The sequence below is a fragment of the Pungitius pungitius genome, chromosome 19 (assembly GCF_949316345.1).
Source record: "Pungitius pungitius chromosome 19, fPunPun2.1, whole genome shotgun sequence".
Taxonomy (NCBI): Eukaryota; Metazoa; Chordata; class Actinopteri; order Perciformes; family Gasterosteidae; genus Pungitius; species Pungitius pungitius.
In genome coordinates this window covers 13,742,307-13,885,842 of record NC_084918.1, presented here as the reverse complement: position 1 = coordinate 13,885,842, position 143,536 = coordinate 13,742,307, and the positions used below count along the sequence as shown (strand labels likewise).

The 143,536-nt window shown below is 42.8% G+C and overlaps 8 protein-coding genes across 11 annotated transcripts in view; 4 read left to right on the top strand and 4 right to left on the bottom strand.

Moving 5' to 3' along the window:
* The window catches only part of LOC119198918 (transmembrane protein 241), a 3,721-nt gene extending 1,099 nt beyond the window's left edge, over positions 1–2,622 (top strand). Inside the window, exons 5-15 of the mRNA XM_037456526.2 lie at positions 13–90; positions 250–275; positions 493–544; positions 671–719; positions 871–916; positions 1,131–1,166; positions 1,427–1,461; positions 1,566–1,635; positions 1,907–2,000; positions 2,178–2,242; positions 2,323–2,622. Of these exons, the coding sequence (XP_037312423.2) occupies positions 13–90; positions 250–275; positions 493–544; positions 671–719; positions 871–916; positions 1,131–1,166; positions 1,427–1,461; positions 1,566–1,635; positions 1,907–2,000; positions 2,178–2,242; positions 2,323–2,392 (621 nt within the window). The 3' untranslated portion in view covers positions 2,393–2,622. The remainder of the gene's footprint in view (positions 1–12; positions 91–249; positions 276–492; positions 545–670; positions 720–870; positions 917–1,130; positions 1,167–1,426; positions 1,462–1,565; positions 1,636–1,906; positions 2,001–2,177; positions 2,243–2,322) is intronic.
* A 68-nt stretch (positions 2,623–2,690) lies between these two features.
* Positions 2,691–8,501, bottom strand: rbbp8 (retinoblastoma binding protein 8). The gene is made up of 18 exons (XM_037456524.2): positions 8,016–8,501; positions 7,865–7,907; positions 7,635–7,730; positions 7,470–7,561; positions 6,867–6,939; positions 6,399–6,574; positions 6,194–6,289; positions 5,685–5,788; positions 5,339–5,400; positions 4,938–5,232; positions 4,596–4,704; positions 4,427–4,503; positions 3,989–4,157; positions 3,723–3,878; positions 3,580–3,631; positions 3,337–3,424; positions 3,114–3,255; positions 2,691–2,954 (listed from the first exon to the last, which is right to left on the bottom strand). The coding sequence occupies exons 1-18, from the start codon at positions 8,098–8,100 to the stop codon at positions 2,857–2,859; spliced, it is 2,013 nt and encodes a 670-aa protein (XP_037312421.2). The 5' UTR covers positions 8,101–8,501; the 3' UTR covers positions 2,691–2,856.
* A 2,177-nt stretch (positions 8,502–10,678) lies between these two features.
* On the bottom strand, positions 10,679–14,821 carry fam168b (family with sequence similarity 168 member B). Its single transcript, XM_037455909.2, has 7 exons — positions 14,377–14,821; positions 12,486–12,577; positions 12,306–12,389; positions 11,920–12,062; positions 11,586–11,784; positions 11,368–11,492; positions 10,679–11,230 (listed from the first exon to the last, which is right to left on the bottom strand). Exons 2-6 carry the CDS (start codon positions 12,553–12,555, stop codon positions 11,380–11,382), a joined length of 609 nt encoding a protein of 202 aa, XP_037311806.1. The 5' UTR covers positions 12,556–12,577; positions 14,377–14,821; the 3' UTR covers positions 10,679–11,230; positions 11,368–11,379.
* Positions 14,822–14,923: 102 nt separating this feature from the next.
* fbxo45 (F-box protein 45) lies at positions 14,924–17,862 on the top strand. The gene is made up of 3 exons (XM_037455908.2): positions 14,924–15,557; positions 16,314–16,670; positions 16,826–17,862. The coding sequence occupies exons 1-3, from the start codon at positions 15,231–15,233 to the stop codon at positions 17,009–17,011; spliced, it is 870 nt and encodes a 289-aa protein (XP_037311805.1). The 5' UTR covers positions 14,924–15,230; the 3' UTR covers positions 17,012–17,862.
* Positions 17,863–23,175: 5,313 nt separating this feature from the next.
* nrros (negative regulator of reactive oxygen species) lies at positions 23,176–28,461 on the top strand. 3 transcript variants are annotated; one of them, XM_037456668.2, is made up of 3 exons: positions 23,176–23,383; positions 24,755–24,872; positions 26,043–28,461. In XM_037456668.2, the coding sequence occupies exons 2-3, from the start codon at positions 24,771–24,773 to the stop codon at positions 27,999–28,001; spliced, it is 2,061 nt and encodes a 686-aa protein (XP_037312565.2). In that variant the 5' UTR covers positions 23,176–23,383; positions 24,755–24,770; the 3' UTR covers positions 28,002–28,461. The 3 variants fall into 3 exon arrangements, with proteins under 3 accessions (XP_037312565.2, XP_037312563.2, XP_037312562.2); XM_037456666.2 differs by having other exon boundaries at positions 23,176–23,434; XM_037456665.2 differs by having other exon boundaries at positions 23,177–23,434; positions 24,758–24,872.
* A 2,726-nt stretch (positions 28,462–31,187) lies between these two features.
* On the bottom strand, positions 31,188–40,138 carry sh3glb1a (SH3-domain GRB2-like endophilin B1a). The gene is made up of 9 exons (XM_037455914.2): positions 39,828–40,138; positions 39,232–39,373; positions 38,588–38,716; positions 37,765–37,898; positions 36,685–36,777; positions 33,947–34,036; positions 33,531–33,631; positions 32,998–33,232; positions 31,188–32,474 (listed from the first exon to the last, which is right to left on the bottom strand). Exons 1-9 carry the CDS (start codon positions 39,888–39,890, stop codon positions 32,367–32,369), a joined length of 1,095 nt encoding a protein of 364 aa, XP_037311811.2. The 5' UTR covers positions 39,891–40,138; the 3' UTR covers positions 31,188–32,366.
* Positions 40,139–41,794: 1,656 nt separating this feature from the next.
* On the bottom strand, positions 41,795–46,628 carry LOC119198577 (crystallin J1A-like). Its single transcript, XM_037455917.2, has 10 exons — positions 46,474–46,628; positions 45,981–46,047; positions 45,089–45,268; positions 44,892–44,990; positions 44,301–44,393; positions 44,058–44,214; positions 43,820–43,935; positions 43,112–43,189; positions 42,591–42,730; positions 41,795–42,195 (listed from the first exon to the last, which is right to left on the bottom strand). The coding sequence occupies exons 2-10, from the start codon at positions 46,045–46,047 to the stop codon at positions 42,091–42,093; spliced, it is 1,035 nt and encodes a 344-aa protein (XP_037311814.1). The 5' UTR covers positions 46,474–46,628; the 3' UTR covers positions 41,795–42,090.
* Positions 46,629–51,878: 5,250 nt separating this feature from the next.
* LOC119198310 (guanine nucleotide exchange factor VAV3) lies at positions 51,879–125,991 on the top strand. 2 transcript variants are annotated; one of them, XM_037455290.2, is made up of 28 exons: positions 51,879–52,346; positions 63,665–63,781; positions 81,600–81,658; positions 81,766–81,831; positions 83,491–83,599; positions 84,121–84,222; positions 85,213–85,281; positions 85,699–85,802; positions 85,916–86,015; positions 86,323–86,418; positions 88,794–88,862; positions 89,265–89,351; positions 89,453–89,538; positions 90,640–90,772; positions 93,442–93,551; positions 96,017–96,118; positions 97,356–97,447; positions 99,502–99,524; positions 100,581–100,599; positions 102,974–103,104; positions 104,862–104,927; positions 105,506–105,540; positions 105,841–105,957; positions 107,509–107,596; positions 108,121–108,250; positions 119,681–119,761; positions 120,735–120,886; positions 122,301–125,991. In XM_037455290.2, the coding sequence occupies exons 1-28, from the start codon at positions 52,140–52,142 to the stop codon at positions 122,343–122,345; spliced, it is 2,595 nt and encodes an 864-aa protein (XP_037311187.2). In that variant the 5' UTR covers positions 51,879–52,139; the 3' UTR covers positions 122,346–125,991. The 2 variants fall into 2 exon arrangements, with proteins under 2 accessions (XP_037311187.2, XP_037311189.2); XM_037455292.2 differs by lacking the exon at positions 119,681–119,761.
* Positions 125,992–143,536: the final 17,545 nt, after the last annotated feature.

The following is a 143,536-nucleotide window of genomic DNA, read 5'->3' as shown; positions in this document are numbered from 1 at the left end:
CTTTTTCTGCAGGACATTCCCTTTTTCTTCACTCTTCAGAATTCCTCACATGTTGTTAGTTGTGTTCTCTTGACGGTTGTTAAAAGAGAGGTGAGCACCTGCACGGACTACTGAATGTGAATATATATATACATACACATACAAAGGAGGGCAATTAACTGCTATGTGGACACTGGACGAACCCTTTGTTGTACGAATATGATTTATTTTCTTCTGTAAAATAAGCGTTGATCTTTTTTTCATTGACAGAAGGCACAATGGCTGAAATTAATCAGGTTTGTGCATTTCCGGTCTTTCATTCACCCAAGTAGGAGAAGTGTAAGTTTCATTGAGAGGGAATACAACTGGAAGCATTTGCAGTCATGTTTCATAATGGAAGCGATTTAGTTTCCCCGGGAAAGGAGAATAATTGTTTCATGGTAGAAGCAGAGATCTATTAGGAAATGTTCCCTTTCGCGTGACTTTATTTAAAAATGTGTTTTTTTCTCGTAGTATCTGCTTCATGCTGCTCTCAGCCATCAATCTCCCCTTTCATGATCCTCAGGTAATCATTTCCCATCAAATGGGGGTATTTCTTATTACACCACCATCATTTTGAACTCACACGTTCTACTTACTGCAAGTACATAAAAACATCTACTAATTTGTCCATGTCCTGCTTACTCTGCAGTTTGAGCACAGTGGTTACCTTTGGGGTGTCGGTCACCTGCTCTGTGTTGGTAAGCCTAAGAATAGACAGAGATGCCACACTGAACTGCAATAGATCAGGAGCTGCATGATGACAACAGTAGCAACTCGAGGATTGAGCCTTGAGGGACGCCTTAGATCATTACCAGTGGTAATTACTAGTTGCATCATGTAATCTTTCAGGTGCGTACAGGGTGTTTGAAGGTCACTACACGTCCAGTAATTTGAGGTTAGTGGTTTGCTGTTAAAATAGTGATAAACATTGGTCCATTTCCTTGAAAACATGTTTCTTATTTAACACAAAGGGCTGTTTTTTTAGCTTAAAGTTTTTAATCCACTCCGCTGATGGAACCAAATGAAGAAAAACTGCACTTATTTGCCCAAATTCCCACACTCGACTTTGTCTGTTCACTGAAGCCCGTTCTTTTGTGCTTTCACTGTAGTGACCTGGAACAGCATTGCATCAACTACTTGTTCAGGTAAGAATAACGATCACCTCATGGTACCTGGATTGGGTGAACAATAAAAACAAGATACAGATAGGCAGCTTTGTTGTAAATTATCCAACAATAACTATTTGTTTCTCAACCAATATCCATGTCCTACTTATTTCATTTGAACAACAAAATGCCTAATTTGACGAAACATGTAAATGTCCGTCTTATTTCCTCGTTGATGATATTCTAAGAAAACCTTTGTTATTTTACTAATTGTAGCTTATTTTTCCTATTTCTAACAGTGTGGTGCTGCTGACCATCGCAGCTCATCCAACAGGTATAAATGACCCTGAGCATATTGGGTTTTGTTTTTTTTACAGGGACAAAAGTCTCTACAGATCTACATTTGAACCTCATTAACGGATCTTTGTCGCTGTGCAGGTGACCTCGTGGCTGCCTTGGAGTTCCCCTCCCTTCAATCCTACACATTTCACTGTGGTTGCTGTGCCAGGTGAGACCTTTCAGTCGCTGCTCACTAGCACAGAACCCATTATTAGTCTTTATCAGAACGCGCTTTGGGTGGCAGCCGAGTGGGATATCAGAGAAATTCGTATCAACAGTATGTGGAGTAAAAGTAGATTCGTATTACAAAGTCCTGGAAAGATTTTCAGTATTAACTATTATCGTTTTAAGCTTGAAGCTTGAATTTAGGAACTCTTCTGGCAGGGAACTCCTTTTTAAATTAGAAATGAATATCACACGTTTCCTGTCTCATTTTACAGTGCACTGCTGGGTTTTATGTTGCTGCTGGCAACGGTCAGGTTAAAAAGTAGATGTTCCCTGGAGCACTTTGGGGTCTGGATTTTCTTGTCCAAGGTGAGTGTATATCATTAATATATTTTTTCAATTTTACTCATTCAAGTGAAACTAAATGTTATGGTTAAATTACTTACACGATGCACTCGACAGAAAACGAAAACAGCATCACAATTCAAATCAAGAGTCACTCTAATGAGTGGGCTGATTTATTAATTAAATACTACTTCCTTTTAGATCATTGCCATGTCCCTCTCCCCGCTCCTCTTCCACATGGACATGAGTGCGTCATCTCTTATTTGGTAAGCTCGTCGCCTGCCTGCACTAGTAAAGGTGTGGGTCAGTTATTATTGGGAATGATCATGTGTCTCTGTGGTTGCAGCGTGGTCATCAGTCACGTCGGAGAGGTCCTGCTGGTGCTCTCTCAGAGACTCTACGTTGTGAACACGTAATTGCAGCTTTCCGGATTAACCCAAAACTTGCACTATAGAGATTGTTTTACCAAAAGATGTATTTTACTTTTGCACAATTATTTTTTTCGTCCAATGCGTTGACAATCTGTTCAAATAAACTTGGATTTCCGAACCATTTGTCCTTTGTGTGCTGTAATTTAGCAAATCAGTGTGGTTTAACCTTCCTGTAAAACCACACTAAATGAGCTGAAGAAGTAGCTGAAATAAAGCAAAGTGAAAACCCGTTTGATGGAATGACTTGTCATTGACATGACTCCATTAGACAGTTATTTTATTTACACAAACATCTTACCTAACACACACACCTGTCAAACAGAGAACATCAGCATTGTATACTTCAAACTGAAGCTAGGGGTCAACAGAGATTCATTGTACACCTGCTGCAGTTCTAACACAGTAACAAGCTGCGCCTCAGAGCGGAAATGTCCCCATTTAACCCGTTTTTAGCTTTGCTGCTGTTTTTGCTTTTGAGAGAATAAAGCATTGAATGGTTGTCTTCTCCTAGAACGTGCCTGAGGTTTCTTCTCTTCTTTGATATAACCTACAAGCAAAAGATCTCTCAGTATCTCCATGTATTTTTCCATCATTAGGGGAGCGCGTTGAAACTGACGACAGGGCAAGAATGACAGTTAAACGTGTTCACATGTGCTGTGGGGTGGTTGGTTTATCTAAACTGTACAGCACAACATTGGTCATTTACCTCTTTCAATGCAGGTCTGAGTTGAGGGGAATCCAACTTCCCAGAAGTTTTCTGGAGTACTCGGAGGAACGTATAGAAACCGGTGCCTCGAGCATGCAGAAAGCTTCACCTGCCTTTCCTCCTCCGTCAGATGGGCGTAGTACTGTTTGACAGCAACAGAATTCAAATGTCATCAGAGATGAAACCCGTAAGTGTTTGACAGCTTTATGATCAAAATACTTACAAGTTCACATTCCTTGCAGGTGGCGCCCTTCAGTTTTCTTCTCTCGTCTTTCTTGCGAACCACGGCCATGTGTGCAAACGCTGGCCGTCTGATCAGAGCAAATGTAGATGGGAGGAAATGGACTCACTGTAACGTTGATAAGTATTATTTGTATTTTTTTTTAAGTGCAGACAGTTTTCTGCACAAAATGTACTGAAATACAAAAATATCGATACCCCAAAAAAAGCTACCGGTGTTTCATACCCTGCTTTGTGCCCGAAATCTTTGTTCATAGTTTTTTCTTGAGCATGTTGATCTTAAAACAAGGACATGAGCACAAGTTAGATTCAATAACTGACATCCAATGCCAAACACTTTGATGCTGGTCGGATTCAACCGCAGCCTACCATTGTCCTCTTCTCCATCATCATCATCATCATCGTCGTCGTCACCGTCTCCAGGCTGGCTGTGGTCCAAGTGGGAATTGTTGCAGGACTGGTACTCCCCGTGAGCCGTTGTGTCAAACATCATATCCAAACTGTCGTTGGCCTTCTCTCCGAGTCCTACAATAGCGTCCGGATGTGAGACTCGCTGCAGATGTTGTGTAAATCCACTCTGTGCATGGATACTATTTCATTAAGTTGGTATTCTAACAGTTGTAGTTTATATTCACCAGACACGCCGTCCCTTTGGTCCCGGGCTGCTTCTCCCCGACACGGGAGAAGGCTGTGACTGACCCAAGTGCGATCGGAATCTAATAATTCTCCATGACACTCTTCTTCATCATCATCATCATCACCACCACCACAACCTTCTTCTTCTTCTTCTTCTTTTTCCTTTTGCTAAAACATGAACAGTGATATAAATAAACGTCCTGATATAAGAGAAGTCATCCATCCAATATGTACATGTGAATACAACCATAGATTTACTGGTTTTAATTCAAACACACACAAAAATCTAGACATATTTTGATCACATAAAATACCAGTGAAGAGAAACAGTGGTCACAGGTAGACACTCTTACTGGCTTTATATTTGCCAGATGAAACAATTAAAAAATAAATAACTCAAGATGACATGGTGTTTAGATCAGGACATGTGACGTTACCTCGTCGCCTCTCCACTCGCTGTCGTACATGGACAGGGCGAGCGCCGGGTCAATACTCCACGTGGGCCTCCTTCCAGCTGGGAGAGCAGGGGCAGCATGTTCACTCTCAATTCAACGCATTATAAAGTAATACTTGAAAAATCAGCTCAAATCAGATTTCCTTTCTTACTAAAAAAGTCTAGGATAGATTTTGCTTTCACATCTGGCTTTTTGAAAACAGGACTGATGCAGGACACATTTGGCTTTTGGCTCAGAGTCCGGTTTTGTGCAGACGGATCCTGTTGAAAATAATCGATTGACACTTTAAAACCACATGGAGGAATTCAATCCTAAATGTAACCTGAATACTCATGTTGATCTAAGAAGTGTCTTTAAATGATAGATGAAAGGGAGGTCTTAAGGAAGCCGGGACACTACATTTGCTTTGAAATGAAATACATTTGCTCCAAATTGCAAATTCTGACACAGCTTGCTTTCTCTTTGACAGCAGCTGTGTGGACACGTCCCTTACCTTGCCGTTCACCAGACACTCCTCCCTAAGGGGACTGGCTAAACGTGTGGAGCTTTGTTTGATCAGTTGTGGTTGTATTTTTCTGCCTTCGTTCGGTTTGTCCACCCCTTCCTGGATGCCCCGTTTGTCCTCCTCTTGCACCTCTGGCTCACTTTCCTCCTTCTTCCGTTTTGCTTTGTTACTCGAACCATCCTCCGAGAACCTTTTGACGCTCTGGAGAAGCGACGGGGACTTTTCTGTGGCTGTGGCTGCGCTGCGAGACAGCGCTGAAGGGGAAGGGGATAAGTGGTATGGTCTTAAGGAGGGGACACAAGTAGTTTGTTGTTAGAGAAAGTCATGGCTGAAATTAGAACTTTACTAATCTTTACTGTCCAGCGTAACAAACTTTTCTTCATCCTTACTTTAAACGAAAGCCGTGCTTCCAGGAAGATTGCAAAACTCTTTGCTGGCCTGCAGTAGTTTTCTGAGAAAAGAAAAAATCAGAGACACAATCTAAAGAGTTTGTCATGTACGTATGGATATTAGGTCATAGGACTGAACCATTTGCCAGTTACATGTAGAAAGCTCAGCTGGTGTGGATGAGGTGATTTTTGTTTTGCAGTCAGTTGGTCTTTTATGACCAACTGACTGCAAAACAAAAATCAGCACCAGAACAATTTCAAATTCTGACATGATGGTACAATTTCAAAAAAAAAAAAAGATAACCAGGAAATAAACATTACAATGTCTATGCTTCAGGTTTTTTACCGACTTCACAGCAGTACGAACCCGTCCTACCGCGTGAGGCTGGTCACCGAGTTCGAGGGCGCAGGTTTCTGCGATCGCGTCTTCCTGGTTCGGATTTACGTCGTCTGAAGAGTGACAGAGACACAAAAACACTGTCACACATCTCACAGAAAACATTTCTATCTTCTTCAGACTTAAAATTCCCAGATACTATGCTAGAATTTAGACACTAGATTTTTTGGTGTGCGTTTTAGTTTTGTACTCAAGTTTTTATTTATCACTCTTCCAAGTAGGGAGGGCTCAACACTTTAAGGATCTGTAGCAGCGCCTCTTTCTATGCAGCCCCCACTGGGAGAATTAGGCTGATAGCCAGTAACAGATAAGCTAACAGATAAGCTATCAAAAGGAAGGAAATAAATAAGACTTCCCATTCCTTTTTGCTTAGAAATTATAAGTAGTCTTTCTGTTTTCACATTTATTATTGATGAAATAATGAAGACATCTTAAGAATACAGGGGATGAATTAATACTTAAGACTTGGGATGAGTCCAATACACAGGTGTCAGGTACAAGCACTTGTGGTCTTCCAGGATTCTTTGTAGCGTCAACAGGCTGCGTATCGAGTGCTGTAAATACACAGCCAAACAACAACGTTAGGAGACCAGGGTGCAATCACGCACTCGATTGAGAAAACTGGAATGGGTCTTAAAAACTCTGTTTTTAATGCCAACTGACCACTGAAGAGCGACTTGCACGGTAGAGGCATCTCTGCATATCGAACGTGCTTCCTTTTGTCCACATCTTTTTGTTTCCGCAGTTTGTTTGGAGCAGGCAGCGAGCTCATCAGGATCGGGGAGTCTGGGATGATGCCGTCTTCTTGTTCCGAGGTCGAGGCCTGTTGGAGCTCTAAGCTGATGGAAAAAAACAACACCTGCAATATTTAACTAGGGAATGAAGACAACAGATTAAAAAAAATCCCTGAACTAGAGCTTCAAGTCTGTCAATGTCCTCCCACAGAGATAAATGGAGAACTCCTGAAATCTAAGTTTCAATCAGAGCAGAAGTGAAACCACAATCATTTAAAGTTGGGAAACCTGTGCAAAGGCTGATCAATATATACAAAAATGGCATGCATTTCCTTTATTTGAAATCATTTATTCAAAAATAAAATCTTGACAAAACATGGCTCTTACACGCGCTTACCGAGATATCTTTATTTTTTGCAGTTCAGCGTGTAGCTGTCTGTTTTCGTCCTCAAGGCTCTCCCTTTCGTTCTCTGGGAGTAAAACACCATACACGCAGCACCATTAAAGACATCACACTCTACAGCCTGCCACTAGTCCTATCTAGTCACCGTAAACACAATATACAGTAGTAAGTCACTCTCATGAAAACAAGCTTGCAGTGCCAAATAACGTGGAGTGAAGATCTTCACCAAGAACTAGCTTGCCATGACTTTTGTCCTTGAAGGTGAGGTTTGAAAGTAATTAACATTTCTAGTGCCTGGTGGAGTTCTTGCCTGACAAAAAAGGAGCTTCAGAAATTCTGTCCTACTGAGTAGCCATTGGGATATCAAAAAGTGTTCAACTTCAGCAGGAGGTAATTGTCCTTAGCAAAGAGGTGAAATGAATGAGTCTGTGTTTAGTCTAGAAATTGCAGTCGATCTACTGTTCTCAAAGTGATTCCAGCATTGGGACAACGTGGTAAAGCAGAACCTGCGTCTGTTCTCAACAAAGGTGACGGTGTTGAGCTGCACTTCAGCAATTCTCAAACTGACGATGGAATAATAACAATGAGTAAACTCACTCAGTTTGGCGATGAGACGCAAATTCTGATCCTGGTTGTTTTTCAGGTTCTCCTCTAAAACGGCACATCGATCACACTCTCTGGTACAGAGCCTGGAGACAGGGAAGCTGGTTGTTGGTCTTTGTCACGTCTTGTTTTTTGGGAAAGTTAATCAAATGAAGTTACCTTTCTTCCAGGCCAGTGATGGTATCCTGCAGGGTTTTATTTTCCTCTTTGAGCTTCTGGGTCCGAGAGTGAAACGCCTGAAGACTCTCGGCATCTCTGAGCGAAAAGAATGCAGAGAAAGTTTGATTATATTCAGATTTCACAAGAGAGAACCTAACGGCAGAGTGAAACATACTGGTTGTGATTATCTTTATTTTAATATTATAAAATGACCCACTCAACATACTCACAGATAGCGGGCCGTCTTCAACTTGCTCACTTTGTCCTCGGCTTCTAAAAATAAAAAAACAGCAACAAACGCAATGCCGAAGACTGTGATCACAACGCAAGACCTGCAGAAGCTGCATAAAGGAAACCAACTCGTGTCCACAGGTGAGTTACCTTGAAGCGCATTCCGATGGCTCTCTCGGAGCTGCCCCCATAACTTGTCAAAGAGGTCCGATGGGTGGGGGTCCCCGCTGCTCATCCTCCAGCCACCGCCCAGCTGCTCAGGCCCTGAGCCGCGACCCGTCACCTTTACACGGGGAAACACTCGTCTGTGCTTCTTAGTGACGTAGTGAGCCTCGACTCCGGTTTTCTTGACGTAAAATACTAGACTGGGATAGAATAGAGATCCGTTCAGCCCTGCCAATACGGATACGCTGTTACGAAGTGTTTCGCGTGTTACATTGACATCATTTCAGCCAATCGCAACGTCAAACGCCTGCTGTTTCTACCTCTTGTGTGTTACAAACGTAAGTTACGATAGCGTTGAGTTGTGGCTATTAGCTTCGGCTAGCTTTAGCTAAACGGACCCTCGCACGCGCTCCCTTGGCTCGTGACGGTAGTCGTGTGTTCTGGTGTCTGCGGACTTGACCCTAGACCAAAAGGCCACACGATGCAACAACAGTGACTCCCCCCCCCCCCCCCCCCCCCCCGAGATACTAACCTTAAAACTGTGACCTATGGAAACACGCAGGGCTCCAGCGTCACGCGCTCCGCGACTGTAAACACACTCATCGGAAAACGTCCAATGACGACAGCCGCCTTTAAAAGTGAGCGGCACTTATAGCAATGGCAATAAAACTGTCACAGGTTGAGAAGACTGGTGGTGTCAGGCTGACGTGTTCTAGTGGGTTAGAACAGTTCGAGTATTACTCCGGGATAGTGCTCGTGTGTGTGTAAAAATAAAGTCCAATTTGGCGCGTCGAAATGCATGCTGGGAGCTCACTTCCTTCTTTTTTCCCCCTTTGCCTTCAGCGCCCTCTCCTGTTTGAACGTACCAATCACCATAAACACCTATCCTCGACTATTCCGTCCATTCGTATTTTTTCTTTGACACTAGTGCACCAAGTATTAGACAGGCCGCTTGTCTAGGTGAAGGGATATAAGTGGAATGTGTGTCCGTCTCACATGATGCACCAGGAAAGGAGAAAAAATGCTTTTAATCAATAAAAAAATCAAAACTACAACCTGCACATGGACTTGTGACCAGAGTTACAAAACAAATCAAATGGTGCACCAGCTTCAACTTTGTGATACTTAGAAGGCTGGAGGTGGAGTCCTCACCAAGACCAAGAAGGTGGACCCCATCCAGTCCAGTTCTGATGCCTTTACACTTGCTTCTTGTCCAACAAAGAATTGACTTTAAAAACCTGCTTTTGGTTCTTTAAGCACTGAATGGTTTAGGGCCACAATACATGTTGACCTGCTGCCACGTTTCGAACCATCTCGACTCCTGACGTCGTCTGGGTCAGGTCTCCACTCTGTGCCCGGAGTCAGAACCAAGCGCCAGTTCAAGGGTAATGCTTTCAATGTGTCAATCAATATTCTTGTTATTAAATGTTCTTCTTGTTGAAATGTTGTTTTAAGATCTGCCAGGTGGGCATTCAGTGCAAGGTTTTAAATAAAAAAAGGGAAACAAAGATTATTCTTATATTTATTTTTGGTCTTTCTTTAGAATACAAAACAAGAACCAAAATCACAAAAATAACATTTACAAAACAGATTATTTAACTGAGGTGACTGAGGCAACATAGAAAAGCATGTCTGAAACAGTGATATTGGTGAGTTAGCCTGGAACCTTGAGGTAAAACCGCGAGCAATGTAAAAGGTCAGAGATCTCTACTGTTTGGAATTAGTGCCTTCTTTCAGTAGTGCTATTCACAAATAGAGTTTAACAATGCCATTTTTTCCTAACATGTCCACAATTAGCATGATTAAATGATGTAGTGCTTCAGACCTACCTAAGAGCAAATTTATTATTGTAAGATGTAGGTTGAATATTCTAGAGGCATCACACTATATGGCACCATTTTGAATGGTTTCACTCCTCAATTACGCGCGCACACACACACACACACACACACACACACACACACACACACACACACACACACACACACACACACACACACACACACACACACACACACACACACACACACACACACACACACACACACACACACACACACACACACACACACACACACACACACACACACACACACACGTTGTTCTTACTCGTCCACTTTGCACCCTTCAATGGGTGCAAACAGTTTCCTAAACGTCCTCTAATAGTTCCCCACCAACGATGCTTCCGGCTAAAATAAGTAAATAGTTAAAACATTGATATCACTCAGGAGAGAAAAAAGCAGAAACCCAAAGTTGCTTTACGCCTTCGGAAAAGTTGGTACTCTTTTCCTAAACGTTCTGACAGCCCGGGGGAAATAGCACGCACAGAATGATAAAGTGTTGTGATGGCCATCAGTCAGAGGCACAAACTCAAAGTCCATCTTTCCTGAAATACAAAAATGGTAAGACGAAATGCATCCACTGAATGACCGAGAGAAGAAATAAAACCTAGCTCCAATTACCAAAACACAAAGCGGTGAAAAGAGTACGGTTTGCTCTGCATGCGTTTGTGCAGGTAAATTGTTGCATGAATAAACATTTCTTGCCTTTTCTTCTTTCACATGAAAAACATGGTCACTGGTGATTCAGCATTGCAGATTATTACTTTTTTCTTTTTTTCTTCTTTAGTTCCTTTGGACGTGTGCCTTGTTGATTTTGCATCTGTCGCAGCGGGTAGATTGCGCTAGCATTACTTCATATACCTATATACCGATACATACATAAATATATATATTTTATATATATATATATATATATATATATATATATATATATATATACGCACACATGCATTCAACATCATATGTATCCCCCAAATAAAATCAAATTAAAAAAAATAAAACTATTCCAAACTCCCTTTTCAACACTTATTAGTTTAAGCTATAAAAAACCTGCATGACAATCCACAAAAAAAAGTTTGCATGGAGGCGTTGCTGTTTGACGTGAGATATGCAGCAGGTTGTAGGAGGTGCTGGCGCTGAGGGTGTGACATGGAATGCAGCCATATTCCATTGAGAGGGGTCATGGGGATGGGCCTATTCTTCACCCCCTCCAATCCAAATGGGCCTCTTTCTATGTAGTTGGGTTTTAGATTCACATTATGCTGGAAGAAGAGTAACTGGTTGCAGACACTGGCAGGGCAGGTCCTCCCCAATAGCAAAAAACACTGGAGTGTGAATGCATATCTACCATCTTCTGACCTGCACAGAAAACCATGTGGAAATATACATTTTTAAACAATAGAGGAAACAACACAACTGTTAAATGCATGCAAAAACCATGAAACCATCAGACTTATATACAGCTGGAAAAAGAAAAGAAAAAACAGCCTACTCACGCGTTCCTCTTTTCACCACTGTGACGGCACATAGCTGTAGCTGGGTGTGCCAGGATGCCGATATGTGGGCATCGTGACTTGGTGGGGGGCAACAGACGCTGGTGATTGAGTTGTCAGCAGAGTTCCTGAGAAGCAAAGTGAGACAAAATACACTTTCACATGCGCCGCTACAAAATAAAGAGACTGGTTGAATGACAACAACACAGACAGATGCTCACCAGCTGACATGGCCATGGTGGTGCCGGCTACCATCCCCATGGCGACACTGTTGTGGCGTTGGGGTGGCATGGCCGGGGCATACATGGCCGCCGGCATCCCATTTGGCTGGACCACTGTGGTGTGATGGATAACGTGTGGCGGTGCGGCATACAGAGGCTGTGTGTAATAAGTGCCTTGCTGTTGTGAAGGTATTAATGCCTGGACCGAAGAAGGACAAAACACCAGGTGACACTCAAATAAACATTCTAATTTAAAAAAAATAACTAATTTAAAACCCCACAACCATGACTCAGGATCTGTAATCCATCCAACAACACACAAACACACACTGACCTGTGCATAGGGGTTCTGTTGGGGGTAGGTGCTCCTGACCGGGTAAACGGCAGTAGGGTAGGGGTTGGGTGAGGAGGAGTATGGGGGGACACTCCCATTGTTGGGAGAGCAGGACATTTTGAAAGGAGTGCCTGGAGCGTAGCCTGGGTGGGAGGAAGACAATTAACATTTAGTCCGGGCAACTAATCCCTGAAAGTCCCCCACGGTCAGTGAATGAAGGAAAACTGGGAATACAAACTGCATCTCAAGAAAGGTCCGCAGACTGAAACTCTGACCTACTTTACAACCTGAAGAGGCGTCGATATCCTCCCTTCAGCACTAACTTGTAAACTCTCCATTAGCTAATGTCGTGCGCAGTGCAAACACATAGTTGAAAGTGTTCTTACCACCGGGGAAGGCGGCGTTGGCTCCTGCATAGATATTGTGAGTGTATGCTGGAGGAGCTGCTGCGTAGCCAACAGGAAATCCCGCTGCAGTGAACAAAAACAAAATGTAACTGGCTTGATTTCAGGATGTTCCATTGCAGAGATTTGCCAAAATCATTACGCATCAGCACGGGGATTTACCTGGGTAGCCCATGCCCTTAGTATTGGTAAAGGGGACCCCTGTTCCTGCAGGGCTGTAGACCGGATTCATAATGGACGCCTCGTCACAGATGCTGCAATGAAAAAGCACAAAAGTGCATTTCATCAGCAAAAAGCAGCGCAAAGATCATCGGGGTAAATGTAGCACAGCTTCACGAGTCAAAAGCAACCTCATAGACAAACGGAGAACAAAGCATGCAGCAACGTAGACATTGGCATCAGGCTGCTGATAGATAATAGTGCCAAATGTCTTGACATTTCAGTGCTTAGAACTAAAAGGTTGTGCTGGAGGAATATGATATCCTCTGATGAGGGGGAACAGGGAGGAGTGACAGTGACTTACATGTTATGACCTTGCCGGGTCGTAGTCACAACATCGTTCATCTTTCAAGAGCGGTTCATACATACTGATGACTGGGATGTCATTTTTATTTCACACAATACTCAGAAGTCCAGCGCACAATTAAACCACAATCGTGGTTTAAAATGTCTTGCCGTCACTTCTTGAATAAGTATTAACACTTGCTGGATCTCATTGTTTCTATGTACATCATTTACATGGTAATTTATCTGTAATTGTGTATTATCCTCTGGCTGTGGCAACAAGAACATTTTTTTCCTGTCAGCAGTTGGTCTCATGAACCAAGCCAGAGTCTCCCATTGACCCAGTAATCCATCCTGGAAACATTTTGAACAGTGGCTTCTCTTTTTATCTTATATTGCACCAATTCACCATGTCAAATTCCTTTATGTGTAATATTTGTGGCAATAAATGGATTCTGATTCGGATACGGTGTACACAAAAGGAGAACACACTCACATTTGTAAACATGTTTTTTTTAAGTGTACATTTCCTTGCTGCGGTTTTATTAAAACTTTCCGAAAATTCTAATACACAAGAGAAAGCATCGACTACTGCTACACGTGACGCTCATTAAATAAAGAAAGAAAAAACAAGTGCCCCCTAGCGGTGGTCCGCAAACCATTACATCACTGTACAAGCCTGCTGATTCAAGGACAATTTAAAACAGGGACGGGAACGCATCACTTCTATACTTTGATTTGACATTGAGGTAAATCGTAGACAAGTACAACACGATTTCTAGTATGTCAATTATTAGCACATGACGTAATACGGAGAGCGTCCTACAAACCCAAATATATTGTACAGGCTGACTTTGAAACCAGAAAATAACCTGTCGGTCCGTCTGGCCGTCCTGTACAAATCGTCACGTTTTCAAATGGACAAAACGTCACAAACTGTATTAAATATTTAACCAGTCATTGATTTCTTCCACCAAAACACAAAGTCGACATGAGCAGAGAGTGTGACGCAATGCAATAAGTTTATCTTTTATTTTTTCTTCATCTTAACAAACTGATCATCGGGGTTTGCATGTAAGCTTTTTTTTTCATCATGCCTCGTTGATTAAGATTGTGGAACGAAAGGCATTATTAAAAAAAAATGACGTTGGAAATGTTGCCTGAAGAAAAAAAATGAAAATAAAAGATGGCAACCTCCAAGTAGAAGAATTCCGAAAAGGTGAACGTCGCGGGGCTTTGTTATCGTTAGCTAGCTTAGCGCGCGAGCCTGATTCACCTGCACGAACCCCGCCGTCAGATGAGCACGGCCGCAGGTGGCGAGTGGGTTCCTGCGAGCACCGACCGACCCGCTAAGAAGCCGCAACCCACCGGGCGAAAGCCACCGGACTTTCCCCGGGCAGCAGCCAGATGGGGGCAGCTTGTCAACAGGCCGCACAGGAGACAGACAGCGGGACGGCTCGCGTCGCTCCCTCACGGACGACCCGGACAACAAACAAAAAACACGGACGTTTTTTTTTTTTATCTGGGGAATAATGCGACGGAGACTTACTGTTAAAGGTTCGGATCGTGCGGTAGTCTCGTCCTTTTGGTCTCCTGAGGATAAATGTAATATCGGCTAGCTGCTGTTTTGCTCCCAGATGCTTTGCTGAACTCTTTTTAGCATCCGCGTCACTTCCGTGTGGTGTCACGTGGCAAAAATAAAAATATTACACTGCTTTATATTTGATTATTATTATATGTATCCTATTACCGTGCTTTATATCTTGTCGAATTTACACAATAACGCGTTTCTCTATCGGATGTGTCTCCAATACAAGGACGTTCTCCATAACGATTAATAATCTGGATAAATGACGTAACAGATCAATACATCCTTTTTTAGTCTTTTTTAAAGCAATTTTTGTTGACTATATTGTTCGTTTGTTTTTTTCTTACCACATGGTTGTTAAATAGTGACATTAACAATCTAACGTCCTGCATCTGAAACACTGCAACACTGTGGTAATCCGCCGAGAGCTCATTATTATGGCGACCCAGCGGTCCTTGCAGGGGAAAGAAATATTTGATTTGGCAAGGGCTTTCTGTGATCTGAAAATGTATCAGTACGGAAATTTACCAATTTGTCCCTCTAAATCATTGAATGAATACTGTTTTTGAATTTAAATTACGTCTTTCTTTGACAGCGCAACAACATATGTATTTGTTCTTCAAGGACCTTGACGCATCGCTTCCATTCAGCCATTGAACTGGGAAGAGGAGGGTCCATACTGTTGCGGTTTTACTGCGACCTGTGTGTGATTTTATAGGTAAAATGTGGCTGTTTACCCCACACTAGGGCTCTTTTCACGTTGTTAGGCGATACAATTCGGTCGGCTTGAGCCGTCGGTAAAGATCAGCGCCGTAATGTCTGGAGCGGGCGGTGGGGGAGGAGGCTCCTCCTGTCAGGGCGCAGCAGCGGCGGCCAGTTGCAGCTCCGCCGGCTCTCCCTACGCCGCTGCAGCCGGAGGAGGCGCAGGGGTGGCCGGGAGGTTGCCAGCTCGGGTCCTGGAGCATGTATTCTCGTATTTGGAGCTTAGCGACCTGATTAGTTGCGCGTTGGTCTGCTGGCATTGGAACAACATGCTGTCGGATGAGAACAGCGAGGTGTGGCGCAGCCTCTGCAGCCGGTCCTTGAGCGACGAAGCTCTGCGCTCTGACATCCTGTGCAACCTGCCCACCTACAAGGGGAAAGTAGGTTTACCCGCACGCCGCTGTTGTTGTTTTGTAGGTTTGGGAAAACTGTGATTGAAGAGGAACCCCCATTCAAAGAATGTGCCTGTGTGTTGCTACGCGCTCTCTAAAACCCCTCCACGCTGACCGCGTTAGGATGTGACTGGCTGAAAGGTTTTTGTTGTCGTTAGCTCCATCATGGTGCTTTAATTCATTACGTGACCTAACAAGGAGGTTGCTGTTACCGTTTATTATTGGATACTTGCACCATTTGCATGGACATGACTGTAATTGAAACCTATAGCTGACTAAAATGTCATAAATTCATTCTCATCGTCATTTTCTATGGGTAAAAAATCTTGAGACCCAGACCTTCTTCAATGAACTTTGGAGGTCCCTCAAACGTTTGTTGAGGACTACTGATCCAATTAAATCACGTTACTTTGGAAAATGGACCTTCCTTTGAACGATGTAGATTCATTCATTTCAAGCAGCCATTATCATTTTACGTATATAAATCTAAGGGATGAAGACCTTACAGAAGCGTTGAGCTCTTAAATCCTGATTGGTGCAATACTTTTTGTCCTGGATTGTATCAAAGCTCAAGTACATGACTATGTCTCCTTTTTAAAAAATCTTTTTTTTGTGTCTCACACACGCCAATTGGCTTTCCTTTTTAACTGTACAACCCAACAATTCCCAAATATAATTGACTTATTTCTATTTATGACACACGATTGCACAATAGAATCACTAAAGCTGTGCAAATTTCTCCAGCTCAAGGCCTTTCAATATGCTCTGAGCTCCCACGACTGCTCCCGCAACGTTTACGTAAAGAAGAACGGCTTCACCCTGCACCGCAACCCCATCGCCCAGAGCACGGACGGCGCCCGCGGCAAGATCGGCTTCGCGGAAGGGAGGCACGCCTGGGAGATCTGGTGGGAGGGCCCCCTCGGCACCGTGGCGGTGATCGGCCTCGCCACCAAGCGGGCGTCCATGCAGTGCCAGGGCTACGTGGCGCTGCTGGGCAGTGACGACCAGAGCTGGGGCTGGAACCTGGTCGACAACAACCTGCTGCACAATGGCGAGGTCAATGGCAATTTCCCCCAGTGTAACAATGCGCCAAAATATCAGGTAGGAGCGGCTGTCACTTCTGTTGTTTGTATCCTCAGTCCATTTAAATCAATCAATAAATCGCCCCTATTGGGGATGTTTGTTGTTGTCTTTTTTAATTGTATTATTTGTCGTGGTCAATGTCTTTTTTGTTTTGTGTGTGTCTTTGTCCACAGATCGGGGAGAGAATACGAGTGATTCTAGACATGGATGACAAGACATTAGCCTTCGAGAGGGGTTTTGAGTTTCTTGGCATAGCGTTTCGTGGACTGCCCAAAGCTTGCCTGTTCCCAGCGGTCTCTGCAGTATACGGCAACACCGAAGTCACCATGGTGTACCTGGGGAACCCCCTAGACGGCTAGATGCAAAGTGCCCTGTGCCACCACCAAAACTAACAAGCCCCTGGCGAGAGCCGGACTATTTTTTTGTCAACACACTTCAGACTGTGTTTTGGAGACCAACGGGTCGTGTTCCTTTCAAGCTGAATTACTATTTCTCACACACACACACACACACACACACACACACACACACACACACACACACACACACACAAAGAGAACTGTAGGCATTTCAGCTACAGCTCGACATAAGGACTCAAACTACAGCGGAGAAGGAATGCGTGGGAATGGTCACATGTTTCTGTATCAGTGAGGAAGTGTGTGGACTGCTTCATTGGACAGGACATTATTGGAGTTCATGCTATTCCTGCTATCGGTGCAGAACATTTAGGTGAGAATTCGTGTCGGCTTGAATGAGGCCCAAACTATTCTAAACCCGTGGCAAATACTTTAAGACGTTGTTTTTAACAAGTGAAACAGTAGTTGTTATCGATAGCGATCTGTTGTATGAGTCAAAGAAAACGGCTCGTTTAACTATAATCGATGACCAGAGTATATTAGTTATATGCCAAATCAATGTGACCTGATCGCTATAGACAAACAAAGAAGACGAGCGGACACACTGTCATGCATGTGCATGGATACTGGGGTAAAGACGATAACAACTGACCTTTGATGTACCAATCCAGTAATGTTGGAAGACTACAGCTGTATCAGGTTTGTTTGCGTCCTTTTTAATGTGCTACTGTAGTATTACACACTATTTATTTCATGTTTTTTATCTATGGTACTATATATACTGTATGGTAATAAGGCCTGAAAATAAAGTCTACAAGATGCCACTCTTCTAATAAAGATGGTTTGATGTTTGACGGCTGCTTTTCCAGATGTGCGCTGTTACATGTTTCCATGTTGTGTGAACCAGAACATTCATTTTACATTTTTACATTTATCAACATACATTTGGGATTGTATGATGTATGAACCAAAAAACATGGCTGTGGTGGAGTTCCAGTACATTGTTTCCACAGGACGGATGTAGGCATCGTACGATAACGGCATTAGTTTTTGGTCTGTATATGAAGTACAAGATGAACCACGCATCATATAGACGGGTTGCAAATGTGATATAAATGAATTGTACCATGATATAGGCATTTCATAGTACACACCACAGAGCGACTATGCATGAGAAGCATATCACGTCGAAGCTGTCCATTCAGCTCTTACTGTGAAAGTATTAACTCTGTGGTACGGCGACAACGTGAGGAATAATCTGTGCTAAACACTCATCGTTTTCCATGGATCAATACAAGTGTGGATTGGTGTTACGGCCTAGAATAGCAGCTATTAATGAGCGCAATAAAACCATTTGATGCTGATAGCCTCATATCTACCAGAGAGGACAGGAAGTAATACGACTAAGCATTATGTTTACCTTTGGAGTCACACAGCACTACTATGAGTCATTATTTATTTTAAAATGGTGTCTTCAAGCACACCTTTGATTCTAATCTACTGCAGATGCACATTGTTAGCCACATCAGCCATGTGGCTCAACTTTCTGTCACCTCTATGACGTCATCGAAAGGTTGATTCACAGGAAACCTTTTAAGGAGTTGTATCTAACATTCAGAGCATTAATAAAGCAGCAAACTATTTTCTATCTTGTTGATGTCTTTAAGGGAACATTAGCAACTTGATTATTCCAACAAAACTGTGTGACATTATAGGAAAAGGCTCCCAAAATCACAACCGCACATGCACAATGGTCCTCCCTTGGAAACAATACCTGGAAGATGACGTCAGGATGCAAGGCGTACGTTTGGTCTCAGCATTGGGAGGGACACTACCATTCAATGGAATGGAGGGCGACCCCTAGTGGACTTCTTAGGAATACCAGATATTTATTTATAGAAATGCCATTTGATTCTTGTAGTTCTCACAATAGCAAAGTCATCTGGCGGCCGAGCTGGACCCCCCCGCCGGCCGTGGGTTTGACAATTGTGACATATATTGTGTAACTTGGCACTGATTTAGACATAATAACAGTGATAAAACCTTAGTTTAAATAGAAAACAGTATTCTGCACCAAATAAATAATGATGACTAATAAAATAAATTGATAAACAACGTTCTGCTAAAATGCCGATAAACACTAACTGTATATTATACATCCAAAATATTATATTTGTTGAGCCAAAAAAGACCAAAAAATTTCAAACAATCTATTGTGCAGCGCTTAATAGGTTATAAATGAAGTGATTTCCTTCTGTTGCACATGGCATAAAGAGACATTGTTCTAAAACTTCCCCAAAAGTCCTACAATTTTCATTGCTAAAGTACTGTGATTCTTAACAAAATACAACAAGTAACACCTCACCTGAAGCAGTGATGGTCCAGCTGCTCCTTCCTCAACCTGCACTACATCTGCACTGCATTTCTAAGATTCCTGAATACATTTCAAGATAATGTCTTAATTAACCAAATAACCTAACGAGAAGTACATGCAATGCATTTGTTTATTCTGAAATTAATGTTTAATATGTTGGTATTTGATTCAGGTTTTGTGGAGCTGTACTAGGCCTAAATCATCTGTACTGGATTTCTGAAATGGAATAATGTATTAATTCATTCATTGTATAATGCACACACTTGGGCATCCGAAATTATAGCATCTTTTTACTACCTAGAAGTATAACATTTATTTTGAAGATAGCCAGTGTGAATGATTAGCCAGTCAATACGACTTTTGATGTGCTATCCCGCGGGTACCAGGCTAAACTAGCACGGTCCCACTATGCGGGCACGTTAGCTTTATCCTTCTGGCTTCAACAAGGTCACCTGCTGCCAACGCACTGGTCCAAAAGGTCGCAGACGCTAGAGGTTTATTACAAGCAGAAGTGACATGCTCCACACTAGATTCAGCGGTTCCAGAAGGTTCGTAAACAGTAACAAACCTCCGTTGCAGCGGGCGGCGTCGTGCGGCTGGTTTGAGTTAGCATTAGCTAACAACCACCTGTTCGGTGGTAGCTAACGTTACTTAGCTAATGTTACGTTGCTTACTGGGTGGTCAATACAGCTTGTTTTATTTTTTGGTGTCATTTTCTACAAAGCACAAAAGGGTCAACAATATTAATGCTGAGACCAAACGAAACGCTAATATGAGGCTTTATTATTTGAGAAGCGTGACAGACGGCTGGCAGCTCGCTTGATTCTGACTCCGCCGCTTCAGCCAATCAAAAGACAGCATCTTGTCCAGGACGCGTTGGAAAACTTCGAAATCTATTTTTTATATATAAAATAATGATAATAATAATAATAAGAATGAGCTGGCAAATATATTGTGCACATTTCTAACAGGCAATTAAAATAAAGAAATATTGTTGGGGACAATTGGGTCTTTCCCAAACTGTGGTCGTGACTACTCCTGAGTGCCTATGCAAACCTACGCCCTTGTTAGGATGTTTCCGTGGCGCAATATGGCCCAAAAAATAAAACTGGAATCCACACCTGGTGGTCTTTCCATAAACGGAACTCTTTGAGCTTCACATTGCATTCATTGCTGGTTTTAAACACCCAAGACCCACCACTGGGAGAACTTTCTTTCCCACTTGTTCCTCTCAACACCCGGTGTATCAGATAACGATGATAACAGTGAAAACTAAAAAGAAAGGGCTGGCAGACTAGAAGGTGTTTTCCGGATCAGATGTTTACATCACATGAGAGCCAGCTAGTGGGGCATGGTATACTCTATACTATGAATTAAACGTTAATGTCTGGTATGTCTGCCACGAGGAATCCTACACAGGAAGATTCTTCTGTCCTGTTCTGACCCTGAACGTCTGTTTGCCAGGCTGTCAGTGTCTCGTTAGCCTCTCCACCCTACATCGTTTTAACTGCCGAGGGTGGAGAGACTAACTGTAGGTCTGCTTTCCTGACTATGTGTCAGTATTAAACTGTACTGTCTGTATCTGTCTACCAGCTGTTCAGCACAAAAGCTAAAAACAAACGCCGTAGGTAGCTTACCTCTAAAAATCCTGTTCTGTTCTGTTTGTTGTCATATGGGTTTATACCTGCAATACTAGTTTTGAATATGCAATGTGCCGTGTCTCCACAAGGGGGCGGTGATCATGTTGGGCATGTTGTGCAAATAGCTTAGAGCAAGGGAGTCAAACTCATCTCAGCTTCGGGCCAGATACTGCCCACTTTGATCTAAGGCGGGCCAGACCCTCAATATCATAGGGGCGGGTGGCACGGACGATCCAATACGATGGCTGACGTGGGGGGGGACGAGGGTAGGGGGACGGGGACGGGGGGGGGGACGAGGATGGGGGGGACGTGCAAAACAAATCGATATCAAAAAAGCAGAAGCGACTGTGCATGCGTAGGGACCTTTCTGTAATTCTCACAATAGCAAAGTCATCCGGCGGGCTGCACTAGATGCCGCGGCAGGCCGGATTTGACATATGTGCCCTAGAGAGTCCTGGTCCTGTTTACAAGGATATTCCAAACGGGAGCATTTATGCATATACTGTATTTATTATTTAGTATCCCTCATTGCAGTGGTGTTACTTCACTACGGGACTTTAGTTTCTCACATCCTAACTCACCCATGAGACTTTACACCCACATGACCTCATCGGCTCTTTGCAACATGTCTCAATGTGACGGTATATTGGATTTCTACTTCTGCTACACACGTCTTCACAACAAGTCCCGGCTGATCGGTCTGCTTATAGGATACATATGAGAATAAAAGAGGTGATGCATGCTGAGCTACAGCTAGAAATTGCGATGGCAGCCACGTTTCTGTAGCTCAGAGCAGACACACTGACTGGAGAAGCCACTCACAGTTTCACATTTTTTGACAAGAAGGTAGAACGCGCCAGTATCAGCTCGTAGACCGTCAGAATAACAGAAAATGACTCTGAAGAGTCATTCCCAAGCTCATGATTGTCAAATCTTTAATCAGAAATGACAGATGTCCTCCACTTCCACCGGACTAACGCATCAGATATTCATTAAGGTTTTACTCAACTGGAAAACTCGTCGTAGTTGTGACCACGCGTGGTTGAAGAAATTACACAGTGTGATATTAAAAGGAACAAATAAAGGGCTGCTGTGTTCACTCATCACGGTCTCAAGTTTATTAAGACTAATGTCGTAACCGTCTGTGCAGGAATTGTAGGGTGTAAATAACACCAAGACTGTAGGAGTGTGTTCTTGTGTGTGTAATAATAATGATTTCAGTCAGCACTGTTGCCATCGTTAGCTGCCAGCTGCCATTTAGAAGGAGATCCTGTAGATATGCTCTAGACTTCCAATATAGCCTTTTTAATACATTTTCTTGTTTAATGTTTTTCAGTAGAAAAACAGCAGGAAGCACAGGACAAGGATACTGTAGTGATCCCACATTGAATCTTATATTTACACTCTTCCACTTCGAAGTTTCAGAATGGGTTTGGCTGTGTGTGTGTGTGTGTGTGTGTGTGTGTGAGGCCAAACTCACAACAGAGCCAGAAGTGAGAGCTGGAGATGTTTTGTTAAAAACAGGAACTTTACCAACAAATCAACTCTACTAAGGATGGCACCATGGCTTCCTGATTCCTATTCCCTATTCTCTCCTCCACTGGGAGGAGAAACAGGTCCACAGGCAGATTTAATTTAATCGTAACAAAAGAACTGGTACTTTTTGTAGCTTGTCATGCAGAAACGAGTTAGAAACACATGCACCTAAGCAGACCAGGGGGACTGACTGACGGAAGGTCTATATTTAGGGAAGTTGGTTACTGAAAGTAGGCACGATGGAAACATATTGGTATTGAAAGTCGAACCTCAGAGAACATTATTCACTTGAAGCATGCCGCTGTGATTTGATCTGGGCGAAATATGGGTTGAATCGGCAGGCCTTCAATGGTTCCCACTGAAGCGCGCTCTACATCTGTGTGTTTTGGAGCGGCTGTTGCAGTGACAGGCCGAATACCGTGCAGGAAGGGCGTGTGTGTCGAGCGGTTTCCTTTCTCATCGGTTGGCTGATCCGAACAAGCCGAGGGTGTGAGGAGTGTGTTCTTGTTAGGTTTCTGCGGTGGCAGTTGTGCTACCAATCGTAGCTTTTTTTCTCTCCTGGTGGGAGGTGCGGGGGGCGGGGGGAAGGGGAAGGGGAAGGGTGGGGGGGGCAGTATGGCTGTGCTGGTTGAGAGCTGTAGAGCCTTTGCACTTGCTTGAGAACCTTTTTTTTTTATTATTGCAGCTTGTCCATGTGACTCTGGTTTCCGTTGCTGGCCTGCTTCCGTGAATAGTAAAAAAGAGGCTTCAGTCACATCAGGGGAAGGCAGCCCGAACCTCACACCAGAGAACGCTCCCTGCAACAGCGAGTCAACCAGCGATATGGTCAGTGGATCAACCGTCAGTGGCTTAGGAAATCCACAGCTAACCACCAGCGTGAGTAGACGCACCTTGCACTCGTTTGGTACTGGGGTTTGCAGTTTGCTAGAAGAAGAAGAAGAAGAAGACAAGTAGGAACGTGGAACCCAAACCGTTCTGTCTTTTAAACAAGTTATCTCATTGATCTCTTTGTGCCTACTCGAAACCTGCTCGTTCCGAATAGGATGTCATAAAGTATTACTTTGTCACGTGTCATCATAGAAATGACATTGCATGTCATTTAGCTGACGCTTTTATCCAAAGCGACGTACAATAAGTGCATTTCCACATAGGGATACAAGCTCAGAAGAACAAGTAACAAGAAAGTACGTTTTTCATCCAATAAGCAGTTTCAAAACATGTTATAGAAAAGTGCCATTATAAGTACAATTTAAGTGCTACCTAGATGTCGTTGTCAACATGTTTATTAATGTTGCATACTGGGTAATTAAAGATGTGACTTGGAATTGACTTGGAGTTATGGATTTTGGAGAAGAAACTAATCATGCAACGTCAACCCAATTTAATAAGGCAGTTTTCCCTGTGCAGATTGTATGAGTTATTTCAAACATCACACATTTTGCCATTGCTCTATTCTGTAATTTTGTGTAACCCATATGTCGGTATCAAATTAAAATCTAAAAAAGAAATACTTTCACTAAAATCCCAAAATGAAAATGCGTCCAAGTCAAAAAGGGAACACAAGGCCTCCACGTCCAGTTAACGTCACACAGTGGTTTGAGTTGAAATTAGGGGAATTTTATCAGAATGCCCAAAAGCCTTATTCAGCAAAATAAAATGTATTGCACATAAGACACGTGGTCTTCATATTAATCAACCCCACATTTTGTTATTGTGTAGGGTCATCCGGACCCAACAGCAAGGAAACACACAGATGACATGTTGCAGACAAAAATCATTTGAGAATCTCATTCATCCGCCGTGAGAGGCGTAAGAACTGAAAGCAGCATGTCTGTTCACACATGTCCGTCAAGTCGACACAATATAACGCACACAGCTACAGAAATGTTTATGTTAAAATATTGAAGTGAAAATCCCACCCAATGTGCTCGGTGCGAGTGGATAAATGTATGTCTGCCAGGACAATACTTTAATGTCAAGCTTCTGTCTCGTATTATAATCGGTCCGTCGTGGGGGGGGAGGTTGATATAACCAATTTGTACATGATCCAAAATGTCCCCTCACCATGCTCATCATCACGTGCCAAACTGTCTGACACGGCTACCCGTGGACTAATTAAATTGAACATTCTGCATTGGGCACATGTCTGTGATGATCAATCAGTATCCTCTCTGTCTCCTCCCCGTCACGTGCCAGCAGTGAGGATGTTAAAATGCCAGACCACATGCTCACTGCCATCCTGCTCTGCTTGTCACCCATGTGGAGAATCCTGACGCCGGTCTCAAGTCATCCCCAACACAGCCAGTGTCAACTGGTAAGACGCATTAAAAGACCCTGTGGTATAAAGGAGATTACCTGTATTAATAAAGGTTCAAATAACTGTTTCCTTTGTGGTTAATACAGATCTATTACCCTAAAATAAAAAAAAGCACAAGTTCAAAATAAACTGGAAACAGGAAGATAGGTGGAGTAGGAACAACGGCCAAATGGTGAACAAACTCCTTGGTACTTTGTGGATAAAAGAGAAGCATTTTTCCGATGGTGTCATCATTGCAAAACTCTAATCTGATCCTGTATTCAGTGTGCGGCCGAAATTCTGCCAAAAAGATAACTGAGACTAAAAATTGTCATGAGAACATCCTGCAGGAAATTACATTTTGTGAAGATAGTTTGAGTGCTGTAACATTTCCTACTTTGTCTGGTTAGAAAGGCAAAATAGAGTCATTTTATTCATGAGTAATCCATTAAAAAGGTTTGTATAGTATAGACTTTCTCATTTTTACATTGAAATACTCAACTTTCTAAGAATCCATTGTATTATCTATAATTTAACAATGTCACATTTACAACATGCAACTTTGTGCAACTTCACATTGTTGGTGACTTTTTCACTTGAAGTCTGTATTTGAAAAATGTAATACATTTTAAATTGTCTTTTTAATGAATTAAGTAACTAACCAATCACCTATTACTAAAATAATTATAAAGACTTGTTTCTGATGTAATCTTTAGTGCACAGAGAGGAGAAAATATGGTATCAAAACTGAAAGGTTTTTGATCAACGATGTCCAACGACTGTTGTATAAAGGGTGTTAGAAATGTTTTTGATATTCCAAAAATTCGGAGGTTTTTATGTAACAACGCTGTGAGCTAAGAGGCAAAACTATTTTAACCCGTCAAGCGATGTATTTTGAGCTTATTACTAATATCGGCATTTTCTTTTCATTTTCAAAGTAACAATGTTAACTACTGTTAATGTAGATTGTTGCAAGTCTAGGAAAGGATGATTCATTTCTGATTCATTTCAAAAGTTGCTAAAAACAGAATAAAAAATAAACCCTATGTTACAATTCTGACATTAGATAAAGCAATTGAAGAGGTTGACCAATCCTCGAAAACCTTGCAGTATTGAAAAAAATCTTGTACAAAGACACACTGAATAAACTCGCCCATTTAAAATGTTGTGCTCTCCTTTTCTCTCCAGATCCAAAGAGCGGCTCTTTGCAACAAAGGCGATCTGCCCTCTGTGCCTGGTGGACTGCCCGACAACTTAGAGGAGCTTCAGCTCAACTACAACAGCATCCACACACTACAGAGCAACTCTCTACTTGGTTACCCCTCACTGAACACCCTGAGCTTAGCGTGTAATCGTTTGGAAAAATTGGAATCGAACACTTTTCAGAACTCAAAGTTGTTAGAAAACCTCAATTTAGCGAATAACAATCTTCATGTTGGCTGCGAGGAATCCAGCGGCGCTTTAAAGACGCTACCCGGGCTCAGGGCTCTGGATCTGTCCGAGAATGGGCTCGAGGATGAAATGGTGGCCACCCTTCTACAAAATCTGACATCCCTCGAGTACCTCAATCTTTCTGGAAACTTGATGAAGAGACTGGATGAGACCTCCTTCAGGGATCTTCACCAACTCAAAGAACTGGACCTGCAGAAAAACGGCATGTACGAGATCGACGCCGCCTTCGACGGAAATCCGATGCTCCAGCGGCTCAACCTGGCCTTCAACTACCTGCTTTGCCTGACAGACTTTCACATGACGCAGCTGGTGGTCCTCAACGCCAGCCACAACTTCATCGAGTGGTTCATCTCCAGACAAGACCTCAACGACACGTTCCAGCTCGAGACGCTTGATCTCTCCAACAACAACATGCTCTTCTTTCCCTTCTTGCCCACCCACAGTCACTTGAGGAATCTCTACCTATCCCAAAACAGAGTTAGCTTTTACGAACACCTGGCGGACAACCGCACCTTCCCCAACGTGACCTCAACCGTTGAGTTCTACAACATGAAGAAGTACGCGGGCAACGTGACGGCTCAGCTGTGGGACGAGAGCCTGCACGGTGACATCTCCTCTCTGGAGATTTTGGATCTGCGGGGAAACCAGGTCGACCATTTTCCTGAGGGATTCATCCGGAAAATGCCCGCCCTATCTAGACTTCGAATGTTCACAAACTGCCTGGAGACCTTCAATCTGACGTCGCACCAGTTCTCCGGCAGCTTGTACGAGTTGGACCTCAGCAACAACAGGCTGAACCAGATCGTCGCAGACAGGGGTACGCTGAACGCTCTCGGCAATCTGACCTACCTTAACCTCAGTCTGAACAGTCTGGAGGGGCTTCCCTCGGGACTGTTCTCCTCGCTGCCCGGCCTCCGGTCAGTGGATCTCAGTTACAACAACGTTGACATTTGCCATCCTGAGGAAGCTGACCCCGGCGCGGACAATAGCTCGGCTTGCGCGGATTGTAAAAACGCGGCGTCCTTAACGCAGCTCTACCTTAAGGGATGCAACCTTAAAATAATCCCATTGTCCGCGTTCGCTGGGTTGTCTCTAACACACCTGGAACTGTCCGACAACCCCGGACTCATTGTCCACCAGTCGATGCAAAGTCTCAGAGGGACAATACGCCACCTGGGTTTGGGAAACACTCAAATACAAGACTTGGAATTCTCCCATTTGCAAAGTCTTGAGTTTTTAAACATTGCAAGGAACGGTCTCACCCACCTCCCCCCGTCACTTCTAAGCCTTGACCTGAAGGGGCTGGATTTGAGGGACAACAGGCTGCCCACCATTCCTCCTGCTCAGGCCAACGCGTTGGCCTCCAAACTGCGCGTGGTGTTTCTCACAGGAAATCCGTTCAACTGCTGCCAGACTGAGTGGTTCAGGACTTTTGAAACCACAAAGACGATCAACGTGATCGGACGATCAGACATTGAATGTAAAGATCTCAACCGGATGACATACAGAGTGGAGAATTCCCACTCATTCTTTTGTTTGGAGAAAGGTGGGGAATCTGTTTTCTGGTATATTATGCTTTTTCTACCCATCTGTCTTTCTTTTGTGGGCATTTTGATAATTTTTTGGCTCACCTTCAAGCCAAAAATGCTGAAAAAGTCAATCAAAAAGAATTGTTTGATGCCTACTTCTTACTGATACTTTATACACCTGAAACAAAAATGTACGTTGCCGACAAATTCAATCGATTGTGAAAGTGTCAAAAATAATGAAGGAACAATTACGTGCTATGTATTCAAGCAGGGAGGGTGCTCAGTTTGTCACAATGCTGTGCTGTCGTGCGATTAAAAAAAGAAGGACCCCTTGCCTGATACTGCGCGTGCCGTCTATGTGTGTGTGTGTGTGTGTGTGTGTGTGTGTGTGTGTGTGTGAGAGAGAGCATATGCAGAAGTAGTGTGATGCAAGTTGTTGCTATATGCAGCAGAGGAAACATGAAATTTCCTGTTTTGCTAAGATGTGCAGGAACTCTTTGAGTTCACCATCTCAAAGAGGAGGTGCATCAGGTTTCCTTCCCATCCGGTGAACACAGTTGCAACATGTGCGTAAGATTTCAGCGTGTAAGTACAGCTTTCAAAATAAACCTCACAAAGGATCATTTTCCCCAAAGTTGTGCGTCTTTGTGCGCTGCTGCTCAGGTGTCGGGGGCCGGTGTGCCGCTCGTGCAACGGTGCAGCAGACCTAACCAGAAAGTAACCAGAATACCGCTGTGGTAATGCTCAGGGTCATGGTGGTTGGAGCATAAAAAAGAGAAACTGGTGTAAAGCTGCCTCAAAGCCAAGAAATGCCAGCAGTTCTACTCCACTTTCACGACAAAGTCATCCGAGGCAAAGCACTTTCCTTGAGAGGATTCATCCTCATCATGCACACGGATTCAACTCAGGTCAGCAGACGATCACAGGTAGATGAACTGCTTTGATATCTTTAACCGAAATGAAGTTAATAATGAATAGTGAGAACGAGGTTTTTGAAACCAGTGTCCAGTCAAATTGTAGTTTTTCAGTCTCTATAAGTAAATTAAAAGTCTGTCTCAAAGCGATGAAACGCTGCTTCTGTTCTGACAGAGACTCGGATCCAATTGGGAAATACTCGGCATCAATAATTCGTAATTTGTGGAAGGCACTTTTCCACTCGTCAGAGATTGTAGACCATGGGGAAATAGATTTGAATAGTCAGCTTTATTAGAAGACAGAAGTTGGAATTAAATAGGTCAGCCAAACTATGGTTTGTAAATGCAATCCATGTGCTGGGGGGGACACGTGATTACATTCACATGAAGTATATCACTTTGTAGTGTGCACAAAACACAGCAAATTTACAAAGCACACACACCCACACACGTGTGGGTGTGTGGTCCATACCAAATATTCACCACGACACTCTGGGCACTAAACGGGTCACACGCTGTTGCAGATTCATCTTAACTCGACGGAGCACTGACATTGGAGCTGAAAATAAGCGGCGGGTGGGTGTTGTGGTGGATGTGGCAGAAAAACACAGCAAACGGGCCTTCTTTGATGCCCCTGTAGTAAATAAAATGTCTGATAGCATGACAGGAAAATCACAAGAAAGGTCATCATGTCAGTGATAAAAGAATATTATGGGGTGGCTATTACCCAATTACAGTGTGAACCGGCAGCCTTTTGTTTGAATCTCCTGATGAAAAAACAACTTGCTTTTGAACCCAAAACATCGCATTCGTCCCTCGAACTCTGACGTTGTCAAGAGCAATATACGAGTGTCTGATTCGAAGTCAAAGTCAGATGAAAGCCTTGTTCGAGAGAGCTGAGGATCAATCCCAAAAGACGTCAAAGTGGACCTTAAAGACGCCTGAAACGGAAGATGTCACCAGGTCATTTCTCTGTAACGTATATAAGAAAATAAGGACATGATGAAAGAGGAAGTGTCTGTTTTTCACGATCACTCATAAGAGCTGTTATAAGGCTTACTTCATCTAAGCTTGTGTTTAGAGAGAGAAGGAACAGCCCGAGTTCTCTGAATGCCCACTGAGGAGTTCAGGGCCAATGCTTTGCTCAAATATTGCACTTCTTGGTCTTTACCTTTCGATTAACTTTGTTTTACATTGTTCCTCAAACCCTTCAGAACATTTCTCCCCATCTGGCTTTCAGGTTTTACCTTTCGATGGTTACTCCCGCTCCTATAGGTCAAAGGTCAGTGGCTATCACCTCTGCCACTAATGGCCGCATGCTGGAAAAATGGAATTATTGTCGGATGCGAGCTGACGCGCAGCTTCTTCGTCAGCAGGCAGTTGGCCAAACTTCACTTCCTCTTAAACCTTCCTGCTCTTAGGACAGTCACCGGTGGCTGCTTTGCACCGGACTCATTGTGTGGCCAGGAAATGCTTCGTATCAGCTGTTAACTCTGTGACTGCCATAAGATCAGGTCTTTTGCGTGACAAAATAAGATCTCACTGTAGGTTATTACAGGCTCATTTCATGAAGGTCACCGCAGAGAACATTGGTGCGTTGGATATCCCAAAAATATTCAGCAATTTAAGAGACTAGGTCAGGGTTTTGAGTTCTGGAAACGTGTGTGTTTTCTGGTCCACAAGCTTGGGCATGAAGCCCCACTGGGAGTTGTGGAGGTCACTGGGGAATGGGTCAGGAGAGAGCCGGCAACAACAGGCTCCCTATTCTTCTTCTCACTACATCCTCTTTCAATGCGGCAATGTTGAGAATATTAGAAATCGAATATCTTTTACGGGGTCATTTGAAAATGTCTGTGGTTCTTTGGCGAAAAGGGGATCAGGACACAAGCAGGACAAATCAACAGAAGAATGTAATCCAGCGGGGTCATACGTGTCCTAATATCTAGTCTTCATACTATAGTGGGCATGATTTCCCATCACAGTAGTTACTTCTGTTTATCAACTCTTTCTGCCTCTCTAACAGGAACCGTCCCCCACTACTGCTGCACAACAGTTTGTCCGTGTTGAAATCAAAGTGCATCTTCTTTCTTCCAGCTCTACGGTAGATTGAGATTTGACTTGCAACTTCTTTACCGAGAACTAAGGACAAAGGGGACTGACCTGTAGAAGATGTTCTTTTTCCATGACGCTTAGTTCCACTTTCATTTTCAGTCCTTTTATGAAACGTGGCATTATCACTGGATCTAAAATGGAAGCTTTCAAAAGTGTTACAATACCTTTTCTAGCTTTAAGGTGTTACAATCAGAATGTCAAAATATCAGTTAAATTACAGTTCCGCCCCCCCCCCCCCCCCCAGTTTTATCTAGCAGTACAATCAGTTACTTGTTCTGCCCTCTAGTGGTTGCACCAGGAATAAAGAAACAGCTGGACATGAAAACTGGACATAAACCAATACAAAGCGACATTTTCTTGAATAACGCATCGTATTGTATATTTATTTTACAATTGTATGCTATATTATCAGTTACACACAAAAACAAAAAGCAGCCATAGAATAATATACATTCATCTCCCACAATGCAACAACGCTTTTTTTTTTCAATCTGGAATTGAAATACATGTAAATGTAAAAAAAAAAAAGTATACAGTTATACTTTAAGGCTTTTTTTTTTTTTCAAAGTAAACACCAAGTCAACTATTGGCAAAGATGATCAACATGTCACTTACTGTGTATTCATGTACAATACACGTCAATAATTTAATCAGAGACAACAGCTGTCTTCAGGTATATTAACTCCCAACAAAATGTGGAAATTGGGAATTCCAATTGTCAATAACTTAACTAGAAGTGTGAGGGTTCAATACTTGGAGAGGAGGCTCAAAGCCAATGGTGCAGCTGCAAACCAGGCAAATGGCTTCAGAGGCAGATCCACCTCAATAGGCACTTGATGTCTGGCATGGCAGCTTTTTTTTAACCAAATGTACCAAAAACGAGGTGTTCAACTCGCTGTCCAGCATGGCCCCCGTGTGCATAAAGCTGACCTACAATACTCGAAAGGATGTTTAAAAAAAACAAAAAAAAAATCTTTGGATAACCATAACAGCTACTTCACCGTAGATTATCAATTATAAAACAAGATTTAATTATCAGCATCACTCTCCACCTCAAACGGAAGTGCATTTTTGTTTTTCTGAAAAGTGCCCACTGTGTCGCTAGTAGAAAAAACTTGCAGTGAGGGAAGAGAAATAAAACCCTCACATTAAGAGCATTTAGGTCACCATCTGAGATCAATATATTGTAAACAAAGCTTTGTTGTTTTTTAGTTCCAGTTTGGGAGATGTTCTGGCACATGTTGCAGACTGAATGGCATCAAGCACAGAGGCATGGAAGCATGTTATAGAAATGACTATTACTGTCGCATACAAAAACACATCAGGGATCGGGGGGGCTGTTTCCTTTCTCTTCTTTCAAATGTATTCGATCCAGCATGTGTCCGAGACTTCATAGAAATACAACTCGTTCTAAAACGGCCAAATGGAAGGGAAAGTGAGGCCGGTCCCCTGCAACCCAACATAAATATGAGATCACAGCTGGTTACAGAGGGCTGGGGGGGGTCTCAGTTAAGCAACTCCAGGTAAGTGATGGGCACTTTGCCCTTCTGGCTGCCGCGCTCGCCCATCAGCCAGTCGGAGTCCATGCCGGGGACGCTGCTGACCACGATCACCTGCAAAGACGGGGGCGCATTAATAACGGAACACCGGAGCCCCCGTTGCCGGGTCCAAAGCAGCAGGCGAGGCCCAGCAAACGCTCCCACGTCCTACATCGTGTAGCGCGCATCAACTTTACAGCTTTCTGCTCGTGTACGTTAAATGTACCAAAGTCAATTTGCTAGAAGCAGACTGTAAAAATCTGCCCCAATGTGAGTGTTAGAAGGCATGAGGTCATGCTGGTTCATTTGGAGTCAACCGCTGGCTCGTAACGTACAGAGTCCAGAGTTTTTCCAGCGAGTTTGGCCGAGGTTCCGCTGCTGTACAGAAGTGCTCCCTGAGGTTTGGTTTCAGACTACGCTTCCCATATTTGGAAGTCTCACACGCAAACACACTATAATATAAATGTATTAAAAGGAAACTAGAAAATAGCCAAATTATTTTAAAAAAATGAAATAACAAATTACTGAAAAACCAGCTTCTCAAAAGGCTTTTTTTGGACTCCACGGCGATGACGGAATGGGGCAGTGATCCGCTCACCTCATCGGCGAGCAGGGAGAGCTCGCTGCTGCTGGCCGCGTCGTAGTCGTAGAGAACTCGGGCTCGGCGGCTGCCGTTGGAGCCGCGCAGTTCGTTGAACCCGCCCGAGGCCGGCGAGCTGCCGTGGCCCGCGGACACACTGGGCAGGGAGGCAGACACAGAGATGGTGGGCACAGAGATGCTGGCGCCGCCCGACACCGACGACTGGTTGTTGTTGGAGAATGTGGAGGGGAAGCTGGTGGGAGGAAGGAGAGGAGGTGATGAAAACTGGAGCGGGGCGGTTAAGTGTTCTGCACTCATGCAGACATTTGAGTACGTATGAATTAGATGGAGCTGGCTTCGCCGTGACGTCATCACTGATTGAATGTAAGCCATTTTCAACAGAAGAGAGAATGGTTTGTTAACTTCAACATGCGCTGCTTTGATTTTAATCAAATAAAAGGACGAGGGGAACATACAACAATCAATGAATACTTTTGTTTATAGGTTTTAATAATAGGTTTGAATAAAAAAAGGTCACAGCGGTGTCTGACCTGCCCAGCTGCTTTTGGAGATCCACCATGTACTGGTAGCTCTGTGCGTAGTACGTAGTCTGGGCCTCCACAAAGTCATTCAAGCAGCGGAGGTGATGTGCCTGGGGACGAGCAAGCGGAAGAGAATACTGCAACGTTCACAGCTGTTTAGCAAACTAAAAGATTTTTAATTCAGTGTGCACAAAGGAGAGTTCAATAGATGTCTTAGCTTAACTACTATTATGACTTAAGGCTAGAGTGGCATTGTTCTTTAACACATATTTTGCCATCTTAAATGGTACCTTTACCCACTTCACAAACACTAAAATCAGTAATCATGGTTTTCTAAGTTGTTTCCAGCAATTTAACAAAACCCCTAAATGCCATTTGTTTAATGACTGGTTGAGGGTGGGGCGGTGCCGCACTGGGCTACGTACGTGGGTGCTACTGACGCCCTCTAGCAGCAGCCGGGTGATCTCCGCCTGCCGGTCAAACTCACTCTGGGACATCCTCAGCTCCTGCTCTGCCTGAAGATCAGGGACCAAAAGTAGATTTTAATAGAGCAACATCACTAGTCCACCTGGGTGGAGAAATGATCCCAGGAGAGGCAAAACGGGGCCACTTTTCTTATCATTCATGGTGGGAATCACAATGCTTTACAGAGCGAAGACCAGGCTGAAGGGTATTCTCCCTTTTAAAGAATGTCATCTGTATAGGAGTTGAGTGTATATCTCTTGGTATGAAACTTGCCTGGAAATGAACATCAAATAAAACCCCAAAAACAGTTAGTTGACAGAAAAGCTTTACAAAATTAAAAGCAACAGTCAACCAAGAGTGAAGATGAAGTCTTTATATGTGCATATGACGATAATAAGGCTTCAGTGGCAGAGGCCCATCAAGGAAAGGACAATTAAACACGATGTTTGTGTCCTGAGGGAAAGGTTTCCCCATCCCTCATACTGAGCCAAATCCTTCAATGAGAGTCTTGTGGAACAATGGTTTGTTGACTCACTAAAAAGTCCAATAAGCTGAGACGGACAAGGACAATGGCCCTACTGTCCCAAAGTCCCCACATCTCGCATCAGAGCCACAGAGGGGGCGTCGACCCGGCTCGGCTCTCGCAGGACGCGTCTACAAGGACTCAACAAAGAAAGCTACGGGCCGCAGCTGTTCGCTCTGCTACCAGGGGGCTTTTGTGGTGTGTGTTTGTGTGTTAAAGTCAAAGATGGCTCCAAACATTCCACTCACCTCTGTCACTTCCTCTGCTCACATCTGCTGCTTTGCGTTTTGAAAACAGTGACACAGTAGTTAGAGCTACAGCTGCTGCAAGGCCGTGGCCAACACAACATGTCCTCTCTCTCTCACACGTGTGTGTGTGTGTGTGTGCACATGCTTTCACAAACCACACTTTGTAGAGGGTAAGAGGAATGTGACAATGTAGCACACAAGTATTTCTCATGCCTCAGCTTTCACACAACCAAACCACCTCGGTGCAATGGGTGCACCACCCGCCGAGCGGAGACTGGTGGAGGCCCGGTGGGCGGCGTTAACCACCTGATAGGGTTCAAATTGACACAGCCTTTTAGATCTGGGGATTAGGAATCCAAGCGTAAGACCACCTAGACACACGTGCTATTTGGGAAAGATAAATGCTTAGATGAGGAGAAGCGCCCGGAATAATTAGGTTATGAAAACACTGTGCGGATCACATCTAGGTCTCGTCTAGATGGTTTATTTAAGCAGTCGTCCTCAAGATGCTGCCAAGTAGCTTCGGCTGGGATGTTGCTCAAATCTTTTAATGTCGATCCTTAACGTGACATCATGTGGTTTGTTGATATTAGCAGCTCTATAATACAAGCAGCTTAGTTGGGTATTTGTCGTGTATTTTCTTAATGGCACAGACATTGTGAAGGGCAATACAAGATAGATACAAAGAGACCCTTTGAGTGCCAGTTTGAATCAAATTAAGGGTTATTTTTGCAACTAAACATTTAGATGAAAAGTTGTAGGTCAAAACTATTTTTTTTCAAAAGAAAACCTCACGCATCATCTTTGATGGGTTGTATAATGTATATAACACCACAAAGGCACCCATAATTGAGTGCATAATAATAATGATAATAAAGCTTTATGGGACATGCGTCTTATTAGCAAGGCTCAATGTGCAAAACATTCAAGGAGTCGGTGCTCAGCCAAAGGCAAAAGAAGCGTCGCTCTGCAACACCTCGTCTGTCAACTCGTCAGCTGATCACAGCACTGCAATTTATTTTTGTTCTGAATACGAACCTTCAGTATGTGGAGCTTTTGGTAAACAAGGTGTGCCAAGGTAACCATATTTCATGCCAAAGGAACCCTATTTCAATGTGCAAATACATATTTAATCTACATTAGATTTTTTCTGTTTCTTGCTTTAATATTAACTTGACCATGTTTACGGAGCATCACTGGCACACACATTTCTAAAAGAGTGAACGCTCCATCACTTTTCTTCAAGTGGCCTCTATAAATTGTGAAGAGCGATAAATTAAGACTGCAACTCAAAAACACTTGCTGCCTTTCTCGACTTGCCGATTCCATACTGGATCTTTTCAGCTTTAGTTATTTATTTAGTTATTTTAACCAAGATCTTGGAAAGCTCCGAAAGATCAGACCACAGCTAGTGAGTCCTGGCTGAAAAGCGATGCGGTTTGCAGCGCTCGCCGTTTTGTCGCATTCCTGAAGCACAAAGCAGTCTTTTACATCCCCAACACACATAATGTTAATTTTAAAAGAACACAAGTGCCTCTTAACAAATGTGAGCAGAAAAGAAAAAGAGAAAGCCGGGAGGGAGGAGAAGAAGACAAAGAAGAGACGACACTAGGAGGATTATGGCTGACCAGAAAAAGGGAAGTCTGACATGTGTATAGCTTCTCATGTGACCGTATGCCACAAGTCACGAGAGATAAAATGATCAGCTTCATGTTGTGTAACTCGCTGTGCCAGTCATGACTTGTGGGACTTTCAGACAGATGGGCTGTAGGATACGCCCAAACAGCTTTTCTTCCTCGGAAGGGAAATTGCTTCACAACTTTAGGGAACGTGGGATTCACCGAAACTGATAAATCGGTATAAAAATGACCAAAAGGCATCCAGATGCATTGATGATGTGTGAGTGAGTGAGTGAGCGCCTACTTACTGCAGCTCTTGCATCAGCCATCCTGGCTTTCTTTAGCTTGGTTTTGGCTGCATCCAAATCCAAACGTTTGACCTGCAGAAGCTTCCGCTCTTTCTGGACACAAAACACAACAGCAGCCCTCACAGTTCAACTGTTGACGCTCTTATTGATGGAGGGAGAATCAACATCAATGTTGGGCTTCTTAATAGCACGACGCGTGTACTGTGCAGGATGTTTGGAGGTATGGATTAGAAAGGTCTGATGCTGTAGCAGCTTCACAACATTCAGCTGCGAAAAAAAGCCTCTGCTCTGAGGGACAGGAAGTGGTATGGTTGTATGTTGGCATTCACTAAAAAATTAACTGCAGCTTCGTGGGGCCGCTAACAGCATTAAGGAGGGATAATTAGCTCACCCCACAGTAATGGGCATCACATTGCTGTACAAGTCTTTTGGATAGTCTATCAAAGGAAATTCTTTGGTAGCACTGCTTGAGCTTTTGCCACATTTTTTTCAAATAAATGCCAGATATGAACCTAAAAAGCCTTTTATTTATTAAATTAACTTCACAAAACGATGAGACTTTTGTATGTATCTAATAATTATCTTTAAGGGTTAATGTCACGGTTTGGTCTCTCTTCCTGTTTTAGTTTGAAGTTTCATGTCTCTTGTGGTCCTGGGTTAACTTCACTTCCTGCCTTGTGATTGCGTGATTGTCTCCACCTGTGTCCAATCACCTGCACCTCCCTTGTGTATTTAAGCCCTGTGTGCTTGTTGTCCTTTGTCGCGTCATTGTCTAATGTCCCTCGTCGTTGGAGCACGTCTTTGGTTTTGGTTCAAATAAAGAGCACTTGGTCTAGAAACTCTGCGCTTGGGTCCTCACTGCAACCTGCCCCAGCCCGAGTGTGACAGTTAACTTCTGAAATGAATTGAGGCTACAGGTCTTATTGTCGCTGAAAATTGGAAATTTGGAATTGGCTGTTCGGGAATACTACTCATCGATAGCCGACAGCCAGTAGTGCCGAGATACGGCTTCAGATACAAGTTCAAACCTTAGCAAATAATGAAAATGAATTGAGACACACAGGTGGCAGTCCAACTCACCAGAATAGTTTTGAAGTCTCCCTCCAAAAAGTTTCTGAAAGGTGTCAGGAAGTTGATGGCAACGCTTTGGATCAACTCCCGTTCTGCGCCACCAATTTGCTTCTCCGTCTCTCCACATTTTATCAGAGCATTTCCTGTTATGGTCAGCAGCACACAAACACAAATTCACTCCCAATATAGCACTGTGCTGCACAATGCAGCATCACAGTCGCAACACAAGCATCCGTACAAGCATCAACCACTAGAAACTGCATTAGGGGGATGTTTATCATAACTATGGAATGGTGCTCAAATTTTCCCCACAAACAAAAAGACCGTACTCAGTTTACAGTAGACAGAATACTTGAATCAAAACAATTAAATCCAAACATTCCCAACAATTAAACGTTACAATCGGGGAGCTCAGCAGCTTTAAACTGCAATAGAATGAGCCTCATATTGACAATGTGATATGGCATAACATGCTGTCTGTTATTGGACTTTAACCATTGATCTAATTTTTCTAGAAGGATGAAAATGTATCGAAAATATCCCCTTGTAAATGGGTTATAAAAAGAACCACTAGTCAACATCAATGTTGAGGTATTTGATAAACAATTAAAAAGCAAAGGAAATTGATTTCCAGCCATATTTGCAATTTTTCTTCCTTTATTTATTAAGAAATACTGTGTGGGAGAGTAGTGTTTATCAACCAAAAACACACATCAACTAAAAATAAAATTGTGTTATGTTATTATCCACAGCCTAAATTGCCCAGAAAACAGCATGGGTTAAAGGCTCCTCCAAGTCTCAGTACATCAAGCGGCTCACTGTTATCGCTCACCATAAGCGGTGCCAGGGCCAAAGTCATTCCCCGACTCAATCATGGCCTGGCCCAGCAGGTCATGGTTGTTCAGTCGCGTAGGGGCTTTTTTTTCCAGCTTCTCGTACACAAATTCTTCCAGACGGACATCTGCAGATTGCAACGAGAAAACTCAATTAGAAAGTCACAAGACTTCAGCGAAGGAGCCAAATGTAGACAGTTGACTCGAGGACAGAGAGCGTGCTTTGGAATTAGCGAGGCGTCGCAGAGGCTGTATGACATGACATGTATGAACACTGACCGTCACAGCGAGAAGAAGGACATTTCCTTTTTATATAAAACATTCCAGCTTCTGCACTGCAGTGCACAGCTGGCCTGTTGGGTGTTTGACGTGCTGCAGCATGGTGGTGTGAAAGGAGGAGGATGCACAGCTGAGCTCACAGACACTCGGTCTACGGATGCATGTCAAACACCAGCTTCAGAGAGCTGGTGAAGCCGGTTTTTATAGGGGAACGTTTATCCTGCCATGGAACGTCGCTGCCGTTCGTCAACACGTATAAACAAGTTATAAACGTCGTCAACAGGTTGCATTCTGTTAAGACTGCAGCGTGAACATTCAGGGGTACATCCCGAGGTCAGGGGGGGGGGGGGGGGGGGTGTCTTACTTGGGTTGGGCTGTAGTAAGACCTCGGTCTGTTTCATAATCCTCTCCGTCCATTGTTTGGTGTTCTCAGCCCGCACCAGAAGGTTCTCCAAATGGGCGTCCAACTCAGTCTTCTCCGCCTGGCCAAGTTTCTCTTCTGTAAACTAAAAAAGGGAGAAATATCCGGTTATGGGGTCCGCACAGCCTTTCGCCGCCTGGGGACGTCATTCGAGGCACGGTGATGTTAAAGTGGCGACACGCGTGTCAACGTTAAAAGCTGAAACCCAAGAAACGGACGTTGCTGAATAAAGTTGACGTTTTTATGGATCTGTCCGATGGTTTCTGCGGCCTACTTTGGTGGTTATTTGGACAAATGTGTAAACCTGTTAGCTGTAACAGAGACTGGACTATCGCAAGTACTATTTGAACAACGGGACTGTAACTTTGGACAACTTTTAAGGACATAACATGTTCTCTCAGATGACGACAGGCTACTTGGTTAGCAATATAACTAATAACAGCCACCCAACGTTAGCATGGGAGCTAACGCTACCTGACTGATTTAAGCAGCTAACTTTAGTTAGCAACAACTTCCACACATTAGACCGTCAGACTTACTTGTACTGCACGGCTTAGAAAAGTACCGGCGTCTGCAGCTAGTCGCTTTACGTTAAAATCCATGGCACAACCGAGGCAATAAACACTTAAAGCGTTAAAACAACAGCTAGCTCGTCTCACAGACAAACTGCCATCCCTGCGATGAAGCGACTTTTTTCGGCGGGGGGGTGGAGTTCCGCCCGGCTGTTGGTTCCTACAAAGATAATATACGAACAAGATACTTCACGTCCCCACCCACAGCTGACCGCTGACAGGACGTCACACGACAAAATGAAAAGGTTGACAGCGGAAAATGTTGTCAGTAAGTTGTGTAAACCACCAAGATTTAGTTAAATCTTGCTGTTGTTTTTGGTCGACTACAAAACAAATGGCTCCTGTTTTTTTATTTTTTTATTTGACCTTTGTTTAACCAGGTAAAATCCAATGAGAACAATTCTCATTACCGTCTGAAACCTGGGCTTGAAAGAAACAACTTGTGCTTGATTGAGATGAGCTTTGGGGCTAGCGGAAGTCGTCGGGTGGATATTGTTGCGTTCATGTCATGCGGAAATGTAGGAATCATTTTACGAGTAAAGAGTAAAGTTTTTCTTCGTTCAGCCGTAAGGATTTCTGAGTTTTCTTCTAAATTCTACACATCTTGAACCTTTGACAGAATGATCATGTTCACACATTTCAACACATTCACAATGATTTGCCCAGAAAAATAACTTTTGTATGTCACCCCTCATTGATCCTTTATCGTTGGCTTTTTGTGTCAGATATTATTGACCGATGTGAAATGTGAACAAGAAATGAACTTTTTGCCGTGCAATTTTGTGTGTGTAAGATAGCATACAAGATCCAAATGTAAAACCACCTCTTCCACTTATGTGTTTTAATAAATATTTTTTCCAGAATATCACCATGAGGCCTCCAGCATGATGCTTTTCACTCCCATGTTTAAATTTCACCACATGTGGAAGAAGAGTAGGAAAGAGGGAGGCTCATCTCTGTCCTCACAAATTATGCATTTTCATATTATATTCTTTATTATTCTCAGTCATGGCTAGAGTCCAATCTTAGAAATTCTAATGAAAGCAAACGACATGGTGTGAACTTCAAGTGAGGCAATTATTGACGAGCTCATTTAGATCCTCTGCTTGTCCGTTTTATACAGCTATGATGCCAGTTCAGTATATAGGTCATTTGAATGGGGATGTTTTGCAACATAATACCTACTACGACCCTCCCATCTTTCTTAGAAATTGTCTTGAGGAAAAGGACTTTAGCATATTTTGGAAAAACAAAAAAGCCTCTTACGGTCTGGAGGTAATTATGCCAGACAGAGCCTGCTACCTGCTGCGTGGGAGGATGTCAGGCAGAGAAATCAAATGACTTCCTCTCTGTTGGCTCCCAACGCACCGTCAGCTACAATCTTTATACTCAGCGAAACGATGGCTCAAAGAGTTTCCAAAACCACAAATATGGTCGGGTTGCGCCCCCACAAATAAAACTGCCGTAGGCTTTCCCCATCACACACACGTACACTGGTTTTCTTATTGCACTGCCAAGATGTTCTAATACTGGTTTTCACCAAAGGTATTGATTTACAATGTTAAACTTGAAATGCTTCAGATTTGAACAAGTTGGAACTATTGCCTATTTATCATCCACTATAAGCCTTAAAACAGCAAATGGTCTTCAGTAGCAGCCCACACAGGGCATTTAAAAAAAAAAGACACTATGTCAAAGATTTTAAGGCTTTGGCCTTGTTTCATGCTCGGCTATTTTTGAGAACTGTTGGGGCGGGTGTTTTAAACACATGAATATGCATGTCAGCACTTATAGGGAGTCCGATCAGCTCCTTTGAGGGAGGAATCGACTGCAGTCCGCATGTTTTCCGGTAATACATCTGTGCGTATCTGCTCTTTCACTTCACAATTACAGAACGCACTCAAGGGTAAGAGAGGACCAAAACAAGCTGTAACTTGAATGAATGGAGAAACATTTAGGATCTTTATTTTAGACATAACATAACTTATTTAGACTCTACAAAACATAAATACTTGACACAGACTTTCACTTATTTACATGACGCAGCTTTGACAAAGCGAATGGATTCAAGTTTCACTCAGCACACGACTTTAGAATGAGACTGTCATGGATCACCATTTGTCAAAGTACATCTGAAACCTGAGAAAGTCTTCTAGATTTTATTATCCACGCTCCATAAATACTTGGTGTGTGATAAAACAACTGCATTTGGGGCAAAATGAAAGCTGAACTACAATTGCAGCCTTTTTTGGACCAAACTTTCAGAGAGCTGCAGCAGCAGAGGATATCTCAGTGTCCTCTTCCTCCAAGACTCCGGGACCCCCTGGAGACCATTCTGAAAAAAATCAGATTGACAATATCACTTCCACAAGTTCCACAATTATAATGACAGTATATCAAACAACTGTATAACACAAAGTAATACTCAACACAAAATGAACCATCAAACAGACACAGGTTGATGTCTTTTCCTGCTTTTGACTATTAATAAATAAAAGTATTCTAAGCGGAGCTTTGTCCTGTCACATGTCCATACACAGATCAGCATGTGTAAGCAATAACAAAATACTGTTTCCTCACATCATTCTTTAGAAATAAGAGTTCCTATAGAAAAAGTTTTAAAAAAAGAATGAGGCCTCTTTAAAAAACCCATTTCCTAAACCCATTTCTTACAGTATCAGTGACTAATGACTATTTCATATGCCTGAGAGCCACACACTCCTGCAGTACCTGGGCCCCAAAACAGGCTCCTATGAAGGAGGCTCTGCTGGCGGTGCATCCCCCGCAGCGCATAGTGTCCCTCACTGCTTCATCCAGCTGTTTCAGCTTCAGGACTCCGTGTAGCGCTCCCTGGAACGCACCAGGCAAAGCTAGGCGCAAACCCAGATTTGCAGATTGATTAATGGTCAGAGCAGCAGTCAAATATCAAGGATCAAGTATTTTTAAGTGTTCTTATATTGCCACTAAGTTACTTCACCGTGCACAATTGGATTTACTTTTGTAACATCATTCTAAGTGGGCTCTTAGGTTTAGAAGACTGGGCTTGAACCACCGCACATGTACATTAAGCTTCTCAACCTTTTAGCCCCGTAAAACCCGAGACACCCAACTCAGCAGGAAGCAGAAAATGAAAAAGGAAGGAGCAAGGAGACCATTAGTCAGGAGATCAAAGGACGCAGGATGTACTGACAGGGAGGGTGCGCGAGCCGTGCCAAGTCAAACCTGGCAGACCTGGATCCCGCCCGGCTTACCTCATGTGTTTGTGAACACGGCAGGGATGAGCTGTTGGGATGTCTTGGCTAGGTTGTCCTTCACCTGGTAGATATGCGCTTCAGGAGACATCATGGGAGAGAGATAAACTGCATTGTTTAGTGTTCAAACATGGAAGGCTCATTTAATAAATAGTTCCTTCTTGATACTGATGAATACTCCATCTCGCAGGGGCTGTATATAAAGAAATATGTCCACACTCTGGGTGTACCCCGACATAAGCATCCTGTAATACAGCAGTGGCTGAGCTAGAAGAATTGTGTGCAAAGACTAATTATGGTCTCATGTCTGAGTAATAAATAAAATCATTTAGCTAAATCAAACATTTATTGCAATAATCATTGTGCTGACAGTTATTTGAAAATATCCTGTTTGTGTGTTTTCTTTCAAAGTGTTAGATAAGGAGGTTTATACCACTCTATTGGCTATCCATCAATTAAAATGTACAACTAGAATCAAAAGTATGTTAGCTTAGCGTATCGGAGAGAAACCTTTGTCCTAAAAATGGGAGTTCAAGAAAAGCTCACTAATGACCACGTCTTATCTTGTTTGCTCAAGCAGTTCTGAAATTATTATAAGATTAAAAAAAAAAAACTTTAATTCAAACATTATACTTTTAGCTTTGGAGTTAGCCCAACTAACTGTTTACCGCTGTCCCGGCTGCAAGACACATTGTACTGTAGCCTTACCAATGACGGCACGGTCCAGCTCCTGAGGGTTCTGCCTCTTCGGGTCATTCAACTGAGCCAGAACTGCATCCAGCGCGTTGGAATCGGACCCATTGAGAATGAAATGCTCCAAAAACCTTGTGAAGTTAGACGGACAAACGGAGGGTAAGTCTCCCTTCACTCCTTTAAACTTAATTGTGCAGCTTGTGTGAGTGACCAAAACGTGTGTATCATCTTCTTCCTCAGAGCCTTCCCTCACCTCGCTGCAGCCAACGTTACAGCCACACACATGTCATCGTTCTGGGTCACCCGAATGGCTTTCTCCACTTTCTCCAGCATCTCAGGCCGGCCAGCGTACAGGGCCACCACCGGAGGCAGCTTAGTGACCGCGTCCATCTGACAGTCCTCATCACAGCCTCAAAAACAAATGCACAAACAGAGATGAATGACACTGAACAAATTGAGAAGCCAGGGGAGGTCCACACACTTTTTTTTTTTTTACCAGTTTCTTCTTTGCCAGCATCCACATTTCTGATAAAAGCCTTCAGGCTGGCGTTTCTCCATGGACCATCGATGGGGAGGATGGCTTTGGGACCTGACAAATGCAACAACAGCTGTTTTGTATCGGGACATGATTACATTTGACAGCTTAATCCTCATTAATAATAAGAATCAGAGAAGCGGGAGGAGGAACAAAACATTGACTTTTACTTTGTGTTTTTTTCTGTAGGTGGAGCCCTTTTCTTTGTCTACTCAGTCATGACTATCACTGCCCATGATGATAACACAGCTCGTTTGAAATTACTCTGAGCCATAAAGTCGTCTACAGTTTACTGCACCCAAAAGTGCACTGTATTTATACGATATACCGACTGTAAAAGAGCAGAAAAAAATGCAAAGCTCTGACCACCAAGAACAGAGAAGTCTGACTGTACGGAATATCTCTGAGGAAATTACCCATCAGCTGGTCGGAAAGTAAAACTATTCACGGTGTTATCAGACAGTAACAGAGGCTCTCACATCCATCTGGGCCAGTTGAAGTTGATGATTGATAAATATGGACGGTTACACGAGAGAAGAACGAGCACAGTACCTCCTTTCTCCCTGTACGGATCGTTGAGAGGCAGCTCGTACACTGTTCCCGGACCGAAGAACTTGTAGATGCGCTTGGTCAAATCTTCCACATTAACATCTGCCAACGCATGACACGAGGTGTCTTTGAGAAAACATTTTTTAGATTCGAGGACAAACTAACAATGCTATCGTAACGGGTTGGCCCCGTGTTTGTACCTCCACACTGGCTCAGTGACTCCAGCAGGACGTAGGCCTGGTCTCCATAGCACGTCTGCTCGCCGGTCGCTCTGCGGTAGAAAGGATTCGCTGACTGAGGTCGAAATTCAGGAAAGGGCTCCAGATCAGAGAGAACTTCTTTGAGCCTGTCTGGATCGTAGATCCAATGCATGGGCTGAGCTGTAAGGGTGTGCAGCGCACAATCACAACGCACACACGCATGCAAGAGAAAGAGAAAAATAGTTCAACAAACTATTGTGGTACAAACTGTAGGTGACAAACCTCGCATGGAAGGGGAAATATATGCTTGTTGTTTGATCTAAAACTGGAATAACCGGTTGAGCAGGAACTTATATGTGGGATTAGTTCCTTTAGTGTCTATCATAAAATTGCAGTGGTAGTACCAACAAAGCAAGGCAAGTTATTTCTGAAAGTATTTCAGAAAGAAGGGAATTCAAGCTATTTTATAATTCAACGTGATTCAAAAAGTGCAAAACAAATCCCAGACATACAAATATAAAATAAAAACAGCGAATGACATTCTGACTTTGGCTGGTTAAGGCTTAGCATTTGCAGCTATTCCAGGAAGTGTGCTTTCGTAACATCGACGTCAGAAAAACTTACACAAGTTAGGAAACGGCTGCTTTTTATCAGCGTGTACACAGCGTGTTGCTTATGTTTCTTTGTGGCCCGTAAGGAATCAACCAAACAGTATTTGATACACAAAGTGCTGTGAGTGAAAGATCAGTGCGCTGTAAACTCAAGAAATAAACATAGATACAAACCTATATATATATATATAGTATATATGAATGCATCATAACATGTATGAATCAGATATAATATGTTATATGCTCTAATTACCTCCCCAGTATCACACGCTTTATCTTACCTGCAGCATCTGCTGCTGCGGCTCCAATAACGGCCCCAATCGCTCTGTCTGCCAAAGTCAAGGCCATCTGTTTTTATTTCAGAGTAGGATGCACAAGAAATGATGTGAGGATTTTGTCATTTGTTTAACATATACATTTCCTGACATGAATGTCTTTCATCGGAATTAACAAAATACAAATACAGCTCACTATTTTGGAAATGGTTTGATGCAGCAAGTTGCAATGAAACCTTTACACATTAAGTTTTATTTCAATGTTTCATTTATAAATGTATCATTAACTATATGCAATCATTATCTTTAAGGATTATTCTTATTCATCCAAGGATTAACACACTTTGTAAACTGGTTTAGTTATTTTATGGAATGTTAATAATATTAATGTTGCTCTGTTGTCACGAAATACACCAGAACTCCTTAAAAACCATATGGTGCATTATAATGAAGTGCTAGAGTAGTTTTAATGTCTATACCATAACTGCTTTATCCTTACCTTTGGGTCTCGTCTTCACTTTTCCTCTAACCACTTAAAATTAAAAAAAAAACGTTGCCCCTTTTTCAGCTTTCTGACATGGGAGTGCTCCATCAGCCCAGTGATAAGCCTGAACCAATGACAACCCAAGAAAAACAGTCTTGTATTGGACAGGATGGAGGCCAAAGAGGGGGTAAAATGGAGGCTACAACACTTGACTACAGTTGTTTTTATTTATATAAGGTTAGGTATCGATAGAAGAATGTACATTTCTTTGGAATATGTGAATTGCTCTTGATCCCAGTGAAGAGATACTTTAAAAAACTTTTACTTTTAACATTTAAAAAGCAGCATCTTGTTTAAAAGGAGATAGGAGATAATTTTCTGCTGTTGTGTTGCTATGCTCAATGTTGGAGGTATTTATGCAACAATTGCTAATTAGGGGGCTTTGCATAATTGTTACTTGCATACAATATATTATAATTATATTGACAGGCCAGCTAACAGTGCTTTGGCCCAGCAGTGCTTTAAGCTAAATGCTAAAGTCAGAATGCTAACATGCAATTATTATGTGTTGCTGTGTAGTAAGTAATGTTTACTGTTGCTTTAGCATGTTAGCATGTAAGTAATCTACAGCTGATGAGAATGTTTTTAACAAAGCCGCTAGATGAGAAAGTAGCGAAAGTCTAGGCCATAAACATCACCGTCTTGGTGACATTTTGTGGAAAGTAATGCGATTACCAGAGTAAATTGGGTTCATCCTCTGAGAACCATGTCTAGTACCACGAGACAGCACATCAAGTGCTTAATGGATTGTCCTTATTTAAAGAAAACATTGACATACTGCTGAAGGATCACCATAGAAATTAAGAGTCACACTCCAGGGACCATGTCTGTACAAAATGTCATGCTTGTTCATTTGATAATGCTATGGAAAGCCAAAGAGGCCCTCTCCACACATAACATTGGGGGTCCTGCCACTGTTTCTGGGCCTGACGCTGTGACCAAACTGTGATTGTTTTAATTAAAACATTAACATACTTTTTCAAATTCCTCAGCTCATTTAAAAGTTAATTTGCACTTGACGAACTCTACTGTGACGCCGCGGGGCAATTTACTATATGTTGAAATTGCTTTCAAATGGTCTCTCTGTCATTTGAATTCGTCATGCTGTCTCTCTTTGGCTTCCACTCCGTTGCGTCCATCCTGACGGTTCCACAGCTGATCCCCCTGTTCCAGCACAGGCCAGGTTCCACTTATCCCTGGCCTCTCATGGGTATCCCAGGCCATTGATTTTGCTGCTGGCCTCCTAAACCAGCAGAATAGAGTGCTAAGAGTAGGGTCAGGTAATCAATAGCAGTTTCACAATAATGAACAAAAGGGGGTCTTCAGAGATACTTTTGTGTTGTGGCTGTGAATGTCATTCTGGAAGAAATCTGAAGCTACTTATGCTACTTCATGTTTAAAGTGGACATTTCTACCGAAATCGTGCTCATGGCACACTTAGTGAAATTTCACATGAAACAGGAGGAAAAAAGAAAGAGAGAGAGAGAGAATATGAGTATGAGAGTAGTACGCTAGATGAATATGATACACATTACATGCAAATGCATGTAAATGCATTAACTTTCACTTATAGCTGAGGGATTCATTTTCACAGTCTGGGGGAAGTCAATTTGCATTTGCTTCCTCTGGCAGGGAGATAATATGCCCTTCACAGAGGGTATAAAAGTGCTGCACAAATAGATCGGGCAACTGTCATCAGATCAAGTGACCAGCAGGGCAAAGCTCTATAAATGAAAGCCTGGTAGAATTTGCATGAAGATATTGATGGAGTGTGTGGGATGTGGCAGTGCTGCATGTCTGGGGAGCTGCTGACCTTTGGATGCTATGATCATCTAACAGGACAGTAGGGAGGGGATGTTATCTGTTATTTGATGCAAAAACTTGCAAAGCAACAATTGAGAGTGCACATGTAAATTGTGGCATATACTGAAACCCTTTTATGTACACCTTTATGTTTGCTGGTTTTCATATTTGTTGGGGTGTTATTTTTTCCTTTTTTAGGGTAATTGGTCAAGTTACAGAAGCTGATAGGACCGTCATGAGGTTTACAGGTCTTTGGTACAGGTCTTTGATCCTAAAACAAAGTATTGGAAACATTTCAACTGATGAAAAGTCAGGTTTATTACAAGGATTCATCTTCTGGCAATTTAAGGTACTCTTTAGCATCTGTATGAGATGAAACAGAGTTGTGAATCAGGAATCAGGAAACGTTTATTGCCATCATATGTCAGACATATACGGAATTTGACTTGGCGGTTGGTGCATGACGGAATACAGTACAATAATGTACAACAGACAACGTAGTGCAACAATAAGATGAAAATAAAAATATAATAAAATATATGCTATGGGTTAGTACGCTAAAGCTATGGGTTAGTAAGTTAAGAAATAAAGATAAAATAAAAAATAAAAATAACAATAAAGTGCACCAGCTAAACAGAAAGTGACAAGTGACAAAGTGAATGCACATGGGAGTGAGAGTCAGTCAGGGGGGGCCCCGGGCTCTGTTGATGAGCCAGACTGCCAAAGGGAAGAAACTGTTCGTGTGGCGGGACGTCTTAGTCCTGATGGACCTCAGCCTCCTGCCGGATGGAAGGGGCACAAACAGTTCATGTCCAGGGTGAGAGGGGTCAGCTACAATCTTTCTGGCCCGCTTCAAGGTCCTGGAAGCGAACAAGTCCTGGAGAGACGGAAGATTGCAGCCGATCACCCTCTCTGCCATGCGGATGACGCGCTGCAGCCTGCCCTTGTCCTTGGCTGTGGCTGCAGCGTACCACGCGGTGATGGAGGAGCAGAGGATGGACTCCATGATGGCCGTGTAGGCTATAAGGATTGGTCAAACATCGACAGGACTTTCCCCTTGGAGGCCGCCTTTTTGTGTCAAATATGGAACCAAAAAGTCTATTTAAACCAAGAATGTAAACCAAAAAATTGTTAAGATTAAACTTGACTCAAGGTTTTGCTCAAGTCGCCAAATAGCTAAAAAATATAGTTCAAACTGTTTTGCCAAGATCCCGTGCTCTAGGGATGACACAGAGCTGCTAGCTGTAGCCTCTTCCTTTAATCTAATTTATACATTTGCCTTTATCTGATATATTTTACTTGATTTCCTGCATTGGATACTCTCTTATCATTTGCCATCATCTGTTTTTTCTTTAGTGATTCATTGAATGTTTTTTTTATCTCTCATTTTGTGTGTTGTGATGGTGAGGGAAAAAAAAAGTCCTGGCAATCAGATCAAATCTGCCATATGTGTCCAAACATAATCACGCTGTTTCTTGGAAGCCCAGGCAGTTAGTCATTACCTTCTGGTTCTTGTCATATCCCCAGTGAAATAACCCAGAAATAGCCAAGTCGTTCATCTGTGCATTAATTGCAACTTTAAAGCCATAGCAACATGTTTTGACACGAACGCAGAGGTGCCACAAAACATCATAAACCGGGAATATTGGACACCTGAAATTTTTAAGAGAACTGAAAGCATTGAAATTTCCCAGATGTCTGATTGTGTTACACGTATGTGTTCCTCTCCTCACCCCTGCACGGCATTAATCAGTGGAATGCTGATAATTACATGGCTGCATGCAGTCCTTCTCGGCTGCCGAGAGGAGGCTGAAACAGGAGACGGGGGCCGGGGGGTATGCCAGCATCCGGCCGCTCGCCACCTCTCCTGTCATCTGCGCTATGCCAGCCACGGCATCCCGTCCACGGGGGCCAAAAGGAAGACAAAGCTGGACGCTCAGCCGCAGGAACTCCCTCCACCCCAGATCAGTCTTGATTTAAGTACAATGTGTGAGATTTGACATTTTCCAAAGTCATCCAAATCATCTGGAAAAGTATGAAGAGAAGAAGGTGAGATGACGACGTTGCAGAAGTGTTTTCTATCGGCGAATGCAGACTAATCTTCACAGCATTGTTTGCACAGGCCTGTCTTTAGTCTCTCTATGTAAATGTACTCAGTACGATTAATCTGCATATTCCTCTTCTACTACGTAGCGGCCTTTTTCTCTGGAAGGGTCCTTCCTCCTTCAAGAAGAAAATCCAGTAGTTCCCGTCTTCTTATCTTCCATCACTTCTGCACATACCATAAGAGCAACCTCATGTAGCGCTGTTAATGGGATTACCAGCACCCCCTGCGCCAGGTTGAGAACTGGGTTTTCACATTTTGGATTTGTCATCCTCTCACATTCCTCTTTGTTATGCAATGCATACATTTTTAAACAAACTTAAAACGATGAATGTGTCACGTGCAATCTGTTGCTCTGCTGCTTCAATCCCATCTTGGACATCCTGATTTAGATGTTTTTCTCTTTAATCCTGTCTACTCTACGGAATTTATGTAGCTCATCACTCTTTGTTTTCATAGTCCAACAGGGATGGGTGAAAACAATCTGAATCGTGTCACTGTACGGCCACAACAGCCACTGGCAGCTTTTGCACCGTTTCATATTCTTGGCACAAACTATAAGGCTACATAACATGGCGTTTGGTGAAGATGGAGCAAAGACAGCTAACGCGCGTTCAAACGACCCAATGTCCCGTCCATTCTTGTTACCGCGCAATTTAAAACTAATTTGATGCGCATAAATTGAGCAGCAGGCGTACAGCATTATCTCACGCAGGCAACACAAGATAAACCCAGCTTCAGTGAGACCACATATTGGCTGAGTCGTGCTTGCTTTTTAGTCAGATGATTAGCGCGGTTATGCCTCTTCTTGAGGGTTAAGTAAAAAAAAATGTTAATTCTTTAGGGGAAACATATGTTTTAACACATATTTGCCTCTTTCGACATACGTTTCTACAGCCCTGTTGTGAAAATTCTGTCATTACAATGAAACGTTTTTACCAGACCATATCATTAGGGGATATAATCCATGTTCCTATTTTTTTATTGTGATGTATGGCTCAGCCTGTCACTAATACAAAAACTGCTGTTATACTCGACACTACTTTCGACTCAGCTCATGATGACTTATGTCACACAAAGACGTTTGATGGGTTTATAAATCATTCAGCACACATGGTAAAAGTGACATTTTTTTGGGAAGCCATAGCAGCTGCTGTATATGGGATGGACTCATTTGTTTAATCTGTTTAATCATTAATTGGAACACAAGTCCTATCATTATATTCCCCGTGCAGCTGGATTTATTTGCATAAAGCCAACCACTTTGACACGATGCTAGATTACATAGGCTGTCAACTTATTTTATATATGACTGTCATTTCAGATAGCACACAACAAGTCGCTGTGTTGCAAGCGGAAGAAGTGAGGAACTGGGTGAGGGGAGGGAGGAGAGACATTTAGACCAATTCATAGAGAGAGAGAGAGAGAGAGAGAGAGAGGGGGGGGGGGGGGGGGGCAGTGTGTATATGTGCGTGAGAGCGCTAGAGAGGAAGAGTGCAGGCAGAGCTCCATCCACAGCCTCGCTGTACCGGACTGTCATCCTCCGCTACGTCTCCGCTCTGGTCGCTGTCTCTTTTTTTAAAATTTTTCATCCGGTTTTACATTCGGCGGATGTAGCATGGAGGCGATTTGAGACGCACCGCCGAGCCGTCAGCAGTTTCACTTGCTCCAAAGAACCGACTCCCTTGACGCGCGTCCGGCTGAAGTCAGAATAATGATGGAGTACTGGAGGCAATGCGCGCTGTGGTTAATAAACTGCAAGGTGCTTCCCGCTAACCACCGGGTTACGTGGGAGTCTGCACAGGTATTTGACCTGGCCCAGACGCTGCGGGACGGAGTGCTCCTCTGCCATCTGCTCAACAACCTGAGACCCCAGTGCATCAACCTCAAGGAGATCAACCTCCGACCGCAAATGTCACAGGTAAGGAGCGAAAGGCGAAGGGTCGTCTGCCGAACTGCACCCGAAAGAGCGCAACCAAACACCGCCAAACAACGGCAGCTGCTTCGGTGTTTCCTGGCGTATCGGCAACATCGCGTCCATAATTACGGAGATTCCGAATTACCATAGTTGTGTGTGAAATTCGGCGTCGCCAAATTCACATGTTAGCTCTTGGTTTGAAGAAAATGCAAACTTTTCAAAAGATTTGGCTGCCGCTTGTTCGCGCCCCCAGTGGATATTGTAGTGGCGGAAAACGGTAGGAAATCCAAGTCAATAAATGATATGCCTTTATATGATATTCACTCTAGTTAGTGATAGGAGCCGAAGAATAAAGGCGATGCCTGCCGCCGTGATAAGCTCCTAATTGTTACTTTATGACGTGAACATTTTATACAGTCAGCCACTAATCAATAAATTGACAATAAATTCATGGGAATTTGGTGGCCATCTATTGGGGCATATTTCTACGTCATACTAAAAGCGAAATTGACATAATTACTGTTTCCTGTTTAAGTTCATTTAAGTTGATCTACAATAGGTTTATTGTAGTAACTCATAGTGAGCAACAGTCTGCCACAAGAGACCATTTTAAGTGTTAACAAGGCTTCCCAAACAGGGAAGTGGACCTCATCTATGTAATAGGATTATCAACAAATAAATAATCAGGTACCTTTAACACCACGATGACAAATTTTAATCATGAGAAGGCGTTATTGGGTTGAAATGTAATTATGATTCCCAGATATTTACGTATATATAGGCAATTTGGTGGCCAAATTCAAAACATATATATAGAAAGCTGTGGCCACGTGGCTCTCTTGTTTGTCCGATACAATCTGTTTCAATAACAGGGACAGGTCAGCCGGTGTGCAGCTATGAGCAGATTAATATTCGCCTTCATAACTGTGAATATGTGAGTCTGGCTCGGTGTCAGCACAGAGTGAGGAAGACATTCACCTACTGAGCCTGCAGACCTGCTCCATGAAAATGAGACCGTACCAGTAACACACAGACAGACACCAAGATCGTATTGATGCTACATAGCTCTCCTCCGAACAGGTGATTAAGGTTTGAATATCACTGCCATTGATGCACAACCAATGGGGAGGAAGGGATCAGGCTTCTTCCCTGGAAAAAGTACATAAACTCAATGTCACAGCGGGAAATTTAATATAATATTCAGTAACTGTCCTTTAACAATCTAATTGGGGAGCCGGCCGCTGTTCAATCTGAGCTTACCGGTCCAGAGTACAATTACAAAAAGAACAGGATTTTAACGTCATCAATGGCAATGCAAACCAACTATCAAAGGATCTTTTTACTCGTACCCCTGAAAGGAAACTCGATTGGAACTGGAAGACGAGAAGCCGATTGGTCCATTTAATGTTTGAAGTCATGCTAGCAGCAAGGCAATTACTGATCGAGAGTAATCAATAGGTCAGCGTTTGCTGTCAGTCATGACATAACAACATGGAACGGCGCTGCCAAGCACAAGAGAGGTTGTGAACCATTATTACGCTCGGTGCCCGGCCTGGCCCACAGTAGACAGGGTTATTTATAGGCAGAGTTTGTATGCATGGCTGGATGGCTTACTCACACGACCCACTACCGTCAAGGGGTTCAATTAACATGAGTAGGCTCAGGCGGTCCTGTACACTTACGAAGCACTTGTGCAAGTTCACCTGTGTCAGACTGGTTTCTACAGTGTTTTGAAACCGCGTTTCCCCCGGTGTGACATTTATTTCTTGTTAAAGTGTGAGGTTTTCTCGAGAAGTCCTAGTCTCCAGATCAATCATGGTGATTAGAAACACCAAACCGCTGCAGTGACTCTTCTTTTACAACAACCTACCAGATGGTAACTCTTAAATAAATAGTCACAAAATGTAACATACATACAATATTACTCATTGGTTTTAGCGCCTTGAACACCGGATCATGACTCGTGGCTTCCCCTTTCACACATATTCACACCATGGGAGGCTGGATACCAACTCCCTGTACCCCACTTCTGCAATCCCCCCACCCCCCCTAAAACTTAAATTTACATAACTAAGGGCGGAGTCGCTTCCCGTTTACTTTGCATAATTCATGAGGGCCGTGGCAGCCACTTCATCATTGGCCCAATGAGAACACTCCACCGTGGACTCACCCATGGGACCCACGCGATGGAGAGACAAAGGCAGTGAAGGGACGGAGCTACAAAGAGTCTGCTCGGCCTCCGCAGACACATCTCGGAGGACACGAAGCGCCCCCGAAGGCCTCGCCCACCGTGGCGGCGTAGGCCGCGTAATTAAGGCCCAATGCTCTGGAGGGTTTACGCGTGTGATGTTGGCCTCAAGACAGGCTGCTTCTCATTCATTTTGACTGTGTTTGGGGAGATTTTACTGGGCCATATACAGTAGGGAGTCAGTTCTGTCCATGAAGGGGAAATAAAGAGCCAGACAGCAGAAGTGAAATTATGGTGTTGTCTGCACCAGTCTTTTTGCTGATTTCAATGATCTGGGCTCTTGTGGTAAAACATAAAGCATGGGATGCCACGTGCGCTCTGTGCATGTGGGCATGGTTTGCCAAAACGTTTAGAGCAAAGAGCAAAACGTTCCGGGTGAGGCTTTTAAGGTGAGCGTAAAGCTGAATGCTTAACCTCTGTGACGGTAGTTTTTAATGAACCGATTAGCAAGTCTAGACGCAGTGCGACCCCAGCAACGGCTGCATTTTGCCTCCATACAAAAGAAAGCAACGCACAATCGGTAGATGCAAATCTTCTCTGTGAGAATCGCCGTTTGGCCGTTATGAGGAACCACGCAATGCTTGTCGTTGCATCAGGCTGAACTTGTCGTTTAGCATGCAGTCTCTCCATTCTTCTGATACTCGCAGCATTTGGGTTTTTAAGTTCTGCTGAGTCTCATTTTTTACTGAGAGGACTGCGAATACAATATATTCCAAAAACTGCTTGTGTAAAATGGTATCAAAGACTTGAACCTGCTTTTGAGCGTGTTTTATTCTGCCACAATGCTGCTAGCCAAGGCGCGTGCTAAAAATAAACTAGCTCTCAGGCTGGCACAGCGAGCCAATCCGTTCTGTTCAAACAAACACACGCAAAACACTAAACTGAGCACATGTTGGTTTGATTGATATTCAAATGTGGAAATTTGCACCGAACGTGTTAAGCGTACTGTTGCCTGCCTTGTTCTCCATGACACAGGATTGTAGGCCGCTGCTGTTGCTCTCGCACAGACCTCACATAGGCCGTGAGCCTCGACAAGCACAAAAAATCAGGAAATGGAAAAGAGGAAGGAAGTGGAACTAAACATGCCCCCCGATCAAGAGCAGACTAAAGCGCTCCGCTCATGTCAGACACAATGGTGAGAAAAGCCGCCACGCTCTTCACGCTGCAAAACAAAACAAAAAAAAAAAACGTTTTTCTCTTCATTGAGCCGGCATGAAAGAAAGTGAAACGAGGTAACAGTCGGTTTCTAATTTTAACGAGCGTCAAGCTCAGAAAGTTTTTCGCACAGAGCAGGAAAGTACGTCATGCACCAAAAGACGAGAGAGAAAGGCTCCATTGATTTTCTGCATATTCAAAAGCAGCATAGAGATGCAAGGAAGACTTAATTAACCACTTATGAATGAATCATCAGTTCATTCTAGTGGTGTGCAGATGAAGAGCGCAGTTGATTTGCCTTTAGGGGTTTTTATTTTGACAGGTGTGACGCAGGGGAGTCGTTTCAAATTGGTAAACCGCTCCAATTCCATCTGCACAATGGCACGGACAATAATATTATACGTTATACGCGGTACGTACAGTATGTATATTTTATCAGGCCCAGATCCAAATTTGGTGACGTGGAACAATGAGGAGAAATGCCTGCTTCACACACACACACACACACACACACACAGACACAGACACTCCGTGCTGCCTGCTTCAAAGGCTCCGGAGCTCTCTCTTCACTCGCGGAGACTAAAGTTAGCGAGAGATAGAGAGCGTGGGAGAATGAGAAAGACAGAGAAAGAAATGTCTTGATTTTTCTTTAGGTCTGTGCACAATAACATCCCTTCAAGTCACATGGGCTCGACATGACAGATTGAGATTCTGTGTGAAAACATTGAATAACAAAAAAGAGTGCAATTGACTGGGTTAGACTTCAGATTAGGCAATAACGTGTAATTAGAGAGGGATAAAAGCTATTTTGGGGTTGTCATGGCAACTGAAATTGACGGCAGTCGGTGAAAAATCTGAAAAAGGGTCATAGATAAGTGAGGTGTAATCACGTGAGGCATTAAAAGAGGCTGATAATACCTTGTAGATGTCTGCATGTGAGTGTGTGTGTGTGAACACAGGCATACACATGTAATCCGCATCAGGACTCTTGGATGAGATCCACTGTATATTATCTCTATGGTAGTGGTTGCAGCCCCCAGCCTCCACTTTGTGTGCAAACAGTAGTCTATAGTTACGATGCAGTCATCCGTTACTCAAACCAGTGCTATTCTGTGATTTGTTCCGCAGTAAAGCATACCTAATTCATATCTGGGATGTTCCTTTTTTTGTGGCAATGGCAAACCACAGAGCAACATGTGAAGCGTTTAGTGTACTTCACAGCTCAGCTTCTCAACTCGACGTCAAAGGCCTGTATGCAGTTAGTGGCGCTTTTTTCCCCCATCCAGTCATAGTGTGATCTTGCAGCTATTGCGCTTCTTTTTCTGTCCTATTCTGGGTTGTTTCTCTGTGAACAGGAAGCATACTTAATACTCTCGGCGATATCGTATGCGTACTCATACCTTTGCCCCAGTGGATTTGCATTTAGATATTGCTCACACCTGACATCGCACGTTTTTTAGTATGCAGCGTGAGGATTCAGACACAGCTCACGAGTCCCCTTGATGACTACCCTTGAGTTGCCGTGGCTCGGCCTCACCCTCGTGGCTTCACTTTGAGGAAAGGATTGCACCTGTCAGTGTGTAAATACCACATTACTGCAGCCATGAATGGCGCGTCAGAGCAAGGCACCGTCGCCTCCCCTTCCCGGCCCGGTGCAGTCGCGCCGCGTTGCATCTGTTCCATGGCGCCATGACACGCATTTCTGCTTTATGCACAGTGACGTGGATGCAGACGTTTGCAACGACTGTACTGCGATGCACCTCACTCGTGCACGAACACGTGCACGGGGGGCGAACTGACCTTCCATTCCGTCACCAAGGAAACAAGGCTGCACCACAGCCAACCGGTAAAGGCTATAGTTTAGTGCACATTAAAGTATGGATAATGTATACGCTGATATTATTAGGAGATGCGGCGGTGGAGAATGCACCTGCAATCAATGTTTATTATGTTACACAATCTGTCCGCGGATGGTTCAGTTAATCACTGTTGAGTGCTCTGAAAGCTCCCAGTCAGTCAATACTGACTGTTTTCTTCACTGGCAAAACAAACTTCATCGTAAGTGACATTTTAAGTGGAGACAGGGGCTCAGACACTCGAGAGGAGACCAAACAGCACACGGTAGAATTGTGCAAATGGTAATGGTGGTTGTGACCTTCTTTTTTGGTTTCGAGCAGAGTCAGTGAGCAGTCAGGAATGGTAGATTTCCTTCCAGATGATACCAACGTACAACCATGTTAATAGCCAGCAGCAGTGTGTCTGCAACCTTTTACTGTCAGGTTCACTACAGTGGAAGAGGTGGAGGCCACAGGATCGAGCTCTACAGAAAGCTGGTTCAAAAACTAAAACCTCTACATCCAAATAGATCGTAATGAACCTGTGTGCTGTTTGTCTGTGTGAGATGCATAACGCGGGCGTGGCGCAAGTGTGAGGACCCAGGATCGCCTGCTGCAGAGCATATTCTTTTTCAGTAGAGACGGATGTATGAAGCGTACTGCTGTGATTGGCTCACGGTGGAAGTGATGGATGACTAGTCTGGTTGGAAAGAGGAGTGTCCGTCTTTGTGTGATGGAGACAGAGAGGGAAAGGGTGCAATAGGAATAGCAGTGGCTCCTAATATGTATGACAGAGCACACACAGTGGATCAGGAGAAACAATACAATAAAATGTATGAATCAAATCAAAACGGCTCTACTTTTAGGATCTTAGACCCCCAAATGTGAACACATGTGATTTTGTAGTCCAATCCCACACCTGAATGGACACACACACACAAGGCAGAGCCGAGCATTATTCACACCTTTTTAACACAATCTTTCAAGGAGAATGACCCAGTGGGAAAGGAGGAGGCATCCTGCTGCAGTGTTTGACCATTCAGAGTGAACATTTCGTTTATTGTTCACCCTTCAATTTTGAGCTGGTCACACACACACACTCGAGATAAAAGTATTTGGCCTAGGTCTCTGTAGCCAGGGAGGTTGGTATCTCACACAGTAACACTAACTCGATTCCTTTATCTAGTGGGGGGTTGGAGTAAGCGTAGTGTATAAGTGGGGTCATCGGGGTTAAAACCAGGATTTAATGGAAAATGGTCTCTTAGACACTCATTGGTGTTGTGGGGGAGTTACAGCAGAAGGGAGCTGGCTTTTCCCTTATTGCCTTTATTGTCATTACATGAGAACTATACGCCTTGGTGCATTATCTGGTTCTGTGAGGGAGACAAAGATATCCAGGCTGCGGCTGCCAGAACCTCCCTGTGCCGGGAGGTGGAAATATCACAAAGGTCTTCTGTCATCTTCAATCCTTTACGTGATTTTTTACTTTAATTGACATTTTAGCTGATCTCGCCGTTTCGGTGACCTCCATGTATGAAAATGTCGTTCCGACGACTCTGAGATGATCAAGAAGTGAAGTGATTTCAGTGCATTGGAACAGTTATTATTACCAACCACGCTGGTATTTTTTTTAAACATGTGCCATCTCTAGTTAAGGCGTGTTAATGAAAACACCTTCATTACAGGTTGGGCTTTATTTTACACACTATCAATGATGCTGATGATGGCTGGAAGGCAGGTTTGCTGCTTGCCAAAGCAAAAGTGACTTATTGCTTTTGGCTTTCAGTGTGTACTGTAATCACGGTTGTTAACTGCTGAAAAGGCTGCATATATTTGGTCTATCATGGCTTTTCAGGTTATTATTATGTGCGAGTCACGTGATCATCTATTGGTTCATTGTTAAAAGAACATTTTTTAATAGGGCAGCATTTACATTTAGTCTTTAAGAAGCCACACGTTCTCATTTTCTTTAGGACAATGATTTTTCTGCTACAATTAGCGTACTGAATGGAAGGATTAGCAGGAGCCTCCCAGAGAGCTATCTCCTGCAAACACAGATGACTTTCATGTCCTCTCCTCACCAAAAAAAACCTCCTGACAAAACATAATGGTCCCTCACAGGAAACGTGAGAAGTTATAGGGCCGATAAAGAGGCTGTCACTAACTAGCGGGGGATATTCGGAGTCACGAAAGTGCCCGGAAAAAGCGAGTGGAAAGACCATCTGCATGCAGGTCCGTGTTTTTCAATCATGTGGGTTTTCACTGCAACCAAATCCCCACTCCTTTCAAAGTTCAGCACAACCGTGGATTCACTGAGCGTGTTTTTTTTTTTCTTTCCTCAATTGAAAAGCTGCTGCGCAGTAACGTCCACAATGGCCCAGCCTCTGAATGTGGGAGAGAGAGCAGCAGGGCGTCAGACCTTCGACTGCGTTCCACCTCCTGTTTCCTGGACACAGCTGACAGAAGCTCCAGCGTGACATGGATGTGACCTCGTGGCTTGGACTGCGATAGGTGTCACCCACTGGTGATGACTTACGGAGCCTTCGACAAAAGAGCTCTACAGGCCAGGCGTGTGCACGTTATGTCATTCACTCCGGAGACGATGTCTCAGCAACGTAATCCAGGCGGGGTTTTCAACTGGCGGACATATCATTCTTTTTAGCGTTTTTTTTCCCCCCTTAACATTGCTTAAGCATGGGTTCCTTGTAACCGTACCCCTCTTTACTTTCCCCACACTACTGAGTACAGAGCGAGCCCCGAATGATCTAATTTGATTGTTTGCAGCGGCATTTATTCCCTCTGCAAGAGACTCGTCTATTTGATTGCTATTAATTGATGCTCAACAGGCACTAAGAAAGACGAGTTCTTTTATTGCGTAAATCTAGCAGAGAACAAGAGCAGGATTTCATTAAGCTCCACAGTGCACACGGGGGCCATAAACGGCTCCAGCTTGTTGCTATGGAGCTCTGACTTGTAACTAGGAATACTTAAGCAGAAATTGGATACTTATTGTGGATACAGAGCACGACCTGGCTCATCGGCAGCGAGATGGCTTGTCTTACAGGAATATTTCTTCCCCTCATATTCCAGATGGTTGGCCTGGTGGGATTCCAAAGCCTCCATACACTGGTCCTCTGTAAGCTGAGCATTTTCATCAACACGGGTGTTTGGAGCTCCCCGCTAAGACGCCGCAGCATAATCTGTATTTACCGTTATTTGCAGGTTTCTTTGAAATGCATAAAGAGGTGATAGGTGTCTTACCCACCGACATATATATATGTATATGTACACCTCAATGTATTATAGCAGTCATTTCTAAAATGCTTTTGAGTTTTGAACCATGAAGTCTTAGCTAAGGGCCCACTTACTAGCTTCTCCAGGTCTTTCAACTGCATCGTATTTCAACTTTTAAACAAATAAAACCCGGTCAAATGGACATTTTTCGGTCGCTTTGGGTTGAGAGTTAATTGAAATTAAAATTGAAAGCTGCCTGTATGCTAAACATGAGTCAAAAGCCAGGTTGCTTAGCTTAGTATAAGGACATAAACAACTAGCCTGTCTCAACGTACACTATAACGTGTAAGCATGTTGTATCTTATTTGTTCAACCTGTTTTTAATGACAGTAATGGAGACAGAGCAGTGCTGTCAGATGGGAGCTTTAAAAATACTAGACTACACTACCACTACCACAACACTACATATAGCCAGGTCGCGTCTTTGTTCCAAACCAAGCCAACTTGTTGCTGGCTGCGGCTTCATTTTGAGTGGACAGACTTGCTAGTGCAATTGATCTCATCAGCAGAGAAAGTATTCCACATAAAATAAATAATCATCGTAACAAGCAAATTCTAAATACATTTGTATTCACATGCATGTGAAGGAAAGGACAAAAAAAAATGCATTTTCAGGCTGCATGCATGAGGATACGGATGTGCAAACACACACATGAGCCACTTCACATCCTTTAGCCACAGAGTCAGTAATGCAACAGAAAAGCTCCCAGCGGAACAGTTACTGCTTGCCTCATGCTGCTACACTCTTGTTAATACAATTCCCCCTCTCCTGTCTTGAGCCCAGTGTAGCGCAGAGACACTGTCTTTTCACATGCGCGCTCTGAAGCTGCTTCCCTCAGATAATATGCCAACGTCCTCTGGGACTCCTCAGAGACTCCGGGCAGACAAGATGTGCTTGTCTGATAAAAGGACGTGATGTGTACAAGCGTAAACATTCAATATTATTCACTCGTTGCTTTCGCGCTTCCTCTTATCTGGAGCTCACCGACTTGGGGGGGTGGGGTGAGGGGGGCGGGGGGGGGGCGGGGTTCTGTACATTTGTGAAGCCGCCCGTAAAGCCTAATTCAATCGGAGTGGAAAGGCTTTTCATATTTGATGTATGGCCGTGCAAAGGTGTGTCACGAATAACAGAAGAAGTCCAGCAGCTTCTTCTCCAGAGATATTTTGTATTTTGGAGACGACACTGACTCAATTATTCACGGCTGTTAAGTTTCAGTTGTCAAACACGGTTGCAGTCAGGCCTTTGAGTGTGGGCTCCACATGCAGACTGTATGACACAGGGTTGTGCTCTCTTTGAGAAACAGGAAAAGCCTAATGAAATCGACTTCCTGTAAACCCGTTACCCAAGAATTAGAAAAAGGAGAAGGAGTCGATGAGACAATGTGATATGGATAAGTATCTCTGGAGAGTTTGAGATGAGGTTAGATAGGGAGTGCGGTAAATGCAGTTACTAAACTAAAAGTCATGCTGTAGACAAAATGACTAAACAATCTAAAAACAGAATAGTGTTGCCTTTGGAATGGCTGCTACATTCCTCCCGTACTACAATAATAATAATGTAGCATTCACATTTTTAAAAGCTGCACCTTTTAAATCTTTTCTTCACAGTGTTTTCCATTCTTTTCTAAAACCCCCCTTTTCACCAGCCCTCTTTTTTGTTCCATTCTGTATCAACTACAGGAAGGCCGAGCGGCTTAAGTCACACATGCGTTGGCCAACTACCATATTTTGACACCTTTCGCTCCACTTCTGCCCGTCACTCTTCATAAGGAGAGCAAACCACCTCAGGAAGCCACACCTAATATTGTGCCCCCCCCCCCCCCCCCCGCTCACAGTCATTTTTATGGGTTTCGTTGGGTTAACTGCTGCATCATTTGGATGAATTGTTTCTGGATGAAGCCTCATTGACACGATTAGCGAGAGTTTGATTTAGGATGCAGACAAGGCAGAAAACACACATGTGTGGATGACCTTGTTTATTGGAGAAGTTGCTTATTGGTTGTTTGATTCAATTTGCTCAGGTAAAGGTGCACTCGCAGCTTCGGCCTGTAATCAAGCGTCGGCAACAACCTTGTTACCATCTCTGGACATTAGGCTCAAATGATCATAACACAATGAGGAGTTTAGAAACATAATTCACCAAAGCAGACCCCCGAATTCCCCTGAATTTATTATGAAAGCTTCATTCACAACATTTGGAGTTTGGTCTTTCTCAGGGAGCTTTATTGTTCTTGTTGTCTCTTATTTGTCTGACATATAACCAAAATACGCATCAAACGTGGGTTATTCCAGATGTCTCAGCTGATAATTAACATAACATTGCAGGACAAAAATGACAAACCAAATATTTATGATCATCTCTAAACAGAGAAGTGAGAAATCTAAATGACATTTCTACTGCAGCTACGTCACTCTTTACTAGTCGGCCCAATGCATCTGTCTCCGTGGTCGGATAAATCATCTCTGTCTAATTACCCATCATTCCACTGTTCTATTTCCACGGGAAACATGATATCAATGAAACAAGAAGCCCTCACGGGGCCCGTAAACAGCAATGAATCTATGTTTTAGAGCCTAGGTCCTCCAGTGGGACTAGGAGGTGCTCTGCTGCCTGCCCCGGTTAGACAGTGAAAGCTACGCTGTAGCAGGCAGAACAGCAGCATGTGAGCCCATTCCGTGGCGTTAAGAGCATACATGAAAAAGAAATACTTAAAAAACGTCAGAAATTGCGCATGTTTACTGCTCAATGACTCACTCACAGATGAACCTTCTCTGTCTTCCCAACACAGTTTCTGTGCCTGAAGAACATCAGGACGTTCCTGGTGGCGTGCAGCGACGTATTCGGCATGAAGAAGAGCGAGCTGTTCGAGGCCTTTGACCTTTTTGACGTCAGAGACTTTGGAAAGGTAAGGCTGTGTTTGCCAGCTGTCCCCAGAGAGTGAACAGAATTAGCTGCGTGTGCTTTTAGGCCCACTGTGGATAATGTGGAACGTTCTCAAAATGATTTACAAAGAGCCGCTTTATCTTAAACTTCAGGTTTTAAATTAGAACGTTGGTTTTGGTGCACATATCAACCGCTTTCTAACCGGCTTTTTCCATTTCTTTTTTAAACCCATTTTTTGTGCTTCTCACTGTAACAGCAACTTTAGGGGCCTTCAGGATCATTAGCTGGCCTTACTGACAACGCTGTTGCTAATCAACACAGTCCTAATATTGCAGCTTTCCTCACACTCCTAAACTCCAAGCTAAAGCTGAAGTCAGCGACATGACCCCGCAGTTTAATGGCTTCCTCTCATTAGAGTGAATACACCTCGGCGCGCAGAGCTTTACGAGGGGTTACAAGTCTGGCGTCAGGTTCATTACTTTGATAGGACTCGGCTCGTAGTGCTGTGAAGCTGTCTGCGGCCCCTTGACAGCCCCGCTGCTGCCCTCGTGAAGTCCACAGGAGGTTCACTTAGGAGAGAGAGAGAGAGAGAGAGAGAGAGAGACAGAGAGAGAGAGAGAGAGGACAAGCTGCCGGACGCTGGTGCACATGCTGTTAGGCGTTTATGAGACAACAGGGCCGTGTATCTTTGTTTTAGATTTAGAACGGTCTTCTATTTGATTTAGAACATCAAGAGACGCTCATTTTCTAATCAGGTGAGATTTTCAAAAGTAAACCACAGGCGGTGGTTCTGACCCATAATAATAACAAAGCAAAGTGATATAATCGTCACGTCCTTCATATCAGAAGTGAAACATTGTGATAATAATTACAAAGGAATGTTTGGATGAAGGGAGGAGAGAAGCGGAACCGCAGACGTTTTTTTTTTTAATTGGACTGTTGGAAACATTGACCGCCTAAACCAACCCTTTAATGAAGGCTTTGACCTAATGGCATGTCATTCCAGGACTTCAGGCGGCCTCTTAACAATGTGATATGGATGAAAAAAAGCCACTCCCGGGACAATACACTGCACATCTTATGAAAAATATGAACAGATAAGGGAAATGAAAAAGGGTTTAGATATGACCAGCAGCACCTTTTTATTCTTATTGCTGCTCATTTTGCTGTTGTGCTGAGCTGGTTCAAGAAAGCTGAGAAAATTAAATAATCGATTTATTAATTGTCATGTAATTAAAATCACATTTTGGACCTCGGCAAGTTCCCTTTTTCACCACTTGTCGGGAAATATTTTCAAAAAAGAATTGAAGACCAAACAGTGGCTCAGTGAATTTCAAAATATTAGGATATTACAAAACAAAGCTTCTTTCTTAAACTCAAACGCCCAAAAAGTGCTCTGTGGAATTTCTCATTCTTGTGAAATTGGATTCAAAGAAACCAACCGTCATGGGACAAGGGTTCATAGGTTCAAGCTGCTTCTGGAAAAGGTCACACGTAGTACAAGCATATAGTTAGTGGCCAAAACAAAATGTGGGATCAATCTGAGGAGCTTCACAATCATGAAATCTAGCGTACGTGTAAAAACAGCTATTATCTTCTTAAGAGAGAATGTATTGTTTTGCAGATTTAACAAACTACTTGAACTTTTATTGATGAACATTTGATTGACTCTTAAAGTACTGTAAGGCCGTTTTATGTCTCTGCAACGGCAGACGAGTTGTGCAGTATGCTAACCTACGCTAACTTCCCTCTTCCCCCCCCCTTCTAATAAGAAACATAAAGTACATGACTCATACTATGAGATGTATCATTGGGTTTTTCCCCTAATGTTGATCTATTGCTTAAATATTCCAGTTGTTTAAGCAGTTTTCTTTCGATATCAGTCCCGTCTAACAAATATATTTTGAGGTATCTCCACTAAATAAAACAATTTCTCCCTTTCTTCCTGGCCAGTTTTGGATGAGATGATAAACTCTTTTTCCCTCGTGCAATATCTTCCTTATTTCCCACAGTGATTTCTTTTGGCTCGAGCACAACATTACGACGACTCTCTTGAGTGAATCCCACATTGCTCAGAGTGAATTTAACATCTCGGGAAATTAGACAGCGAGCAGGCCCCCGAAATGCTCGCTCGGCTGGCTCTGCAGAGTCTAACGGAGCGAGGAGAAGGAGGGATGGGAGATGCTGCCAATCACCTGATATTCCATAGTTTCTTGTTGATGAAATGTAGCTGCCGGTGCCGGTGCAGTGGAAGGGAAACTGACAAATGCAGCGTGTCTGTCTGTAGCCCTTTCCCCTCTCTGCAGGAACATCTGGTTTGCACATCTGTCTTGTAGACACATGGAGGGTTGTGTGTGCCCTGTAGGGAGAACAGAAACTCGGCTGCACAGGGCATGCTCACACACTGGTACGTACCTGGCAGAGAAGGAGCAGGAGTTATTTAGAGAAGATATCGGGAGCTACAGTAGCCTTCTCGCTTCAATTTTTCATTTTTTCATTTTTTTACACTTCAAGAAACAATGTCTACATGCGGTAAATAAAATCTATAGTTCTGCTGACGTTCCCCCAAATCACCTAAGACTCGTGTGAAGACGTCATGGATCCTCGTTGTGACACGATCGAAAAATACACGCTGTGGAGGACTAAAGGTTTCACTTCTATTTTATAGCTAATTCCCGTCACCTGACATCAGCTCTTTCCAACAAAAAAAAACAGTGCTGACAAGAGCTTTCCAATCTCATGACGGACAGTTGCTTGGTACTTGGAAAAACAGTGGTGTCATAGACTGACCTGTTAAATAATGCAGCGCACTTCCGTTTAGCAACACGCTGAAACCAGCTCTTTCACTACTGAAGTGGCCGTTAAAGTGACACCATGGAATCTCTGGGATGGAGCAGGACATTCTTCTCTCAAACAGTGTGAAACCGTATAATAAACTGAAAAAACACAATTTAATTAAAACAATAAAGAACTTTTTCCCCCCAAGGGCCATATAAAGAAAAAACTATACGATGGACTGAGCCACTCACAAGACGTGAGGTATACTGCCTCACTGGTAATGCACTGATATTAGAAACATCAATCAAATGCAGGTAAATTATGTTTGATCATTTAAAATGTTAGAAAAAAAAGCCTCCATCGTAGTTCTCCATAGGTTTTGATTTTATTTTTTTACGAAAAAGGATGGCAGGTCATTCTCTGACAGCCTCAGATTGGTTCCTGCATGAAGGGACAGACGAGAAGACAAATAGGGGATGTGAAATATTTTAAGCTTATTACACAAATACATTATTGGGATTGTTAACACATCAATTAACGTTTGTTAAAAAATGTTACATGATATTTTTACCTAACTGTAATGGGAAGAAGGTTGTGTGGGAGCAGTGATGCTGCGCTTTGGTCCAAAGGCCAGCTGTCAGTTTGCTGGTTGAGATGCGAGGACGTCACAGAGATGGCTGTCGGTCATTCTGGTTCTCGGTCTGCTGTTGTTCAGCATCAACAGAGAGAATGGACTCGTCGTTTGTTGTCTCATCAGGAGGAAACTCTGCCTTTTCCGAGCTCCAGCAGAGGTCAGGTAGGGACAGAAGCTGATGCGGATTCTTCAGAGAATCATCACAACGCATTTCGATCAGTTCTAATTGCCGACTCGCCTCCACTTCTCTGCATCCAGTGAAAACAGGGTGATTTTCTTCTCTATGACAGAAAACCTTGGAAGCGCTGACTGAGTTCTTTCACGAGAGATGTGATCACAGACACATGTTGTCCCATTTCAGCAGAGAGCATTTGGAAAGGCGCATCTGATCGTGGTCAGCGTGAGGAAGTGCGCTACATCGAGAGTTTCGCTTCGCACGGAATGCGTCCACGTGCGCATGCAGCTGCGGTTCCGGCTGCTCTTTGCCTTGTAGTCTTTTGTTCAGGGTGTTGAGATGATCAGTGAGATCAACTAAAAAAGCCAGGTAATGTTGTATTTTATGCTTAAAGCACGCCAGTGAAACGGCCACAGGGGCCCTCAATTATAACAGCATTTTATTTATTGTCCAGTTTCAAAATTGATGCATTTTCAAGAAGAAGAAAGCATATACGCAGAATTCCACAATGCTTTGGGTCATATTTCTTTTTTTTGTTTGAGTATAATATAAGTACATAAAAAGTATGATTAAAGGCCGTACTTAACATCCATAAGACGGGTTGATTTACGATTCTTGGTAGACTATGCAAATTGTTCTGCATCGCCACTTCCTTTAGATGGGTTGGAGATGCCGGACCTGCATGTGTTGAGCCCCGACAATATGCAGATCATCTGGCAATAAGGATTGATGCGGCCTGCTCTTGTTTTTGCAGCTGCTTTCTATTCGGCCATCTGCACGTTCATTGCAGATACTGTGTGGCGGGTCCATTAATCAGACACAGACGAATGTTGAAATATTCCTCCCCGTCTACTCTTGTGTTGAAGTCGGTTGGTTCCAGCAAAGACGGTAAAGGGAGACTTCTGTGGGGACTGGCAACCCAATCCCGCTACTGCTAAATTAAGCACAAAACATGTCTAAAAGCCTCACGAGTTACTCTCAATTGACCTTTGCATACAACAACAGTGTCAACTCAGTCCCCATGGGCTCTTCTCTATCACCATTTACTACCACCGTCTCTTTTAGGTGGAAGAAGACTCTGATTATTTTGGTGGGGGGGCTTGAAAATGGAACCCCCGGGGGGAGGGGAAAGCAAAGATGGAGGAGGAAGAGGCGGGCAGACGGGGAAGGGTTTATTGATTAGTGTCTTCCTCCTCAGTTGACGGTGATAAATTAAACCACGGAAACGCACATAAGGCCGAGCAGCCGCCCCATCATCTCTGTCTGTCCTTTGTCCTTCAGCTGTACTCTCCCCTGCAGACGCGTGCGGTCAGATATCATATGTCTGCTACGAGCTAAAGGACACTTGGGGTGTGTCTACTGTGTCTACTTAAAGCTGCAGTACCGCGGTTCTACAATCGCTTTAGAGGCCGCTGTGCAGTAGCTTCCTTCAGGAAAAAAAGTGTAGCTGATGGTCAATTATTAGGATGATGTTGTTCTTTTATTAGAAACATCACATATTGGCTTTTAGAGGGTCCTCCGCACAGAAGTCTTTCTGCTGTGGTGTAAGAGGTTTAAAGATATAGCCTCAAAGGTGTCAGTAGGTTAGACCTACAATTACATTTTCAAAAGAGCTGTGAGCCCACTTACTGTAGATCTATTATTCTGGCATGTAGTGCAGAGCCTTACTTTCCAATTAAACGTCTAAATGCCGTTTCAATTGCTCTCTTTCTATTGCGACAAACACAAAAGAAGATACAATTACACAGACCTCATTGAGTTTCTGTAGGTTTATAAGCACAGTAATGTGGACCTCAAACCGGTAGAAACCTGCCACTGTGGCAAAGTTCCTTAGATGAACAAATGCAAAATGAATCAGTTTGATGTTATTGAGAGATTTCTGCACAACAGACCTTTCTCTGACGAACATTTGATCAAATGCAGGCGTAAGCGGTAACATTAATAACGGCTGCATTCCATGTGTATTGGGAATGCTGGCTCCCTGGCACACCAGTATCAGTTACCCCTTGTCTGCCAGGGCAAAGTTGGCAGTCTGGATCATTTCTGGGAGGTGATTGTTTCTGATCAATAATACAGCGGTATCAAATGCAAGCGCGTAGCTTAACCAAGGAAGTCTCATGCTGTATGATGAGCTTTTATACGATTAACATTATCTGGGTTTTGAGGCTGCACATTAAATTACTTTTTTATTTTCTAAATGGGAGAGAAAACAATTTTAAAAAGGCATCAGAGATGTGTTTCAGCACCAATATTTTCACCTGAGTTCAGTCTACACTTTAGATACATATCCAAGTGTGTGTTTACCGGAGAACAATGCGCTCTAAAATCACATTGTCTTTACCTTGACTCTACAAACTCCCATGCTTCACTTACTTTATGGCAGTTGGAGTTATTTTTGAAATAACTCCCTCTCAAGCTCTATGTTTAATCCATGGACTCCCAGCAACTGACTGCATGACATCAGCCACCAGCGGAGTCACTTTTCATATCAGCCGGCCTCACTTGAGCGTGAATGAGCGCATAGATGTGCAGGAACAGACACACACAACCTTTCCGGCTGAAGATTGCTCGTCCGGAGCGCTCTGTGCCTCTCTGCTTTCCAGCTGGAGCTGAGATGGATTCTTTCTTTGATTGTTTCAGGGTGTCAGAGAAAAAGTTGGTGATTGTAGACGTCTCTCCGCTGCTGGGGCAACCATCACGTAGGAGATACATACCTATTACTACAATGGCAGTATGCTCATTGTGGAGAGCATGTGGTTTGGTTATGGGTGTAACAGCTAATTTGTGACATACGCAGATGAAAAAAGTTGTTTTAAAAAGGCGTGTTTGATCGGCCTTTACATTGTATTCCACTGATAAACAATCACGCTTCGACTACAGGTTACGCTGAATTGATTAATTTGTTTTTGGACATTCTTAATGTCACATGGACCGTTTACATTTTAAATGTGGGAATGGATAGTTTGCGTAAGAGCATGTCTTTAAATGGATACTTGGTAGTGCGTGCATGTGTGTGTGTGTGTGTGTGAGAGCTCGCGGCAGGAAACAGGAAGTAGTCACCACAGAGCCCTGCGGATATGTGTATGTAAAATTCAGCTTCAGGTGAAATGGGGCATTTAAATCATTGTAAGCAGTATCCATGTGCACATACACACACACACACACACACAGACTCTTTTTGTGTTTGACCAACACAATCGGACTTCCCTTAGTTATCTGAGCTTTTTAACGTGCTGCCCTGTCAGAAACTCTATCATGCATCTTCCTGTGACCGGGCCACCCGGCCCCCTGGAAGTTGATGTGTTGGTGTGAATGTGAGAAAGTGTGCGTGACACATGCACGCTGTTTCCCAAAAGGGGCTTGAATTTCCAGGATGACACGTCATTGAATTCTCCTGCGGAGGATGCACGCTTGTATCCTCTGCACCCACACCCACAATCCTACACGTGCAATGCACTTCCTGTCCCCGATTTCTGAAACAACTTCCATTGCTAAAGGACAGAAAAAAGGACTCGTTCATTTAGCTAGGAGCACTAACGAAGAAGCCATACCAGATGTTTGAATCAAGTGTGTTTTACGATTGTTGATGTAGGACTCAAATGCAACACCGCTAATTCAAAGAAATGAACTTTTAATCAAACCAAAATCTTGCCTAAAAGCAAACAGGAACAAGGTCCAAGGAACATTGAAGCATAATGGTCAGGTCACAGAAAGACCCCCCCCAGGAATAGCATCAGACGTACCCGCGACACGTCAGGGAGCACATGGCTTAAATACAAGCTGCAGGTGATTGGACACAATTAGGAACATCTAGGGCAGACAATCATAAGAAATCCCAAAACCCATATTGATTTTTAAATGTTTTCAATCTGTTTATATTGTTTTGAGAGAAAAAAAGAAATATTTCCGACTGGAAATGGTAATTCACTAAATCATTAGAAATAAAGTTTGAAAATGGAAAGCAAGGAAGCATTCTTGAGAACAAGGCAAAAAGGGGACTCCGGGAACTGAATAGTCGAAATTTAGGTTTGCCACTTCTGTGGTTTACTGTCTGCTGATGCGTGTGTGTGTGTGTGTGTGTGAGAGCGAGAGTGTGTCCATCACAGCCCCATACCAGTTCAAAGGGAAGCCTCCCTCTGAGTGGGTAACACATTAACACTGCAGGTAGTCCTCCAGTAAAGCCATTAAAAAAAGGAAAATGCGCCTCACGTTGAAAATGAAAATGAGATTTGAAGCCTTTACAACAGCAATCCACTGAGAACAATAAAGAGAAATGCAGCATAGAATGAAAACTTTAGTTCCACCAATTGTTTCAATGTCGTTCTTCATAAATGGAGAGTGGGGCGAGGTTTGATTGGCGGTTGTGCTCGCAGGGACCCTAGTGTGCAGCAGGCCCTGCATCTTAAAGTCTTGCTATTGAGGTTAGGTTTTTATAGGCCACTGCTGGGTCTGAGCCAGCCAGAGAGCATGTGAAGCTAAGCCACCGTGGTCAGGATCAAAGACTACTACAAAGACTCAAATGCAGGTCTGCAAACCCCTCCCCTCACTGTCCTACTTTCTAACAGTCCCCCCCCCTCCCCCCCCCATGCCAGCTTTAATTCTGCGCTACATGGAACTACAGACCTACATCTCACCATGACTCAAACCACACAGGGTGTGAGACTGATGGGTTGGTCCTGCGAGGCTGATAAATGTCTTCTATTAAAAATGACATTTGGTTTCGTCACTGTTTGTGGCTTGTAATTGACAGACATGCGGTTTGATTCATATATAAGGAACGCACCAATGCAATCAGTTGACCATTCATTACTTCTACAATATTTATCTGTGCTGCCCTAAAGCTGAACTCCTTCAAATGTTACAACAAATTGCATCATACTGTAATATAAATCGATATAGCATTGCTTTTTTGTCCCTGTTATTGTCATTGTCGCCTGTAGTTCTACACTAAATGGTATTTGGGGGGCCTTTCCAGCTGGACAAGAAGAACACCCGGGGGCTTAGAAAGGCCTCAGAATATCAACTAAATGTTTGTTGCCTGCAGCTTGAATTGGGGGGGTGAGAAACTACAAAGATTTCACTGTGAGTTTGTGCATTAAACGATCTCTAAAATACGTGTGGATCTGTGAGTCCAGGAGACACGACACCTAGGAAACGATCACAGCTCGTCATCGCAGCCGTAACTAAAAATGTAAATCCTTAAAACCAGAGCAGACAAACTTCCAAGTTGCGTCCTACCGAGTGGACCTTTTAACTTTGATCCTGCTCACTGAGGAGTCAGAACACCGATCGCCCGCAGTCAGTGTTCTCTTCCAGATGGGCGACTATGCGCTGGGATGCAGTAATGTTTAGATTTTGCATGTTTATTTCGCTCTCCTCAGTCCACCATCCCAACCCCCCCCCCCCCCCCCCCGCCCCCGCGGCAAGGCAAGTCTCTCTTGAACACCTGCCGGCTTCATCTGGAGGAAGAGGAACGAGGGTGATTTTTCTTTTCAACAAGTGCAATCCCTAGCTGACGCATCTTTAAGAAACTTTTTTTTTTCTGAATCTTTCATGAGGTGCCGTAGGCAGCATCTGTCATCTCCCAACGAATGGGATTTCAATGGGACGTTTGCGTTCTTCTGATGATTTTCTGTAACGTTAAGATGCTGCAGAAGGCTGTGTGTGTGTGTACCAGCGATGCTTCTTCCAGATGCTCAAGGCTCACACCATGGGGGAGTGGCTTCTTTTCTTCTCCGTACTGCTTCCCAGAGGTGGAGGTGGAGTGGGTGGATGCGCTGTCATCCAAAGTGGGGGCATTTCTGAAAGCTAATCTCCAGCCTCCACACTGCTTAGAAAATCTGAAACCAGCTCACAGTGCAGCAACCGTGTAAGTGTTATATAACACCCAAAAAGATCACATCAAAAGTTTGGATTCGGGCAGTAGATGAAATGTGTCAACAAACAGCCGCTGTGACACCAGTCTGCTTGTTACCGCAGTTTTTGACATAGATTTAAGGCAGCGTGAGAGATGCAAAAACCCATTTTAACAGCATTAGGACAAAATAAGTGGATGATTATGTTATTTTAAGGACACAGCAGATTTAATTTAAAAACTGTAATAGCGGGCTGGGGAGGGAAGCTTGTCATTATTTTCATGGACAATCACAGGAAGTCATGGCCCGGGCCGTGACCTCTGCGTCTGGAAGGTGAAGCCAACAAGTGGACGAGCTTAAACCCAGCAGGGGACAAGTCTCCCTGCCTCCCTGACAACTTTAACCCGTTCTCTGTTATGCTTGCTCTGTTCTTACCATTTTGGTTGCTTATTCAGCGTTTTGGTTGTACTTAGCTGCCCCTTCTCATGTAACTTGTTGCTAAAAGACAAAACGCAGTCCATGAACCAACCGCTGAGCCACGGAGACTACGTCCACTTCTTATACACAGTCCATGCATCAGCGTCATGTGTTGACTTTTAATGTCTCTGTTAAGACCCAATCTTTAATTGCAGATAATATTGCAAGTTATCCATTACAGCTCAAGGCTTCAGGGAGGTGCTGATTAATATGAATGTCTCCCTCTGGCCTGGAGGGTAATATCAAACAGGTTTATCTTATAGTGTAGTATCATGCTCTTTGCTAATGTTCAATTGCTGTAATTGAGTTTTGAGTGTCCCTCTCGTGGTTCATGGGAATATACTTGAAAAAATATATTAAGGCATAAAAAATAAAACATAGAAAAATTGAAACTTTGGAATGAAACCTCTGGATTATGGTGATCATTTATTTCCAATTGATAATGTGAAAATGTGGAGTCCATGTAATAATAGAAAAGGCCATATATTTCACCCTGTAATTAAACATCCACGCTGCCTTAAATGAATGCCCGGTTGGTGAAACCAAATCAATTGCTATTTCATGCTTTGAGATCACATTACTTTGATTTACTTTTACTTTGCTTTTTTTACGTATGTAAAATGCCTCCAAAGTGCCACATTTTGCTCTGCTGTTAAATTATTGAAGCGACAAGTCACCGAGAAGCAGCCTCCACCCGACCGCGTGACTAATGTGGAGGATTTGCACAGCGATATCGAAACGGTGCGTATTTAATTGTTCATGATTATAAAGGGAACTCCTCAGGGTATGCTAAGTGATGCTAACCCACTTATGCCATATAGATGTGACATGCTGGCTGTTTGTGGCCAGCGCTTTAGCGGCACTCTGAAACCCACGTGTTGTGGAGGCTTCTTTTATCAGTCTGCTTTCTCTCTCTGTGCTTCTTCTCTGCTGTTTGGAAGCCGAGCTGAGATTTCATCAGTCGCTTTCGGATCTGTCACATTTCGTACCAAGGATCGAGACGGTTTCCCACACTTACCATGACTTACATCAGAATTTTAACGCAACGAGGGAACACAAGCGAGCGGATGCTCGTCTCTGTTGCTGCCCCTGCTTTTTGATCAAGCGATCATAGGAGCAGCTGTTAATCAACGAATCCCGCCTACCTCACCTTCAATACGCTAAAATAGATCGAGCAATCAAAGCCATTTAAGATCAGAGTTGACCTCATAGTGAAAAGAATGACAATAATACCGATGTTTCCTTTTTTTCACGTGGAGATTGGACTTCATGGCAGCGTCTCTTTGAGTACCTGCCCGTGTGGCTCTGGTCAACACTATAACCCAGCATCGACGGGGAAGGGCAATAAAATGTCTGACGTGTAAACTGCCGTGATGAATGGCGGCGCGAGGTGCCGGAAGACGGATAACCGCGCTTCAGCCCTTTGTTTACCTCCTGCCGGCATGGCTATAAATCACAGTGCAAGTAGGAGCCGGAGATGCCAGGAATCTACAGCCCCGAGCCGCCCGGGGGCTCAGAAATGGCTACCTGTGTAGCTCCTATCTAAATACATCAGAAGAAGTATGTTTCTGGCTTATTTAAGCAGCAGGCCTAACGGAAAATGTGCCGTGTGAGACTGAGCTCAGTTGCCTGGCTGAGAGCTCCTCTGGTTTTGGCTCCCCTGAGCGCCTCAGACCTCCTGGCTTTTCCATCCCCTCATGACTTAATTGCAATCACTGGGTGTCTCGGGTGTAAATCCATCCCTGATTTCCTGTAATTTACATCATTTTGTTTCATTTTGTCTCATGTTTTATGCCTTTGTAAGATTATTCCCTTTATGGTGTGAGTGATTCAATCAGTGCCTCTATAATCACGCAGCTGCTTTCAGTTTTTAGTTTAAAAAAAAAAGAAAAGGAATATTGCACAAAAAGAAAATAATAGATGCGCTGGCAAAAAAAACTGTAAATTGATCTAGGACTTTGCTATTGCCAAATAGCATTTGCAAAAAATTTAATATTTTTTTGATATGAGATATATCTCATATTTTATTTATTATTATTTTGTATGCACCTTTGCAACTCCTGCATTTAAGCATTTCTCTATTGGACAATAGTGTCCACCATGCAGGATCACATTGATTACCTTCGGATATTGATACCTTTGAGTATATGTGGGATTAACACACGACATACTAAGTATATCATTTACCCATATTTTCTATACCTCGTCCTACTGATGTCATGCTGTAGAGGAGTCAATCCTGGGGAACTGATATCAGCATTTTGTTATCCCTTCCAAACCCAAGGTCCCATTGGACGGGGCAGATCTGATGTTTTAGGGGGGTCCCTGATTGACAGCAGCTTCAAAGGCTCTGGGAAGAAAGAAAAAAGGCTCCTGAGGAATGTCCACGTGGGTTTTCACTGACCGCCTTAGGACATCGTTTACAACGCAGGCAGCCCACTCAAACTCGCTCGTGCACACGGTTTTGGCGAGTGTTTCATGTCTTGTCTCCTCAAATGAGTCTGAAACGTGCAGCTTTTAAACAGCATCCTGATGTCTTTGCTGTTTGAGAAACTGTTAAAAGCTGGTTTATATTGTCAAACCGGAACCCCCTCCTGGGAGATACTCGCCCCCCCCCTCCCTCGTTTGCCTCATTTCATCGTCGGTTAACTGCAGGATAGTGTTTCAGCGGCGATGGAATGAGATCGTCACGGCGATGGGACGAAACAATGGAGACTGTATTGGAAGTGGGCGGAGGGAGGGATGAGGCGACGTCTCTAGCGTGGCTTCGACGGTAATAGCAGCAGTGAAGTCAATCAGGGGACGCTGTGGGATGCCTCCTTCTATCTCTGAGTGCTGAGCTACTAGCAGGCTTATATTGAAGAGGAAAATGATCATTGATCCTTAGCCCGTGGTGCTGAAGTTCTCACAAGCCATGCACACACACACGCACGCACACAGGTTATTTCTATTTTACTCCCCTGAAAGCTTTTTTGGCGGCGTTGGGACAGCATCCGTTTATTATCACGCCCTACTTAACCCGTGAAATAGCTGTTCAGTATATGTCTCTCTAACTGTCGTCTGAATGGATACCTGATGATGTCATAGTGATGTTATCAAGGCCTTTTCTTTAATTCTTCAGTGTTTTTTGACAGGAAGTCTGTGTTAAGAACTCCAGATGTGGAGTTTGAAGGATGTTGACATTGACCAGGCAAGGGATGTCAAACTGAGGGGCTATTTGGTTGCATCATGGGAGTTGTAGGATCCAGCGTTTTTTTGGGGCTGGAACCAAAAGTCAGGATACATCAGGATACAATCCTTTTGTAGAGCGGCAACGGATGGATCGATTGGTCTATAACATCCACTGGAAAAAAAGTCAGAAATGCCCCTTCACATTAAGTAAAGCCCAAGGAGATTCCATCTGATTAGCCTGTTTGATCTAATCAGTAAGACCCCTTCATCTTCATTCATACAGAACAGTAGCACCATTTCTTTGACTTGGTTGTATTCTTTTTGCTTTGTGATGCAATAAGTGCCATAAACATAAACAAAGACAGCCTGCTGACACATATATCACGTTCACACACACGTCTCTGTTTGTAGTTGTGAGCCGCCTGTGAGCTGGAGTAAGCTCACCTGTCGCCAGCGTGAGGATTTCTCAGATCAGACGTAGTTTGTGCATGAGGACCTCGAGCTGCGTGGCGGCGTCAGTGTGCCTGCGTTTGCCTGTGCATGTGAGAACCGTACAAACGTGCGATCAGCTGGGCGCTGTGCTCCTCCATTAACGGGAACATAAAGCATTCAGGGAGCGCAGGAGTAACGGGTGAGGATGTGTGTGTGTGTGTGTCCCTCTCTGGAGGTTGATGTGATTTACCTGGACACCACTAATGCCCTTGCTTTTGACCTTAGCCCTCCTGATTAAGAGGGAGCGCGATACAGGCACGCACTCCGCTTCAAAAGCGTGCAAATGCCCTAAAAGCTTTCTCTCCAGCACAGCACACCACTGAACTGAGCTCTAGCTGATGAGGAGCCCAACTGTGAGTGTGACACAGTTAGGGAGGCTGGGAGAGTCTTCCGTTGGGACACATTCTGTTCCAAAAGCACAAGTTTGCGAATGATCTCAGCAGTTGGGGCGCGACGCGCAGAAAGACTTCTGCTCCAGTTATCACATGGCACGTTTGACTTCGTGTTTTATGAATGTGCAGGCACTGCCTCGTCGTCCTCCAGCAAGAAACCGCCCCCCCCCCCCCCCCCCCCCCCCCCCACCGCCCCCACGGCTGAACGCACAGGCACAGCTGTGATCGCATTACTTCAGATGGATCTGTGATTTCTTCCAGGAGTGAGGTAGAGCAGGCCCCCGATCACAAGACAATGATGTCGGATACGTCAACACGGACATTAACACAGATTAATGACAACATATCTGTCGGTCTTTGGAAATGAGTGATCACCGGGAACGTTGCAGGCTTCTGCCATTCAGCTTCCGGCTGTATCCGAGTGGACTTGAGTCATTATTCTCCTAAAGTCACCATTTTCCTCATCCGCACTAAAACACAAGGCCGGCGTTAACAGATTCATTTCACTCCGGGGCGGGCCAAGGAAGCCCGGAGAGAAAAATATTTGTACAAACGCCAACCCCAACCCTGAGGTGAACTGCGTCTTAAGACGTTTTCCTACACGCACGACTGTGGAGTTGAAGCGAGCAAGGCAGCGTCTGGTGAGCAGAACAGCGGACTAAGTGGTGCAGGCCATGAAGACCGGGAGAAAACGGCGAGCGCGTGCTGCATTCCAATAAGATGCACGTGCGTATAAAGCCAAACACACAGATTATGTATTATAGGCGCTAATGAGCCGTGGCACTGATTGCCAAACATTAGCTAGTCTTTCTCTTCGAGCCAATCAGGCTTTTATTGGCTCCTGTGCGTGTGGATTGAATTTTATGCACTGGCTGCATCTGACTAACACCCCCCCCACCCCCACAGACACACAAGCACACACACACACACATTAATGAATGCATATGAGCACAAACAACAATCATCAACCGCTCGTGCGAAAGGAGTTGAAGTTACACACACACAAATTATTTTTTACCACCCTTTTCTGCAAATGTTGCGTTTCTTAACACCACTTGCCTGACTAGTCTTTTAAAAAAAACAACACCTGAGAGTACGCTAAGCGTGAGGAGGTGGGACGCTCCCAACACCCGTGTGAAGGTTCTTTCACATGTGCTTATTTATTTTGACGTGGTGGGATCGACCACACCCCCCCCCCCCCCGTTTCCCTGCTGCTCGTACGTGGTGGTGAGAAAAGCAAACAGGTCAGTTCAGAATTCACAGGGATGAGGGTGTGGACGCCGAGGGAATAATTGTCCGCAGCTTTTCCCCCAAGACTGCGTTAGAAGAAATGACAATACTGCTTTCTTTAAGGATCTGCTAACCATCCCAGACTTTGTCATTTTAACACCGCGCGCAGATTAGTCGGCTTTTCCTTTTTAACACTGCAGTCTAAGCACCATTTCCCGCGTCGGCTTCAGAAGTGGGCAGCCGTAGCCAAACCTCAATCACAATCTGCAAACGCCTGGTTCGGGAGGCAAAGCCACATAAAGGAGGGATCAAAGCAGAGTGCAGGGAATTGGGACAGCGTACTGGGTCATGTTTAAAACCAATAGAACCCGTTGGCATGCCATACATCTAAAACGCATCAAAGCCTTTCCTGTCGCCCTCTTCCCTGAGACGCGGAGTCTCAAAATAGATAATAAGGAGGTAATCTGCTATTGGAAATACTCTTCATTTTTACGAGGCCATATGAATATCAATTTTTAAATGAACACAGTCATCTTTTATTTACTGTAGGTTTCAGAATTCCCCCGAAAGCAGACCGAGTGCCACTGACACGCATCTGCGTCTGAGCTCACAGACCCACACAAACACGCCATCTACCGCCTCGGCGGCTCCCGTGTGAATCATTGGAAGCGGCGGTGCTGCTGAGGCGAGGTGGGACAGGTTTATTAGCCTCCATCAGCACGGCGGGCGAGCCCGTGACCTTGGCTTTTTTTTTCTTCTGTTGTGCGCCCCCGGACAAGCGGAGCAGCGCGTGCCCTTTAGAGCTTTGTCATTTGCTGCCTCATGATGACACCGCACAGAACACACTGGCTGAGCCAGTGCGGCGTTGGAGTCAGCGTATCGTTTGAATCACGAGGCCTTCCTGTTCGTCTATGTCTTTTTGGATTCCCCGCACAAACAATTTCAAACCCCTCATCTCCCTCGGGCCCATTTCCTCGGTGTTGCGACCGCGCCGGTGGACGTTTTACATGCGCGTGTCTTCAGAGGCGCCACTCGGTTTGTCCGCAGATGGACAATTCTGTCTGCGAAAGAGTGTGACTCGTGTACCCGGCGAAGCCAAACAGCACTCGACTCGTCGTACTGCCAGTTCCACCTGGAAAGCATCCAAAGCTCCGTGGGTCACACTGTACCTGCCAAGTGGCCGCTGGATGTCATGCCCTTCACGTATCGTTGGAAGGAGAACTCTATCAACTGTGTCTGATAACTTTGAGGGGATTACTAACTGGACAGAGGGAGAGTCACTCTGAGTTTTGGGGGATGAAGTCAGTGCTCTGGCTCATTCGTGTTTGGATTGCAACACTGATCAACATGTGTTCCTGACCATGCGCTTTATGGTGATTGGGACGGGACCTGGACGCTGGTCCAGGCTTCGGGTTTGTGAATAGTGGACGTTGCATGAGCCTCATAGATGCAGGTCTTAAACATTAGCACTACCTCGTCTTACGATGTGTAATCACTGGTGCCGAGCTGCATGTATTTCCGTCACAAACACGCCCCCCCCCCCCTTTCTGCCCCCCCCCCCACTGTTCAGCTGCACAGCACTACTGCTTCCCTTTGATCGGAGCTGCGACTGATGAACTCAATGCACTAATGCACTGCTGTCTCAAAGACAGACTTTGACACCACGTTGTGTCCCTCAGCCCCGGCTTCCAACGTCGGACCAACGTTTGTTTGGACCGCGCAACACGGAACACGGCGCGTTATCAGTTGCACAGCGTGTTACAGTCTCCAGCATAAAGTATGTCTGCAGAAACTCTGTACTTTTGTGTTCCACTGTTCACACCGGTGGTGGAAGGGAAAGGCCAGCTGTGTGATCAGTATTGATCTCTGAGAGCTTATGCTCCGGGCTAGATGTATCTACGGCTGCATCTAACTGCGTGTGTGTGTGTGTGTGTGTGCGTGTATGAATGAGAGCGCGCAGGCCCGTTTTGGTCCGGTGCGTTACGTCAGCGGACAGACGACCCACAAAGAGAGGTTCTCGGGGCTGCTTTTTTTTCCCAAGTTGCTAACGGACACGAACGAGAGGAGCTCCACGCCGAGCGTTCACTCAGATACTTTCAGGGTATCGCTCGTTCTGCACTGACTAGTCGAGCAGCTCTCACACACACGCGCGCACGCACGCGCACAAAGAGCGGGGTCAAGGGCACGCGCAGGAATGAGCACAACAGCGTGAAATTAGACTTCATCCTAATAGAAATCATGTCAGCCCGAGCGTGCGCGTGGATAACTTCACAGCAGGATCAATTACCCATCGGCAATTACCCACGGCACTCTGAAACACTGCTACTGTACTGTTGACTGCCTGTCAAGTCTATATATACATGTATATAGATCGCTTAAATTTCAGGGTACAGGTTGGCCTGCAAGGCTTTGTTAGCTCTGGAGTGTCTGTTATTGCACAGAAGTAAATTAGGGTTACAAAATGTGTGTGTGCGGCCTGGTTGGGGTGTTTGAGGATGCTGCCCTCGTGTGCCGCTGCCTAGAAACGCATCCTCATCACAGCACCAGGACCCGGACAACAAACCCCATCAGACTGTTGATGCTCTTTGTGATGTAGATGACATTCATGAGATCACATGTTTTTATTTCTATTGCAGGTTATGGACTCGCTCTCGAAACTTTCCCACACAGCGATTGCACAACAAACAGGAATCAGGTATGTGGAAGTGAAATGAAGTGACTCAACCCAATGTGATGTCACAGTATCATCGAGCACAATTCACTAGGTCATATATTGATGAAGCTCTCTATTCAATTTGACAGGCCCTATCCATCAGAAGAGAGTGTTGAAGATGAGGACATCTACAACCACCTGGAGGACCTTATAGAGTACGTATTGTCTCTTTTAAAATAACTGGGAGGGTTCTGAGAACAATTTGCATTTTCATTTTAAGCAGTTATTTGTTAATTTAGTCCCAAGTGTCCCTACCTTATAAATACATCCAAAAGACTAAATGTAAAGCCTGTTTTAACTCCAGTAAATTGTTTTATGGAATAATTTAATCTGAAATGTATCAAGCATTACAGTTAGATTTCATTTGCATGCAATTTACTCTAAAACAACTTCAAAACAACAAAGATTACAAGTGAAATTACAACTTGAACGACTGTAACCCAGCAGCACTAATAACTGAATCCAAAACGTGCTGAAGTGAGCGCCTTCTCATAGTCATTCAGTGTAGTTTTTATCAGTATTGTCTTTAAGGTGATTATCTTCCTCCATCCAAGCACAAACCATTAGCAAATACGGGAAAATGTAGAGATTGGTTTTGGCTTGCATTTCAAGGGCATATATAGGGTTATATGTAGGGATACAAGTCAGCGGAGACAGATAATCTTACCGTCGGGGAGGCCAACACTGACAGGGGGCTCCGGTCTGTGTGGAGCGCTGACAGCTCCAGGAGCAGGAAGCAGCCCACCAGTCTGTAGTAGGGAGCAAAACGGCAGTCTGACAGCAGCCAGCTGTGCATGTGAGGTGGAAGGAGCCGCCTGGATGACACCGAGCTGCGTTCACCTGCCATCTTCCATCTGCTCGGTGTCCAGCAGCAAAAACGGACATAACCAGCCAACATCTGGAACCAGCTGTCTGAGCTATTCACACTAGACGTCAAAGGTTTTCACCAGCATTCATGTGTCAAAAGGAACAAGGATTAATTTGATGAAATCGGATTTATGTCAGTTAAAATATTCAGTTGTCAGTCATGCTTCTTGAGAACATTAAGTTATCTAGAAGATGCATTCAGACAATAACAATAAAGCTCTGCCTTCTCCACATCAGTGAGATGAGAAGAGACGAATGCATAAAGCGTAGACATTTCAACAACTCTTTGTGGCCTTTACTGTATGCGGGACCCTTTCAGGCATAGTAAGAAGTGGATCAAGATTTTCCAGAGCCTTTAAACTCCAAGCTAAACTTTAAACAGTTATGGGCCACAGCATGTTTGTTATTTTATTCATTTCAGGGGTATCTCTCCACTTGGGCAATGAGTGCAGTTACCTAGTGTGCTACCTAAAATAAGATTATTAATCCCTGCTAGTAGAAACAATATGCTATGTGCACATATCAGCCCTGAGTCATGTCGACGCACTGTAATTGGCTCAGATGTGAGCAGTCAGAACAGACTACAGCGTCACACACAACCGTCTTTACTTGTGTGTGTGTGTATGTGTGTGTGTGTGTGTGTGTGTGTGTGTGTGTGTGTGTGTGTGTGTGTGTGTGTGTGTGTGTGTGTGTGTGTGTGTGTGTGCGCGCTTGAGTGCTTCTGAGCCACTTTCACGGCCATGGATTAAGTGTCCCCGGCTAACAAGATTTGTAGTATAGTATTAAAATCCTTATTGTGTTAAACCAGAACTGTGTGGGTTTTTGTGTGAACCTTTTCATGTGGCTGTCATGAGGGATGGAAACCATTACCCACTAACAGTCAGAGACGAACAGCTGTCTGACGTCATGTGATGCCTCTGCCATATTGTGTGTCGTGTGCGGCGCAGCGAGAACGGGGTGGAGGACGAGGAGGATCTGTATGACTGCGTGTATGATGATGAAGATGGAGGGGAGATCTATGAGGACCTTATGAAGACAGAAGCCATCCCTCCCCCGGTTAGTCCTCCTCTCTCTTCTCACTTCTTTACCATGAGTAAAATGGACAGATGACACATTCATTTAGCGTCTGCGTCAAAGACCAAGTGAGAAAGTTCAGGAAATTTGCTACAGAAACTTCATTGATAACATGTTTGCATGTTAACTAAATGAAGCTATAGAGTGCAAGTTATTTGGTATATTTATTCACATTTCATACTTTAATAACAAAGGATGGTACCTCCCACTCATATCATAATTGGCAGGAAATCCAGCCAGCATGTGACTCTGACCTTACTCTAAGGGTCACACGGACTACATCTGGTTGAAAGCTCAACCGTTTATCAGCCTACAGCGCTGCCACAGAGTCACAGTCCTGTGTGTGTGTGTGTGTGTGTGTGTGTGTGTGTGTGTGTGTGTGTGTGTGTGTGTGTGTGTGTGTGTGTGTGTGTGTGTGTGTGTGTGTGTGTGTGTGTGTGTGTGTGTGTGTGTGTGTGTGTGTGTGTGTGTGTGTGTGTGTGTGTGTGTGTGTGTGTGTGTAGGCGTTCCAGAAGCAAGCAGAGACTGACATCAGGAGTTGCTGTTTGACAGAGATCAAGCAGACAGAGGAGAAGTACACTGAGACTCTGGAGTCTATAGAGAAGGTACAAACCATGCTTCAACTAGATTTGACAAAACAGTAAAGTTCACATGGAAAAGAAAACTACTTACAATTCAGAGCATAAACTTAGTAGAGTAGAGCAACAATATTTTTCCTCTTTCCTGTCATAGTCATGTGACAGCACGCATCACTTCAGATTCATCCCGTAATCCCTTTAGAGGTCCCGACTTGAGATGATTTGATGATTTTATACCAAGTGGATCCTCTGCAAATGTCAGACTACAATAAATTGTTCTACACTGTGAGTGCAGTGTGTTCAGAAGCATAATAATAGAGTGATATGTACTAACATCATTATATTTCAACGTATTCATGTTCAAGGTTTACTATCAGTTCTCAATAATAACATTATTATTTTTTAGTATTGGAAAAATTACTTATCAACATTTATGTTTGCAACCAATATTGGAAATAGATGATGTTATGCTTCATTCATGTCAAAGCACACTCAACTACAGTGAGTCAAAAATACAAATAAAACTGAACTTCCTTTGGAGTAAAAATACTTCCACTCCTTTGATTATATGCAGTGAAAGCATGACCACTAGAAATAAATGTATGCAATATAACTGACTGGGGTATAATGGAACAAATAAGTGTTCTTACAAATCTATCCTCCCTGGGAGAAGTGAAGGAACAAATACTGGGCCCTGAGTCATGTCTGGCCTGGCGTCTCTCATCCCCCGGCCACAGATACTTTTCCATCTTGTGTAAAAAGTGCTGGCTAAATGACTTTCTACATGAAGTGGATGGTGGGAGTTACTGTCTGCTCTTTGAGATGTAGTTATGACTCTGTGACGGCAGTTTTCTGAGAGGAAATCCTTCTGTTAATTTAAATTAGATTATTGTTGTGACCCAAGCCGTCCTCCTGCTTTGTGCTGACTGCAGCTCTTTGCCGCTCAGCTTCTCTCACTTTTACTGTTGAAGGGGACCAGCTTCATTCTCTCACAATGTCTCCTCCTCTCTGCTGCAGCACTTTATGACGCCCCTGACCATGTTTCTATCCATGGCCGAGATGGAAAAGGTGTTTGTGAATATTCCGGTGAGTTATTGCATTATTATGTCTTAAGGGTCGAACCGGGTGGTCGACTCAAGGTCACTTAAGTCTTAATCGAGGGCCCTTTTTCATTCAACACATGAGGAGATGTCACATAAGGACCATTTAAATGTTTAGTTTCAAATGGAAGTTGAGCTGAAATAAAATGAGCGGGTAATGGGACAGAAGAAATATGCATTAAAAAAATTCAAATAATCTTCTCCCGGGGAAACCTTTTTCTTGGATTTAACAAGAAATTGTTTTTTTAAGCTTATGCTTACTTTTCATATCAAACACTTGATGAATGAATTAGTCAAGAACCTATTGTGCACATTGATTGATAATGAATTTACTCAGATAGATGAAACAGAACAGGCATTTGATGACCTTGAATAATAAAGAATCTTTACTGTTGTGTTTCAGGACCTAGTTAAAGTTCACAAATGTTTACTGGTAGAAATCCTAGAGTCCATCCACCACAGGAGTGCCCAGAACCTTTTCCAGATCTTCATCACTTTCAAAGAGAGGTAGGTCATGGTCATGGTAACCTCTTCTCTTCCTGGCTGTGTACATAACCCGTCACATATTGGGATTTCCCTATTTAGAACCTATTACGTAATCTATTCATTATCTGTCCCAGGTTGCTGATCTATGGTAAGTACTGCAGCCACGTGGAAACCGCCATCGCCAGTCTGGATGACATCTGCAAAGACAGAGAGGACGTACGCATGAAGCTAGAGGTAAAGAGCTTTTGGTGTCAGTAGATGATGGTCTGGTGGGAAGTGTTCACTTCCCATCACCTCAGAATAGTCCGAGAATGCCCTCCAGTGTGTATCTGAGGCATTGCAGGTTGCGCTCTAAGGGATGTGCTCCATTGGACCCTGACTTTTACTGTACTACTTTCTAAAAAGGGAAAGAAAGTTCTTTTTTTAAATCAGTTAACCTTTCCAGGTTGCTCGTCATAAAGACTTTGTAGTGACAGGCTGACTTTCTTTATGCCATCTCAATAAATACAAACAATTTTATTCCTTCATGGTCATCTTACAGGAATGTTCAAAGAGAGCTAACTACGGAAAGTTCACCCTGAGGGATCTGCTGGTTGTTCCTATGCAGCGAGTCTTGAAGTATCACCTCCTCCTGCAGGTACGATGCTCCAACTCATCCGACACTGTTTCTATACTAATGTAATCAGGATGTAAAGCCTTCCTGTGAGTGCGGTGAATGATGGGAAACCAGGTAACTGGAGCTATTTTGTTCTCAGATGTTTGAAGCCCTCATGAGTCCACCTATTCATCTGTGAATACAGTGCAGAGAGTGCACTCTCTATGGTGGCAAAACGTCTATACATCAATCAAATCATATGTGCAAAGGACAAATTGAAGAGCCATTCCACAATATCTTTCGCTGTATTTTTCAAACTTTTGAATTGATGACATTTTCAGTGAATTACAGGCATGCATACATTCTTCATTTGAAAAGACTAGTTTAGAATTTGATCTATTTCTCTATTTGTATGAAAAATGAATACACCTTTCAAACGTGAGCTGTATTTGAACGATCATCACTGAAGATCTGTAATTTTCTTTAGGCCCTTCACCTCCTTTTATCATCAAAACACACACTTCACATCTGCCTATTACGTCAGTCATTTTCATTAAATAAGAGAAGCTCACAATATTACAGGTCAAAGAGTTGTTGATTCATCAAAGCGTCCTCAGTGCCTCCCCGGCTCCACGAGCAAAGGGACCTGCCGTCAGCAGGTGGTGCTGCTGACCATCTTTGCTTCCCGTCCCCTGCCTTCGTCCTTCAGGCTGCGAGACGCCTCTCGTCTACCTCTGCAGCATCTTCATGGCTCTCAGTTTGACAACGACCACGCGCGTAATTGTCACCCGATGGAGCCAATTTAAGACGTAGGAGGGAGAAAATAGATGAGATGAAGTGAGCGATGAAAAAGAGCACAGCAGACAGGACGAAGAAGTGAAGAGGGACACACGGAATCCCAATGTGAGCGAGGAGCTTAATTGAAGCTGTGGAAACTCAGTAGAAAGTCAGGGAAAAGTTACTAAAACGTCACCAGGACAACGTATTGATTCAAAATGTGTCAAGACGACTTTGGTTCTCCGATTCATCGTTCCAGGATTAAAATGTTGAAATATTTACATGCATTGATGTTATGCTTGTGTACCTCTTCCATACACACGTGTGTGTGTGTGTGTGTATGTGTGAGCAAGGCCCACCGCTGACCTGAGATACACAAACATATTCATTCATCACACAGACGCACACGCACACACACTGCAGGACGGATCTGAAGAGGTTGGATGGAGTCTGTGTGCTTCATGTAGAGGAGAAGCAGCAGCTTACCTCTAATGAAAAGGTGTTATTGAACATGAACTGGTCACAGGTGGGTGTGTTGAGGTGAAGGGAGCACCTCTTCCCCCTCGTTTAGCTATTGACTTTTACTCAGGTTTTATCAAATTAAATTACAATTTCAGTTGACAAATTCTAAGATTCTAAATTCTAGAATTTTTGGGCCACAGATGACGAGCAATCGATTCGTCAGATGAGAGAAGCTGCACACCTGAGTGGAATTTGTCTTAAATACATTCATCTGGGAATCCTTACTGCAGTAGTCGCATTAAAAGAGAAACCTGTAGTAACCTAGGTAACGTTCCCACATGGTGACAGCCGGAGTCTGCACAACAAATGTTGTGCCACCTCCTCTTCCTCTCTTGCTTGTTCTTTCTCATCTTTTTTCTCATCAATCTCTCTCTCTCTCTCTCTCTTTCCTCCTCACTGCCTCCCGCTCGTCATCTCTCTTCCCGCCACACTTTCCTTCCGATGAGTCCATCACGGATGGCCCAACTATCAGTGTGACCACTCCCTTCCACTGTATCTCCGTGGATGTGTCGAGGTTGGAGCAGGGCTTGATAAATAGGACTGTGTAGTGATAATAAAGCCCAGGTTGAGCTTGACTGACACCAGGGATTTGAGCAGTGCCAAGCAGACATATATATCTCCCTCAGCGGCTCAGTGTGTGCACGCCTGTGTGAGTGTGTGTGTGTGTGTGGGAACACAGTTTGTTTGGGCCTGTATAAACGACATGCATGGCCTCCTTCCTTATCCTCTACCGCTGAGGTCTAGATGTCTTGTTTACGCTGCATCCAGGCACTGGCAAGCAATTTCAGATACACACTTTCGCACACACACACCTCCGCTATAGACGGGTGCACAAACACACACGCACAATCTCATTCATTTCAGGACAGGATTCTCTTCCATTTCATATCTAGAGCCAACGTGTTCTCGTGTGTGCAATGCGGCTGTAGTAAGCAACGGGATAACAATGTTCATACGTTTTTACAAGTCCTTTCTGTTTATGACAGACAGCTTTTTCCTCACTTTAAATGATGCTAATTGGTTGTTAATGGCTGAATTTACTGTTACGGTATGAACGCGGTGTTATTGGGCAACACACACGCATATCCTGAGTGTGTTCTTTTTTTTCTGCCCACTAGGAGCTGGTGAAACACACTCATGATGCCACAGACAAGAGTAATCTGCGGACGGCATTGGATGCCATGAAGGTATATCATCAGTTCATTTCTGATTATATCAGGGTACAGGGGTTTTGAATAAAATATATTGAGGGGTTTTTTTTCTTCATAAACCTGACTGATATAAAATCTCAAAGTTATCATTCAACCAGAACAGTGAGATCTGCATTGATCACAGTGTGTTCATGTAAAACATAAGTGGAAATGATTTAATGATTGAATTAATAAGTCTACCCGTTCCACCCGTCATTCGTAAGTCCCACTTATATTTTAGCCTTCAAAGGCTACTCACTTGTCCATTGTCAAACATTGTTTCCATATTGGTTTCTTTTGAAGGAGAAAAAAATAAAAAAATAAAATGAAGAATGAAATAACACGAAAGGGAGAAGAAATGAAAGGAAAGAATGCATTTTTTTTCTGATTTGTTTGCAGGACTTGGCTCAGTACGTCAACGAAGTCAAGCGAGACAATGAGACGTTGCGAGAAATCGATCAGTATCAGAAATCCATCGAAAACCTGGTAAGCCCCTTTGTTTCTTCCACACAATGAGTGCTTTTACTCGGGAATGGATGTCATTCCTGTCAGATCGCGATCAATCTCTTCTGTCTCTTCTTCTGTAGAATCAGCCCCTGAGTAACTACGGCAGACCTAAAGGGGACGGGGAGGTACGCGTGGCCACGGTGGACAAACGAGCTAAACAGGACAGGTGAGATGTCAGAATGACGTGCTGCTGCACTGACGGCATCAGGTGACTGCGGTTGGAAACGTGCCAGACACTTTTAAGCCAAAGTGCACAAAGAAACTTATACCAGGCGTCTTGGTGGTGAAGAAGAAAATAAAGTGAGGTACAAAAAGGCATGTAGTTATGTTCCACACAAACAGGCTGATATATATATATATTAATTCAGAAACAATGGATGTTGTAGACTTAAGTCAGTGTGTCAGATATGTGTGTATTTTATTTGACTGGAAATGATTAAAAGCATCATTAAGTGTTAGTTTAACTGGGCTGACTCAGTGGAAAATCACATTACCATACGATATAAAACCAGAACCCCCCCCCCCCCCAAAAAAAACAGGTGCACACACCTCACAGATAAAAGGATTTTTGTGGATTGATTAAGATGGCGTTGGACATTGGAGTCGGTGGTTACAGATAAGGTGTCAGTCCACTGAATGGTATTCATATGGCAGCTAGAAAATTACAGCCAATGTGAAAAAAAGATGGTGCTTGAATAAAAAAGGTGTATAATAGAACATGTGGTGGTTTGATATTGAACATGAACATGAAATCCTGCTAAGTCAAGGTACTTTTGATATTAAGGTACACAATGACCTGATATTTGTAGCCATATCTTTCTGCCGTAGTGTGGGATTTGACGATCATTTTTTTTGTATTTTAATGCAAAATAATAAATACATGGTCATGTAGTAGATAATTAGACATTTAAACACATTGAAAGGGGGGGATATATAGTCTATAGGAGTAAATCACCCAAAAAGCTGCCTTGTGGACTTCACATTTTAAAATGTATATGGCATGAAAAGAAACATTTCAAAATGGGGGTAATCGGAGCTAATTCCAACCAGCGGGAAAGAAGGAAGCTGCACATGTAAACCATAGGCAAAATACATACAGTTCTGTGTGGTCTTAGAGAAAAAATAAGGGCTGCAGTAGAAGAAGCAGTAAGGGAGCAATAGACTTAGATGATGAGTCCTGAACTGTTATGACAACAATAATCACTGAAAGCGCTTGCAGTCTTTTCTGCTCTGAAGTAATACAGGAAAGATTCTCTTCAAACCACAGGCACATCTTCCTGTTCGATGCCGCCGTGATTGTTTGTAAGCGGCGAGGAGACAACTACGAGATGAAAGAAGTGATCGACTTGCACCTCTTCAAGATCACCAACAACCCCACATCAGACAAGGAGAATCGAAAGGTCCAAACGCACACACACACACACACAGATATATGGTTTCTCTTGAGACACATCCAGCCATTATGGGTAAGCACTTATCCCATCATGGTCTAAGGGGGGGGCTGGAGATCAAAGCTCACATTTGGGTACATCCTGGACATCAACCATCATCACAGGGCTCACACATAGGGACAAAAAGTTCAAATTCATGTTTACACACACACTACAGGCACTTTAGTCTTTACACTGTGTGAGGAAGCCAGAGAGTCATTTCAGGGAAGCAGCACATATTTTTTTCATAAAAAGGTCCCTACTCAATTTCACGTCACCTTAGGAATGTAGCAAAGGTCGCCTCAATTAAATTCAGCTACACAAAATAAACAAAATAGGTGGTTTTCTATTGCTCATATATTGTTCTACTTCTTGATGGTCCTGCACATGTAAACGGGGCCTTTGGCGGTGAAACACGTTCTTAAATTTGTATCCAATGACAAAATATCACACACAAGTTTGGCAGCCAAAAGTAGTTTTGTAATTTTGTACTTCACAACACAGCTCAAATGAAAATGAAAAGAAACAATAAATGAATGAAATAAAAATTATTTTTGATCTAGTTCTCAGGTCTGATTGGTGGAGTTGCTTTTAAATTAACATACAATTTAGTTTACGGAAGATATGTCTTCAGTGTTCTCTAATCTGTTATTTTAAAAAGCAATAAACTAGTTTAGTGTGTGATTAACTGTGACTTTAAATCAGCTAAAATTGCTTTTAATTAAACATTACTTCACTAAGGGCTGTATTCTAATAAGACTCAAAGAAGGGTGCGAGTGAATAATGTTTTGCTCTTTTACTGTTTTTGTAATATACAGTGTAACCAGACCAGCATTAGGGACATTCTGTCAAATAAAAACAAGAAAAAATTCCTCCCATTCAACAACCAATCAGCTCCAATTGAGGGAAGTCTTTGCAGTGTCCATTATTGCCCTTTTTTACCACCCCCCCATTGGACTCCCGACAAACCAATTAACAGTGCTGCTTCGGCTTTATGAACAACCATAGCGTTTGTCAGATGAGTAAAAGTAAAAAGCATTTTATAAGCACCGTCACCCACATCTACCACCCCCCCCCCGCCCCCCCCCCCCACGGCTGCCTTTGCGCTGCTTGAATAAACTACAGGCAACGATATTTCAGGCTCACAACACAAACACCAAAATAATCACCAGCAACGACTCTTCGATAATTGAACACACGCTTGTTCCGGCACATGTTTTACACTGTCGCGTTCATTCACGAGCATAATACTGAAAGTGTCAGACTCAAGCAGCCTGCCTCCTCCCAGATGGTGTTATCATAAACCTCGCTTTGGGGCCGAGTACACAAACACACACACGCGCACACACACTCATACACAAAATGAATACTAAGTGCCAAGTGGTGAAATATATTGCCAATCATAATGAGGGATGATGTCGAAGGCGTGCCAGGACACAATGATTGGGGTAATAACGATGTCTTAAATAGCAGACATTAGAACGTTAAGCCCCATATGGGGCGATAAAGTTACCTTTTTGTATGAAACCCGCCTCCTCTGACATAATAGATATGATGCAGTTTGTTTCATTACATATTTATTATGCCAAAGAGAAGAGTGGCTGTCAAAGAGAAGCAGCAATACATCATTGAAGCAGAATACTTACATTTATATGCAAGTCCTCTGGAGGTAAAACCAAAATAATCCTGAAGTGGCAACTGGAAACCTTCATGGCACCATTTCTCATGTTAGAGCTGATGGTTTGAGATTTCAATATTTTCCTTATAATGAAGGATCATTACAATGTGTAATCTGTAATCTGTGTTGCTTGTAATCACAGACATTGAGATTACCTACATTACTCCAACTGGCTAAATGGAGCTTTACCTGCTGTTGTTTGGTTTTTTTTGGTCCACTGCTAATGTATTGTTTTAAGCAGCAGTTGTATTCCAGCAAAAACTTAAAAAGCAAAGCTCACATTGTCAGTCTGGGTGATCCTTTTAAAATTCTAAAGATGAACCGAGCAAATACAAATGAAACGGACACACGGGCAGACATTTTGTCCTTCTCTTTAAAAGCTGGTTGCTAGGGACATCTCTGCAGAGCACATGTCCCGGTGCCCACTGGGAGTTGCCTCGGCTCTTCCGATAGAAAAGAGCCGACGTGCTTCCCTCACAGCACTGAGAGCCTGGCATGTGTTTTTTTCGCCTGAAGTTGCCACCTAGGCGCCATCGAAAGTGCATCTGTTCAGTGAAGCCGCGGAATAACGCAGAGTGACGCGTTGACGCGGCGGCTAAAAGACGCAATAGTCGGCCCTTGGATTTGACACCGGAGGCTGATGGCTGGCGCACCGGTCCGCGCACGCCGTCCGATGCCCAGCGGCCGCATGGCGCTGCGAGACCAACGCCCTCTCCCCGTGTTCTTCCAAGCTCTGCCTCTCTGTTTTGCCTCTGCCCGTCAGTTCTGGCCTTCGGCCTTTGAGTTAGCTCTCCCCGAGCGTTCCCCCTTTCATTTTGCATCTCTGTGTCTCCATCTGCCTCGCTGCATCACGTCTCCTTCAGCCTCGCTTTGGCTTCCACTCCAAAATCCTCCTTTTGTTATCCCACTGTTGTGTTATTTTTGTCTATATGAAGGTTTTTTTTTTCTGCCCTGTTTGCAGTGGTCCTACGGATTCTACCTCACCCATAAACAGGGCCAGAGCGGCTTCGAATTCTTCTTCAAGACCAAAGAGCTGAAAAAGAAGTGGCTGGATCAGTTTGGCATGGCCATGTGAGTGCTGTGTTTTTTGTTGTTGTTTTTCTGTGTGTGTGTGTTTGTGTCTGCTCGCGCGCCACGGCGGGAGAACAATGTGTTTTTGTCCCTGCTGCATTTTGTCACAACATCAAATCGTGCACATAGCTCATGGAGTCATTCAAGTTTTACAACTTGAGGATTAATGAGGCGCGAGGCACGCGACACTGGGACCAGCGGATTAGCAGATGATGAATGGCATCCTTTTCTTTAAAAAGCTCAACCTGATTAAACACGCACAAAGAAATCCAGCACTTTATACACTCAGAGAATACAAGTGATTGGATTTAATTGCAGCGTGCTGCGTATGTAGTTAAACATGTGATTAATTTATCAAAGAATGCAGCAGTGTTCGTGCTCCCGGACACTCTTTCATGTGACAAAACATCCTGTAGAGTTCCATTATGGGAAATGTAGGATCAAGTATTTGATTGTAAAAGTTTGGTTATTTCAGGCCTCTGCTACTTCTGTTTTAACCAGGGATCGATTTCTCTAGTAAAAACCATTCCTTTCATTATTACATTACATCATCATTTCGCTTTTATCCAAAGCGACGAAGAAGAAGAACAAGAAAGTGCAATTTTCATCAAATAAGCCGATTTACAACTTGTTATAGGTAAGAGCCATTATTTATATTTCATCTCAGTCCGATGACACAAGAGATGAGGAATTAAAAGTTCAAGCAACAAAGGAGAGCAACAGGCCTTACCAGGAAGTGAAGAAGAGGATTAGCGAGAAGGATCCGGGTGCTGTGTGAGACGGAGAAAGAAGGGGCTTTGCTTGATTAACTTTTAGGGCTGATTTAACTCACAGGGAGAATCAAAAGTAATTGCCAGACACACAAAAGCTCTCCCACGGCAATGCTTACCAGCAGATCTTCGAGCTGCAGGGGGGGGGGGGGGGGGGCATATCGCTGAGAGCCCGTAGAAGATTTCGTGGACCATGAGCCACAGCTGGTATTCAGCATCTTTCCGTTTGATTGTGACCAACAACTTGCCCCAGAAAGATTTCAGTGCAGAAGAGAGGACACCACTGGAGATCTTTTTTTCTTCCCTAATACCTTCTTGCATCCTCCAGGGAACAGTTTGGCTCGCCTTTGAGTTCCAAAAGTAACACCTTAAGAAAAACGCTTATGCAACGTCGTCATAACATGTCGAGCTATCGAATTACCAACAAAACTAACAACAGACCTTTTAAATAGGAAAAAAAACAGGTCTTTAGGCCTCGAGCAAACTCGGGCTCTCCTGTCTTTTTCTTTTCACACACACACACACACACACACACACACACACACACACACACACACACACACACACACACACACACACACACACACACACACACACATTCCACCATGTCCTAAAAATACTTCTGTGTTTCCTTCAAGCAGACCTTGCCTGTTTGCTATTCTCTACTCTCCACCTCAAAGAGTCGTATCTGTTGCATTGGAAGAGTTTGTCGGCTGCAATTTTCTTTATTTTGAAATTCACACTTTTTTCAACAAAGCATTTTGGAAAATATAACAGGGACGGGCAATCAGCACGAACTCATTTGCATTGCAGGTAACTCGTCTGTAGCTCGTAGTGAAACTTACGGCGCTCGGTGCTCATTGTACAGTTTGGTCCAACTGCTTTTGGGGATCACTTTGAACAGATGTGTGTGGAACAGATGTGTTCAGGGCCACGGAACATTGTTAGTGTTACATATACGCTTTGATATTCAGTCCAAACCCTCAATATTGAGACATTATGTTATGATTTCTCTATTTCATACCACAACTTATTTAATATCATCATAATGTGGTAACGGGAGTATATGAGCAGTCTATTGAAAACTCAGTGGTGCATTAAGGATGTCACGGTTTGGGTCTGCTCTGTGTTATTTTGTAGTTTTCATGTCTCTTGTGTTCCTGGGTGACTACACTTCCTGCCTTGTCTTGTGATTGCGTGATTGTCTCCACCTGTGTCCAATCACCTGCACCTCCCTTGTGTATTTAAGCCCTGTGTGCCTGTTGTCCTTGGTCGCGTCATTGTCTTACGTCACTCGTCGTTGGAGCATGTCAAGGTTTTGGTTTTGGTTTTGGTTTTTGGAATAAAGAGCACTTCGTTTCGTAAACCCCTGCGTTTGAGTCCTCCCTCCCTCCCTTCCTTCCTGCAACCAGCTTCCACCCACCCGTTGTGACAAAGGACCCTCTGAGCCATAGCATGTTCTTATTGTGTTCTATTCATTTGTTGCAAATATATAAATACAAGTAGAAAATATAAAACATCCCTGCCCGAACTGAATTAGCATGGAGTAACTTAAAGGCGTCATTAGCTACTCATCTCAACCAATCCACTTCCTGCTAGCTGATTTCTACTACTAATGGATAATAATAGTCATATTACAACCATCTGTGTAACTCATCATTATGTAACGTCTGTTGTGTGTTTTGTCTCGTTTAGATCCAACATCCATCCTGAGAATGCCACCAGCAACTTCCACGAGTTTCACATGCACACCTTTGAAATGATCACCTCCTGCAACTCTTGCCACATGCTGCTGAGGTAAGAGGTCTTTTATTATTCACACACACACATACCCTCTTCACAGCTAGCGTTAGACATAAAGACTGAGGACGAGATGTGGACCCTTTCTCTTCAAGCACTTCTCAGGACTCCTTTAAAAAGACCTCCGCCCCTGCTATTCCTCTCCAGCGTACCCTAACAATCTATTCCTCACTTTCCTTTCACCTGTCTTCTTCATTCTGCACATGTGCCTCAGCTGCACAAAGTTTCTTTTGAATTTGCTGAACGGTACCGGCGCCTCGTGGTCTTTCTCACAGCGGGAACAACCGAGTGGTTTCACATACCGAGGACAGTGAAGAAAAAAAAGATATCTGTCACACTAGAGCACATTTCAAGGCAATGCAATGTGAATATACGCAGTAAGGTGCTGAATTCCCCAACATTCTGTGAGGAGAAGTTATGTTTAAAAACTAGAACGACGCAGGGAAAGTCTCAAGAAGCATTGGATGTGCGTCATTGTGTGTCATTGATTTCTTGATAATCGTTCCTTTTTGCAATGATTAGTCCCTTTGAGGGTTTCATTGTGACTGCTGTGCTAGAGCTCTTTTTTTTTTTTTTACAATGCCAGTAAAGGAACAACTGATCCACTTGAGAGGACACAATCGAATTGTAGCCTCTTATCTAACCGGGACCGAATATCAAATTACTTTATGAATCGCAAGCCTGATGAGTTGAGATTTATTCTGCGTATTATTAAATCTGAGATCTAGTGTACTCATTAGCTATGTAAGAGCAGAGGCCCCCGCTGGAGTCATTAATCAGAAAACCAAAAAAACGGGACTGGCAGAGGTTTTCTTTTGAAGCTTAAATTGAAATAAAGATGATCTTTGTTTCATATTATTCATATTTCAGGTCATTTTCAGCTGGTTAAAGTGATACAGAATTCGTCTCCAAAAAGATTTCTAGGAGTCACTTATACTCAAGCAAGCTGACTTCAGTATGCAAACACGCCCGAAATGAGACGATGTGATCACCATGTCATGTTTAGCATCTTAGCAGGCTTGGATTGGCTGAAAAGCCCCGGACACATTGGACACACGAGGCAGTGTTTTTTGTCGAATCTCAGCCTCGTGGTGGTAAAAGAGGGATTCATTAAGATTCATCATCTTTGAACTTTGAATCCGGTACAAAATATCATTGCAATTCTGCAATGCCATACCATCTATACCTTGAAGCAATCCATGTGATGCCTTTTCCCCCGGTTGTCTTTCTGCAGGGGCGTCTTCAACCAGGGCTACCTGTGCTCCAAGTGTGGCTTAGGTGCCCATAAAGAGTGCCTGGGCCGCTTTGGCAGCTGTGGAAAAACAGGTAAACACGTCTCTCGCTGCGAAGCACAAACTCACATCAGTCACATCCAGTCTGCAATAAATCTGCAGTAAACCGTTTCACGGGACAAAATGATTTCAAGGGACACATTCAACTCAATCGTGTGAACACAACTGCATGTCTACACTCTGGCAGCATGAACATAATGACGGGTGACACACATAACTCTGGCGTTTGAGTGTCTCATATGACTAATAATGGTTTGCCCGGTTCAAAGCTGCACAGTGACATTCTGAACCGAATGAACCGTGGAATTGTGGGATTCGCTTGAAATGAATAACTTAACAGGTGCCCTTATTTCTACTAACCAAGGTCATCCAAGTATTCAATCAGAATTGCAGATATTCATCCAAAAGCTCCCTGGCTTCCCTGGGTGGTTTTGACACTTCAGAGCACCTTAAAGGCAATGTCACTGTGTACCATTGTACCGCTCCCCAAAGCTTAATAGTAGTTTTACTGAGGAGTTTTATGAAACTCCTAACTTTTTGTGTTATGCCCCTGTTGTGTACCTGTCACTCAGCTCCCTGAGCAGGAGCACTGACAGCTCTGGAAAAAAATGGCGGTAAAACTTCAGACGTGTGGAATGAAAAGAAGGCCTTCAGAAACCAGCTTAACATGTCCTTTGTGAATGCATGAGAGAGAGAGAGAGAGAGAGAGAGATATGGGGGGAGAGGCGGTAAAACTAAATTCACACTTTTTGTTTGTGCAACTTTTAAAACCAAGCGATCTGGCTTGTTTTGCTCTCACAACATTGTGACGCCGCGCGTCACGACTGCGTGTGTTTGTCCGCATCCCCCCCCCCCCCCGGCGAGATGCCGCCTCCATGTTGGACCTGGCATCTTTCGTGGTGCCGGCGGGTCGCAGGCGCAACAACTCCACTGCCAGATTCTGATTCTGACTCTGTAGCCTGCTTCAGCGCGGGCTACAGAGTCAGAAGCCGTTTATCGCCACATATGTTACACTTAGAGGAATTTGACTTGGTGCATTGGTGCAATATAAGAATAAAATAAGATAAAGTAAAATAAGATAAGATAAAAAAAATATACAGACAAGAATAAACAATATAAACAGATGAGTATGTTAAGACACATTTATATGTCTGTGTGTTTCCATGCTGAGACAAACCACTGCGCAAATGTTCCTGGGGTGTCGGTTTAAATTCCCCCCCCCCCCTCCATTACTCCGCATATTATCTCCACTCTGTGCTGGTACAGGAGATTGTGCACGGACAAGGACCAATAGCTTAGCATTAGACCAAAGAAAAAGGAGAAACTCTTAAAAGTAGAAGCTCAAGAAAATTGCTCTCATTAAAAGTGATGAGCTGCAGTTTGATTGATGCGTTGGTTGCATTAACCCATTAAAACAAAGACACCAGAGTTCCTGCGTGTACGGATGCTGTCGATGCACAGGGAAGGCTGCAGAAACACACAATCACAGCATCGCAGTAGAGGGTGAAGAATGTGTGTGTGTGTGTGTGTGTGTGTGTGTGTGTGTGTGTGCGTGTGCGTATCACATACAAGCCATTGTTTCCCAACGTTTGTCTCGGTTATCGGCCGATGTTTGCGTAACAGGTCAAAGGTCCCCGCTGAGAGTCGTTTGTGTGTCCATAGGCACAACGCACATGCGGCTTTGGGTGAGTGCAAGTGCGAGTGTGTGTTTGCTCAATTGCTCTGTTTGCACAGGTACAGAAGTATCCCGTGCGTGTTGGTGTGTGTGTGTGTGTGTGTGTCTTGGGGGTGTAACCCGTCCCTCAGGGGAGCCAATGAAAGAAACTGGTGGAGCAAAAAAAAAAAAAAAAAATATCCCACCATCCCACAACACCCCCGTCCCCTCCCCCCCCCCGCCTCGTTACCTCCTCTATCCCGGCTGTCAGGTAGTGGCAGCGCAGCAAAACAAAGCGAAGCGCGGTCCGACCGACGAGCCTCCGCCTCCTCCACTAATGGGGGAGTGTTGCCTTGTACCGACGAGTGTGTGCAAGTGTTTGCGTGCACCTGCTAACCCGTCATTCACTATGCCTGTTCTCACACTTCTTTCAGATCCAGGCTCCGGCAGACCTCAGGTGAGTTGCTTTGTGTGTGTGTGTGTGTGTGTGTGTGTGTGCGTGTTTGTCAGAGTCGACGTGTATACTGTCCGTGTCTGCCGTTCGCCTCCTTTCCAAAGCTTGGCTGTGCTTTTTAAGACTGAAGTTTTTTACTGAAGCTTTTTGCCAAGGAGACTCCAATTGACTTTACTTGCTGCAGTTTTCCTGATTCCAAAAACCAGATTTATTTCTATTTTTTTCAGATTTTAACGTGAGGCGCCCCGGCTGTGTTATACTGCTGCAATGCTCAAACGTTTCTCCAAGCAGGAAATAAACTGTGGCCAAAACTGCATTATGCAGATAAGACTTTTGTGCAGAAATGTTTTCACCAGCAGAAAACACAAGACTGAGGTGTAATTGCAAAGTGTCCTCGTTGCTCTTATTCGTACGTGGGGTCAAGTGCTGCATGGCAATGGGAACGGCTCTTTGTGCCACATGCAGCCTTTTTTAAAACAGAATAAACTTTGACTAACTGCATTTGTGCAATGCACACTAAAAGACGGCATGAGGACAGTGTGTCGGATGCTTTTGTGGTAATAGTAGTAGTACCAATACTACTACTTTGTGTGCAAATACTTACCAATATACCTATTTCATGCAGTTTCATGCCAAACAAATGGAACTAAATTGCGTCTGACTCTAAAAAAGTGACTCTGCAGCTTTGGAATGTTTCTGCTCCGGGACACGCAGTAGTTTGCCGGCGGTGTCAGTGCAGCGATGTATGTCATGCAGTGCCGTCCACGTCAGGCCCGTTGCATGAGACATATGAATGAGGTTATAAGAAATATGAATTCCATGCGTTGCAGCAGCTGAGAGGCTGAACACATTCAGCTCACTGAGTGTAGCTAATAATGGATTCAGTGGGTTACACGTGTGAGTTTGGATGGCTTTCACCATGGCACACATTTGTGTGTGCTTGCGATGGAGGGACTGATGAAAGAATGAATGATGAGTGGAGAACAAGACGTTTTTATTTGAATGTGCTTGTGTTTGCCCGTGTTTCGGTGTGTAACTCTCTGTGTCTACCTTTTTCAGGGCAAAGATCGAGATGCAGGTGAGACATTTAGAGAACAACACAACACCAGGCACCCTACCACCCATCTTCTGTTCCTCCGAGGAAAGCGTTTTTGTCTTTCTTACTGCCAGTGTTAATGTGCATAGAGGCAGCTGTTCCGTTTCCTCTTCCATATTAATAAAGTCCATTCCAGCTTTATAAACTTGCACCACTATTGTTTATCAGCATGCGGATAATGAGCTTGTATCAGCTTTGAAACGTTGATCTTTCTTTGCAAAGTAAGGACTGGCCCAGTATTTTTAAAATCCTTTTCTAGATAATTTACACATAACTCCACTCAACTTTGTTTTATACATACAGTATGATTATTAAAGTGCTGCAATTGACACTTTTCAATTAAACAAAAATTGTAGAAAAGAAAATGGTAAAATGTGTCCAAGCCCTACAACTTTTGCATTTTTTACAGTGTTGGCTGTTACTATCTCACACACACACACACACAAAATACTTTTAATTCTTGTTACTTCCCTCTATTAGGTTGTTTATCTGGATTGGCAACCCGTTTGCATAATTGCCACTGGCATGGGGTCATGATTGTTGTTCCTGTTGTCAGAGGTAATCGGGCTCAGTCAGAGTAGAAAGTGTACCAGGGTTGTATTTTTGCACCTGAGACAATCTATAGAGGGAAGCGTCATGAGTTTAAATGGAATCAAAGCACTATAGCATGCATACATAGCATGTTAGTAGGCCTGTAAGAAGAATGCAGTAAATACTGTGGCGGCATTGTACTCCTGCCTCCCTCCTTCTGCGGCTTTCTGTCTCTCCATCCAACAGAATATGAATAACAAGCCGCATCCTTTCAATTGTTTGTGTGTGTGTGTGTTTGCGTGTGGGTACAGCTCGCAGAGGGCCTTTAATCTGCCATAAACCTTGCTTCAACCCTCATTTTTCCATCCCCCCCATCCATTATGCTGCCGAAAATCATTTCTGACTGAAGACGCATTAAAATCAATAGGCATTTGATTGCCCCGGCCCTTGGCGTTTCATAATATTTCGACGCGGCTCCCTTTGTCTGTTTTCAAAGGTGCGCTAACACTTGGCTTGTCCTTGTGTGGAAAGGAATGCAATTTTGTGCCCCCAAGACTCAATTCTCCATGGCCCAGTGTGTTTAGAAGCCCTATAGAGGCAGGCTAGCACATGTCAGGCTGCCAGCCTCAGTCCTGCAGCGCTGGAACAGAGGAGAACGCCAGAGATAAATGCATGAGCTCTCAATACAATGTTGTTGACATCTCCATTTTTTTGCCCAAAGCGTCGTGCCCTCACTCCGAGTTATTCTTCTCACATTGTATTCCTGCACAACACTTTTGGCACACAATGCAGAGAATTCATTTATTTTAGCTTACAATAGGAACTCTGGTTTTGTTTGGCATGGGTGGGTGCTTCATGACAGATGAATTATAAATCAATTTCAGTGATTTCTTGGTGAATAATGGGAACAGAGTTGGCCATTGTGTAAAATCAAATAGTGCTAACTGAGGTAATTTCAACAAACTTATTTGGCATTATTAAAATGGAAAACAATGACAGTTTTTCCTAACACCATATCATTATCAATCATGAATATCATGACAAATACGGGAATGGTTTTTCTTTTATTGTAAATGTGATTTGGTCTCGTTTTTATTCAATTTCAGTAATGGAAAGCAGTTGATTGAATTTTCCTTATGGCTCCCCCCCGCAGGGCAGAATACATCATAGAGCAGTAAACAGTGTCACTCCTGCTTATCTCTTATCTAACAACTTGATAACCAGCCATGCACAAGTGTGCTGGTCCTTATCTATAATGTGATAATGGGTCCAAATGATGTGCGAGGGCAGTGCACTGGTGACAAAGTGTGTGTGTGTGTGTGTGTGTGTGTGTTTGTGTGTGATAACACAAGTATTCTCCCTCTGATTACCAGCTACAATGGGGTCATGTACAGTTTAGTAGAGCAAAGACACCTTTTTAGACCTGATAAATATGTATATAACCTACATATACATATATATTTCCTTTAATTATACAGATACTCAAGCAGTTTCTTTTCCAGTTGACCCACCACAATGTGTTTCACATCTTGAATGTGAATTAATAGATTATTTCAGTCTCATTCAATTCCTTTTACTTCCATTCCACCTTCCATACATAGTAAACACAAAGTAAATATGAAGTAGACAATTAAAAACAGGAAAGGGGCTAAAAAAGTTTTCTAGTATATTATCGAGGGATAGAAATGTTGTTTTATTTTGTTGACTTGGAGTAAAAGGTTTTTGGCAAATATACATATATATGTATATATTTGGTATAGTGTAGTTTCAGAGAGTGAATATCAACCGATTAAACATTGAAAGCTTAACCGTGTCCCTCTTGCAGGTCGGCCCAAGATGCTGGTAATCAGGAACTACTTTGGTGTGCCGAGCCCTACATCTGGTCCACCGCTCAGCATCCAAACGGGTGACATCATCGAATTAATCTGCGCCGACATTCACAGCCCCTGGTGGCAGGTCAGAGGTCCCACTCCTAATCAAGTCTTTCACAAAAGAAAAGGGATTCATTTTCAAACCATCTGACCCTCGTCCTGACCTCATAATCTATTACGGGGTTCAGATGAGGACGGTCAGCTCTTTTTATGATATGTGCGATCTGTTATAATCTGCATGCTCCATTCATTAACAACTTACATACATATTCATGTAGATGCTTTATTTTAATTCGGACATGATGTGCAGGTGCAAAGTCAAAATAGAATTCCAGTAGTTTTCCTGGCTGGTCCTTGCCATCAATCTGTCAAAGTCAAATTCCTTTAAAAGGTGCACACAATTGTAGGTAATAATTAAACACGCACTTAACTGGAGGAAGTAAAACTCTGGAAAATATGTTTTTATTGTTTACAAGGTTACGGAACCAGACGTCTAATTTAAACCCCTAACGGAGGAAGAAAGAGGAGATTTTAATGAATTGTTGCGTAGTATCCAAGTATTGTTTTTTACTTGTGTTTCAGAGGCTGAATCAAATTCATCACAATGATTATAATTGGATTTTACCGTATATTGGCATGAACTACTGTACAATTGTTTTATAATCAGACATGTAATGAGGAAACCAACCAATCTCATAGCAATAAATACACAACAGACGAAATAGATAAAGAATTCATCCAAGCATCCGAGTAAAAGCTTAACTGGAGGCAGCTACAGGCCCACAGTCAGCAAACATTCAATATCCATCAACTTTGTAGCCAGCAGACCATAATCATTTCTGTTCTGGGGATGCGTGGAAAAATGGAATCGATCACTGTAATTTCATTTCATTCAACAGCAGCCATCTGTTTGCTCTGTCAGCGTTAGCGGCTGTGCTCATTATCACACTGTTAGCAAGGATGCAGCAGAAAGCAGAGGCCTCTCCTCAAGGACTGATGAAATGTCCCCAGGTAGCCGGGGTGTTTTTGACGGCTGACTGCCGACAAAACCATCAGAACGGGCTTAGCTGGTTGTGTACTACTCGTGCCTCCCAGATAATGGTTGGATACACACAAATCAATTCCTCTTTCAAACCCTGCGAATCCCTGAAAAAATCCAAAAAGTCAAAACAGCGTGACAGTCAACAGGCGGCTCCTGTATAGCTTAGTCCTGCAGCTGCCCTTGTGGTTATAGTTCTAAAAATGAAAGGATTTGAAACAAAGTAACACATTTAATCGTATCTTTTCATATAGGAAAGAAGTGAAAATGACTTAAAGGGCAATCTGCTCCTTATAGTCAATGCAAAACAATTGCCCTATTTACTCATGGGCCTTACATTACAAAAACGCTCATCTAGGCTTTGAAAGATAGAGTAACGTAGGAAGCCATAATTGGGACAAATTGGTGTCTCTTAATACATTAACGGGCTGATTCAGAAAGGCTTTATTGGAGGTCTCAGCTTTGGCATCTGCACACCTGGAGCGTGATGCCCATTTACGCATTGCATTCATACGTGGACGTATTAAAACGGCAGAAACTGTATATTGTGTGAGGAAAAAGGGATTATGTGCAGTGAACACGTGGCACTGCCAAAATAGTTGTTGACGAACCAACCCCATCGAGTCATCACCACGCCTCCCTCCCTCCTGCCAGGCCATTATTTCGGTAATGGTTAACTTGTACTAGTACCTGGACTTGGACTGTACATTCTCACCGCCCAGTTAATTTTTTTCTGTACAGCGCAGACGGGGTCAGCCAGATGTTCGTGACGCAATTATCTCTCTCTCTCTCTGTTGTTTCAGGGCAAAATCCTGACGACGAAGGAGGTGGGCTTCTTTCCGAGCGACGCCGTGAAGCCTTGCCCGTGTGTGAGTGTCACTTCCTTCTACCCCCTCCAGGGCCTGTTGAAGCAGCTCGCGTTCGGCCACATGTCCTCACTAGCAGCGCCAGCGGTGTGAGGATGTTTGGGGATTTCTCAGCTCTCGTACCTGGCGTGAGAAGAAGAAAAAAAATAACCCACGGGGTTTTATGTTGCTCAAAGGAACTTTGTTTTTTGAGAGATATGTGCTGTGATTCTTAATGATGAAGTAAATTACACCGCAGAGAAGAAGAAAACCATGATTTACATGGAACAAGTAAATGATTTTGCAGGTTGGTCTGACTTTGTTGCAAATGCCTGTTTTGTTGCCATCCTATAAATCTCCACCGGATCGCGCCATTTGTTGAAGTAAAATTCAATCCGTCCAGCTGCTTCGGGGATACAAGTTTTCACGTAGATAACAAACCATTATCACGTCCACACTTCTATAAAGATAAGATTATTTTATTGGGGTTGAAGGGCAAAACAGTGGAGCTGGTGCCAAGTACTTATCTTTAAGTGGAGCACGCTGTATTGAGTCTGGATGAAAACTAACAACAACCACACACTTTCTCTCTTTGCCCCAAGGTCCCAAAGCCCATCGACTACTCCTCCCAAACGTGGTACGTTCACTAAGTCTCAACACAAACATGTTTATTGGATTGAGCAAAACACAGTAGATACGCTAAATGTGAATTTACAAAGCCAGATGATCACACTAACAAGCTACAAGCTGACTATGAGAATATATATGAGGCTATTTGAATTCTCACGCACCCGCACACACAAACACACAGAAACACACACGCGGAAGCTGCATTGCGAGTATTGGACCAGTGCCACAGAAGGGATTGCGTGCACACTTACTCCGAATCGTGCCTTACGGTCCACGGCTTCTCTTCTTGCCGGCTGCGGTGCTGTAGGTTCGCGGGGCCGATGGAGAGGCTGCAGGCGGAGGCGGAGCTCGTCAACAGGGTCAACAGCACCTACCTGGTCCGCCACCGAAGCAGAGAGTACACCGAGTATGCCATCAGCATAAAGTGAGTCCCTCCTTGTCCTCTGCTCATTCACGAGCCCCACATACAGGAAAGTGTCCCCCGCCTCCCACTGCAAACGATGCTTGGAGACAAATGAATTAATTTAAATAACAGTTTCACTCATCAAAGGAGTGTCCAAAATGGACAGAAATGAACGTGTCTATTTATTGTGCAATAAGTTCTAGGGATGTCTCTGGTCTGACTGTCAACAATCAGGAGGATGTATCGGTGGTTTTTCTGTCCGTGTGTCGCTGCTCTGCTTTGGATTTATCACACGCCTTCAGCAAAAAGCGCTTTATTGATGGATGTATCTCCCGGCTGAACAACACAGTTTGATGGACTTATTTATAGCTCCTTTGCAGGATGATGTGTTTTCCAACACGGGGCTGTGTGTAAATCTGAGCAAACTCGATGCTAACCGCGGAGCAGGATGTAAAGCATTTAGCAAAGTTCCGTCGTGCATTTGCCTTAAAAATCCCACAAAAACGAGGTTATTATGAGTTTCGAATTAGAATCACACACAGCCACGTACATCTTTCACCAGGCGCCGTCACGCTCCTCTTAACCTAAAACATTTCGTCAAACTCATGCAACTTGTTTTTAGCATCCTGTGGAACGGGGAGGTCCCTTCTGCGCTGAAGTCTTAATTGCTTGTGTGCACACGGACTGCAAACAAAGAGGCTGTTCAAGGTTATTCCAAGACCTTGAACAGCGAGAGAGGCAGATGTGGTGGGAACGACATTTTAAAGGAAATGGAAATGCATGCTCTCTTTTTCTTTCTTTTTTCGTAAGGTAGAGATGGAAGAAGATTATTTTCATCCGATTGGGTCCGAGTAGCAGAGAGACACTGGTTCTGTTCAAGTTAAGCTCCGGACTTTTGTCCCACCGTGGAGTGGATGCATTTATGTTATTACATGTTTACTTTTAACACGGACAACTTTGACATATGGGGTGTTATTGTATATTTCAAAGTGTCTTTTTTAGTTCCAGGGGATGTTCAGTGTTTTGGGGAAGGCATTTGTTGCGTAGAATGAGACTGACAAAATATGTAGTTTCATTTTGTCAACATTATCACATTATCCGAACATTATCAGCTAATAGCTGCAGCTTCACACTCATAGGATCCACGTATCGGACTGAGAGCATTAATGCAGCAGCAAACAACTATTGTCTGAGGTGAAGCAGATAAGAGATGATACCGGCATACCTAAGGGTGTAGCATACTTAGAAAGTATGAGCACGTTGTTTTGGGTGTGTTTTCAAGGAATGTCTTCGGGAAAGAGGCCACAAACAGATGGCATCAGTTGGCCCTTCGTCGCTTGAACAATGACAGAGATCCTTTCCGCCCACTCTGACCAACTCACAGAGTCCCGCCGGTGTTACACACACGCACACATTTTCCTGACCGCCCATCATTCATGTGTCACAAACCTTTGGGACTTTTTGCATTACAGCGAGGGCTGTGCTTCGGGCCAGCGGGGGAAGGGGGGGCAGCGATCGATGGCAATGATCAGAGACGGAAATTAGATTCGTAATTTATTCAATGGCCCACAGGTACAACAACGACGTGAAGCACATAAAGATCCTGACAAAGGACGGCTGCTTCTACATCGCAGAGAACAAGAAGTTCAGGAGCATATTAGTGAGTTGTTTCCTCCTCTTTTCTTTTTTTTCCTCCTGATTCAACCACTGCAATTCATAAATAAATCATCATGTTCCCTTAATGAAGTGTCAAAAGCTTGAATTTTATTTTAGCAGTGTGCACAGAAATAGCCATGATTAGTGACGTGTTTATACCGGCCTGAGGGCTTCAACATTATAGATAAGTCCAGTGCATACTGGAAAGGTTTAACCACCTTCCCTAATATCACCACAGTGTTTTCTCAGCTTTCCTACTCTGTTGGAGTGGCATATTCGAAAAACAGTATTTTGTTAGCATATGATTTCACTGCCCTGTCGGGACTTTCATCTACAGCATCACAAATAGGTTTAAGTTTTTCAAGCAGACTTAAATTGTAAATGACAGAAATGTTGTCACATGAGCAGGAAAAAACAAGCGTTATTTCGTCTTACAAATTCACATGCACTAGAAATGTTAAAGAATATATATATATATATATATATAATATATATGGCTGACTTATTCTATTGTATGTGTATCTCCAGGAGCTGATTGAGTACTACAAACACCACTCGTTGAGAGAAGGTTTTAGGAGTCTGGACACCACACTGAAGTTTCCTTACCAGGAGCCGGAGAACGCCGATGTGCACCGCCTCAACCGATCGGGTAGCACCAGTGAGTCCGTCTGCATGAGCAGCAACAGCACAACACTCTAACACCTATATGCAGAAAGGCCAGCAACCCGAAATCTGAAAAATAAATACTGTAGGAAGGATAGAAGACATGTTTCTCTGGATTAAATTTGAGGAAATAATGTAGAAGTACAACTACAGATGGAGTTTCATTGAGAAAGCTGGATTTGTATGACGTAGAGGGTACCTTTAAGTTCCCTATCCTTACTGGGTCGTGGTTCAGGCTGCATATAAAGATGATTTCTTTCATTTTGTCTTTCCATATCTTTGGGTTTTGGAATAAACCGTTGTTGCAGGTGGCTGCCGTCATTGGCTCTGCTGATGCCTCATATCGCTGCTCTTTTTCTGGTTGCTTAGCTATCATCATTTCCAGCTCTCTAACACACACACACACACACACACACACAAGAACACACACACGCACACACACTTTGAATCACTTGGCAGCTTCTTCACAGACTCAAAAGAGCAAGGTAGCTATTTCAGATATGTCTCAGCCTGAACTGAGTGAGATTGAGTCCAAAATGAAGTATTATTGAATCAGTAGTCCGTTTACTACCTGAATGTTGTATCGTTTGTGATCAAGCAAAACGAAGCCGCAGATCCTTTTAATGACACAGCTGTCGGCTATGAGGGGCCGTTCAAGACAATATTCATTCTGGTACTCTCACATACCTATATTCTCACTCTTATATATATATATATTCTCCTTTTACATACATATATTCTCACTCTTATATACATACAGTATATTCTCCTTTTACATACATATATTCTCACTCTTATATACATACATTCTCCTTCTACATACATATATTCTCACTCTTATATACATACATTCTCCTTCTACATACATATATTCTCACTCTTATATACATATATTCTCCTTCTACATACATATATTCTCACTCTTATATACATACATTCTCCTTCTACATACATATATTCTCGCTCTTATAGACATACATTCTGCTTTCACATACATTTATATATTCTCCTTTCACATACATATATTCTCACTCTTATATACATACATTCTCCGTTCACAGACATATATTCTCAGGGATAAGGAGAATGTATGTGTGTATAAGGAGAATGTATGTGAGTATGAGGAGAATGTATGTGTGTATGAGCGAAAGTGTATGAGCTAAAGTATAGTATGGAAACGGAAGGCGTAAAGTGGAAACGGAAGGCAGAACATTTCTCGCGCTGTGATTGGCTGTCAACCTACCTTTGCACATCGTCAGTGGCAAGAAAATCTTTTGGTTCAGGGTGAACCAAGACAACTGGTTTTTGGTGGCGTAGCGTGAAATACATAGTTCTGTCAGGTTTTCTAGCACATTGCCCAAGTAGGATTACTCTCTTAATAACATCTAAATGTATACGACAAAAAAACTTGTGCACTTTGCGAGGGTTCATCCGTGCTCTTTTTTTCTAAAGCTTGATTTAGTATATTTCTACTGAGCAGAGGTAAAAACTTTGCATAAACTATGCAATTCTCCCTTCATACTGATGTTGCTAATTACGTGATTGCTTAATCCCCGGTGTATTCTAGGATTTCACGTGTGTAAAGCACTTTTTTAACCATGTGGATGTAATGTGTAAATAACTAACAAGCATCGCGAAAAAGCACCGATAAATATGTATGAAGTGTTTCACGCTACGCCACCAAAAACCAGTTGTCTTGGCTCACCGTGAACCAAAAGATTTTCTTGCCACTGACGATGTGCAATTTCATGACCAGTAGTTAAATCAGCAGCGGCACTTGACAGCTCGGTTGGCTGACGGCGTAGTGCTGCCATCATATAAGGTGTTGCTATTTTGCTCGACTGCATGGTTTCGAATCCAGGTTGCGGCGATCTTTTAATAAACGTATGTTCTTTTATTTATTTCTTTATACGTGCCAGTGATGTAGTGCTCACTTATACAATCATAATCGCTGCATTGGATATGGGATGCATTTTGAACATTTTCAGCAATATGTTTGCGAATGTGTGATGAATCAGGTGACCGAGGCAGACAACATCTGCTGCTGTCGGGGTAAAACAAACAAACACGCACGCGTAGCCAAACCAGTAGGTTCAAAAACCAGTAGGCACGTAACACCGGTTTGGTCTTGTGTAGCTTGAGCTGCTCTGCATGTACTTGACTTGTGAGTTGCCCCCTGCAACGTATCCAGAACATCCAGAACATGGCCTCATATATATGCATATATATATATGCATATATATATGCATATATATATATATATATATATATATATATATATATATATATATATATATATATATATATATATATATATATATATATATGTATATATATATATATATATATATATGCATATATATATATATGTATATATATATATATATATATATATGCATATATATATATATGCATATATATATATATGTATATATATATATATATATATATATATATATGCATATATATATATATGCATATATATATATATGTATATATATATATATATATATATATATATATATATATATATATGCATATATATATGCATATATATATGCATATATATATATATATGCATATATATATATATATATATATATATATATATATATATATATATATATGCATATATATATATATGTATATATATATATATATATATATATGCATATATATATATATATGCATATATATATATATGTATATATATATATATATATATATATGCATATATATATATATATGCATATATATATATATATATATATATATATATATATATACATATATATATATATGCATATATATATATATGTATATATATATATATGCATATATATATATATATATATATATATATATACATATATATATATATGCATATACATATATATATATATATATATATATATATATATATATATATATATGCATATATATATATATATATATATGCATATATATATATATATATGCATATATATATATATATATATATACATATATATATATATATATATATATATATATATATATACATATATATATATATATATATATATATATATATATATATATATATATATATATATATATATGCATATATATATGCATATATATATATATGTATATATATATATATATATATATGCATATATATATATATACATATATATATATATGCATATATATATATATGTATATATATATATATATATATATGCATATATATATATATGCATATATGTATGTATATATATATGCATGTCACGTTTGTCCAAGTGTGCTACACTAATGTTGTGCCATGTCGGTATCCCATAGCAACAAGAGTCATGTGATCACATAATGAAAGCCAAAGATCAAAGGTATCCATGACATCACGGAACATGTGACTGGAGTGTCATCTGATTCCGTTCACATCAACATATCAGTTCAGTTCTAAAAAGTTGATAGCAGACATCCTCAGTGCTGTTTAAACACAACTTTGACAGTTCTCGTATAACAGATACAAAAAAGGAAAGAATGTCTAACGTCGAGAAAAAGGACATGATGAGAAATTCCAACAAGAAGGACACGTCCAATACCAAGATGCAGTGCATGGAGTTGCAGATGAAGAGAGAAAGACAGGCACTTCAAAATGAAAGGCAAGTTGTGAATTTGAAGTCCTATGCTGAAAGCGAATCAATTTCTGCGTCTAAAGAGAATTTGGAATTAAAGGGTCAACTGGAAATTGAGAGGGCTCAAACAAAAAAGCTACAAATTGAATTAACAAAGATGGCCGAAACTCTTAAAAGCCAGGAGGGCACAGCCAAACAAATCAAGGACAGATTCCAAGTATTCCACAACGCCCAGATGGACAATTGGAAAGCACAGATAAACGGTGTTGAGTCTGCCCTGAAAGCAGCACAGGACAAGCTCCAAGCTGAGAGGATGAAGGGGGAAAAAATGGCCCTTCAAAATGCCGCAGAAGCTAAGGAGCTGAAGGTCCATGCTAAAAATAACGTGGAGTTGAAACGTCAACTGGAAATTGAGAGGACTCAAACTAAGAAGCAACACATTGAGTTATTCAATTTGGCAGAAACTCTTAAAAACCAGCAGGAGTCAGCAAACCAAATGAGGGAAAGATTCCAAGTCTTCCATAACACCCAGATGAACAATTGGAAAGCACAGGTAAACGGTGTTGAGGCGGCCCTAAAAGCAGCACAGGACGAGCTCCAAGCTGAGCGGATGAAGGGGGGAAAAGTAGCCCTTCAAAATGACGCAGAAGCTAAGGAGCTGAAGGTCCGTGATGAAGTGAAGCTCGCTAAAAATAACGTGGAGTTGAAACGTCAACTGGAAATTGAGAGGGCTCAATCCAAGAAGCAACACATTGAGTTATTCAAGTTGGCAGAAGCTCTTAAACACCAGCAGGAGGCAGCAAACGAAATGAAGGAAAGATTCCAGGCTCTCCATGAGGACACAATGAGCAAAGAGAGAGCGGAAACAGACAAGATGGCTGGAGCTCTGACAGCCTCACAGGACCTTCTCAAGGCTGAGCAGATGACGACTAACCAGGATGAAATGCAGCTATTCAAGAACTTCAGCCAAGCTAAACTGGAGGAACAGAGGGTTGCTATCATTAAGCTCAAGGCTGCTCTGGAAAAGTCTGAGCAGGACCTGAAGGCCGGTCAACTCCAGTGGCAACAAGAAATCTTAGCTGCCCTGAAAGCATCACAGGACCAGCTTATGACTGAGCGTCTACAGCTGAATACTGCCGCAAAGAAGGACAAGGAGATACTCCAGAACCTCTGTCAAGTTAGACTGGCCGAACAGACGCAAATCAACGAAAGGACCAAGGCTGCTCTTCTTAAGACTGAGCATTGCCTGCGTAATGCACGTCTTGAGTGGCAAGAGGAGAGGTCTTCCCTGACGGCCAAACATGCAGAAGTCTTTGACACTTATCAATCCCAGCTGAAGGTCATCGCTTTTCTTCAAAGGCAGGAGACAGAGGCCAAGCAGACGCTGGAGGGAATCCAGACAGCCCATCAAGTCCAGCTGGAGGAAATCCAATCAGCCCATCAAGGCCAGATAGAAGAACAGAAAGCTGAGACCAACAAGATCTTGTTAGCTATGAAAGTTACCAACGATCTGTTGGAAACCTGCCGTCAGGAAAACGCCTCCCTCACTGCACAGCCGAAATCCTCACAAGAAAACACTCTTGCAGAGCTGCAGGCGCAAGTCACGGTCAGCAAAAACCTCAGAGCTGCTCTGAGGATTGCTGACAAGCAGCTAGAGAGTAGTACTATTGAGTGGCACCTGGAGAAGTCTTACCTCACAGCCACCCTGGATGATACAGCCATGGACCTCGAAAATGCCCTGCTGAGGAACATCACTGTTGTTCAATCAATGGAGAAGGAGGCTGCAGCGATGTTTGAAAGAAATCAGGCATCCCAAGACCAGCTGATTTCAACAATTCAGAAAGAAAGGGGAGATTCGTTAGAAAAGCAGCGCCTCAGCTTTCTGGAAATTATATCCAACCTTGAAAAATCAAAGAGCCACTGTGTTACCGAGCTAGCGACGCAGGAGGAGGACCACAAAATCCTCCTCGCTACTCTGATGAAGAAGTTTGAGGATGACCGAGAGAGTGAACGTCTCAAATGGAACCAGGAGAAGTCTGACCTCCTGAAAATCACAGAACAATCCCTGGAAAGGGAGAAGGAGTATCAGAATAACGAGACCTCCTTCAGGTCTCAGCTGAATGACCTTCATTGTCAGATCACCAAGAAGCCAAAGAAAAAGTGGTACAAGTTTTTCTAATTCCCGGCTTCAGGTGTCCCCAACACACGGACACCAAAACATATATATAAATATCTAAATAAATAAATAATTTAAAAAACACACACATATACACATATATATAAAATATATATATAAAATATATATATATATATATAAAAAAAATATATATATATATATAAAATATATATATATATATATATATATATATATATAAAATATATATATATATATATATATATATATAAAATGTATATATATATATATATATATATATATACATTTTATATGTACACATATAAAATGTGTGTACATAAACACACTTAATATAATATAAAATAATATAATATACAAAAAACACACATAATATAATATAAAATAATTGAAATATATAATATAACAAATTAACACAAACACAAAATATAAAATAATTGAAATATATAATATAACAAATTAACACAAACACACATAATATAAAATAATTGGAATATATAATATAACAAATTAACACAAACACACATAATATAAAATAATTGGAATATATAATATAACAAATTAACACAAACACACATAATATAAAACAATTGGAATATATAATATAACAAATTAACACAAACACACATAATATAAAATAATTGGAATATATAATATAACAAATTAACACAAACACACATAATATAAAACAATTGGAATATATAATATAACAAATTAACACAAACGCACATAATATAAAACAATTGGAATATATAATATAACAAATTAACACAAACGCACATAATATAAAACAATTGGAATATATAATATAACAAATTAACACAAACACACATAATATAAAACAATTGGAATATATAATATAACAAATTAACACAAACACACATAATATAAAACAATTGGAATATATAATATAAAAATAACAATACATAAACACACACAAAAATACAAACACATACACATAAACACACACATATGTGTAGATCCTCTCTGGGGACCATCACCTTATCGGGGTGGAGGGGTTTGCGTGTCCCAATGAACCTGAGAGCCTGTGTTGCCTGGAGCCTGGTGCTCCTGTTAGGGATACCCATGGCAAAGTGACCTCAGGTGAGGGACCAGACAAAGAATGGTTCAAAAAGATTGATAAAGAACAGGGTACCTGGCCCAGGGGACCAGGAAGCCCGCAGAGGGCTTGACGGAGAGAGAGCGTCTGGTGGCTGGCCATAGGCTGACGGAGTGACGTGGCACACCTCTACTCCCCCTTCCATGGGCACACCACCTGTGGGGTAAACCGATGGGGTGGGGTGCGTTGCTGTGTGGGTGGCAGCGAGAGTGGGGGGTCAAGACGCACCAGGCCTGGGGGACAGGTCCAGGCACTGGGGACGTGGATTGGCCCCCGTCTTATGGGAAAGGAGCAAGAGCTCGGCAGGAGGTGGAGCGCAGTCAAGCATGTCCTTGCTCCGAAATGGTGGAATGAGCTCTCTGATGACGCCAGGACCGCAGAGATCCTTTACATCTTCTGAACTTAAGTCTTTGCAAACTAAAATCTTTAGATTGCGCCGGAAGATGTAAAGGCTCAGGGCCGGCTCTTACCCATTGGCTGCCCTAGGCGAAACTAAGATTTGCTTTTGTGTGTGTTGCTCTTTCAAATAGTACTACAACCACTACTAATATTTTTGTACTTGTAGTAGTACTTCTAGTATTTCAACTAGTATTTCACAAAGACAACCAAAGAGTCTTTCGTGGAGTCTTCGGGGCGGCTGTGCGCGGCGCCTCACATACTCATTCGTAACAATGTGTTTTATCACTGTACTTGTTCGAATTTCTGCCCGTAGATACTACCGCCCCCGGCCTAGATCAATTCTTTGTCGTAATCCCTCCTCCCTTACCTACCCCGCCCGCTCTACACATGTCCAGCACCTTGTCACAGGAGGACTCTGGAACTGCCAGTCAGCTACTCGCAAGGCAGACTTCATCTTCGGCTTTGCTATCCAGCAGTGGCTTGACTTCCTCGCCCTCACTGAGACATGGATCACACCGGACAACACATCCACCCCAGCTGCCCTCTCCTCTGCCTTCTCCTTCAGCCACACACCCAGGCCCACTGGCAGGGGTGGCGGGACAGGTTTACTCATTTCGCCCAAATGGACCTTCTGCCCGTACCCCATACCTCCACCCCCCCCCCCCCCCACTATGTTTTGAATTCCATGCTGTAACCATTACTCACCCAGTTCAATTAAACATTGTTGTCCTCTACCGACCACCAGGCTCCTTTGGCCACTTTCTGGAAGAACTGGACATCGTCCTGTCAAACTTCCCTGAAAATGGCCCTCAACTCATCCTCCTAGGTGACTTCAACATCCCGACAGAGAAGTCGTCTGACCTCATACTCCTACTTGCTTCATTTGCACTGACACTCAATCCCTCCCCTCCGACTCACAAAGCTGGCAATCACCTATCAGATCTGGGGTGGCCACAGGGGTGGCCAATGAGCTTTCAGGCCACCCCCCAGAATCGCCATTGGCCCCCTGGTCTGAAAAGTTGTCTCGTTTCACTTTCTGCCGTGCTGTGAACAACGTTAGGTGCAGATGAGCATGCCCTTTGTTGCTCAATAGAAGGAATTGTGTCAGAGGATGTTAAAATAGTTCTCAAAACTCCAATGGCTTGCTGCAAAGCGGTCTCATCTCCGTCCATGCTGATCGCGACCTGAACATGACCCGCCTCTGGTCTCAGCCAATCACAGGGTAGGTTGACAGCCAATCACAGCGCGAGAAATGTTCTGCCTTCCGTTTCCACTATATGCCTTCCGTTTCCACTATACGCCTTCCGTTTCCACTATATATAGGTATGTGAGAGTACCAGAATGAATAATGTCTTGAACGGCCCCTCATAGTTGGCAGCTGGAATCTTTTAACACTCCATTCGGCACACAATGGGTTAGCTGATGCTACAAGTTATAAGGAACTTTCTGTTCTTGTCCGTGCTGCTGTGTGCCGTCTGGCAGTTGTTGGAGTGAAGGTCCTGGCTGTGTGATGCTTCCTACCCGTGTGTAACAATAAACAACAAACCTGGCAACGGCTCAAGCCCAAACAGGTGTTTGTCACCAACTTGCTTGTCTGACATCAGCAGTTTTGAAGAAAAAAAAAACCCATCAAGTACTGAATTCGAAAAGTGCTGTTGGCCGCAGCAGAATGTTTCAAACAAGCGCAGAAAAAAAAAAGTACTTAACAGTTCCTCAGCCTGCCAAAACAGTGCCGACCCCTAGTTGGTTAAGGGAAAAGGTGTGACTCCTCGGAGTCAGTGGCAAAAAGAAAACCTGCGTGCCACTGCGTGCGATGGGAAGAAAGAAGAAGAAAGTGCCGGCTTACTGACAATCGCATTCCAAGCCGCAGCAACGGGAACAGATCGTGCCGAGCTGTTTGCTTGTTTGCCCGACGAGGCCCGTCGTTCAAACTCTTGCTTCAAAACACAAGTCGAGACAGATTCCATCCAAATTTAGTTTTGCTCCGGTGTGGTCCTCCACCGTGTGAGCGGCCTCCTCCTGGTGCTCACACACACTTCTAAATGACTCTTTTCTCTTGATTTCCACCCCCCCCCCCTCCCCCCTCGAGCACTGCTGGAGGACTGTTCATTCATGCTTATGCTTTGTTTCATGTGTTTCTGGACAGTTTTGCAGAAGAAAAAAAATGGTTGAAAAATGATTTTTCTTTTAAACCAATACACTACAGCAACAATACCACAGTTAACACAACATTTAAATGACTTTGTGTCCATGCAACAATCTCCACCGGCGCCGACATCGTGTGTGTGTGTGTGGGACTCTGGGCCGCTGATTGGATTTTGGCTCGTCATCTGCAATGCGGGTGTGTGTGTGTGTGTGTGTGTGTGTGTTCCAGTGTGTCACACAAATCTGATGTGCTGAAATGAAGCATGTAAGATGCAGCCGGTGTTTTGGAGGAGGGCCGTCCCTCTTCATATTGCTTGTACCTAGACACCATTAGGGGATGCTGAGCTGTCTCTCACTGGGCGGATTAGTATTTATTTTAAAAAGCACTAGAGCTCCGCTCTCCATTCAGCGTACGAATGAACCTGGCCACTGACGTTGTTGTTCAGCGGCACGTTTTTCGTGAACTTTGTGAATTCATCTTGCATAGCAGGGATTAGATTTTCTTTTCTTGGTGGCAGAAATAAGATGGGGGGGGGGGGGGGGGGTTGTAAAATCGTTGAAGCTGCGACTGTAATTTAAAGCCGAGGTAATAAAGAAATACCAAATAAGCCACTTTAAAACGTCCCAATTCATGATATTTGGGTGTATCAGTAGCCTACAGTCATGGATTATTAGAAAATTGGCCCTTAAGAGGGTTTGATTGTTTTTTTTTTCTTTTGCATTTAATTTTCTTGTATGATTAATTTTCCAACAAGAAATGTTAATTTTCACATCATAGTGGGACCCAGCTCCAGGACCAATTATTGCTTTATGAGGAATATGAAATTCGGTTTACCCTATTTGAGCTTTTCTAAAAAAAAAAATAGTTTATTGGAATGAATGTAGCCAACCACTGATATTACTTTACACTGAACAGTATGTTTTTAATGATAAATACCTTCATAGATATTAGATTTCATTGCACAATAATACTTCTATTCCCCAGAATGAGTCTCTAACACTGCCAAGACATCCGTGGAATCATATGAGAAATATTAAAGTACATGTAGTGACTTGTTAAAGGAGTCGTTTGAAAGGTAAAAACAGTTCATCGTTCAAACCTTCAGAGAAGTCTGCATTCAGGAGATACCATGTGACCTTCAGAAAGACAACATAGAGAAACAATTAGGATCCCATAGATAGTATACTTTCATAAAATTATTTTCAATAAAGGAGTATCATTGTCCTGCATAAGTGAAGCTGCCGACAGCAATTAATGATGCCGACATCCTGTTAGCATGCCTGAGCCAATGCACGAACCAGGAGGCCCAGACAAGGTTATAAACCAAAGCTTCATTTATTCTTTGATAATCTAATCGCACCGTGTCCTCTCCTCTCCTTATACAAACGTATATACTTACCTGACTAATTCATCCAGGCATAACATCTACAGATAGGCATGTAGAATAGCCGCCATGTAGCACTTTTGCAACAAAGTCCCGTAAGTGATGTTTAAATGATCTTTCAGTCAGCCTCTCAACACCAGAATTCAAAATGTGCATTATTCATTTGTGAGATTCCACCAACATGTTTTTTGATTAGAGCACCAGTTGATGCCTTCAAGTGAAATATGTGCATTTATAACGGCCATCTTTTGTCAATTTCTATTCATCTTAAGAAACGCGAGCCTTTCAAAAATGCAATCAAATGTGTTTTTTAATCTTTGTTAAACACAAGGATTTAAACATCATACCCCACCATGAGTTTAATCACTCGTATTTGAAGTCAACTTTTAGCATTATTAATTACAGTGGCCACACTTTTTGGGGGTTCGAGAACAGCTAGAAATCATCCTCATGTTTATATAAAATACACCTGTGTTCTTTACACCTCAGAGTTGGGATTTTGAAAAACATGTTTTATTGTTTCTCCTTTGCTTCTCTCTCCTTCTACCATTCTCCCCCCCACCCTCCCCACTCCCTGCCCCCCCCCCCCCCCCCCCTACCATAGCCCCATTGCTCTGCGGCTTCTCTTTTGTAACTCCCGCCGGCTACAGCTTTGTACCTCCTTCCTCTGCTCCCTTCTGGTCAGGTACAGGTATCGCCCCTCTCTCTCTCTCTCTCTCTCTCTCTCTCTCTCTCTCTCTCTCTCTCTCTCTCTCTCTCTCTCTCTCTCTCTCTCTCTCTCTCTCTCTCTCTCTCTCTCTCTCTCTCTCTCTCGGTGTTGAAGGCTGCTTGGCATGCTGGTTGCAGCGTTCGGTGGTGCGCCCATACGTGCCGTCCTGTGTGGGGGAACGGCCACTGCTTTAATAATGCACGTCATTTTGAGTGTTGCCATTTTTTTTTCTTTTTTTTTCTCGCATGCGAACGTCCAGAGTGTGAGGCAGAAACTGCTAGAAAACGGAGAGGCGTTTGAGCTGTTTTTCGGAGGCACATGTGGCTGAGTTTGATGTGTGTTTGCCTGTGCGTTCGTCTGTCCGTCAAAGTAAAGGTGGGGGTTTGCAAATACACGCAGCTCCTCTATATTAGATATTCTCTCCCCGGGGCCAGGTTGTAGAGGTCTGACATTCCATTTCCAGCTGTCAGCTTAGCCCAGTCCGACCCACCAGTCAGTGTCTGGAGAAGGTAAAGAGCCGGCAGGGTGGGACGGAGCAGGAGTAACTAGCTAACCGCCCCCCCCCCCACCTGTCTCTCAGACACACACGGCTGTCAGCGCGGTGGACTCAAGTACACCACTGTAAGACGGAAACACTCCTCCTTTATCTGGCAATGGCCACTAAATCACTTGCCAAGGTAGTGCAGACACAGATATACAATATATATCATATTATATATTATACAATATCATTTCTAACTAGACACTAGACACACTTCATAAGATTTCAGGGAGAGAATAGAACCTTTTTACCTCATATCATCCGTGTGTACATGTGTGTTGTCACTGCAATTTTTTTTTTTGAATGTTTTTAGAAAGACTTTTGAACAACCTTGAATGAACCTCTATACATCCTACATGTATATTTTAATACCTGCCGCTCCCTCCCTCTCTCTCTCTCTCGTTCTAGTGTTTACTCCCAAAGTGATCGGGGTGGCCATCGCGCGCTACGACTTCAGCTCACGAGACACCCGGGAGCTCTCGCTGCAGGAGGGCGACGTGGTGAAGATCTACACAAAGTCCGGGGCCAACGGTTGGTGGAGGGGCGAGGTCAACAGCAGGGTAAGTGGAGGCCTGATGAGGCCTGTAAAACCTACTCTGTAGGGTGGCATGCTATTGTGCCCTTATTCCACGGGTTTTCGGTTGATGAATCGACCTTTGCATTGCTTTAATGTAGACATTTGGGGATATTTCACTGAGGCAGAATGTTTCAGAATCAGGTGTATTCACTCACATAATGTTGATTTATTCTGATGGTTAAATCCTTAAATCCAATCTTACGTTGAGCTTAAAAACCGCCTCTCAGATGAAGTCATGTTTGTCCAATAGCCTTGTCTACATTCACCTGGAGGAGACTATCCACATTAAGTCTGTTTCCATGCCACTCTCTTCCACAGTACTTACTATTTCGTATTTACCATCCAAAACCAAGCGTTTTATAATCAAGCATGCAGCATCGAGGAAGGTCTGCTGCTATACGCAGGGATATATATTTACTACCTCCCACTCGCTTTCACTGTATTTGAGCTTGGCAGAAAATGATAAACGGAGTGACAATTCAGTCTGTGTGTGTGTGTGTGTGTGTGTGTGATGTGGCTGGGCCATGAGTGTGTTTTCCCAGCAGCTGTTGTTAAATGAAGTAGCTTTTCTCTTTAACTGAGCCTGATTTGTGCTTAATGCTGCTCTGGTGAAAACTAAACTCCGTCGAGGAGCGTTCGAGTCTCTTTATCCTTCACACGGTGGACACTGGTTTTCACTGCTGGCTGGGAGGAAAAAAAAGCCTGGGCCATGCTGCCAGTTGAAAAGCGCCACGATTTTGTCATTAAAACCATTCAATATGAGAGCTGAATGTGATTTCAGGCCCCTATTATCAGAAAATAAAAAATGGTCAAAACAAAAAAGATACAGGTACAAGATTCCAGATATGTGTATAATAGTAATTTGGCTCTTTAAAAATCGTACGAGATGACTGCGACTCTGGAATATCCTGTCATTAAAAACAGACGTTAACGGTGGAGTGCAGATCTCTACCAGACTACACCTGTTGCTAACTAGCTCTCCATAAGACCACTCACCCGGTTGTAGGTAGCGACCTGTTCCATTTGTCGCTTGCGTGTCTTACCAAGGCAGCCACAACGGTCCTTACTGAATATTAGGCCGATGGGTCGGGTAGTGACAGATAGACACTGAGACGGGCGCCGTAACACACACAAATAATAACTGGAGTTATTTGATTTTTTAATGACATGCACATTTAATCAGAATAAATTTGTCTTGTTAAAGCTATTTGCCATGTAAAAATGGTAAGAGGAAAAAAATCATTTCCAAAAAAGTTTTTGTTAATGTGTTTAAAATCGGAACTAGTGTTTTAAGAAAAATAGCAAATTGTCATACGTATAATTAATACGGCAAACAACGATGTGCAACAAATGTCCCAATACATAAATTACTTCCCTTTCCCCCTCCCGCCCATCAGGTCGGCTGGTTCCCCTCCACATACGTAGAGGAGGGTGAGGAGTGAAAGGTTCCACGTCTGTAGAAGATAACGCCAAAGGAAGAGCGGCAGCAGTGGGCCACGCGAACTGAACGTGACAGCAAGGGAACAGAGGGGGCTCCTGCGCGCGGAGCGGGGCGGCCCCTCGCTCCCCTCCCTCCGTGGGGTCCTGCTGCCCACGACCGTCCCAGAGGCCTTTGGGAGGGCAGAGAAAAAAAAAGAGAAAAGCGAAAAAAAAGGCAGCAGTGCGTTGCAGATGCAAAGACGCCCCCGTGGTTCGTGGCTGCCTCTCTGTGGCTAAGTGACTCCAGCGAGCAGCAGCTTGCCTGTCAGCGGGGCTCGAGCCCTCGCCAGACATGGCCTCCTCCCCCCCTCCCTCCAGCATCATCCCTCCATCCATAATTCACCTTGCACTCCCTTCCTCTCTGCACCCAGACGCCTCCCCCAAACTCCCACCTGTTTCTGCTAGCCAAGTCTGCCGTCGCCGGTGTGTCAAAAGTGGCTTCTCAGATGTCACTCCTCCATTCATGCCATGGCCCATCTGTCCATCCATCCATCCTCCCCACCGCCCCCTGTGAGAATAGAGTCATCTGAGCTGGAAAAGACCAACACTTTTTTTTTTTCTTTCATCCCCTTCTCTCTCTGGAGGGATTTCAGTTAGTTTTGACCTTGCCTCTGTGTTGCATCCACTAATGCAGGTGGTTATTGATGACTTGATGCCCCAGATTCACACACACACACACACACACCACCCACCTCTCGTCCCTCTTCAGATTAGGATCACCTCACACGTCTCTTACAGGAGATGGAGGAGAGCGATGGCATCGGATAGCATCGCTGAGCAGTGCCAGCAATTGATCGCTGTTGTTCCTATTTTCCTCCCGCCTTCTACATTCTTTATCTGCAGCCCGGCCTCTCATGTTTTGAGCTGTCTTGGCCGTTAGCGATCCCCGCCCCCCCCCCCCCCCCCCCGCTCTTATCTGTGGCAGCTCCGTCGACAGGAGCCCATTCGCCGAGGGTTTATCTTATCGGGGGCATTAGCGGCTTGTCGGGGAACAAGACTCACTACCTAGAAGCCACGTGTCCCCTTAACGCAGAAAGAAAAGAAGTCCTGCTTTGGGTCTTAAGCAGTAATTGATATTTTCGCTGGGTTTTTCCACATTTTAGAGTACAGAGAACACTTGAAATTTGGAGGAAATATTTTGTCAAGAAAACATTTCATTTAAAAAATGTATTCATGCACACACACACACACACACACACACAAAGCAGAAACCTTTGTCCTCCATTCATTCCTTACTGTCCTCCCTTTCACCCCATGTATACATGCATACATCTGCACACTGTCTGTTTACTCTCCAGTGAAAGAGGATTTCCCAACATTTGAGAAAATAGAATAAAAAGGCTGTGTATACAAGATCAAGTTTAGTGTCTGGAGGTGAGACCAGAAAACCCCCAGCATTTGGCTCTATGGAGTAATACTTTTATGAAAAAAACGATTATACTGCCTGGCCGAGATGAGGCGGAGACAAAAAGAAAACCCCATTTTTATGCTCACACAATGCGCAGAAGGCTGGCAAAGACTTTGATCTAGTCCTTTAACGTCTTTCTTCATTCAAAGCTGTTCTTTGGCTGTATTTCTCATGTTCCCCCTCGCTCCGTAAATACCTTCACATAGGCCTAAGCATAGAATTGTTTGAAAAGCATCCATCTCTTTTCTGCACAGCAAAACGAATAATGCATTGTACAGACGAAATGTCTGTCACAGGAACACACATTCCCTAAGAGGCAGTGAACACATGTATCAGACATTGAATGAGGCCAGACCTATCAGAGTGGATGGGGAAGTATAACTATGTGGTTAAATTGTAGATTCTGCCTCTGTAGATACAGCCATCGGGCCATTGCTTCCTTTCATAGCTTTCTTCCTGTCATGTCTTCATTGTGTCCATGCCATTGGGAGTATAAGTATGCATTTTTTGTCAAGATATATGCTTTTATATGCGCTTAATGGAGCCATTATGTTTGAAACTGGCTAACAACCCCCTGAAAGCCCTGCCACTCCCAAGACATTCTGATTTGTATGACAATAGATATTTTGTTCTCAGCCATATTGTTTAATACTGGACTGAAGAAAAGTGTCAAAAAGAGTCCCATTAATGTGTTTCTGCATTGGGACGTCCCTCTGTTTCCAAACGATTAAACAGTGTCATTGAGTGACCACTAGATGGAAGCATCCTAAACACATCACCTCCTCTCCAAGCCAGTCACCTTCAACTCGCCAAAGTTTAGAGATGACATCATCTGATTAGGAGGCCAAACGTATTCGAGGAAGCATCGAGCATCAGCCTCCTATTTGTAGCTCTGAATGCGAACAAAGAGGTCTCATAGACAAAATTCTCCCGGACGTTAACACATTCCCTGAGTCTCTCAAAATATCCCGACATTCCAGGAACCTTTCGTCTGGTATTATTCCCGAGGATGACATTTCCCCTCTCCTCCTGCTTCCGAAAATGCCTTCAATCTCAGAGCATTCAGAAGTTAGATCGGCAACATCTTCAGTGTAAATCTGCAGTGGGCCGGCCGATCCAGTGTGTCCCCTCTCGGGAGGACGGGAGAGGCCGAGCAGGCTCTCTCTCTCTCTAATCGCAGACTCCGGTAATCCACTCCCGCACTCCTCCTCCGCCCAGATGAACTCTGACAGCGGGAGCCATTTACAACGGCAGGCCTTCCTCCACTCCCAGCGCGCTTCCACATTATTTATTTTGTTTGCGCGCGCAGGAGGGACAGGAGGAAGGCTCAAGGGTATCTGTGATCTAATCATTACACCATCTCCTCACCCCGGCGACCCCGCTGCATCCATCTCTTCTGTCTGCTCTCTCTCTCCCCTCCACCTCGTCACTTCCCCTCTCTCTCTTTCATCCATTCCCTGTCTTGTCAATTTCTCTTTGTATTCTGTCCCTCGCCCCGATGCTCTGTAAGCTGTAACTGCTGTACGTTGGTTTCGGGAGGAGAATGGAAGATTCCGTATAATAAGGAGGGAAAGAGGCGGTCTGAATTCCTGATGAACAACCCCAGCAAAATAAGGACCGTTTTTTCTTTTACCGCACAGTGAAATGATGCTGATTAGAGAAGGAATGAGACACTGGCTCTCACCACTGTTTTCTCTTCAGATAATGTGCACTGTGTGCAAAGACCATGTCCACACATGGAGGCTTACAGCCTGTACGTGTGGAGGAACAATTCAACAGGATTTAGGTCTGGGCAAGTCTTAGCCCAGCAGGGGGTTTCAGGATTCAATCATATTAATAACCAGCATAGAAGGACACATGTGAAGCAATCTGAACGGGAACATAACACGACCCATACATGAAGAACATATGTCATACAATCCATCCTCAATCCTTTGAAAGATCACCCGAACCTGTGTGTGCTATATTGCTGCATCGCTCACTTTGTTCCCAATGTCCATGTTCTGTTGTCCCTCTGAAGCCAAAGATGTACGCTGTACTCACGGTGCGCTCAGCGCCGTGTCTCATGTAACCACGGTACCCGACCGCTGTGGCCTAAAACTGTGCAATCTCGACTCTGTAGGGTTACCGTGTATTGTTGCTGTACCATAATGTAAGATATGTACATAGCACATAATAAAGATATACATTGCTTCTTCTGATATGTTGTTATTTCCTACTGCAGAATAGGTGCTCAATCAAAGTCATCAGCAGTGTTCAAATGTGTCAGCTCTCTAGGAATATTCACAAAATATATCAATATTCAGAAAGATTTGGCTTCGGTGGAAATTTGAAGCACCTGTACTTTACACATTTCCACTCTGATACTTAACACTGATTCAACTGTTCAATGAATGAAGTACATTTCCACCTGTAATAAATAAATATGATGATTTCCGTTGAAGTTCTACTTGTAAATACATTGTTACATTACATTATACATTATTGTTGTTGCTACTTTAATCTCATAAATACTTCCTCTACTACTACAAAGTTTTTAATTTATATTAGGGCCGGGACTCGATTAAAAATAATTGTATAAAAATGTGTAAAAAATGTTTCATGTGTTATTTTTTGTGTAATTAATTAATCTTAATTCACATTGTAATTAATTAATCGTAATTAACGCGCTAAAGTCCCGGCCCTAATTTTAAATTAAACAAACAGTGACACTGTGAATCATCGTGAGTTCTGGTGTCTCTAGTGGAATCAAAGCTGACCTTCCTGATCCACATTTGGGATTTGATTCTCTCTCCTCAAGGTGCCGTGTGTCAAACGTGTTTATTTCTTCCGGGATTTATTCTCCACTCAGCTGAGGAGGACCCTCAGACTGGTTTAGCTCCATAGGGGAGTCGGTATGGATCCTCTCAATTCACACGCGGGCATCAGCACACATGTCGAAAAAAGTGAAATAAGGATCACAGCACAAAAGTAGTGAAATCAACTAGGGCTTTATTAGAAATGCCATTATATGACTTTACTTGACCTGCAATTCTATTATAACGGTATGGAACGGTTGAGGATTCCAGCCTGAGAATCTATGAGAGTTGAGGTTGGATTCAAAAGCATCAACAGGTGTGTGGTGGAACAGTGCAGGGAGATAGCAGGAAGGCTGAAGTGTGGAGGATCCTGAGTTCAAACCTGCTCTCTCAGAAGGAGGGTCTGGTTGCAGTCAGGGCTTCAAACTGTAAACTTTGAAACAGTTTTGAGGTTTAGTAAACAATCTCAAGGTCTAATATGAGAAACAGACACAATGAGGCATGGGCTTGAATAGCACAAGGGAACAACTGTAGGGCTGCAGGCTCCAACCTGCTGTCTGAGGTTGTGGGTTCATGCCCCTTCATGCAGACATCACTTCTGCTTTGAAAGAGGTTTGAGTAGCAGTCTCAAGGTCAAATACAAGAAACAAAAATTTAATTTGTGCATGGTGAGGTAGTGCAGCACAAGAGCACAAGAGCAGAGGAGCTACTGTCCTTACCCTGTAGGTTGTGGGTTCAAGCCCAGTCTTGGGTTTGAGCCTTTGGCTTTACTTCAGGTTTGAGTAGCAATCTCAAGGTTAAATACAACAAACAAAGGGTTGGTTAGTGTGTGGTGAAGTAGCACAGCGGAAGAGCTGCTGCCACAAGCCTGCACTGCATTTGAAGGTTGTGGGTTCAAGCCCAGGCTTGGGTTTGAACCTTTGGCTTTACTTCAGGTTTGAGTAGCAATCTCAAGGTTAAATACAACAAACAAAGGGTTGGTTAGTGTGTGGTGAAGTAGCACAGGGGAAGAGCTGCTGACATTAGCCCCTGCACCGCACTTGAAGGCTGTGGGTTCAAGCCCAGATGTGGAAATAGCATTTAAAAAGAGTTTTGAGGTTTAGCTCACATGCTCAAGGTTAAATAGGAGAATCAAAGTTGCCAAAATGTGACCAGGACTGGTAGTGTAGGGGTGAGTGCAGGGTGCCAAAAGCCTCTGTGCGCACCGCCAGTGGGTTCAAATCCCACCCGCCAAGTCTTGAGCGCACTACCGCGGAGGTAGTAGTGGGGGCATTGTCCCCACTGGTTGTTTCAGAGAAGTGAACCCTGGGGGTTATGCAGAAACACAAGGCGCGTTCACTTGGTTATGATGGCATTGTCAAGAATGATGAAGAATCTTTTGAATGATGATGAATTGACTAAATTTGTTGTTAATTGCTTTGCTTTTAGCACTTATTAGCCATGCTACGTAGCCTATAGGGTTCCATTTTGATGGGAGAGAAGGCCGGATGAGTCAGTAAAGATGAGCAGATGTGTCTCATTCAGTGGTCACACTGACATGAAACTTATTACAGCCTCTGAGGGCATTTTTCAAGACAATCACATGTTTGTCTACTTCAGGGCATCCCGTGGACAACCTTAAACTGACAGTCTGGCACAGGGTGTAGATTTGTTTACCCTTTTTAGTGCATCCACCCTCCAATTCTCTGTTACATTCAAATTCAACTGACTTGTGCCTTTACCAATGCAGGAAGGATGAATAGCATGGTTGATCCTCCAAGATGCACCAATCCGTCTCTGGGGCAATATCCCATTATGATTTTTTATAAATGTCAGTTACCCAAAACTAAAAAAGGATTTAGGAAGAGCCACCATGTCCCTTGAGGGTTGAACCCAGATAAGGTTTAAAGTACAGAAATTTGGGGCATTTGGCATTAGTGATAGGGACGTGTAGGTTGCTCCATCTAAGATCATTCCAGTCATGTCATGGGAAAAAAAATATTGTGAAAAAAGTCTAAATATGTAGGGTCAAAAAATGTCACAGAAAAGATTTTTTTTAAATAGGTAAAAAATTATTATAAAAAAATATATGTAAGGTCAATATATATACAGTATATCTTGTGAATGATCATTCTATCAGTGAACAAATACATTCCTCCAACATTTAATGATGAGTAAGTAATAAATCGATTTGGATGTATTGTAACTTTTAAATGACATATTCAAAAGAATTAACCTTTATATCCGTAACCGCGATGAGACTAAACAGCAATTGTCACGATTGAAAGCAGTCTTAAAATAGCTCTTTTGTACAATAGGACTCCACAAATGAACAATCCAGGGATTGGGATTCTTTTTAATGTTGATGTCAACGATTCCAGCCAAAAGCAGCACACTGCTTGCAGCTCCTGACAGTAAATCAAAGAGTGTAACTCAGTCTGTGGCCTTTTTTTGTGGTCTGATCCCTGTTTGCCCGGCATGCGTAAGTGACTTCCTGGCTAAAATTAGGAGTCCTTGAAGTATTAAAGTGCTCATTAAACGGTTGCTGCGGTGTGTTTCTGCTCCGTTTTGGGACCGTTCCCTCCGCGGGACTTAAATAACCCGCAGCCAGTCGGGGGCTGTTTCTCACCGGCTTATTGGCTAATAGGTGTGAATGAATGTGGGGATGAACGGTGGGTCTTGATGCTTTTATCCGCTGCTATCTGCCTTCAAACATGCCTCTAAATATAGTTCAGAGTTTAAATGGATGATAAAAAAATAAATAAAAAAAAGTGGGTGAGTGCTAACAGTACTGTGGGTGTGTGAAAACATGCAGTGAGTAATTGTACAAGTGTGTGCAAGAAGCATACCATAAGTCTGTGCTCACTGCTGGTTGCTACTAAAAATGATTGTGCATGCATTTGTGTATGTTTGTGTATGTGTGTGTATGTGCGTGTGTGTGTGTGTGTGCGTGTGTGTGGGTGGTGGTCTCCTCGGCCATCTGGCGCCCTGCTACCTGCCGTTGCTGTGACTCAACTGAAGCTCGGAGACGGAAAGGATCCGCGGTTGGCGGGATGTAGCAGACAGTGCTGCTGGCGCTGCGGGGGGGTGTGGGGGGGGCGCGAGGTGCCGCACTGAATAACCACCAGGTGGGCTTTTTGCCTCGGCCCGGGCCTGTCTGGATCCACCACCAGTCCACTTCCAGCTGAGGCTGAGTCCAGGGTGCCATATGGCGGGTGCGAGCTGGTGACGTCGGCCCTCTCACAGAGTTTTAGGAGCACCTTTTCCCGCTGCGCTGCCGGCGCTGATGTGCGAAATGGATTTCGAAGACGGGCAAAGAGTTGTGTGTTGTTGAGACTTAATAGTATGAGATGCCCTTGTCGCTGATAGTGTAACAGAGCAGGAGAGGCGGATGGTTTAAGTGAAGTTGTTCCACAATAACAGAGTCCCAGGCAGTCTTCAGTTGGAGTGCACACTGGAACCTCTATGAGACCCATTCTGTTGAGCAGGTTTGGTGGCACCTGAGCAATGAGTTCCTTTTTTTTGACGTGTCTTACACCTGGTTATTTTTTTAAAAAAAATATTTGATGCCAAAATGCCATTTCAACCAATAAAAAATGTGTTTTTATTTGAGATCACACCAGTATATTAATGAAAATGCTGACACACGTTCAAAAGTCATGTTGTCAGAAGCTAGATAAAAGTGGTCCTAAAAACTCTCAGTTAGCTCAATGAGGAGTATCAGTATTTCACAGTGTCATGCCAAATGTAGACACCTTTTTTTGCAAGCAGATTTTCTTTCTGCCTTGAAGTTAATACAGATTAATACCTGGCAGCATGCATGTTACATGAATGGACAATCCTGATGTGTAAATTTTGCTGAAACCATGTTTAACTGTCTGCAAGATGGCATAACAACGATCAGCATGACTCAACATCCCTCTTGTTTAACTGGAGTCATTTGTCTATATCTCCCTCCATCTCCCTTTTCCAAATCCCTGCTTCTCCGACTCCACTCCATCTATCCGGGTCTATTTCTTGCTCCGTGACGTTCTCTGGGTTTATTGCTGCCTTTTGGGGCCTTGAGGGAGCCATTATCATTGCCAGACGCTATGACTTCTGTGTGTAAATATCAAGCAGCACTCGTTCCTCTAGACTATCAGCGCTGCATAAACACAGAGGGTCCGTCTACGAAAAACACCGAGACGGCTCATCATCATAAAACACACACACACACCTCAATTCAGAGACACACATCCATTGTTCTGTTAGTTTGTTTACATAGTTATGCAGTCCTGAAATGTTGTCCTCTACAGCCCTGCATGCAGGTTGACATATCCTGGCATTTTTCAGCAGCAAAGTGTGTGTGTGTGCAGCGTGATAGCATTCATTCCAACTGGCACCGCTATCAAATGAAGGCGCACACACACTTTAGTGCAGTTTTCAGCACTGCAGTTCTATGTTGAAACCTTGTTCTTAGTATAAATCTACATAAACATTAACACGAGCGAGCTGTACAGAATGCACAAACACACAAATATGCGTACACACACACACACACACACACACACACACACACACACACACGCACACACGGGCAACAGATGGTGGCACAAACATTGGCTTCAATAATAATTAGCGTCATGAACAGTTAAATATGTATCCTTTAATGTGCAGAAAGGCGGACTCCGAGCTTCATTTAGCCACATTTTACTTGCAATAATCTTGTTGAACGGGTGCATTAAGACTCAAACGTGGTGCCCTTCCAAATTCACATTCAAGGTCAACAGGTACCAGCAGCAAACCTGCTGCACAGCTGAAGCTGAGTGAGCTCAGGGCCATGAAGACACACACACACACACACACACACACACACACACGCTGGATAGATGTGTCTCAACACAAGTCACATGTACAGTCGATTTTGCAGCAGTTGGTGCTGGAAATAAATACTCTGGTGACACCTTGTAAATTTCACCCCAGCTTTTTTTCTCTGTGGAAGAATCAAGATTAAAAACATGCTGATGGCGCTGTGTATCATGCTGGGACTTCATCGTACAATCCAGTATTTTCACACATACTGCCATCATACAATATCAGTTTATATCATTTAATTGGATTGACATAGGAAGGTATAATACTCTTTTTTGATTGGTCATTTGTGGACATCATTAATATGTGCTTACCTATAATGAATTGAATATGAATTGAAATATTCTGCTGTAGCCCAGTCAGTAAGGGACGAGGAGGGAGGGTCTGATTAGAAGGCAATAACATGCGAGAAGAGGGTCGCTCCCAAATGGTCACCTCAAAGGAGCCATCCGGTCCAGGAGAGTTAAGTATAACGGACCTTTATGTCGGGTACGCGAGATACAATGTACTACAAACTGACACTAGCCGTATTAAAGTGAAGAGAAACACTGAACTATGTTTTTATGAGAACACAGAAGTGTCCCTTCTGTTTTTGAACTTTAATTAAACCCAGATGAACTTATGGTTAGTTGTCCGGAAATATTTCCACTGACTTTCAAACAACCTAAAGTGAAGGTTTAGTTAATTATTAGTAATATTTAGGGCCGGGACTTTAGCGCGTTAATTGCGATTAATTAATTACAATATGAATTAAGATTAATTAATTACACATTTTTTACGCATTTTTACACTTTTTTTTGCACCGCGGAACGTTTCTTACTGGATGAGTTTCGGGGGGACCGATTATACTGGAGCACCAACTAGCGTTCATGACTTCAGACAACAACAAACCACAGTGAACATGAACGAAGAAGCTGACGTGACCGTGTCGCTTGGCCCCGTGAATGGGAAATCTTATTATAATAAACACACGGATGGAAGCGTCGATAAGAGCGTGGTTGTGTGCAAGCTGTGCAACAAGGAATTCACATCGAGCCTCAAGTATCACCTCAACGCAAAACAATTAGCAGCTAGCGTGGACGTACAAGGACCCACACCCAACCCACACTGCACCAGATGACTGGTTTAATATGGAATGCCGTTTTAGTCACACGTCTCCGTTGTCTGTTCTGAATGTGATAAATAGCCACGCCCCTTGATTTGCATATAAGAACGTGAAATGAAATACTGTGTCATTATGCATTACGGTGTCATTATGCATTACCGTGTTTTTATTCATTTATTTATTATGAAATGCAGTGTCATTATGCATTACCGTGTTTTTATTCATTTATTTATTATGAAATGCAGTGTCATTATGCATTACCGTGTATTTGTTCATTTATTTAATTTTGACTAAAACGGCATTCCATAGTTTAAGGACCAGGGTAACTAAGTCCACGTCTGAAAAAATGTTCTGAATGTACTTGAAAGTATTGGTCCGCTTAAAAAAAATAGTTTACAGAAGGTCTACTTACCTATAGGCTACCCGAATTTCTGAAAGTACTATATTTCTAATAAATATGCTATTGCTACACTGGAATTGGTTGAATAAAAATCCATGTGAAAAAAATGACTTCTCACTGTTCTCAGGTCATATATTTGTATGTATAATATATGCGATTAATTTCGATTAATTAATTACAAAGCCTCTAATTAATTAGATTAATATTTTTAATCGAGTCCCGGCCCTAGTAATATTACGTTCATATTGGGTAAATTAACTTTGGCTAGTATTTTGAATTGTGCTCATGTTCTAAAAAATTAAAAAACACAACCAGTGTACATCCATGAGTCCCAGAGATCCATCCCTCGTGCAGTCTGGAGTTGACGCAGATCCACTCCGACCTGGTGTTGGAGTTGAGGGGAACCATCTATCTGTGTGCAAGCTGCCGTCTCTGTTACACTTAATTTGCCCCTCTTTTCCAAACGGATTAGCTCATCGTGCCTTGTAAGTTGAGTGGAAGTGGAAGGATTTTCACCTTCCGTGTTACACAATCGCCTCTCTGCTGAGGCCTCTACCACAGACAGCAGATATGACACACCATTAGCCCGACACATCAATTATCTACTCCACTGTCACACCAGTAACTTGACATGGTAACTGCCTAGATGTCTGCTGCTGTATTGGCCCCGCTGCAACATTTAGTCCATGTGAACTGTTTTGGTCGGTTGCACAGTAGGTGGCAGCTCAACACATTTCCCCAGTGCATCTCGTCTAATCGCTAGATACGTTTATTCCAGGGGCTGCTGGGAAACTTGACATCTATTATTTATCCGGACGGTTGTGCAATGCATATCAATTCTAGTTTACCGTACGCTTTTGTGCATCAGTGTTAAAATCCAGAGCAATGTGATGACTCTTTACAAAGAAAAAAGAAGGGTGTGAATTTGAAACTATTGATTAAATATACATTCAGAGGCTGCAAGGATAGCAGTTACTGCTAAACTATTTCATATCGCAATGCTTTTCTTTCAATGTAAATGACTGTAAGTGGTACAATGAATGCAACAGAGCTTTTTAACATGGTGTTAAATGTATGAATGGGTTTCTAGCTAAGGCCATAATTAGTTCTCTATGTTCCCTCCGCAAATAATGACACATTTAGTACACACCAAATACAGCTTCGCCATGACTTGTTTCATTGAAAAGTAGCTCGAGAGGCAAAAAAAGTGGTATACACAGAGCTTTCTGTATTATGTATGCGGAGCCCTTGTTCCTTGCCGTATCAGAGGCATGATGAAGATGTGTGAGGCAGGGCTTCTATTTTGGGACCTTCGGAGTCGGCCTCCCGCTTTGCCTCTTTCCCTCCTAACCTCAACTGGCAATAGTGCCATTCGCAATGGGCCTATTCCCCAGTGTCCCCCGAAGCACCTCCAGAAGTATTCAGCGCCCATTTGTCATTCCTGGGAATGTGGTGGCGTCAGCAGTAACGTCCCCACCTCCACTGATGGCACCACACCGCCACGACGAGGAGTTTCAGCCCCGCCTGAGGTCAGCCTACTCCCTTATTACAGTTTTATACCTTCAACGTGATGGATAATGATGATGTTGTTGCCCTATTTAGCCCGCTGAGGCAACCACGCTCCCGTATCAACTGCTCATTCAGTTGCATTTCATTTATGTGCTGGCTCACGTAAGTGAGTGAGTATAGATCGGTTGGCTTCACTCGTCCACTCAAGGCCAGAGTTGCATTTGCTGCACAATTTTCCCTTTTAAACTACTGAAGCAGTTACTTGTTATTGGGGATTGATGCATGCAAACGTTGTGACTGAGAAAGAGTTCAGTTCCGAGAACTGGTGCGTCCCAATAGTGCTCTTTCAAAAATAAACTATTTAACGTGTCATGTAAGAAAATCTTAGAAAAGGATGACGATGAAATAGCCAGCAGGCACAAACAGCTAAATGCAACATGTGGAAATATTTTCTGCAATATTTGATGTAGCACCCGTATCACCACTCTATGGGGGGTGCTTGAGTTCGATGTATCGTAAAACCCTTTTAACAGGAAGCTACTTAACAAATAATGAGACCCAGAGATGGTTGTCCTTTTAACAAAAGTAAAATAAATAGGGTAACACCCGTGTTTATTTAAATACAATAATTACTTTCTCCCCCAAACACAATATTACCCAATAGACAGAAATAAATAACCAAAACGTAAATAATAAACTCAAACTAGAAAATGCATTTCCTGCTGAAAATGCGTTGGAATGCAGGCTGAAAATAATTTGAAAAAGTCGCTTAAAGTACAGAATTGAAACAAGCTGAAATACATTTAAAAATGGCTGAAAATACAGAAATTTTCTAAACATTGCTGAAATAGAAAAGGCTGAAATACATTTAAAATTGCTGAAATTACAGAAATGAGAAAAGCTGAAATGAACTTGAAAGAATTGCAAAAAAAGAAATTGGAGAAGCTTCTATGAATTTGAAAACACAAATAATAAAAGCTGAAATAATAGAAATAGGAAAAGCTGAGAATTAAAAAATACATTTTTTGTAATTGTGGTACTAGTGGTACTAGCAGCAGTAGAAGAAGTAAGTACTAGTTTCACTAGTATTTGAAAGCAATTGTGGTGTACCCATTGTTGAGGTACAGATAATCATTGAGGCTTTTATTTTGAAATAATGGAATTGGGTGGGGGGGTTTGAGAGACAGACTGTTTGTTATTCAAACCAAATGGACTTGGTAAAATAGATTTGTACAGCGCTCTTCTAGTCTTCTGACCACTCAAAGCACCTTAACACTACATAACATCATTCACCCATTCACACACCAATGACAGGACCTACCATACACAGTGGCACCTGCCCAACCAGTAACTAACATTCACACAGTGTAGTCACAGCTAGAGGAACAATGCTGGGATCAGGTGTCTTGCCCAAGGACACAGTGACATACAGGTTAGCCAGGCCTGGGATCAGACCGCCAACCCTCTGATTGGAGGACGGCCGCCCGCGCTCCCCACTCACCCACAGTCGCCCTAAGCTAAGAAAACTAAAGTTATTAATTGATGGGCCTCATCAAACATTACAGTAAGAATTCCCACCATTGGGGTTGAAATACTAGTAGTACTAGTAATATTAGTAGTAGTAAAAGTCATTTTAGTAATACTACCAGTTGAAATACTAGAAGTACTACTAGAAGTACTAGACATTCTACTAGTGGTTGTAGTACTATTTGAAAGCGCAATAAGTATTCAACGAAACAGCTGAATCCTAAGCTTTATGTTTAAATAACATTATCATTGCAGCTTTTATTTTGAAATGATGGTATTGGGTGAGTGGGTGGCGGGGTGGGGGGTTGAGAGACAGTATATATTATTTAATAGGCCTCATCAAACATTACAGTAAGAATTCCCTCCATTGGGTTGAAATACTAGTAGTAAAAGTATTTTAGTAATAATACCAGTTTAAATACTAGAAGTACTACTAGAAGTACTAGAAATATTAGTAGTGGTTGTAGTACTATTTGAAAGCGCAATAAGTATTCAACGAAACAGCTGAATCCTAAGCTTCATGTTTAAATAACATAATCATTGCAGCTTTTATTTTGAAAAGATGGTATTGGGTGAGTGGGTGGGGGGGTGGGGGGGTTGAGAGACAGTATATATTATTTAATAGGCCTCATCAAACATTACAGTAAGAACTCCCTCCATGGGGGTTTGAAATGATGAGAGAAGGTGGAGAGAAGGAGGTCATGTCAGGCTGCACTAATCAGCTAATTAGGATCAGCTGTGAGTCACAGAAAGAGCCCCAGCTCGTTGTCGCGGCAACGGAGCAATGTGCACTTAGCTCACAGACAGTTACTGAGAACCCACACCTCAAACAAATGCTTCCTGGAGCAAAACTATTTGGAGTAGCCACAAAATAATGACATTTTGAGAGACACAAGACTCTACCGAACGTTTGAGTGTAGTTTTTATGTCTCTATGTGTTTTAAAACTGCTCTACCAGCAGTTTACAAAACATGGACCCTCTCTTGTCTTCCGACTTTGCCCGCACTCTAGCGCTCACTCTAAATTCGAAAAGGACCCCAAAACTAGTGAAACATAATGAGTGGTTATGAAAAAACTATAATAGATATCAACAAGCTGGTTTTTTTAGGAAATTGTTAAGACTTGTGTCAACATTTTAAAGTTTAAATGGTGTCTCTAGCTGAACGATTGGAAAAGCTGAAAAAGTTGAAAGTTGAAGAAGTTTTAAGAGGATTTGAAAATTTAATCCATTGGAAATCATGTTAAAAAAGGTTGATGTTTTTAATTTATATTAATTCAATTATAAAAGCTAAAAAGGTGAAAAGTCATAGCCCCCCTCTCCTGAAGGAGCTGAACATTTTAAAATTTGAATGGTCTGAATAGCTGAAAGTGTGAAGGAGTTGAAAGGTGCGGCGGAAGAAATAGAAGAACTAGAAAATGCATTTTCTGCTGAAAATGCGTTGGAATGCAAAAAGCTGAAGTTAATTTCAAAAAGTTGCTTAAAGTACAGAAATGAAACAAGCTGAAATTATTCTAAATATTGCTGAAAGAATAGAAAAAGCTGAAATACATTTTAAAATGGCTGAAAATACAGAAATGAGTAAAGCTGAAATGAACTTGAAACAATTGCAAAAAAACTGAAATGGGAGAAGCTTCTATGAATTTGAAATCACAGAAATAATAAAAGCTGGAATTAATTTCAAAAAGTTGCTTAAAATGCAACAAGCTGAAATTATTCTAAACATTGCTGAAAGAATAGAAAAAGCTGAAATACATAAATGAGAAAAGCTGAAATGAACTTGAAATCACAGAAATAATAAAAGCTGAAATTATTCTAAACATTGCTGAAATAAAAAAGGCTGAAATACATTTAAAAATTGCTGAAAATACAGAAATGAGAAAAGCTGAAACGAACTTGAAAGAATTGGAAAAAACAGAAATGGGGGAAGCTTTTATGAATTTGACAAAATACAGAACTAATAAAAGCTTAAATTACTTCTAAACATTGCTGAATCTTTTTCATTCAAACTTAATGAACTTGTACACCGCGTTGCTAGTCTTCTGACAACTCAAAGCGCTTTAATACTAGATGACATCTCTCACCCATTAATACACTGATGACACAACCTACCATACACAGTGGCACCTGCCCATGTGCACAGAATAAACAAGACAGGAGAAGATCCTGGCAACAAGTCAAAATAAAATATAAAAACATTTTGCAAATAGTGTAGAAATTACCAAGAGCTTTGTGGCGGTCCCATCACATCAAAAACGCCCCTGGATACTTCCGGATAAGTTAACCGTCATGTCTTGATGATGTCATAGAGATGCGCGGTTTTGTGAAATAAAAATGGACGCATACAGCGCCAATGACTAAAATAAGTACTACGTGTTTCACTTGGACAATTAAATGTTAGTGGACACACACACAAATACTACAGCCCCCATCTCGATTACAATTGTTCACTCCTCAGTGCGCAGTTTCGCCCACCAGCGGACCCCCTCCTCCCCCCTAACCCCGGCTGGTCCACCATAACTTTTGACGTGCTTATTAACTGACGGACCTTCTTGCGGTCCGATGAAGGTTATTAATAGTATATTAAGTTGACGCTTTGTTGCGTAAAATAAAGACCAAACGATCTCCTGTCATTCGCGTAAGAAAACAAACACGTATCTGCAGCTCAATCCCCGAAGGAACAACGTCACGCCACTCCCCGTAACTTTTGACGTGCTTATTAACCTACGGACCTTCTTGCGGTCGGCGAAAAGGTTATTAATAGTATCACTCGCGTAAGAAAATAAACTCACGTGCCTGCAGCTTAATGACAACACCGAAGGAACAACGTCACACCCACGGTTTAAGTCTCCAGCGGGGAGTAGCCTAGTTAGCAGTATAGCTAGCTAGCACTCTAGTACTTATGGCTCTCACATGTCTCAAATATCTTACGGTCCAGCCTCCACATTACTTACGGTCTGCTGATCCCGGGTCTCCGTCCCAACTCACGACACGCACGTCCATACGTACCGTTATCTAACCACGGTTAAACCTGCACGTCCCTGAGATACGTCTTTATGGGCATCGATCAACAGCTGGTCGCTAATTAGCTCACAGTGAAGAGAGTGAAGAGATTTAGACAAAATCCACACCTCAAACAAATGCTTCTTGGAGCAAAACTATATGGGGTAGCCAAAAAATAATGACATTTTGAGAGACCCAAGACCCTACCAAACGCATGAGTGTAGTTTTTATGTCTCTATGTGTTTTAAAACTGCTCAAACAGCCGTTTACAAAAAGTGTACCGGCTGTGTTTTTTTTTTAAAATGTCGCCAGATTTGTATGGAAGCTTATGGGGCTCGGGGCAGACTTTGTCTCACAATCAGGCTCCTCACGCAAAAAGTAAATAACTCTGAGATTCCAAACTTATACGAGTCCAACCAGCACAAGCACGGCTAATGTTTTCTTTTTAAATGAAGGCTGAAAAGTGAATATTGTGGCCGTAAAGATAAAAGTGCCTCTTTTTTTTTTACTGAATCCTGACACGGCGCTCACTCTAAATCGCGGGACAATCCGGAAAACTCCACTCTAAATTCGAAAGAAACCCCAAAACTACTGAAACATAATTAGTGATTATGAAAAAACTATAATAGATATCAACGAGCTGTTTTTTTTATAAAATTGTTAAGACTTGTGTCAACATTTTAAAGTTTAAATGGTGTCTCTAGCTGAAAGATTGGAAAAGCTGAAAAAGTTGAAAGTTGAAGAAGTTTTGAAAGGATTTGAAAATTTAATCCATTAGGAAACCATGTTAAAAAGGTTGAAGATATTAATTTATATTAATTCAATTATAAGAGCTAAAAAGCTAAAAAGTCATAGCACCCCTCCCCTGAATGAGCTGAACATTTTAATATTTGAATGGTCTTAATAGCTGAAAGTGTGAAGGAGTTGAAAGGTGCGGCGGAAGAAATAGAAGAATAATATGAAGAAGATGAATAAGGCGGAATAAAGATTAGAAGAACAATACTTGGAATGCTTGAAGCATTCCAACTAACTAGAAAATGCATTTCCTGCTGAAAATGCGTTGGAATGCAAAAAGCTGAAATTAATTTCAAAAAGTTGCTTAAAGTACAGAAATGAAACAAGCTGAAATTATTCTAAACATTGCTGAAAGAATAGAAAAAGCTGAAATACATAAATGAGAAAAGCTGAAATTAACTTGAAAGAATTGCAAAAAAACTGAAATGGGAGAAGCTTCTATGAATTTGAAATCACAGAAATAATAAAAGCTGAAATTAATTTCAAAAAGTTGCTTAAAATGCAACATGCTGAAATTATTCTAAACATTGCTGAAATAGAAAAGGCTGAAATACATTTAAAAATTGCTGAAAATACAGAAATGAGAAAAGCTGAAATGAACTTGAAAGAATTGCAAAAAAAAGAAGAGAAGCTTCTATGAATTTGAAAACACAGAAATAATAAAAGCTGAGAATTAAAAAATACATTTTTTGTAGTAATATAAGGTTTAGTACTATAGTTGTAATTGTTGTACTAGTGGTACTAGCAGCAGTAGAAGAAGTAAGTACTAGTTTCACTAGTATTTGAAAGCAATTGTGGTGTACCTATTGTTGAGGTACAGATAATCATTGAGGCTTTTATTTTGAAATAATGGAATTGGGTGGGGGTGGTTTGGGACACAGAATGTTTGTTATTCAAAGCAAATGGACTTGGTAAAATAGATTTGTACAGCGCTCTTCTAGTCTTCTGACCACTCAAAGCACCTTAACACTACATAACATCATTCACTCATTCACACACCAATGACAGGACCTACCATACACAGTGGCACCTGCCCAACCAGTAACTAACATTCACACACACTGTAGTCACAGCTAGAGGAACAATGCTGGGATTAAGTGTCTTGCCCAAGGACACATTGACATGCAAGTTAGCCGGGCCTGGGATCAGACCGCCAACCCTCTGATTGGAGGACGGCAGCCCGCGCTCCCCACTCACCCACAGTCGCCCTAAGCTAATAAAACTAAAGTTATTAATTGATGGGCCTCATCAAACATTACAGTAAGAATTCCCTCCATTGGGGTTGAAATACTAGTAGTAGTAAAAGTCATTTTAGTAATAATACCAGTTGAAATACTAGAAGTACTACTAGAAGTACTAGAAATATTAGTAGTGGTTGTAGTACTATTTGAAAGAGCAATACGTATTCAACAAAACAGCTTTATCCTAAGCTTCATGGCTAAATTACAGATAATCATTGCAGCTTTTATTTTGAAATGATGGTATTGGGTGAGTGGGTGGGGGGGTTGAGAGACAGAATATATTAATAGGCCTCATCAAACATTACAGTAAGAACTCCCTCCATGGGGGTTTGAAATGATGAGAGAAGGTGGAGAGAAGGAGGTCATGTCAGGCTGCACTAATCAGCTAATGAGGATCAGCTGTGAGTCACAGAAAGAGCCCCAGCTCGTTGGCGCGGCAACGGAGCAGCTGCACTTAGCTCACAGACAGTTACTGAGAACCCACACCTCAAACAAATGCTTCCTGGAGCAAAACTATTTGGAGTAGCTAAAAAATAATGACATTTTGAGAGACACAAGACTCTACCGAACGTTTGAGTGTAGTTTTTATGTCTCTATGTGTTTTAAAACTGCTCTACCAGCAGTTTACAAAACATGGACCCTCTCTTGTCTTCCGACTTTGTCTGCACTCTAGCGCACACTGTAAATTCGAAAAGGACCCCAAAACTAGTCAAACATAATGAGTGATTATGAAAAAACTATAATAGATAACAACAAGCAGTTTTTTAATGAAATTGTTAAGACTTGTGGCAACATTTTAAAGTTTAAATGGTGTCTCTAGCTGAAAGATTGGAAAAGCTGAAAAAGTTGAAAGTTGAACAAGTTTTGAGAGGATTTGAAAATTTAATCCATTGGAAACCATGTTAAAAAGGTTGATGATTTTAATTTATTATAATTCAATTATAAGAGCTAAAAATCTGAAAAGTCATAGCACCCCTCTCCTGAAGGAGCTGAACATTTTAATATTTGAATGGTCTTAATAGCTGAAAGTGTGAAGGAGTTGAAAGGTGCGGCGGAAGAAATAGAATAAAAAAAAGGCGGAATAAAGAAAAGAAGAACAATACTTGGAATGCTTGAAGCATTCCAACTAATAAGGCGGAATAAAGATTAGAAGAACAATACTTGGAATGCTTGAAGCATTCCAACTAAATATCAATGACGTTACCTTAAGTTTTCAACAATAACAACTAGAAAATGCATTTCCTGCTGAAAATGCGTTGGAATGCAGGCTGAAAATAATATGAAAAAGTTGCTTAAAGTACAGAATTGAAACAAGCTGAAATACATTTAAAAATGGCTGAAAATACAGAAATTTTCTAAACATTGCTGAAATAGAAAAGGCTGAAATACATTTAAAATTGCTGAAATTACAGAAATGAGAAAAGCTGAAATGAACTTGAAAGAATTGCAAAAAAAGAAATGGGAGAAGCTTCTATGAATTTGAAAACACAAATAATAAAAGCTGAAATAATAGAAATAGGAAAAGCTGAGAATTAAAAAATACATTTTTTGTAGTAATATAAAGTTTAGTACTATAGTTGTAATTGTGGTACTAGTGGTACTAGCAGCAGTAGAAGAAGTAAGTACTAGTTTCACTAGTATTTGAAAGCAATTGTGGTGTACCCATTGTTGAGGTACAGATAATCATTGAGGCTTTTATTTTGAAATAATGGAATTGGGTGGGGGGGTTTGAGAGACAGACTGTTTGTTATTCAAACCAAATGGACTTGGTAAAATAGATTTGTACAGCGCTCTTCTAGTCTTCTGACCACTCAAAGCACCTTAACACTACATAACATCATTCACCCATTCACACACCAATGACAGGACCTACCATACACAGTGGCACCTGCCCAACCAGTAACTAACATTCACACAGTGTAGTCACAGCTAGAGGAACAATTCTGGGATCAAGTGTCTTGCCCAAGGACACAGTGACATACAGGTTAGCCAGGCCTGGGATCAGACCGCCAACCCTCTGATTGGAGGACGGCCGCCCGCGCTCCCCACTCACCCACAGTCGCCCTAAGCTAAGAAAACTAAAGTTATTAATTGATGGGCCTCATCAAACATTACAGTAAGAATTCCCACCATTGGGGTTGAAATACTAGTAGTACTAGTAATATTAGTAGTAGTAAAAGTCATTTTAGTAATACTACCAGTTGAAATACTAGAAGTACTACTAGAAGTACTAGAAATATTAGTAGTGGTTGTAGTACTATTTGAAAGAGCAATACGTATTTAACAAAACAGCTTCATCCTAAGCTTCATGGCTAAATTAGATAATCATTGCAGCTTTTATTTTGAAATGATGGTATTGGGGGAGTGGGTGAGTAGGTGCAGGGGTTGAGAGACAGTATATATTATTTAATAGGCCTCATCAAACATTACAGTAAGAATTCCCTCCATTGGGTTGAAATACTAGTAGTAAAAGTATTTTAGTAATAATACCAGTTGAAATACTAGAAGTACTACTAGAAGTACTAGACATTCTAGTAGTG

Coding starts and splice junctions, on each gene's coding strand:
- rbbp8 (XM_037456524.2), bottom strand. CDS start 8,100: ATGAGCAGCGGGGACCCCCACCCATCGGACCTCTTTGACAAGTTATGG. Junction 6,575..6,866: donor CAAAAAATAAAGATATCTCG/GTAAGCGCGTGT, acceptor TTTTTCCATCAG/CTTAGAGCTCCAACAGGCCT. Junction 4,705..4,937: donor AGTGTCTGGTGAACGGCAAG/GTAAGGGACGTG, acceptor TATTTTCAACAG/GATCCGTCTGCACAAAACCG.
- fam168b (XM_037455909.2), bottom strand. CDS start 12,555: ATGAATCCGGTCTACAGCCCTGCAGGAACAGGGGTCCCCTTTACCAAT. Junction 12,063..12,305: donor CAACGCCGCCTTCCCCGGTG/GTAAGAACACTT, acceptor CCTCCCACCCAG/GCTACGCTCCAGGCACTCCT. Junction 11,493..11,585: donor CACCATGGCCATGTCAGCTG/GTGAGCATCTGT, acceptor TTTGCTTCTCAG/GAACTCTGCTGACAACTCAA.
- fbxo45 (XM_037455908.2), top strand. CDS start 15,231: ATGTCTGGAGCGGGCGGTGGGGGAGGAGGCTCCTCCTGTCAGGGCGCA. Junction 15,558..16,313: donor TGCCCACCTACAAGGGGAAA/GTAGGTTTACCC, acceptor AAATTTCTCCAG/CTCAAGGCCTTTCAATATGC. Junction 16,671..16,825: donor ACAATGCGCCAAAATATCAG/GTAGGAGCGGCT, acceptor CTTTGTCCACAG/ATCGGGGAGAGAATACGAGT.
- nrros (XM_037456668.2), top strand. CDS start 24,771: ATGCCAGACCACATGCTCACTGCCATCCTGCTCTGCTTGTCACCCATG. Junction 24,873..26,042: donor AACACAGCCAGTGTCAACTG/GTAAGACGCATT, acceptor TTTTCTCTCCAG/ATCCAAAGAGCGGCTCTTTG.
- sh3glb1a (XM_037455914.2), bottom strand. CDS start 39,890: ATGGATTTTAACGTAAAGCGACTAGCTGCAGACGCCGGTACTTTTCTA. Junction 39,374..39,827: donor TTCTAAGCCGTGCAGTACAA/GTAAGTCTGACG, acceptor TCCCTTTTTTAG/TTTACAGAAGAGAAACTTGG. Junction 36,778..37,764: donor GAGACTTCAAAACTATTCTG/GTGAGTTGGACT, acceptor TTTTGTGTCCAG/AAAGAGCGGAAGCTTCTGCA.
- LOC119198310 (XM_037455290.2), top strand. CDS start 52,140: ATGATGGAGTACTGGAGGCAATGCGCGCTGTGGTTAATAAACTGCAAG. Junction 63,782..81,599: donor ACGTCAGAGACTTTGGAAAG/GTAAGGCTGTGT, acceptor TTTCTATTGCAG/GTTATGGACTCGCTCTCGAA. Junction 120,887..122,300: donor GGGGCGAGGTCAACAGCAGG/GTAAGTGGAGGC, acceptor CCCGCCCATCAG/GTCGGCTGGTTCCCCTCCAC.